Source organism: Carassius gibelio, chromosome B14, assembly GCF_023724105.1.
Source record: "Carassius gibelio isolate Cgi1373 ecotype wild population from Czech Republic chromosome B14, carGib1.2-hapl.c, whole genome shotgun sequence".
Lineage (NCBI taxonomy): Eukaryota > Metazoa > Chordata > Actinopteri > Cypriniformes > Cyprinidae > Carassius > Carassius gibelio.
In genome coordinates, this window is record NC_068409.1 from 25472876 (window position 1) to 25580904 (window position 108029).

At 36.3% G+C, this 108029-nt stretch overlaps 12 protein-coding genes and 1 long non-coding RNA gene across 23 annotated transcripts; 4 read left to right on the forward strand and 9 right to left on the reverse strand.

Annotated features, from left to right (window-relative positions):
• Nucleotides 1-8635: 8635 nt before the first annotated feature.
• Nucleotides 8636-11017, reverse strand: LOC127971562 (uncharacterized). Its single transcript, XR_008156874.1, has 2 exons — nt 9469-11017; nt 8636-9100 (listed from the first exon to the last, which is right to left on the reverse strand). It is a non-coding gene; the product is annotated as an uncharacterized LOC127971562 (long non-coding RNA).
• A 2143-nt stretch (nt 11018-13160) lies between these two features.
• On the reverse strand, nt 13161-32789 carry LOC127971561 (casein kinase I). 5 transcript variants are annotated; one of them, XM_052574650.1, is made up of 11 exons: nt 32134-32782; nt 31713-31819; nt 26738-26864; nt 26553-26651; nt 24179-24262; nt 22289-22428; nt 21709-21787; nt 21153-21227; nt 18672-18778; nt 18335-18483; nt 13161-14731 (listed from the first exon to the last, which is right to left on the reverse strand). In XM_052574650.1, exons 1-11 carry the CDS (start codon nt 32254-32256, stop codon nt 14724-14726), a joined length of 1098 nt encoding a protein of 365 aa, XP_052430610.1. In that variant the 5' UTR covers nt 32257-32782; the 3' UTR covers nt 13161-14723. The 5 variants fall into 5 exon arrangements, with proteins under 5 accessions (XP_052430610.1, XP_052430613.1, XP_052430615.1 ...); XM_052574653.1 differs by having other exon boundaries at nt 18371-18483; nt 32134-32781; XM_052574655.1 differs by lacking the exon at nt 24179-24262 and having other exon boundaries at nt 18371-18483; nt 32134-32789.
• Nucleotides 32790-34620: 1831 nt separating this feature from the next.
• Nucleotides 34621-36549, forward strand: LOC127971569 (protease inhibitor 2). Its single transcript, XM_052574664.1, has 4 exons — nt 34621-34762; nt 35584-35606; nt 36124-36227; nt 36315-36549. The coding sequence occupies exons 1-4, from the start codon at nt 34714-34716 to the stop codon at nt 36367-36369; spliced, it is 231 nt and encodes a 76-aa protein (XP_052430624.1). The 5' UTR covers nt 34621-34713; the 3' UTR covers nt 36370-36549.
• Nucleotides 36550-37136: 587 nt separating this feature from the next.
• LOC127971565 (nucleotide exchange factor SIL1) lies at nt 37137-39738 on the reverse strand. Of its 2 annotated transcripts, none has more exons than XM_052574661.1 (9): nt 39337-39738; nt 39126-39258; nt 38945-39044; nt 38763-38868; nt 38486-38674; nt 38280-38401; nt 37942-38038; nt 37682-37846; nt 37137-37568 (listed from the first exon to the last, which is right to left on the reverse strand). In XM_052574661.1, the coding sequence occupies exons 1-9, from the start codon at nt 39514-39516 to the stop codon at nt 37200-37202; spliced, it is 1461 nt and encodes a 486-aa protein (XP_052430621.1). In that variant the 5' UTR covers nt 39517-39738; the 3' UTR covers nt 37137-37199. The 2 variants fall into 2 exon arrangements, with proteins under 2 accessions (XP_052430621.1, XP_052430620.1); XM_052574660.1 differs by having other exon boundaries at nt 38945-39053; nt 39337-39737.
• Nucleotides 39739-40185: 447 nt separating this feature from the next.
• Nucleotides 40186-46208, reverse strand: LOC127971563 (protein Spindly). Its single transcript, XM_052574656.1, has 12 exons — nt 46044-46208; nt 45416-45580; nt 45148-45324; nt 44658-44852; nt 44405-44554; nt 42719-42817; nt 42353-42463; nt 42132-42272; nt 41944-42047; nt 41676-41863; nt 41009-41288; nt 40186-40548 (listed from the first exon to the last, which is right to left on the reverse strand). Exons 2-12 carry the CDS (start codon nt 45578-45580, stop codon nt 40476-40478), a joined length of 1683 nt encoding a protein of 560 aa, XP_052430616.1. The 5' UTR covers nt 46044-46208; the 3' UTR covers nt 40186-40475.
• Nucleotides 46209-49328: 3120 nt separating this feature from the next.
• On the forward strand, nt 49329-51850 carry LOC127971567 (heterogeneous nuclear ribonucleoprotein A0-like). Its single transcript, XM_052574662.1, has 2 exons — nt 49329-50449; nt 51669-51850. The coding sequence occupies exon 1, from the start codon at nt 49384-49386 to the stop codon at nt 50305-50307; it is 924 nt and encodes a 307-aa protein (XP_052430622.1). The 5' UTR covers nt 49329-49383; the 3' UTR covers nt 50308-50449; nt 51669-51850.
• A 1330-nt stretch (nt 51851-53180) lies between these two features.
• On the forward strand, nt 53181-54614 carry LOC127971568 (heterogeneous nuclear ribonucleoprotein A0). Its single transcript, XM_052574663.1, has one exon. It carries the CDS (start codon nt 53256-53258, stop codon nt 54141-54143), a length of 888 nt encoding a protein of 295 aa, XP_052430623.1. The 5' UTR covers nt 53181-53255; the 3' UTR covers nt 54144-54614.
• Nucleotides 54615-55656: 1042 nt separating this feature from the next.
• On the reverse strand, nt 55657-64003 carry LOC127971564 (glutathione reductase, mitochondrial). 2 transcript variants are annotated; one of them, XM_052574658.1, is made up of 15 exons: nt 63896-64000; nt 63752-63813; nt 63198-63351; nt 62928-62954; nt 62738-62826; nt 61244-61313; nt 59741-59888; nt 59550-59604; nt 59368-59467; nt 59194-59280; nt 58909-59076; nt 57818-57929; nt 57222-57353; nt 56404-56537; nt 55657-56278 (listed from the first exon to the last, which is right to left on the reverse strand). In XM_052574658.1, exons 1-15 carry the CDS (start codon nt 63983-63985, stop codon nt 56129-56131), a joined length of 1578 nt encoding a protein of 525 aa, XP_052430618.1. In that variant the 5' UTR covers nt 63986-64000; the 3' UTR covers nt 55657-56128. The 2 variants fall into 2 exon arrangements, with proteins under 2 accessions (XP_052430618.1, XP_052430619.1); XM_052574659.1 differs by lacking the exon at nt 63752-63813 and having other exon boundaries at nt 63896-64003.
• Nucleotides 64004-64731: 728 nt separating this feature from the next.
• On the reverse strand, nt 64732-69000 carry LOC127971692 (cytochrome b-c1 complex subunit 8). Of its 4 annotated transcripts, XM_052574891.1 has the most exons (4): nt 68878-68896; nt 65632-65766; nt 65354-65525; nt 64732-65246 (listed from the first exon to the last, which is right to left on the reverse strand). In XM_052574891.1, exons 2-4 carry the CDS (start codon nt 65683-65685, stop codon nt 65152-65154), a joined length of 321 nt encoding a protein of 106 aa, XP_052430851.1. In that variant the 5' UTR covers nt 65686-65766; nt 68878-68896; the 3' UTR covers nt 64732-65151. The 4 variants fall into 4 exon arrangements, with proteins under 4 accessions (XP_052430851.1, XP_052430852.1, XP_052430853.1 ...); XM_052574892.1 differs by lacking the exon at nt 65632-65766 and having other exon boundaries at nt 68878-69000; XM_052574893.1 differs by lacking the exon at nt 65632-65766 and having other exon boundaries at nt 68874-68941.
• LOC127971694 (mitochondrial import inner membrane translocase subunit Tim8 A) lies at nt 68949-70236 on the forward strand. The gene is made up of 2 exons (XM_052574895.1): nt 68949-69223; nt 69667-70236. Exons 1-2 carry the CDS (start codon nt 69113-69115, stop codon nt 69826-69828), a joined length of 273 nt encoding a protein of 90 aa, XP_052430855.1. The 5' UTR covers nt 68949-69112; the 3' UTR covers nt 69829-70236.
• A 253-nt stretch (nt 70237-70489) lies between these two features.
• LOC127971691 (magnesium transporter NIPA2) lies at nt 70490-74173 on the reverse strand. Its single transcript, XM_052574890.1, has 6 exons — nt 74057-74173; nt 73460-73595; nt 73252-73308; nt 72977-73067; nt 71932-72092; nt 70490-71840 (listed from the first exon to the last, which is right to left on the reverse strand). Exons 2-6 carry the CDS (start codon nt 73593-73595, stop codon nt 71185-71187), a joined length of 1101 nt encoding a protein of 366 aa, XP_052430850.1. The 5' UTR covers nt 74057-74173; the 3' UTR covers nt 70490-71184.
• Nucleotides 74174-74579: 406 nt separating this feature from the next.
• LOC127971689 (tyrosine-protein kinase BTK) lies at nt 74580-89234 on the reverse strand. Of its 2 annotated transcripts, XM_052574887.1 has the most exons (19): nt 89094-89212; nt 86489-86603; nt 85228-85386; nt 84674-84778; nt 82699-82780; nt 82386-82514; nt 78540-78604; nt 78259-78449; nt 77979-78041; nt 77808-77862; nt 77552-77634; nt 77181-77308; nt 77029-77103; nt 76626-76797; nt 76024-76240; nt 75874-75938; nt 75670-75788; nt 75431-75588; nt 74580-75302 (listed from the first exon to the last, which is right to left on the reverse strand). In XM_052574887.1, exons 3-19 carry the CDS (start codon nt 85366-85368, stop codon nt 75234-75236), a joined length of 1917 nt encoding a protein of 638 aa, XP_052430847.1. In that variant the 5' UTR covers nt 85369-85386; nt 86489-86603; nt 89094-89212; the 3' UTR covers nt 74580-75233. The 2 variants fall into 2 exon arrangements, with proteins under 2 accessions (XP_052430847.1, XP_052430848.1); XM_052574888.1 differs by lacking the exon at nt 86489-86603 and having other exon boundaries at nt 89094-89234.
• A 940-nt stretch (nt 89235-90174) lies between these two features.
• gla (galactosidase, alpha) lies at nt 90175-94508 on the reverse strand. The gene is made up of 7 exons (XM_052575308.1): nt 94267-94508; nt 93454-93628; nt 92580-92757; nt 92403-92494; nt 91337-91498; nt 91021-91218; nt 90175-90920 (listed from the first exon to the last, which is right to left on the reverse strand). The coding sequence occupies exons 1-7, from the start codon at nt 94425-94427 to the stop codon at nt 90633-90635; spliced, it is 1254 nt and encodes a 417-aa protein (XP_052431268.1). The 5' UTR covers nt 94428-94508; the 3' UTR covers nt 90175-90632.
• Between the last annotated feature and the right edge of the window lie 13521 nt (nt 94509-108029).

Consider the following 108029-nt stretch of genomic DNA (forward strand, 5'->3'; position numbering starts at 1 on the left):
AGTTCCCAGGGTCACTTTCACATGAACAGTGGGAAAAGGGAAAGAAGGGGGGTTAGGTGCTCACCAGGGACTACCCAAAGCCCAATGTCCAATCACTCATATGGGTCCACACAGCCTTGGGCCCCCTAAAAACTCACATGTGACATTTAGGGACTATAGCACAACCCCCGGTTAGGCTCTGAGGTGCTGATAGAGAGCGTTGTCATATCTGACTGGGAGTTTTTTTCCACATACACACCACTCTACATTCCATTTACTTGCGAATGCTTTAGGGGTTTGTCAGTTCCTTTTTGGGCTGTAAAGCGCTCCTGCTGGGCCTTTGGCTTGTAAAAGGGGATGTTGGTTTTAATGATGTTTAGATGTACCTGAGAAATGTTAATGATCTCATATCTCTTTGTCAAATGCAAATGTTTCCTTTTAAGCTTGTCAAATGAATATTACACATTTGTTGAAGAAAGATGTGGCTTATGAGAATGAGAAGAGAACGTTTGAAGGCATCAGGCATAAAATTGACCTAAGAAGTAACATACAAACAATGCATAAATAGGCCTTTCTATAGCTTTCTTCTTTTTGCCATAATAATTGCCACTAAATAGCTAACATCTTTTCTCAGAACTGAGTATGAGAAATCTGGCCTTAATATTCTCTCATATATTTGTTATTTTAACAGGAAAAAGCAAAACTGTGACAATAAAACTTGGTTAATTAGTTATAAATTATATTTACTAAATATGGGGGATTTATATATATATATATATATATATATATATATATATATATATATATATAAGAAAAAAAGTTTCCCTAGAAACATGGCACATCACATTTAATTTTATTAACATGTTTCAGTTTCTCCTTATTTATCTGAACAGTTATGTACATTAGGTTGTTTGTCACTTTTTATGCTGTTTGGTTAATATTTATTACATTATTTTACCCCTAAAGTGGTAAAATAGCCTTTTAATTAATAATTATGGTGGTTATGTTGTCTCCAAATTTCTTACAGGAACAGCTGCAAGTTTAACCATCTATTTTTCACATTGTAAGTTCACCGAAATCATTTCTGATCATCATAGCTTAAAAAAGGATTGTATGGTGAGATTCATAGTACAAGTGCTGAGCAGAACAAACCCCATAGCATTGCTCTAATTACACTACATCTCATTCTCAGTAAAACGCTACAAGGTGTGCGTCAACAATGCATCTTTCTGAATTACATATGTTTCTCGAAAGAATCTAAAAGTAGATAGCGGCTATTCATTTGATGTTCCATTTGAATGGATGAATGTTTGCATTTGTGGTCCATGCATAAGCCTAATCTTCAGAAGAGAGATTAGCTTCAAGAGCTAGACAGAACAGAGAGAGGTAATAGGCAGGGTGCCCTCCCTCCTCCCTCCCCTCCTTCACGTTTCCTGTCGTGATGATTTAAGGAGATGGGGAGAAATGAGAGGGAACCATAAAAGGCAATGTTTAGGCTTGCTCGCGCTCTCCATTATCAAGCCAGAGTCTGTGTCTGTGTAAACACAGCATCTGCCTCATCTGTGGAGGTGAGCGTTTTGGCACTAGTCTGGCCTGTCCCTGTAATAACTCTCTCTTTCGCTCCTTCACCGTATCTCTCTCTCTCTCTCTCTCTCTCTCTCTCTCTCTCTCTGTCCTGATCACATACACACATTTACACAGATCACATGTCATTTCCATCACCCCTATGATTCACTCTGCTCTGTTTCAGTTTTATAGCTTTTATGTATTTAGTCAGATTTTATTATCTTCTAATTATGAATAGTTCTTCCATTTTTTGAAGTTTCCATTTATTTTCCTATGCTCATTTTTATGTCAATTTATTTTTATATTCATTTCATATAAGTTATAAGATATTTGTCTTTATCTTTCTTCAGAATAAATGCCACAATATGTATAACATCTTTTCTTAGAACTTACTGTAATTTAATATTAATATTAAAATGCATTTGTTTCATGTTTAATCAGGTATATTATACACAACATTAATTTAAAATGTTGTGTATAATATACCTGATTAAACATGAAACAAATGCATTTTAATATTAATATTAAATTACAGTAATTTGGATTTAAATTAAAACCAAAGAGTAATTTTTATTTTTATAAGAATTATTTCAGTTTATACAATTATTTTAGCTTGCATTTTTATTTCATTTTAGTTTCAGTTCACATTGAGCTAACAAAAATAATGTTAAAAATGTGTACACTATTTGTAAGTGACTTTCAAACTGGAAACTTTTTATGTTTGTCTCTGGGATGTTTTTTTGTTTTATAACTATTGCAAAAACAAAACAGCTGGCGTGCTGTAAAGTGTGTAAAGCTGGTAACACTTAGGCAATCTTTAGATCAGGACTGTAGACTTCCTCCTTAATGGCCAGACTATGTGTGTGTGTATCAGTGTTTGCAGAAACTGAAGGCCATCTGGCGTGAGTGGAGGTGTGTGAGGTTCACCTCAGCATACAGCCAAACCGCCAGAACTGCCTCATACAACACAACAAGCCAATAAATCTGAGCCATTCTTTGCATGTCATGCTTGAAATAACCATTAACATATTTTGGCCGATTTTGAAAAAGTATCCTAACAAAAAAAATAGGACATAGGATAACTTTTGATTCACATATCTGGTCTATTCCCACTGTGAGACAAATTTAACTTTAAAAATTTAACCCAAGCAGGACAGAGCCTGGGAACTAGGGTTTAACCAACAGGATGTGATGTTTATTATTGGGGCTCGCTTATTAGGCAGTAGTTCAGTATGAGTTTATCCACAAGCGTAGAGCCTGGGAGCGGGATGTGTTTGTTGAGTTTTCCCTCACATGGAATACTAACTTGAGACATCCGGCTCCATAATATCTCACAGAAAGAATATTCACAGCTGTCAAACATGAGACCCAAGGCCTCGGCTACACATACCGAGGCAGATTGCCCTTGAAGTCGTGGTTGCCACTAAGTTTTCTGGCTTCTTCTACACCTTCGGTTCACATTTGCCTTTTAGGTCAGGCTCCAGCCGGCTGTGACTAGAAAAGGGAATGTATGCAGGCAGTACAGCGGAGAGCGACCCGGGGAGGGGAGGGCACACGGAGCTGTGACAAACTATCTGCTTCCACAATCACTGGCCGTAAGAGGCTGAAAGAGAGAATGTTTATCGAAAGCGCAGCTACATTTTCCATTATCCCAAAATAAAATCCCTTCAGAATTCCTTATAAGGGCTGAGGGAGATTCCAGAAGGGGGATACGAGACAACCTAAAGCTCTCAGTTGTTGGAAAAGACTCAAAAAAAAAAAAAGACTTAGGAATTTTCATGTTGTTTCTCCACTTTTCCTTCATTTTTTTGGAAGAGCCTTTCTGCTTTGTAGCTAATTTGATACACCACAAATTCAATTAAGCAGGATTTGTTGGGATTCTTAACCTCCTTATCAAAGCCGCCCGAGGCATTCTGAAACCCTATAAGGATAATTGTTGATAATGTCTTTTCGCACAAAGTCAACTGAGAAATGTGTGGAAAATCACTGATATTTGAACCTCTTGGCTGAGATATTCTTTAGCATTGTTGCACGTGATACTGGAATGGTAGAATTAGCAGTGACATTATCCTGGAATTTCTGCTCAGGAGATTCCATCTTTATCTCTCATTACAGAGTCTGCAGGGGGGGAACACAACATGGACAGTTGACACAAAATGCTTCAGGTGATAACATACTTTATTCTCTTCCATATCCTTGAGATTTATTTTATTTTTATGGATGCTCGTTTCCACTTTCTATTTCTGTGTAACAATAATAATAACCAAGGTAATTGCAACTTTTTTTTCCTCACAATGTAATTTTAAATCTTGCAGTTGCGACTTCATATTTCACAGTGTGACTTTATAATTCAAATAGTACATTTTATAGCTCGTAATTTTGACAATATCTCACAATTTGACATTAAATCTTGCAATTGTGACTAAATTTTATATCTCATAATTGTGACAATATCTCACATTTTGGACTTTATGTCTCACAGTTTGACTTTAATTTGTACATCGTATGACTGTCACAATTTGACTTGCAGTTTACTATCTCTGAATGTACATTTTATACTTCAATATTTTGCATCTCATAATTGTGACATTATCTGACATTTTTAGACCGTATCTGTCACACTTTTACTTTCTCACAGTTGTGACTTTATATCTCAAAAAGTAAATTGTATTATTTGTAATTGTGATATTATCTCAATTTGACTTGAAATCATGCACTTGTGACTGACAGTGTGATTTTATCTCAAATCTTAATCTTGTAATTGTGACAGTATCTCATATTTGTGATTTTATATTTCAACATTTGACTTTAAATCTCTCAATATCTCTACATCGTGCAGTTGTAACTATAATCTCAGAATTGTATTTTTATATCTCATACATATAACTATATCTCACAAATATATATTTTGTTACTTTATGTTTCACAGCTGTGACATTAAAGTCCACAATTAGACTTGAAATTGTAAGTGATTGTAGCTACATCTCACAGTCATGACTTCATATCTCACAATGTATTTATTTTCTTTTTTTCTTTTTCTTTTTTTTTTACTTCACCTCACAATTAACCTGTACTCTAAAATGGAAAAATTCTTCTATATAAAATACCTAAAAGGAAGACTAAGTGGAAGTTTTTCCTTTGTTGTACTCAGAAATAGGTCACCGTGCTTCATTTCAGTCTATAAACAGCAACAAAGTGGAGCCAGACGTGCTTGTCAACCGAGCCCTTGAGTGCTTCTCCAAAGGATTTTTACTGTAAACTGTGAACAGTACCTTGTGGATAAGCTGCATATCTGTCTGTTAATGTCTGCTGCCCTCATCTCTCCCCATAAACCACCGCACTGCTGGAAAAGCCATTAGAGAGCTGTGTCAGAGCGAGCGAATGATCCTGCATAATCACACCCGCTTCCTGGATGGAGAAGTGAAAACGATCCACAAAATTAGAAGGAGCGCAAAGAGTTGCCTGTCTGTGAGAATGAGCTCAGCTTTGGGTTCTGTACAGTAGCATTTTGTGGTTTCCACACACCACAGCAGCACATTCAGAGAGCTGACAGCACTGCTATGCACATGCCAGTGTGGTGTTATCACATGATTGGGAAGGGGCTCAGACTCTTTTAAACATATTTGAACCATGTCATCTCCTACTTAGAGAAGATAAAACTGGACTCTGACAGGTTTATGAATTTTTCAGACATCCTGCTTCTTGAATATGTGTCAAATCAGCCTGTTTAACCACCTCTGTTCGATTGTATAGGACGATTTTATAGGATGAGAAAGGACGTCCCCTTGAACCCGGCATGGCCCGTTCTGATTGAGACAGAGGAAGTGGTTGTGTATAAAGGGGCGTGGCCTCGCATTCTGCAGTACACTAACTCAGGGGCACTACAGCAGACGGCTGCATTGATGTTGCTTTGAACTTGAGTACAGATGTGCACTGCAGGAATAAACATCCTGTTCTGTAACCACCGATCTAGCAGAGCCACTCTGTGCCATATACCGCTGGGGGCAGGAAAGTGCTGGAAGTCAGAGCGAGTGTGCAGTTGTTTGTTTAATGAATTGGAGTCCCGCAGCTCCAAGGTTTTTCTTGGGTGACGGCCACCTTCAGAGGCAAGAGCTCATGCTAAATATCCCGCTGTCAGGCTGGCAAGCTTATTTCTGTCTGAATCACTACATAAAGGCTTTCCGTTATCCCGGGTGACATATTACAAAACATAGGATCAAGACTGGAATAGGAAGGAAAAGCTGATAGGTTTATATAGGGAGATCAGGGCATGTAGGTCAAAGCCATTTCCTGTACACCCTCAACACTTCCCCCACAAAAACATCCATCAACTTCCGTCAGTGTTTTTGTCCAGAAAGGGAGAAAATAGAAAATAAATACCATCTATCCATGTGTAATTGAATTTTCATCTTCTTCCCCTGATCTTTAGGTTTAATAGCTGCAGGTCAGACCGGCTGGCTCGTGACAAACTAACCTCTGGTTCTTTATTTGAGACTGAGTCACCTCCCATGTAATCAACAATGATCAAAGATGGTAAGATGGAAAACACAAAAGGAGTCCTGCATGATTCATTCGCCCTCCAGTCCTCAGACCCAAGGTGCAGTGCTGCATCTCTGGTCAACTGGGAGTCTGAGATGAAGCACTGTAGCTCGGGAGGAAGGGCAATACACTTTTAATTTACAAATTTGAGATTTTTATTGAATAAAATACTCACTTATAATAAGCAGTAGCCTAACCATTGTTGTTTAACATTAGCTTCATTTGGTAGACCAGGTGTTAGTATTTCTAGGATTAAATGGGCTTCTATTGTTGCCAGTCTTCTGTCAATGCAATCCATCATTTCCCCATCCCCGGGGTCCAGTTTTCCCAGGAATCCCTTGGGCAATCATAAGGGGGATTCCTGGAAATACTGTTCTTGGGGGTGGGGCTGGACAACTGAATTTATCGAATAATATTTTGGAATGTGATCACTGGTTATACTCCATTTTAACATTTAAAAAAGTGTAACATGTATTGACATATATGCCATATGTTATATTGAAGATGAAGATTGTTATATTTTAAAGATGAAGATGCTATATATTATATTTTAATTAATTTACAGATTTAAATACTTTTAAATTTATAAAGATACATGAACTGATCTTGACCTCCTTCAATGTTTTATTAAAACTAATGTTTACTCATCTGAAAGTGTTGAATTTGTTGTTTTTTTCATCAAAAAGTGTTGATACTGACTTTGTAATATATCCCTATATAAAAAACTGTTCATACTGCTTTGCAAGATATTGTAAAGCCTTTACTTACATGACATGAGAAAACAGCGCCACCTATTAGTGAAAATGTACAGAGCATCGAACACAATGTCCACAGGGGGGCGCAGTTTACATGGAAAGGCATTTCAAAGAGAAGCCGCAGCCAACACGTGGTGACTCAGATTACAGGAAATTTCCTTAAGTGTGACTGGAACTATATAAGGTTTTACAATTCAGTTATCACAGCAGTCCTACTATAAGACCATGTATGGTAAATGTGAACAAGAAAGAAAATATGAACAGGTAGCCTAATCAAAGAGATCATTCATTAAATAATGTATTTTGATATTGTTTTATAATACTGCTGTACTGTACACAGATTTGAGCGAGCGCCTGTATACAGATGCTTAGGCACCTATGTGCAGTGAGTCATTCAGGATTAAGTGGGCGGTTGATGCTCATACATTTATGTGAGATTTCTTCTACTGTTTGCCAGTGCTGCCACTGAAATGTGTGACACTGTGTGAAGGAAAAAGATCCACACATTTTGCCCTCTGACAATTATATACATTTAAATAATAGTAAACAAGAAACTGCAAAGCAATTGAAATTCAAAACTACTCTCACACTTATCATCTTACTCTTATCAAGGTCTCCTGATAGAGATCAGTGGCATAAATGTTTATATGGTTTGCTTACATGCGAGGGAAAGGCACGAGGATCTGTGCTGAGTTGCACCGTGTCACGTTCAGCCCAAAAGCTGCCTGGTGGTGATTCTGATCCTCTGAATCCACATTGGCAGAGACATTGATACAAAGACAGCTGTGTGTGCTTCAGACGACAAGATGGTAAATAAGTGACAGGATAGAATAGCTTCAAGGCCGAATCAAACATTTCTGAATTTTTCTACATCTGTGTTATTTTGGGTCGCAGTACATCTGCATAAGGTAAAGCTACATAACCAGAAACAACAATAGAGGTCAAAACACTTTGCCATAACAAAACACAGGAGGCAAAATAATTTATTCATATGATTGTATTCGTATTATGTAGTGCCTTTTATGTTGTTTCTTTCTGGCACAATAAAGTGAACTTGCTGGGTATATTTGCTATTAATGTAATAATTAATACAAATACTATTATTTGGGGCAGTGCTATTTTAGCATACATAAACTTAAACTAAATTAAAATGAGATGTTACTTTGGAAACTAGCTAAAATAAAACATATATATATATATATATATATATATTCATTACACCATTCTGAAGTTTATCCTCATTTACGTTTATCTAAATTGTTAATATGTGCTAAAAAAATCTTTATGAGAAAAGGAGTAAACATATGCCTTTTTTAGTAGTTCATATATATATATATATATATATGTATATATAGGAAAAAAAACATGATGTTTTTGTAAGATCCATTGTAACATTTTTATTTCATTCATTAATTCATTTAGATGAAAAACAGTGTTAGGAATTTACTAATTATGTGTATAATTACAATACTTGTATTTTTTTATATATATGTTATTTGCAGTTTGGTTTGCAATGTGTCTATTTGCAACTGTAAAAATGCCCTGTAAACATGCTGCTCGTGTCTTTTGTTTGAGGACTGCAGTTTAGCAATAAAAGTCCGAGTCATGATTCTCTGTTCAAACATGAAAATCACAATAGGCTAGTGCACGTGTCTAAGAGCATTAGAGGAATAATAAAAATGCTGTTTTAGAAATAGTTATTGTGATCATATAGTTCAGCAAAGAGTGCAGTAACATGTTTAGACATGAGTTCGATGGAATGCCTGAATTGAATCAAACTCAAACATTTAATCAGGTTATGGAAAGATTTTGAAGGTGGAGCTTTTATACGACCCATTTTTGTATAAAATGCCCTGAAATGTGATTAAATAAAGTTGACTGTAAATGCTAGTACAAACTCTGACCTACATGTAAAACAAATCTCTCCATTCTGGCTCAGACTTGCACATAATGACGCAGAGTAAGAGATCTACAGGGTGGAAGGACTTGCATGGCTGGTAATGCTGTGGAAATGTGACGCACACAACTGATTAATCTGCTCATGGCACACCTGGCATGCCAAGGTGTGTTCTTCCTTTTCCCTCCATTTTTCTCATTCAAATGCCAACGTTTCCAAGGCCAAACGTCTTTAGCCATCTGCTTAACCAAGACCACACACTGCCATTCCATTTGGAGTGAGAAGAATTCCTGTGATTTGCCACACTGTCCGCCATGTGCTGGGTAAGACAGGAAGTATTGAGTGTGTTTCTCTGTGTGTGTTTCTAGTGACACATTACAGGGAAAATAAAAATAAAAACACTGTTAGATTATGAGGCAATTAATCAGCAAGCAAATGTACATTTTTTCAAACATTATATTATAGTTTTTTTTATATTATAAAAAAAAAATAAACTGGTCCAGTTTTCTTAGTGTTTCTTAGTGTAACTCAAAATATATATGTCTAGTTAACATTATTTTAATAAAATGTTATTTGATGGTTATCATAGTGTTCCTGCAACAGTCTTTCAGTTAGCTTTTTTTTTAACAACTCAACATTCATAGGAATGCTTATTTGCAACATTTCCAGAATGTAAAACTGTCAAATATTTTACTGTTAGCATTATGTTCCTGCAACATTGTTTCAACTTACTTTTAACTCAACAAGGAACTAGGAACTAAGAAAATAACCGTTTCCATATGTCCAAACATGTTCAGTAAGCCGTTTTTTTGTTAACATGTGAGACTTCCGGTTTGTTAGCGGCTGTAGGGAAATACCAAACACAGTAACAGTGCGGTAAACAGTAAAACTGTTTGCACTACAAACAATTATGATCATAAATGAGATAATACATTAAATAATATTGTGAGACATCATTTTGCAATGTCAAGCACCAAAACAAACTGTTTTGTAAAGATACAAATAGCTGGAAGCTAATGAAACGGACACAATAATTTACAAATGGTCTCATCCGCTCTTACGGGAAAAAACAAGGTGGATAGGTTTGAATGTTCCTCAGCATTCTTTCAAATGAATTTTCATTTTTAGGAAGCCGACCTGAAACATGCCAAAAATATTTAAAAAACATCCCAGGAAGTAAAACTTTAAAGAATTACATAATCTCTGCATTTTTTGCAACAATATACATCTTACCCACTCAAGAGACTTTTGACAACCAGTCAAATGTCGTTTGAGTGCTTTGGGAACTGTGGTGTTTTACTAGCTTCACTTATTAACCATTTTTTGCTATCTTTTTAACAACATAGTGGGCCTGATGCTAGTCACTGCAGATACTCTGGAATTTAAATCGCATGTCATTATGCAAATTACACTGATTAACCACAAGGTCATGAAAAGTGAACAAAAATTTACAAACTTGATAGTCTGGTCCATTCTTAAGGTCATTAAACAAGCCTAGGGACCATCACGGGCCTTTCGTTTTCTGTATGAGGAGTGGCTAAACCTTTAGCATGAATAATTCACACTCGCTCGTTCATTCAGCATTGTCCTCTGATGGATTCTGCTCTAGGATTAATGCAGTTGAAAGACTGTACTATCTGCGTGTTAAGTGCGCATTGCGAAACGTCAAAGCAAATGCCAGTTTAACAGGGTGTGTCGGAAATGTGTGAGACGGTGAATGACACCACATGCTGGGGGCATTTCCAGAGCACTGGGTGTGCCTGGACGTGTAAAGGTGCCTCGGTACTTTTCATTACAGTTTCATGAGAAGCACTAATTAAATATTTGAACCCCGTAATCCTTATTTCGTTATGAACATTACCATTTTGTTTGCCAAAACGGCACCTACTTACAACTTTACTTTTTGTATGAAATAACTAAATAACTGTATCGCCTAAAGTAAAAGAAAAGTATTACACTGTTTGCTTTGGTTTTTGGATTCTTTCTTTTCCCACAGCTTGAGTCTTTCCAGTAATTACCGGTACACACAGACAGTGCGCGGCAGGGGAGACCTGCAACACAATCCCCTGACTCGGATAGCTCTGTTACAACACACTGATATTATTTCACATGGGTTGGCTTTCATTTACCCCTTGTAGTAAGCATACAATTACTGAACCCAGCCCACCAGCTGACGCTGAAACAACAGGATGAAAGGTGATCTTTTGCACAGGCTGTGTGTCACAAAGGCTCATCGAAACCGATGCAGTGCCCCATTAATGCCACAAGGAGGCGCGTGTGTTTGACTATGGAGGATTCACGGGTAAGCATTATATATGCATATGTGTGTGTGTGTGTGTATATATATATATATATATATATATATATATATATATATATATATATATATATATATATATAAAACTATCTATCTATCTATCTATCCCCGGAGCTGTCGCAGTTGGGTGTATGAGCCATAGTATAAATATATGGATGGTGTGAGAATATTAAAAGCTTTGCATTATTGTGCCCCTCATTAAAATATGCGACTTATACATAAAAGTTTCTTGCCATGTCAACGAAAATCCAGAATAAACTAAAATGGATCTTGTATTGATTCAATGTGTCATTCTCGGTAGCTAAAAAGCAGGAGTGTTTATTCTTAGGGTGTGCTCTCTCACTGATGTGCAGATGCCCTACCGGAGGCGTGTGTCGTACTGTATATGGATTGGCCACTCCCAGTTCATCCAGTAGCTCAGAGAGATTAATCTGCTGTTTGGATGAGATTACCCTAAATCTGATGTACATTCACCTCATGACACACGGACATTTTCAATCCTCAGACATCACAGGGTTTTTTTCTTCCTCCAAAGATTTTATCCCAAAAAGCATGAATGAGGTGGAATGAATGTAGCAACTTTGTTGTCACCCTGAGGTTAAATAAAGAATATAAATTATTTGCTTTACAAGCACAGAATTCATGAGAGGCAAATCAAAAATGGTTAATAATGAACATACTTAATCATTTGTGATAACGAAAAGGGCATATTCTGGGCCAAATTACATCATAGTGACATTTTTCGGCCACGATGCACTGGGAAACTGTCATCAGAAAACCTTTTGTAGCATTTTTCACATGAAAAGAAAAAAAGGAATGAAGTTAAATAATAATGCAATAAATATGTTTAAAGTCAATAATCATTGTCCTAATAGAAGCTAAATGAATAGACATAAAAGTAAAATAAATAAATAAATAAACCTTTGATAACCTTCAAGGCACATCATTTGTCCCTCCCTACATGTTTAGTTAATTATTTTTAAATTATATTGTTTCCTTAAGTAAATTCAACCCCTAAAAAAAAAAAGGTAATATTTTTAAACATGGATTTCATGATGCCTTCAGAGAGATAGAGGAACTGAGGTAAATTAGTGTAGCATGGATTACATTACACAGCTACAGAAGTACAGCGTGCGGTCATGTGACGCCTGACTCAACTCCATAAAGGGAAGAGAGGCCTTCAGTGGGCAAGAAGTCATTCATACTTTATGAATGAAGGCAGTCTTTAAATAAAACACCAAAGGCTATACAAAGACTGTGTTTAAAAAGAGTATTTGTAGAATACAAACTCGTACATTATCATATTAGGCAGTTCTATGTAAGTTTTGGGTTTAAACCACACATACTGACGCTTTTTGTTGGAAAGGGTTTGTTCTACGAGCCTTTCTATTCACTCCCCCAACAGGCAGCAGCTGTTTTGTCCATGTGTTGATCTGAACCCCACTCCCTTCCCCCCCACCCCACCCCTTCTTTCATTTCCTTGAAGTGTCCCATTTAAGTCTTTAGACCGATCCACCGCACATTTTAAACCACTTTGTCATTTCCTTAATTTAATAACAGGCAAGTTGTGACTATGCTTTGATTTTGAAACACCTACAGATGACTCGGTAACAAGTCTGACAAAGCTGCTGCCCTAAAATAACATAGGATTTATTAAACTATATAGTTAGTAACACAAATGCATTAATGATCCAATTTCCACACCTGCCATTTGAAGCAATTTTAATATTTACAGATATAAATCCTGGAATTTTGAAACCCCACGAGCACACAGAACTACCCACCACCCCCAAAAGAACTACTTTTCTGGATTACAGCAATGTCTTGAGATCATTTCCATAAAGATGTCCCTTTAAACACTTGAGACAGTCATTCAAAGCTTTACATTTTTTTTTTCGAGAACCAAGCATTTGCCTTCTCATTTTTAAAGCATTTCATTTTAATTTTCAGTTTCAAAAACAAAATAAGTTTGACACCTGGTTGTGTGGTACTTCAACAGTAAATGTGCAGACTGGAGACAGATACCTGAACAAATGAGGGGGGGGGGGGAGGTCTCAGTAATCGGAGTTTGTGCATTCTCGTAAAATTACGTGAGACTGGGACAGCATTTCTGAGAAGTCATTTTAATTTATTCTGACATGCTAAAAGGGAATAAATTACACTTTTATAGAATGTCCAGCTGTAAAGTACTTATAGCTGGTTCTGAGGGACAATTTGGAGGCAAGGAAAACAACAAAAAGGAAAAGAAAGCCAGGTTACTGGTGTGCATTTGTCATGGCTAAAGGCTGTGGAAAACAAAAAAAAAAAAATCTAATTGCTCTTGCCTCACAAGACCCAAAACTATATAGAAAAGAAACCTTCCAACCATGTTTCTTTGCAATAAAAAAAGAAAAGGAAATGAGCAAAAGACCGCTACCAAATAGCAGCGAAAAACTGTTGCAGAGAGAAAGTCCCAGAGATATTTTACAAGAGGATCTGCTTCACCACAGGAAGAAGCAACAAAAAACCCTTTCCCCAAAATGATCGATTCAATACAGGGAAAGACAACTCTATAAAACTGAAAAAGTATATATATATTTTTTTCGGATTAAAAAAAAAAAAAAAAGATATATGCATATAAAAAATGGTAATGGGAAGGGTGGAGTGAGCACATTTTTCTCTCAAAAACAGAACATTGAGCCTATCATAGCAATTAATCGCACGAATTGTTACGTTCTCAATCAACATGAACATTTTCCAGAGAAAAAACCCAGATCATATGCATACAATTTTCATCTAAGCATTTAACATACAGGTTTAGTTCAGAGTGATGCCTAATTTGTAATGAATATGCTTCTGTGGAGTTTATTCTTTTATTTTTTTAGACTTCAGAATATCAAGTACAATATAGTTAATGCAGCGTTCTATAGAGAAACCTAGTAGTCACTAGAATGTTTTTTTTTTTTTTTTTTTTTTTTTTTAATCTTCACATCAGAAGCTCTCTAGCACATCAGCAGGCAGAATCATAATTACCTTTTTAGAAAATAAAAACAAATCCCAATGTTTGCCTTTAATTATTTGGATACATTTAAAAAAAAAAAAAAAAAATTGAATCTCAGATGTTTCAATTTGCTCGTGTAAAGGAAGAAAAAATATTGAAGGATGAAAGTGTGTCTCAGATGTCTCCATTCTGACAAGAGTGTCTGGGTTCGTGCCACGCTTGGTGACGAGAGGACGATGAGAAGGGAAAGAGGGGCCAAAACTGCTCTGATGGGCAACCAAGAATTCAGGAAGGACCCCAAACAGCTTTCCTGAAGGAGAAAACTCGGGAAAATATTGGCATGTGCACAATTATATCCCCATTTTCTACAGTTTGCAGTTTCATAGGAGGAGGGGCAAAAAGTCTTAAGGGACAGGACAATAGAAAAGGCTACAGCTTCCAACTCCAAACCAAGCCTGCTCTCTGTGTGGATATAGTATATACATACCAATATATAGATTTATGCAGAGCATCTTATCTATATATACCGATTACATATATAGTATATGGAACAAAAGTTCTTTAACAGGAAAAAGGTTGCCCACAGTGCCTGGCAGGTTCTGGTGAATTTGATCCTAGATGCCGGGGTGTGATTGGAAGGCAAATCCTGCTACGACCACTCTGCTCTGCTTCATTACATTGTCTTAATGCTTAGAAACCTGCAAGACAGGGAGACAGATAGATAGAGAGGAGAGGGTTAAGAGTTGGTGGCACAGATCTGAACGGGGTTGAGCAACTGTAATCAAAGCGGCCAACCCAGTCCAAGCATTATTCAGTCCTGGAAGAGAGAAAGTGCAAAGTCATCAGCCCCTCTCTGCAGTAAAGTCGAGACTTGCTGCAGAGAATCTCAGAAAAACATTCATGGCATCAAACTCACGGGGGGATAAACTCTTTCACACAACAATCCAAGCTAAGTGTTTACCCCCGAGTAAAGTCTGAGCGGCTGCATAAGTGCTGAAGGGGTGCTTCTTTAACCATGACTGATACAGGTTACTCCTACACTTCTATAACCGACTGACACTTTAAACCAACTCAGCTGCTGCATGATCACAGTTAAATAAAACCAGCTCAGAGTGAAGCAGCTGTCCCTTCAAGAATCCTTCATGTCAAGAACTAAATGAGGGGCATGACTTTATTCACTAAAACACATACTAGATGATGCTACCAACCTTAAAATCAGCACAATTACCATCTAAAAGGTACCGGTTAAAGGGATAGTCCACCAAAAAAAGTTCAATTCATGCACTTCAAAACCTCTGTGACTTACTCTGAAGAATATTGGAAACACTGGAAGCCAGTTGAATTTCAATAAAATGGACCAAAAACTAAAAAATTGTGTGCGTTTATTTGTATATATTTTTAGAATATAAATAAAAAAAAAGTGCTGGGTGGACAGATATTTTCAGAAATATATCAGTGTTCCACAGAAGAAAGTCACACAGCTAAGTAAATGACAATTTTAATTTCAAGGTGAACTATCCTTTTAAGATAATGTGAATTAAACTGACAAACGAGACGGGTACAGATTTGATCTGAAAATGTAATTGCTAACCTTGCAAGGAGCTTCAAGTCATGTACAATCACAATCCTGAACATTAAAAAAAAAAAAAAAAAAAAAAAAAAAACACTGACAGACCTGTGACGCATTTTGAAATGTTTCCAGTGCAGCACTCTCAGCTGTGGTCTGCTTCTAAAAATCAATGTGCTTTTGCCTCAGGCAAACAGTGCACAATGATCAAACTGTATAATATGGACAGGGAATACAATCTAAAGAGTTGTTTTAAGACTGCAGTTTCAAAATTAATCTTTTAAAAAAAATTATAAATTGATATTACTTGGAAAACATAATATTTACTAGTTTCCTCATAAAAATCCTATTCAGGCTTTTAGAAGCTACAGAAAGAGATGTGCTTTGAAATGCAAGATTCCAAAGCAGAGTTGCTGCCCATTCATGCTTGTGTCATTTAGAAGTAATCCACAATGGACAGATGATTCAAACCAGTTGCCAAGTAACCTGATTGTTAGGTTCAAGCTGCTACTACTTGCAGAGTACAGTTACATTTAGCTACTGCAGCCTTGACATTTCTATAGACACTAATGGAACATTTGAGGAGTGAAAAAAGACGAGGGGAAGGGAAGAAAATTAAATGCTTGACAAGTCTCCATTTATTGAGCGTGAGGAAGTATGCTGACGCAGCACTCTCTGGACAAATCTCACAATAATACAGTAGCACAAGCTCCAGGCCTTCATTGTTGCAGAACTAACAAAGTTACGCCGGTAACCAAGAAACCAACAATCCCCTGCAAATAAAGTTCTTTCAAGCTCAAACACTACTGAGCGTCACCACTTAAATTCTTGGCTGCAGCAATTCAGCCAAAAAGGAATCTTAAAGGGACAGTAATCTCAAGCCGGTCTCAGTTTCTCAAGCCTGTAAGAAGCATAAATCTTTTGACGGATGGAATTATCGCAATCCAAATGTGACAATTATATTTCTAAGCAAGGTACATGGTGATCAAACTAAAACAGCATGAACAAAGGATCAGGCCAATACCACCTCATCAGCAAATGCTATTCTTAGCCCTGCCACTTTTAACAGCAGTTGTTCTCTGCCTTAATTCAGGATGTACCTTCAGTGTAAAACAGTCTTCCTGCTTTTCAGCCAGCATTTATCAACAAAGAACATGACTTGTACCATGGGATTGAGAAAAAAACTACTCTAAAAGCCATGTATAACGTCATAGAGGAAATAGATCACAAAGCTTAGCTGAAAAAAAAAAAAAAAAACTGCCTGCGTGTGTTGACAGCAAAGTTATTATATTAAACCTCCAAGTCCTGTGGCCATTTCTGCCTACAGATAAAAATAAAAAAATCCATTCATTTCGTAATATAGATCACGGACCCTCAAATCTAGACCTCGAGATCCACTTTCCTGCAGAGTTTAGCACTAACCCTGATCAAACACACCTGAGCATGCCAACTAATGCCAATCAATGTATTTGGGATGTTAGAAAAATCACAGGCAGGTGACTTGATCAGGGTTGGAGCTGAACTCTACTTCGCATTAGATATTTTGAGGAACCCTGATATAGATAATTAAAGAATGATACGTATCTAAGTATCAGAACTGCCAGAAATGTCTACTCTATTCTGGAATATATTCCAATATACACAACCTACAAACAGGGCTATTTTATAAATCCTGTAGGGATAAAGTAGTTTAATCAGACTGCAGATGTGACATTTAGGACTATTAAGCACTAAAGGTTACTCCTAGGTAGAATGATATTGATCTTTAAAACCAGAGATGTATAGCATTAATAGTCAAACACACAAACTGAATACTTGTTTAGTCCAGGGAACTAAAGGACAGAGCAGTGGAAGAGTGACAGCAGCCTTTCCACTTAACTGTGCTCTTGCAAGTGTCAAGCCTACTCTGCATTAGATGCACAACAGATTTAGACCACATTAAAGCCTACACCACCTGACAAAGGCTACTTATCACTAATGTAGAGCCAAACAGACTCTATATGCTCATTAACATCCCTTTTAAAATCACCAACAGGAAATATAATATGATGGGATGAAAAATAAAAGCGCTCCAAGTCCAACTCCAAATCCATATACCTAGAATGGGCTACGCCTTTAGCTGGAAAGCAGATCCACAACTAGAAATCACAAAAAAAATATCACTGTTGAGTCATCACATGAACATAGAACAACATCACATGTCCCTCAACACCAAACATATAGAAAAGTACAGTAAGAGTCAATTAAGAAATGTGTAAATGACATGATCTTGGTTAGTTTGTGGTTAGAAATCACTTCCACGAATCAATGTTTGTACTGAAGAGACCAATATAATCAAGACTAACAAGTGTTAGATCCAGGAACAATGATTGGGAGATATGTGTCAAATAGAGCATCCCATTTAGAAAGGGGTTAATTTGAGGGATGTTATCTGACATTCACAGAAAAGATTATGAAGCCAACCCTTCGTCCCAGAGAAGAATGTACATTTTTTGGTACAAAGTTAGTAGTCAAATTTCCCAAGGACGTATTTGCTTTTGAAAGACATACCAATTGAATTATTTATTTATTTATTTATTTGGAGTGGGGTGCATCCTTGAACTAACACCGTTTCTTTGCATTTCATGAATCTTTTGGGGTGCAAATGATCCAAATCCACTTTTGTTTTTACAAATGTGAACAATTGGTGTCTCTGTTTTGCGCTGAAAACGTCGCTTGGCTGTTTGCTACTAACCTTTCATGTTACTCTTGGGTTTGTCAGTTTGCTTGCCTGTGGGGGTTTGTGCCGGTTGCCCCTGTCCCCCTGAGGAGGCTGCTTGCTGTGCTGCTTTCTGCTTCAGCATGGTCCAGTCAAATGTGTAGTCATACTGGTGGTTCAGAGTCCTGGAAGCGATCAAGCGAGAGTGAGTATACCCATAACAACCAAATTAATTTACAAGTAAAGAAATAATCAAGGAGTCCACAACTGGAAAGACTTTCTACTTGAAAATATGACCTCAGTTGTGACTAGGGAGTGTCTCTGTTCTGGGCCAAAAAGGAGTGTTGAGGCAATGCAATAAATTGTCAGGCACCTGAAAAGAATGCGGAAAAGCTGACGCAGGTACATGTAGTCAGGTGCCTCTTCAAACCGCAACCCACGACAGTAGTTCAGGTACATGGCAAACTCTGCTGGGAACCCCTGGAGAAAGAGTCAAATACATATTATGAAAGAAAACTACTAAGCTCTATAAATGTCATGTCAACCTGACCGGCCATTTCTGAAAAGGCTGCTATAATGCGTTTTCACTTTTTCAACTTAAGTAATGTTGCTGTTTGAGCATAAAAAAAAAAGATCTGCAAAGTTACAAAGCTCAAAGTCCAAATCAAAAGGAGATATTTTATTTAACAGAAATCACTTTACAAAAACTACAACGAAGGACTCGTTTGGACTACAACAGATTTTCTGGGATTTGTGATATCACAAAGATCGACGAATGGGACGAGACCTGGTTGAGCTGCAAGCACGGTCAAACTGATTTTATTTTGAGGCAATATTTACACTGAAGCTTGCAGCAGGAAGCTTTGGTAAGAGGCAGGACATTTCCCGACCAGGTGCTGAGTGCTGTCAATCACAACACACACTAGCCCAGCTAACCAATCACAGCACATCTCGTATTCCAGAAGGCGGGTCTTTATTTGATACAGGGACTATTTTAGCAATTCATGCCAGACTGGGGAGAGAAGTGTTGTAATGTAAAATGTGAAAAATAATGTGTTTTTCGAACAACCTGCCTGTTCTATTACACCCCCAAAACAAAATCACGACTTTGTAAGAGAGCATAAGAGGACCCCTTTAAAAGGAAATTAACAAAAAGAAAAAACAATCTTTCTATTATAATGAATAACCAGCACTACTAGCAGGAAGCTAGTAAGGAAGTCTGTCTGAAATTACAGTCAAGTAGGCTAGAACAGAAAAGCATGGAGTTTCTTATAAGCTACTGGATGTTTGTACATAATTTGCTGACAAACGACATTTAAGCATTTATATTCTTAATAAGCACACACACATACACACAAAAGCTATGTAAAAATGGTCAAGCATCATATTTAAAGATGCACCGATTGACCGGCCAGGGACCAGAATTAGCCAGTTTTCCACATGACTGGGCTGAACCGGTGAGTCCAGTGGGAAAGTCAGTCTTCCTATTCCGAGTCTGTTTTGACGTCACACTTACTGCGACTGATAATGTATTTGTCATGTCAGATGAGTCTCACACAGCCTAAGCGAGTGTGTGAGAGACTTCAAAAATCAAAACAAATGAGCGAAACAACACACAGATGCATACTGCGATAGTAAAAAAAAAAAAAAAAAAGAGGAAATAATATGATTTAGGTACGCAACATTACACTACCAAAAGGTTTCAACACGACTGCAGTGTGTCGTTAATTAATAGCCTTACATTTTAGACACAATGTTGACTGTTTATGCTGAATTTCGCTGATGAAAATAGTTCCAATCAAAGCTACAGCAGAACTGTTTTGTGACTGAGCAAAGCGGTTTCTCGTTACTGAAGAAATCCATGTTTAGCAAATTGAGTTAAGTCAATGTTTCAGTAACCCACTCATAAAGACAGTAGTCACTTGCCTCGTTTCCGAATCAGTCATTTGAATGAATTTGTTGAATAAAGGACTAAATGACTCATTCAAACAGTCATTTGCCACCACCTACTGGTTTGGTTTCATTTAAACCAGTCATTAAAATTTTTTAAAATATTTACATCTAATAAAAATATTTATTCATTCGAAATTTTTCAGTGTAAATGCCTTTATGGCACCTTAGCTTCACCAAACAGTCTGTGTAAATACATCTAATGTCACTTCACTGCAGCGTCTGTGTTTCCTGCAGTGGAGAGATGGAGTTTCATGATACTGATTTGATTTGAAAAGGTAGCAGCTCTATAGTTTATTATTTTAACTGAATTAACTGAAACAAAATGTAAGAATTTGATGTGAAAGATGACATTTAATAATGTCAGTGGGGGAAAAATAAGTTACAATACAAAACAGTGGAAAGTGACGTGTTACAGCAAATCCTTTTCAGTTAATTGTTATTTCTACCGCTTTTCTAGTCACAGAGTCCTTTATTCTTATTTTTTTTTCAGAGTTTCAGAGAACATCTGTAACTTTGTCCAGATTGGGGGAACTGTAATGTTGAATTATATATATAATATATATATATACATACATATATACATATATATATAGCAATAACGTATACGTTTGTTTTGTATGTTACCGTTTTTAGGAAAAAAATTGGAATCGGCAAAAGTCTGTATTAGCAGGTCACACTTAAAAAAAAATACATTTGAATCGGTGCATCTCTAGTCATATTGATATCCAGTGTCTATTTTAGCAGTATTGAACGTTCAGGACATGACAATTATAATGGAAGCCGAGAATTGTAGCATCACAACCTTTAAACTGAGCAGAGGTTTTGTGGCATGTATGCGCATACAATGTACGAGTGCAGACTTTTGAAGAGCCTTACTGGGAGGATGTACAAATTCACATACCTTACACAAGACCTCGACAGGAGTCGACATCTTTTTCTCACTAATCTTCTCATACTTCTGTTTCTTTGTGGCAGCCTGTGGGCAAAAATGGAAATGTTGCACACTATGATCTGGTACTGGCTGTCCATCAGTGTGCAATCCCACAGTGCTGGAGGCCATAAATAACCCAGCTGAAAGAAGATTTACAGCACTTTTTTAGGCACCACCTGTTGGCCTGTTCCATACTGCCTAGCAATTTTACGTTTATTCTTTTTTGGTTCTTCCCTCCACAGTAATAAATATTGAGCAGTATTGAGCTTTAATTACATAACAGCAAATGTACATACTAAATATAACCTGCATGCAAGATGAAACTATAATATATATATATATATGTGTGTGTGTGTGTGTGTGTGTGTGTGTGTATGTATGTATGTATGTATGTATGAATGTATATATCACTTATAAACTATAAATCAGTGTCTTAGAAACAAGTACATTCAACAAACCTGTCTCAGGCATTAAAATCTAAAATCCAGCTTTATAAATAAACTCCTGCATTATCTGTACTTCCTACCTTTAGTCCCTGCCATGGCAGGCTGGTTCTGTTGAAGTACATCAGCACGTATCCTAGTGACTCCATGTCATCTCGACGACTGTTAAGATGAAATAAGATTAAAAATCAAGAAAGGCTTTTTAACAAGTTTGAGGGCAGATCTATAAGAAAATAATCTAAAATGCAAAAGTAGCACGTAGAACATGAGCTGATGTGATTGTGTAAACCATCCACAATTAACTTGCTGACCACCAACATGCCAATCCACAGGTAAAGGGCAAGATAGCAGAGTCCAATCACTTAAGATTACAAAATGTCACGATGATACATTTGTTATGCTACTTGCCATTATAAAAGATTTCAACAAGCTAAGGGCTTAGTACGGTTTAAGAAATTAATTTTGTAAGTATACATTAAATAAATTGACAATGGTATTTCTTAAATTCCCATTTCCAATAAATGTTTTTCCTTTGTACTATTTCAAAATAGCTTATTTTAAACCATTATAAATACTATTATTAGAATAATTTGACTAAAATTTGTAACCAACTTCAGCACAATGAGCAAAAATTTTATAAATATTCTGTGCCGGAGTGCTCACCTCTGCTCGATGCCCAAGTGTGCGTTGATGCTGGCATAGCGAGCTGTGCCTGTAAGATTTTTGTCTTCTCTGTACGGTATGTGCTGTCGTGTCCTGTTGTCTCGATATTTCTTGGCCAGACCAAAGTCGATGAGGAACAACTATACAAATAAATTGAAAAAGAGAAGCACAAACAGACATTTCATTTTTAGAACTGACTTTAAACAAGAACACACTTGAGTTCAAATACATTTTCCATTTTCTTCGAACTTCCTCCTGTGAGCTCTCTGACCTATTACCTGGACCTCAGAACAAAAACAATACATCAGCGGCTGTAATCAATGAAGCAATGGGGTCAGAGTCTACAACGCAAATGAAGCCTACTGGGAAAGGAAATACACCCTTTATCCAAGCAGAGATGTTGGAGTCAGCTCTAAGAGCCTGTCATTGACTGAAATATTCTCATTAGTGGAAAGCCACTCAGATCCTGTCCCCCACACACACACACACACACACACACACACACAGGCCAACCCAGCGAGAGTGCCTCAACCAACTGCTTATTCACTAAGGCAGCAGCCATATTGTAACATATCCACTCAGCCGTGCCTCTGTTTGCTTGGCTCAACCAGGGATTTGAAACGTATTTCCTCTTGTCAAGACAATTAGTTACACCAACCATGCAATTCCACTTAGACCATTCTATTAAAAAGGTCAAGTCAGGAGAAAAGAGCTACAACCAAAGCTTACTAGAAATGCATTTAAATAATTATGATTTACCTTGTTCAACTTGAAAAAGTGTAAAAAAAAAAAAAAAAAACACCTGGAAAACAACACACTGAGGCAAAGATGCCTCAAAGAGCACCTCCCAGGAATGGAAAACCGTTTAGACTTAAAAGTATCAAGAAAACACAATCTTTAACGATAAAGAAAAAGCATTAAGTAAAAAGTGTTTTTCTGGCCAAACTGATTTAAACATTTTCAAATTATGTAAGAGCCATTCTCCTCTGAAATAGCTGGAGGTGCAAGTACTTGGCCATCACTGTAAAAACCCACGCAAACATTTAATATTTTGCCATTTTAACTTCCTGACAGTGCTCTGAAGATGACTACAATAGCGGAGATGCCAACAATCTTTGACTCCAGGAGCGGAGTACCAAATGTTATATCTAATTGTATTTCGCTAAACTTAACATTGAAATAAAGATGAGCACATCTCAAGACAAGAACATGCAAAAAATTTTGAAGGCCAGTGTTCAAGAGGTCAACCCTGTTAATACCAGGCCATGGTTTTCACGTGGCTTGTGCAATTGGTTGCAGGCTAGCAACATTCTGACAGCATGTTCCAAGAAAACAAGCTTCAGTACCATGAAGTGCTGCTGATAAACTGAAAGATCAATTCTGCAACAAGAACAAGCACCCAATGCAGTTTAACTTGGCCAATCAAATTATTCCATCAGAAAGTACTTGATCACAAATAACAGTAGAGCACTGGGCTTTGTCTATCTGTAACAACTCCTAAATAGAAAACAGTTCATTCTCTTACACTAAATATGGCAATTCTAGCTACAAAAAAAAAGCAAAAAAATAAATAAATAAAAAAGACGAGAAAATCATGTTATGAAAGAATAATTTTAGTATTGACTAGGACTGAAAACAATGAGCTACTTCGTCCCGAAGTATCAAGTTCTTCACCCGCCTGTACAGAGATCCCTTCAATCTGGATTAGGAGTTAAATCTCTAGTTATGTTTAGCATGTGTGTCTGGTTTAATGCCAACAAATATTAATGGTAACTGTTGAAAATCAAAATTAAATGGGAAAGAGAACCCCAAAAGGCAAATAATAATAATAAAATAAAACAAATAAAAATAATTTGGGGCGATTATTAGGTGGTGGTTGTGGTTTCAGACCTGGTTTAATCCTGAGAAAGATGGATCTTGAGAAGAACTAACAGCCAAGCTTCTTTTCCTCTTCCCCACTGGAGATTCTAAACACTGAACAGACAATAGAGGGTGCAGTGCATCAAAAGTATTGCTGACAACCGCACACGGCCAGCGCAGACAGGCAACACCAAGGCTCAGAAAAAGAACGCAAGGAAGAGCAGAGGGAGGGGAAGAGAAAGCCTACGGCAATCCTTCATCCACTAGCAAGCGTCCTAGCTCAAACTCAGAGGAGGCTCTGCTAACGGCAGACGTCTTCCCATAAGCCCAGGCTCAGATACTAGCCGATAGTTGTTTTTTCAGACTACATAATGCAGGGCACGTTTGCCTCATCAGTTCTCGAGCCATAGAGGCAAACTGTACATGGCACCTCTGGCCGCCCAACCCAGTGATCTTTATCTCATCTATACCAATTGTTCCCAAGCCTGATTCTCTTTTTTGACTTTGCCAAGGCTTTATCCATAAACATTCCTTTAACATTATTTAACAATAGCTGTGCCATATGGTATTTAGCAGTTAAGTCCACCACAGCACAAAGTGAACGAGACAAATGGCACAACTAGGGTTAAGAAGGGCAAACTTTAAAGGCCATTCCCTATAATGGGCACCCGTTTTAAAATTAAGCATGAGAAGCTTTGAGAAATGCAACGAACCAAAACTCAGCCCCACCCCTTTAAAAGTCCTGTGATTGATTAATACTGCATTTCATATTTGACAGATTATTCGACCACCTACAGTAAGGAAGAGGCTAGAATACTTTGGCGTGTGGAAGGCCAAATCAGGTAGGGATGAAGTTCTGAAGAACAAAACATCAAAAAAAGCATGCAGTTTAAGATGTGCAAGACTTAACCTGCATGTTATTGCAAAAACAGTTTTAGTTTAGTTACAAAAGACAAGATGGGATAGCTTCGGTGGAAGTGACATTGGAGATTTCAATACAGCAGCCCAGGGAAAAGCAACAAAACAAGCCATTAGTTAACAATGGTGCGGAGCAGAGTACTGTTATTCGCAATGTGACACGAGAGTGGGGGACTGTGTGAGGAGAATATGTCAGGCTTAAAGTACGCTGCAAAATTTTGTTCTTTTAAATTAAGGAATTTTTGGACCTCATCTTTCTAAGTTATTCTAGGAAAATATCATTGCATGAAGCATTAGCAATTACCTCTCAAACAATTCCATTTTTAGACTTACTCTCGTGTGGAACTGATGTCACTTGTTGGCCTGCACCATTCTGGGTCAAGATATCCACATGCTTTACTCTTTCACCAAGTTAAGATAGTTAATCTTGAAAAAGGTTTTAACAGGGGCTGGATCAAGAGTGGTAATGATTGTATGAGAGATGTAAGCAGAGAGCAGTGAATAATGCAAAAGAACAGGCCTTTTGATTCCTCACCAAAAGAGAATGCGTTTGCGAAGCAATAGCTAAATCAGATTTTCCCATCAGCTGAGTTTACTGCACTTTCTTAACTACGTTTCTTTTCCAGGGTGGATGTCGACAGCTACACATCCAAAGCAGAGCGTGTGCATCCAGAATTTTTTTGAAAAAGGTGACAATTCCATGTGTATGTATCAAAATAAAAGCTTGAGGCTGGCATTCACACAGACACACAATGGTAAACATTTATTCCAGACAGCACTGCCAAAAATGGTAATACAGGCTTCACTGAAGTACTACAAAGTACCAGAATTTGTAGTGGAAACTGATCTGAACTGTTAGACGACCATCAGAGCTTGTACTTGTAAGTCACTGTATTATTTTGCACATGATGCTTTAACTTTGCCAAATGTTGCCTGTCTGCAAAGGCTCAAAATTAAGAGTTATCCGAAACGAAATACAAATCAGGCAACTTCTGTACATTTGAATAGAGAAATAAAACTGTGCAAAGCACTTCGAAGGCTCTTTGTCGAAAGGGAGAGAAAAAAATAAAATAAATAAATAAAAAAAACAACCACAAGTCACATATCATGCACAAGTTCCATTTGAGGAGTGAAAGACATACAATCCATGTCCACAGATGTCCACAGCCCAACCGTGAGGTGTTGTCAAACCACTGCCAAGTTAAGCTGTAAACATTGTGTCTAAGGACTCAATGCAGTTTTAATTATCTGCTCCTATGATTTCCCACCAAATCATCTTTGTCAAACCCAGCCATCCCAAATCAGCAGAGCAACATCAAACGTAACTATATAACAGGCTCTCAAGCCAGTGTTCGTCCATGTGAATCTCGGTGTAACAAGAAACCTTAGTGATCTGCTTAGTGATCAATTTTATTCAGTCAATCCTCCATGTCACTTTAAAATCTTGACTGTCTCTCACATAAATAAAGAAATAGTAGGAGTTTACCTTATTACAGTGACGGCCAATACCCATTAAAAAGTTGTCTGGCTTGATATCTCTGTGGATGAAATTTTTTGTGTGCACATACTCGATTCTGCTGATCATCTGTGGAAGCAAAAGAACCAGGTTAAGACAGTGCCACAGGACCATCATATTTTTGCTATAAAAAGCCTGAATTAACCATTGATTACCTGGTCTGCAAGCATTAGGACAGTTTTCATTGTGAATCTGCGGGAACAGAAGTTAAAGAGATCCTCCAGACTTGGCCCCAGCAGGTCCATCACTAGAACATTATAGTCCTTTTCTTGGCCATACCACCTGAAAAACAGCATCACGATTCATGAACACCAACATATGACAACTCAAAACTGCCTGACAATTATTAGAAAAGCAAGAGAACGATGAAAGCTGTGCTTCCCTCAAAAAGAAAAGATACTTTAAATCGATTAATTGATAAATGACACTTTGCTCCGGTTTACAAGATGAGGTTTTTCCACAAACAAATTAGTTAAAACATTAAAATTTAGCATAACTAAGTTATATTGAGCCATTAAAGCATGAATCTTATCAGTTAAGGAAGTGCTGGAGTTACAAGGCACACCCTGCTGGCAATGGCATCCAATATATCCAGCTTAGTGACATGACTGCGTTTAGAGTCAGCAGTAACAACTATATAGTCTGTGTCAGATTAGACTTTAACCATTCACTTTAGACACATTCTTCCAGAGTGGTTAACCCCCTTAAGGACCCCCAAAAAAGTAGAGTTTAGAGTATGCTTATGGCATGTACAAAATCAACTAAGGGGCTCTAACAAATACTGCAACTTAGACAACCAGAACTCCGATACACAACTTAGCAGGTTGAGGTTCAGAAGAGTTGCACATTTAGTGAACACATTGCTAGAGCAGTCTCCAAGCAACCATCATGCTAGAAAGTCTCCTAAACAAAGAGGTATTGTGGAGACACAAGGTGCAGCAGCAGTCTAGTGTTCATTCAGTCATGTGTGCCAGCAAACCAACATCTACCATTTCACAATGACAATAGAAAATGTACTTTGAGCCACAAACTGGCTCTTTATCCTTGTGATGGTTATATTGCAGAAGCAATCACATCCATTCAAAAAGCTGATATAAAAAGGGAAACTTTTTGGGATATTTAGTTTTAGGCCTTTTCATGTAAGTTCACAGGTGTGCAAGTCTTAACAACTAGGGGTGTGCAATATATATATATATAGTCTGCAATATCAATTTGTTTTAATGACATGCGATTTGCCACTAGTATTATGCAAAAACCTACATCTATGAGTGCGCATTTAAAGAGCATTCTTTACAAGTCAACAAAGTGAATTTAGAATGATCACAAAATTCAAAATACTGGACAGAAAATGTATACATTTATATAATTTCATATAGTTAATTTCACACAGAGTGCCGGTTTTCTTCAAAAATTACCGTGATTACAAATGTAATATTGATTTTTATTTTCAACAGTTCAAGTAGTTAATTAAGAGACTTACGTTTTAGACACCATATTGCCTGGTTTTGCTCTATTTCGACTACTACAATAATTCCAAACACTGCCTCAATTCTATTTTGCCTCTCTGAGCAACATGATGGGTGTTTCGTTCCTGAATTAATCACCGTTTAAATTATTTGGTTCAATAACAATATTTAACATTTTATGATTAATATATCAAAACATTATTCATGCATTTGTATTTGCAGGTTAAGTGTACATGTTCTCTACTAAACAGTATACATCTAAGTGCCACTTCAGATGCAACTTATGTTTCCTCTGCATTGCAAAGATGAATTTTATTGATCGTGATTTCATTTTCTTTCTAATGTAAATATACAGGCCTAACATGAACCTGTTTTACAAGCATACTCAAATTCACAATGCTTACAGAAATTCATATCAACAGCAATCTCTTGCTTACGGAAACTACGGCCTCTCTGTGGGACACCCATTTCCTCTTTTCAAAGCAAAACTAAGGGGAACGCTGAACAAAACAGTGTAGTTTGCCTGAACATGTTAACTTTACTAAACTGACTTGTATTTAAATCACAGAGGTGTCAGTGTAAAAGTATACATATTTTTATATAACGTGAGTAGACAATATACGGTGATTGAGCTTACATAAAAGACTTTGAAGAGCACACAAAGCTCTTTTCTTAGATTAGCAAAGGCAGTGAGTGGTTTTAAGGAGTGTGGGGGAGGGAGAGCTTGTATGGCAGGTTTTCCCAGCTCTAGTAACCAGCAACTGAAACCCGTACTTTTACACATCCTTTCCACTGGAAACTTCAATTCATTCAATAAAAACAAGTTTAAGCCAAAGTGGCTCACAATTATGAGAAATTCACAGTTTTTTTAAAACAAAGAAAGGTAGTTAAGTAGGTAGTCATTCAAAAACGTTTTTCTGCATTCAATCCAGTCATTGTGTAGAACGTGAAGTACACTTAGCTTAAAAGCAGTAGGAGTTAAACTAGAAAGGAGTTTAATTTGATATACTTTTAATTTAAACTAAACGTTGAATCTGGTCTGGTCCTTAAAGTGTTTGGTAAAACCATACATCCATGACAGGAGTTACCTATCTCTCAAGGCCGACGAGGGGCTAGTTTGTTTGGTGTGTTTCATTCGTCGGTGGCACGAGTGAAAGCTCTGATTGGATGTTCAAGTCATAGCCCAAAAATTAAAGAAAAAGTGATTATTGTTGATTTACAGATGCATAAACAGTATTAAGCGATTTAGAAAAAGTAGGTGTGAACTTGAATTAGCTACACATCAGAAATCACTGATCCCAGATCAGGCATTAATGAACACTGTTACTCACAGTTTGTGGCAGTGCTGTCGAATACATATCATAAAAGTCTGTTTGTAACGCCTGTGCTGACATTGCGACTGAATTATATGTAAATATTTGGGCGGGCAAAGCAGAAAAAGGGGAGGTAACATTTCTCCTTATAACGTCACAAGGAGGAGATTCAAGAGCCTGGTTGAGCTTCCATTTTCTCAAAGGCAAAAAAGATAGCAAAATCTCAATTTACACGGATTAAAATTTCTAGAAACTTGGGGACCATATACAGGCTAGGGGAACTCATATTAATGTTAAAAAAAACCTCAGAAGGTGAAAATTTTATGCCATGGGACCTTTAAAATTATCCAAGTTACCAACATTACTGATTTACAATGGTAAGCAAGCACTGCTTTGAATTATGTTCCATGAATGTGCGTTTATCTTGTGTATGTTTTTGGTTTCTAATTTTGAATTATGAATGCAGTGTGTTTGAGCGCAGCTTTGTGGTTTGACGATAGACGGCAACACTGTCAGCTTTCGTTGCCACTAGTTCTTTGAAGTCGGCTTGGTGTGTCCCAGCCTTAAACTGCACAGGGTTAATTAACAAGCTACGGTCTAAGAGTTCAGATTTATAATCAGCCAAGCTGCTGTCAGCATGAGATGCAATAGAAATCGACACCCTAATAAAACCTTCTAAAAGCTGGATTAGTTTACTAAATGATACATTACAACCTACGATAAAATGAGCAAATAATGAGAAATAAAAATCATGGCTGAAGAAGCATTTATTGCTACTTTAGGTGGTCAGATTTACCACTGAAATAGTGCAAAATTCCAGTCATTTCAACTGAAATACAAGCAATCTGGAATCTCACGCAAGGACATAACATTTCTCTATGCAGGTTGGACACAAGTTGGTTAATGTGACTCATTATTGCAAAATAAATGTTAATATAAATATTAATAGAAAACTTCATTTTCACTTAAAAAATGGTATTAAAGATCACTATCTGCTGTCTGTAATATGTAGTACATTGATTTGAACATCAATTCTTTTTTTAAATAAACCAATCCGCTACCTCTTACCAATTTGAAATCTGCATTAAAGTTCATTTTTAATATATAGTCACCACTGTATTACATGTATATACAGCCAAGAGTGGAGGTTCATAATATGAATAATAAAAAATAAAAAAAATCTGAAAGCAGATAAAGACTTATCTATCACATCTTCAAGTTAATTAAACTTAAACATATTTGAAATATTACTTATATTTTTTTATTTAACAACTTCTATGTATATAGCATGTAAAAGTCTTGGGTTGCAACCTTCTAACATCAAACTACCTACCATGTAACTTTTAGATAAAATGGTTTACACTCGAAGTCATACACCACCCCAGGTAAATAAATATCCCAGGATAATGGTCAAAATTGGCACATACTGCACAACATCAATAACTTTTTTTAAAGAAACTACGAGGAAGTAGCAAATACAAATTCTACACTAATTTAACAAATACTTTATCCAGTAGACAACTTCTGCAATCAGACTGTAAAACGTATGACGTTACATATAATTCAATGATAACATCCAAATCAAAAAACATACGTGAAAAACTCTCCCTTTTCCGTGTGAAACCAAAACAGCGACTACGTTTTATTTAAATGTGCATATAGAATCAGTTATTGAAGCTTCCTTGTCAATTGTTAGCTCTTGTACACAATTACAGATTATATTATAGAACAAACGACTCTTTAAAGATGTTTTGACACGAATAGCAGCGCTCGCATTGCTCAGTCACCTTGAGAAGAGAGCAGCAGTATCACCAGGCCCTCAAACTTGTTTTCCCTCATCCGCCATTTTCTGATCGAGAGGGAGGACATGTTGAACAAACACAACAAAAGAGCAGCGGCCATTTCCCACTCGCTCCTTACTCATTACTCAGCAACGCACAAACACACACTTCGTGATCAAACCCGATTCATCACAGCACCTTATACTAGATCACAGAGAACACGGAACGTGATTAAAGACATTTAAAAACGCTGTTCATTCACGCGACTCATAGAAACGCTAACGAACTGGCTAACTGTTAGTTAGCCGGTCGACTCTTATCATAGGTGTAAAATCATATAACGTTATATTTATTAGATCATCCCATTCTCATACAGGTATATAATAAATTGATGATCTATTAAGAGAAGTATCGTGCGTAGGTGGCGTGTACTTTGTACTCGACCCGTTGCTTTCGATCTCACGCTAATCTATAATCCAGCTCAAACTAGTCCAGCTAACGTTAACGCATCACCATCTACATCAAAATCCATTATAATTTTCCGTTTAATAATCAGACATCTGTACTCACCTGATGTGTGGGATTCCGACTCCTCCCTGGAGAATTTTGTACAACTTGCTTTCATACAGAAGTTGAGGGTGTCTGGCTTTCTGCGATTCCAATTTCACAGCTACCTCCTGAAAATATTCAAAATTAAGATTATTGTTTAATTTATCTGATTAATATTTGAGAGTATACCATCCTTTATTCTTTGGGGGAATCATTCATTTCTATTCAAATCTGCATTAACATTGTTGACTGATCTCCCCAAAATTGTAACACTCAAGTCAACCAAATATTACAATATGCCAAACTTTCAAAGCTAATGTTACATGAACTAACGTTTATTTTTCGATGACCAAACGAATTGTATCCTTGTCATCAGATTGACCCCTCAAACGTTTTAGCCAAGTCATTCAGTACATTAATTAAACATCAATTTCATCTTTACCTCTCCATTTGTGATGTTGATTGCCAAATAAATGTCACCAAAGGATCCAGATCCGATTTTCCGAACAAGCTTGTATTTCCCACCGACTATGAACTCGGCTTTAGAGCCACTGCTGCTGGCCATGTCCTAAAATCCGAGAAGTACTCTGAAACTGTGTGAACGGGTGAGGTTTTCAGGCTGCTCTCTCTCTTCTTCAGTCCAGTAGAAACAATGCTAGCTAGCCTAAAAGCGGTTCTTCCTCACTAGCTGTGTCCTGAACAACTCACAACGACGAAATTGAGATAATAACAGACATTGGTTTCAAGAGAAGATTAGTTGTCTCTACATTTAAGTAAAAAAAAAAAACAAGACTACTTCCCCTGAGGCTTTTTTCCTCTTGAGCAATTCCCAGATTAGCTGACTAGCAGCTTAGCCTGAAAGGACACTGAGGAGTCGGTGTCCTCGACGCTCTCTTCAAAACACCTCGCTTTGAGGGGCGACTTTTCTTCTTAAATACGGGCTTTCCAGTTTATTCGAACGTACATCAAGTGAACCGACGTTTTAACGTTGAAAGAATTGTGTGAGTCGCTGCTTTCTTTTCAAAGCGCAACCCACTCACTTCGCCATCTTGTCCGTCTCCAGATGAACAGATTCTGCTGATCTGAAGAGAGGAGCGAGACCTCGCTAAAGCGCGCCGCCGCGGGCAGGGGAGGGGTTCGCGCGTGACGTCAGCGGGGCTGCGGGAACGCGCAAGGGAATTTGTGGATCTTGTGAAGTCAGTGCCCTACTTATGTTCTTTAAAATTAAGGTTATACATTTATAATCAAGGAATATAACACCGAAATGATAAAACATTTGGTCTGCATACCATAATATTAATACTCGACTGAAATGTCAAGGTCTTACATTTCTGTCATCATATCAGAGCAATTTGTGGGATATTTCCTCACAGGATTTATTTTATATGCATATCTCTGTCACTATATAAATAGTTTTTAATAGCACAGATTTAATATGTTCAATATTTACACGTCTCGCGCATAGACGGTATAAAAACAGGTCTCGCGATGACAGTGCACGGTCACGCGCGTCGATGACCTGCGCTTAATGGTTCACTGATGCCACCTAGTGAGATCCTGCGACTAACAAGGTATAGCATAAATCATCAGTAAAGTGTGCTCACACTCATGATTTTTCAACCATATGTGACTGTCTTTCTTCCAGAACACAAAACAAGATTTTAAGACAGAATGACATTCTCGGTCAGCATTCGCTTTCTTGTATGAAACAAAAGATTTCATTAAAACAATAATGTTTAATCAGAATGGTCTTCAAAGAGAAGGCAATCATAAAGGTTTGCGACAACATAATGGTGAGTAAATTATTTTAAATGAAATATCTCTTTAAAGGATTCTCTCAAGTTATTCCCTCTTAATTATAGTTTTAGTTCTGTTTGACTACTCATCAAACCGTTGAATTATTATCTGATCTCTTGATGGAATGTTCATGACAGGATGGACAACATAAGATTTACTCATCATAACCCACTATAAAAACAACATTCAGAAGACAAAAGCATCCCAAACTGATAGGAGGCCATCAACCAAATAAAGCAATTAGTTATGACTGTATATGTGAAGCCAGTAAAAACAGTAGTATTGCAAAATATATATATATATATATATATATATATATATATATATATATATATATATATATATATATATATATATATATGATTTTTAGCACTTACTGCAGTCTTCAGTCACGTTATTCTTCAGAAATCATTCTTAGTTGGCCTGCAAGAAACATTTCTTCTTATTATCAATGTTGAGTTGTGATGCTCAATATTTTATTCTAATATTTTTAAGATGATTTGATGAATGTAAGTTATTAATGAAAAAAAGCATTTTATATACATTTAGCATTTACTACACATATATTATAAATGTCTCGTTGCTGAATAAAATAATGATTTTTTACCACAACTCACTACAAAAACCAGATTAAGAAAAACAAAAGCATCCCAAACTGATAGGTGGCCATCTGGAAAATCAAGCAAATGAGCAATTACTGCATATGTGAAGACCATGGAGATTTTGAAATTGAGGCATTTACTGACCGTGAAACAATTACAGGTAACGAGCCATCATTTTCAGCAACAAGCATTTTGTGATTTCATGAAGTTAGTCATGTTTGTAAAAAGAGTCTATTATTTAGACCCGATTATCTAGCTTTGATCCTATCATGGACAAGGGGGACTTTATGCTTCAAAGCACGGCTTTCTGTTGCTATTTCTATTTATTAAAAAGTCAGGATAAATAGTAAGAAGCAGAAGCAGTTTCTTTAGGATGCACTTGGTTGACGAAGATTTCTCTTATCTAGAAACCACAAACAAATGACCTCAGTCCCAAATGCCCTTAGTCATTGTTTGTGGACCATTGCATGAATGTCACCCGTCAGGTTCTTTCTGCGTAGGCAGGAACAATGAGAGGGAGGGAGGAGTGTTGGTAATGTAAAAAGCTATATAACTACAGAGCCCTGGATACAAAGATACAGCTGCCGAATTTCCCACTGTCAACTCACACGACAACCGTGACCATGAAGTTTGCTATCCTGGTCTGCGTTTCTGTTCTCTTTTACCTCTCTGGTAAGTATCAAAATTGACATTTATAAATACAATCAAGTGTGAATATCGTCTGCTAAATGATTAAATTTAAATGTAATATTGTTTAATAATTATTAATTAAATCCAAATCCAGATTTATACTTACTCAGGCTAATGCTATTGTTTAACATACATCATGTGACACTGATGTGTCATAATAAGTGTCATGTTTAAGATACACAATGTTTCTTTCACATATGGATGGTGACATCGTTTGCTCACAAGATGAAACATTTGTTCTTTAGACCCATTATTCATGGACCCAGACAGACCCACTCTGTGATATTTTGGAATGGGTCCATGTTGTAGAGATCCATGATAGCTGACACGACACTGATGAGGACTGGGATACTGCTTAGTGGGCCAGACTTTTTGCTGTTTTAAAAAAAATGAGAAAATATGGACAGAAACAGGGCAGAATCTCAAGGTTGTATTGTTGACATAGGGTTAGATATCCTTTATCCAGCCTGATTCTCTGATCACAGCCTTCTGAAGTATTGAAGGAAAATATATCCCTTTAATCTATGCAAATACGCTCAAGAACATTAAAGTCAAGGGCATTCATTGTGTTTGAAGTTACAAAGATCATAACAAAAGGGAGAAAGAAAGAAAAAGACGAGCACAAATACGTACAATAGTTAAATGTACAATAGGTTAAATAGAAAGTACAAAACTTGCTTAGCCACTTTTTTTTTTTTTTTTTTTCTCCGAAGTCTTGTCTGGAATTTCAACAGGGAAAAACTAGTGCATTTCCTGGTTTATATCTCATAATAATATACAATTTTTAAATATTATTTCCACAGTGGCAGAAGCACAACAGAGCGAGGTAAGTTAAAGTAAAACCAGTCATTTTAAAGTTACCAGATGTTGCATTAACTATATCAGATTTTTATGTTTTATGCTCAGCAAGTTTGCATTTATTTGAACAAAAATACACTAGAAAGAGTAAAATTGCCATACTCCAGTATTTAGTGTTACACGTTCCTTCAGAAATAATTCTTATTTGGTGTTTAAGAAACATTTATTATTTTTTTTATGTTAAAAATGTTTTTTTTTTTTTTTTTTTTGTGGAAAACTGTCGCACTGTTTTCAGGATTATTTGATGATTAGAATTTTTTAGCATTTTTTTTTTTATATAAATATTTTGTAACATTATACATGTTTTTTACTGTCACTTTTGATCAATTTAATGTGTCCTTGCTTGAAATGATTAATGTCTTTAAAAATTAAATGTACTGACCCCAAACTTTTGAACATTTGTAGAGTATAATCAAATAAAATGGAGGTAAAGTGTCATGATATTTGGTTTTATTTTGGGAATCTTTCTGAAATCTTCATAATAGGGCAACAATGTTCCTGATTTTGGATGTACTCGTGAGTATGTTCCAGTGTGTGGAGATGATGGAGTCACATACTCCAATGAGTGCATGCTACACTGGGAGAACAAGTACGTGAGCAATATGTGAAAATGTACATGAATGTACAGCAATTCAATCAGTATTTGTACATCTTCTAACCTGTCTTCTCTATTTAGGCAGCATAACAAGAACATCAACCTAAAGCACACAGGAGTGTGTGAGACCTCCTAAACTCACAGCTGTTAGATCTATGGCATCCAAAATGGCTTTCCATTTAGATACTAGAGCAACTACCAGTGATTTTCTGTCTTATGTTAATCAGTATCATATAATGATGTATGCTATTGGAACTTTTTCAGACATTGCTTTGTCAACATGTAATTTCATGCAATAAAACAATTAAGCATTTAAGAGCTCTATCTTATTAATAAATAAGAACTCAAAAAACTAAAATACTTAAACTAAAAAATTTAATATATGGATGAATACGATTAGTTTTTGTTTCAATCATTCAAAAAAAAATATATATATACACACCAGCTTCAACATATATTTTCTATGATATAAATGTTTTTTTTTTCTGAATTGCATTTTATTTATACATTTTTTGAAGGCCATAAAGTAAAAAGTAAAAACATATCGAGGGTGATACAACTGTCCTTATATTATAATCATCTGATTATAATTATAATGTTAAAAAGAAGGAAAAAGTGAAAAAAAAAAGTCTTCTTTTAGTACAAATATGTTTAGAAGTTGTCCTTTTTTGTTGGTGAACACATTTTAAATGATCATTAATTATCATTTGCTCATCTAATTATGTGAAAAATAAAAAAAATAAAAATAAACTAGCGCTACAGCTGTAAAATTCTGATTTTAAGTTTTTTGATTTGTTATTAAAATTATATTTCATCTATAGGGGCTTCTTTCAATTGTTAAATAGCATGGTGAAGAAACTAATTTGTATTCCATTGTCTTAATGGAGCAACCAGACAAATCCATCATTTACAACTCAAATATTTTATTAGTTCACAGTGTTCCAAGAAAGCAGTAGCAGTACCAATTTATACCTGTTGCATTTTAACAACCACAGTGTCCACAAGTGCCAGGATATCCGCAAAATAACCGTCCTGCTCTCCTACATCCTGCTCTGTGAGCACCAGTTCTTGGTACTGTTTTTGTAGTTCACTAAGGGAGGCTGTCAATGCGGGATTCTGTTTATATTGAGTCTGACATTGAGCCATCATGGCAAGCAGAGTGCGCAGAGCCTTCTCTCTGCAGTCATGCTCAGGTGACACTAAAAGCTCAGGCACAAGGCTGCACCACCCCTGCTCCACCAACACGGGCAGGAGGGAGACTTCAGCATACTGTCGCAAACGTTCCTGATGAGACGAATCTGGTATAAGGTCCATTCCCACCTGTGACATCAACTCCTTCAACACAGAGTACAACTTGTATTATTATTATTATTATTATTATTATTATTAGTTCTGCTGTTCTGGATGGTAGTGTATCAATGTTTAACCTTATAAACAAATATATTAACCTTCTCAGTGATCATATCATAGAGAACCGTGATGATTCTCACACGCAGAGGTTCTGTCCCTGATGTTTGAAACAATTCGCTAAGCACCTGCACACCACCAAGTTTCAAAAAGTGACTTTGTGCAAATGGGAAGTGACGCAGGAGTGATGCCACAGCAAATAACACCTGTGTTAAATCAGAATGTCAACAGTTAATAGTAATAATAACTATTGACTACCCATATTAACAGCATAATGCCCATGGTTTCTGGTTGGTCATACCTTTTTCTTTACTGTTATTGGTTTCTGAGTGGCAAGCAATGTCAACAATTTCTGTAAAGCACCGCCTTCTATTGCCTCAACTTGCACTGATGGATTACTAGAAAAATGTAGATGACAATGGATTGCGTGCATCAATGTAAATGTGCATTTAGGTTTCACAAAATGTACAGAATCAGCTTGACCAAATTAGAAATTTGCATGGTGAAATCCCTCCTGACTGCATGGATTTCTAATGAAATCACTGGATTTTGGCCCACAAAGCTGAACTTATCAGTAAACATGACCACCCTTTAAATAATTTGTAAGCAGCAGTTTTGATGGAGAGAAATGCCACTTACCTTGAAACAGCAGATCCAAGCACAAACGCAGCACTTTCTTGGAGACGGATGTCTGTACTGTTTAAAACATTTATAACCAGTTGCATACCTCCCACGGACACCAAATTCTGGGCATTATCTACCTATAAAAGGGATTCAGTAACTTTGAGAAACAGTGAACTGTATTTCAAAGACACTTTGTCTTAGAAACATAACTGAGGGTTCACCTGGTGCACAAGGTACTCCAAGTCAAGAAGTGCCCTGATTTTTTCCTCAGTTGTGCTGTTGGTATTATTAAATTGATTTAAAAGCCTCCTCATAACTTGAACATCTGTTTCCACAAGCATGTCGAGTTCCTCCATGTCTTTTTTCAGCTCTTCGATGGGGCGAAATTGAGCCTTCACTGCATTCTCATCCTATAATCAAACAACTTGATTAAAAAAAAAAAAAAAAAAACTCAAATAACAAAGCCAAATGGCTAGTGCTAAACTGAAATGAACATACTTGTTTTGAGTCCACAGGATCATCCATTCCTTCTTTAAACTTTTTCAAAGCCTCTTTCAACTCTTCAGATGTGAATGATGGGCTGTGAATGTTCATCATCCCTTGCCTGCTCCAGTGATGCATAATAAGCTATGTGATACACATGTTTATTTTAGATTGCAACATTCTTCTAATCGCTATACCTATTTCCATCTCTCCAGTATTTGAGACCTTCTTCCTCTCCCATCTTGACCTCTCTTTGGCCCGTCTGAAGATTCAATCTGACATGAGAGCCTGCTGGAACTGCAAGACCTACATTTAAATACAGACAAATAAGTAACGTAATTGATCTGTTCACAACAGTCAGCATGGGAATAAACACACCTGGTTTGAGAGTTTGCCACTTGTCTGTAGGTCTGAACACCTCTAAATCTTCAGAATCCTCATCCTCTAATAGTGTCTCTTCACCCTTGTTATGATCATCAGAGCCTTCTTTGATGGACAGGGCTGATGTTGACTTGAGTAGCCAAGAATTATAATGTTATTAAAGTGTTGCAATAAAAGAAAAACTAAGATGTGCAACAACAGATCTCACCTTCTTGTGGGCACATACGAGATGAACACTGACAAGCCAGAGGGCGACTGACAATCCAAGTTTCCACTTATTTTGCATTATACGTCTGGTTATCAATATCTTGTACGAAACAAAAAGAAAATCGAAATCTACGCGCAGATAAATTATGAACAATAATCTGATAAACAAATCACACGTCATCTATGCACAGGAGACCACCTGAAAGTAAAATCCATTCGAAATGTTTGGCGATGCAAGGTTACTAAATTAACTCAGTCCAGATTTGCCCGTTCTACGGATAAAATATCAAAATATGTTTTGTTTAAGCACGTTGATATACCGGGTTCAACGTCAGCACCATCCAGAAATAAACAAGCAGAAACCACGTGCATTTCTGCAGTCCATCCTGACGGAATACGTGAACCAATCAGACAACTGCAAGTGTGTATTTTTCGGAAAACGTCATTCATTCTGGTCGCGATGATTGGCTAAAGGAAGATGCACCTTTTCATGACGCAATACAAGGCAAGTTCAACCGATCGCTTTTTATTATCATTAAACAGAAAATGTAACTTATTTTTTTATATTACGTCTTTAAAATAGGACAAGGCTATAAAATGTAATGTTAACTTCCTGTTAATTACGCAAATATGGACCCCCCCATCAGCAATAAGGCTATAGTAATAACTAATGGTTATATAAAGGTACCATTTGCACAAATACTGCTGAAGCAGAATTTATAAACTGTACTCAGTATACAACACAATAGCTTATACACTGCATGTTTGTAAACGGTTATAAAACAAAAAAATATATATATAAAATAGGCACACAAGTTGAAAAAAAAATTAATCAATTAATTAGGCTGGATTAGTTCAGTTTTTTATTTTTTATTAAATAGTTCAAATAGTGAACTATATTACAAAGTATTAATACAAGTATAAAAGTATTTTTTTCTTAAAAGCATGTGCATATACAGGACAAGCCACAAAATAATGTTGTAAATTATACACTTGTAAAATACATACACAATATCTTTTTTTTTTTTAAACTTTCATTTTACATTAGCCAAACTATTGTTGAGCACACTCGTTTGCCATAGTTTTTTCTGAGCTAACGTGAGTGGGCTGTTGGTACTTTCTCCTCTTCTTTTCAGTTCTCTAGTTCTCCTCCGTTTCACTGCTTTGATGAGTTTGATCCTCATTCTTGCTATTGGAGTCACTTACAGCAGACCTACAGGCAAATCATTCAGTTTGTGGTGGTTCAAAATACAGACCTTAAGTGCTAAAATGTAAATGTCATAAAACCGCATCAAGTTAATTGCAACTACCATTACTGCTACTGCCACAGGAGTGTTTTGTTAAAAGTTCAACTTTTAATTATTGCAAATTACTGTGCAAAATGTTAACAACTATGTATTTAAATTTCTAATATTAGGCTACATTTCACAATGTTTTAACAGTCCTTTAACAGTTCATCTTCGCATAGTGTAGTCATTAAACCAAGATCAAATGAGCTTAAATGTCAAAATAAGTTCCTTCGAGCTACAGGGTTCCTGAGAGGTAGAGCGGGAAGTGACGGTCGAGGAGTGAGTGTTCTCATAAAACCCAGGAAGAGGAAGATGACAAAGACTGTAAAGTTGACACAGCGCAGGAGAAAAGAGAGTGGTTGGCATGCAGAGGTTGGCACTGACCTGGGTGCATCAGGAATGCAGACTGGGGGATCGTCGCAGATTCGAACAGACTTGCTTTCACGGGGGTTGGGTTCTGTAGGTTGTGCGGACTGCAACGGGATCACAACCGGCTTCTCAACGGGATGATTGAGGGTTTCTTCCTCTGTATTTTCACTGGAGCCTTTGCTTGGCTCAGTATCCATGGTTGTAGTTTCCTCTTTGCTAGATGCTGACTTCTCCTCTGGAACAGGTACAGGAAACTTCTCCCGTCGGCGTTTCTGTACTTGTGCTTTGTTCACTTCTGAATACATAATGGTACATTTATTACCAGCATATAATTGCAGCACAAAGATGAATTATTACAGCAGTTAACCAATAGAGTGCAAAAGTACCCACCCACTTTTCCGTGGCCTTTTCCTATACTTTTTTAGGAAAGTCTTCATGAAAGAGTTCATGAACCTAACCAACCAGCTAACCATACCAGCCTGTTTCACAGTGCCTTGAGGAAATGGATGCTAAAGAGTGCTTTTTTTAATTCACTTGGCATGATTCTAAATTGGTGCAGTTCTTTGCACAATTTGTCACTCTTGAGAAAACGAAAGTAATTCTTACTTACAGAAACTGACTGTTGCACTCTAAACTGACTTATGCACAAAACTAAGGTTCAGAGATGAAGAAAAAAAATTACCATTAGGTGTATATTTCATCTTTAGTTCTTCAAGTTTGACTTGGAGCCTCATATTGTCACTGTGTCTTTGTTTTAGTGCTTGCTCTGTGCCATAGAGTTTCCTCTCCAACTCCAGCACTCTCTGACTTTCAGAGAGAGCCTTCATTCTTGCCATGGACAACTCGTCCTTCAGTTTCTCTGCATCCTTCCTATACACATACATATCATATGCTTTGAAAGAGTCTGAGGTAACACCACCAGTACAAATAATTAATGAGAGATCACTTACTTCGAATTTGAAAGTTGCATTTTTAATAGGTCTGTGTAATAAGTCTCATCCACAAGTTCGCCCTCTTTAGAGGGGGCAGGTGGATGCTGGTCTTTTACAGTCATCTGTTGGTGACAGAGTTAATAATTTTAGTTTCTCAAACTGTAATATTTGTACTTTTTATGTTGAATGTAATATGCAAAGCTCACCTTTTCTTTCTCCAGTTCTCTTACTTTCATCATCAGGCTTTCTATCTCATTGTTCTTTTCAGATAACATGAATTGCAATCTTTCAAGCTGTGCTGGGTCGGCCCTGTTGCCCTGGAGCTGCATAAGGGTGGCTATCTGCATCTAAAACAACAGACAAAAGGAAAGATAAAAAATAAAACCTAAACTAAAACACAAAACATTTCTCATAAAATATTATTTACCTTCATGCGGTGCATATGTTGCTTGGTAAGAGCATGCTGCTTTTGTAGAGACTCGTGCTGTCGTTTCATGCTGTTCAGCTGCCGCTCCATCTCTGCTCTCTTGTCCTCTAACTGTGCAATTCCAAATATTTTGTGTTATGGCACAAAGGAATTTAAGTATAACCCCTTGCAACATTTAATAATAACTATTTCTATATTAATCGTTTACAGCAATTTTACTATGTATTTTTTAACCAAAAAAAAGGGGTATTGCATAGGTATTATAAAATGTTTTTCAGATGCTTTCAAAATTAAGCTAGAGTTATGATGAAATCTCTTAGCAGACATAAATATCTTTAGTAGAAGAAGCAATGCATAATTATGTACCTCAGAAAACAAGGAATTGCCTTTGCTGTTTGGATCTTGTGCCTGCTGCAACACCTGTTCCAGCTGGATTTGAAGGTCTTGGTTGGCTTCACGAGCTTTCTACATAAAAAAGAACAAATAATGTAATTTTATTTATTTTTTTTAAATCTTGTAAAAAAAAAATAATAATAGATCTTTCACTTGATTATGTTTTACACTGAATCAGCAAAAGAAAAAGTGCATCAGAATTCTGTGTTTTTACAACTTTCTATTTATCAAACAACCCCCCCCCCCCCCCAAAAAAAAAAATCAAGCAGCACGACTGCCACCAACACCAAAAGAATATTTCATCAGCACTAAATTAACATATAAAATTGATTCCTGAAGCATCATGTGACACACTAATGACTGTAATAATGGCTGCTGAAATCCACAGCTTTGCCATCACAGGAATAAACTACATTTTGAAATATATTAAAATTCAACAAAAGTTATCTTAAAGGGGTCATATGATGTGATTTCAAGTTTTCCTAACTCTTTGGAGTGTTACATGGTGCATAAAGAAGATTTGTAAAGTTGCAAAGACTAAAGTCTAAAATCCAAAGAGAACAGAAGATTTGCATTACACAACCCAAATTTTCACACAAAGAAAGGAGTAACTTTTATTCTCGTTGTTACAGCCGGCGCCATGTTGTGGAGGACACGCTGTGTTTCACTGGCCTTCTAAAAGAGGACACAATAGAACTAGAAACACTAAAAATCAATGGTTAAATTGTATTAACAACACTGTTCCAGAACAGTTCAACCCAAATATTCAGATGTGTGGTGTGCATTTTATGGAGGGTGAAGACTGTTTCCTGAACCAGTAGCCTACAGTGCCTCTGTGCCACAAAAGTTGTTTCTATAAAGTGAGGCAGTTCCAACTTTGCAAGGACAGTCTGCCACTTCTGACTCACAGCCTTTAAGTAATGTTAGGTTTTTTATATTTATTTGCCACTGATGATTCAAATGTGAGTTTTGAGCAGTACAGAGTTCCAGTTCACCAAATCAAACTGAATCGTTTGAAATGGTTTGCGTCTCCAGTATGCACTAATCCACAAATAACTTCAGTTATTCGGTTTATAAACGTGCCTGACACTGCCTCTGATGCAAAAAATGAACTAATCTTGAGTCATTCAGTTACTCTCAACAGTACATTGACTGAACTGCTAAAGAGAACTGATGATGGGATGTGCACGAGCAGAGCAGCTGGATTGAGTCTTGTCCTGTTGGGAGATGGCATGACAGTTTGTTAAGAGGCGCAACATTTCCATCACACGCTTGAGGCATTTGGCCAATCTCAATGCACGGATAGCTGGCCAATCAAAGCTCACCTTTTTAGAACGATGAGCTTTGTCCAAATCAACGCGTTTCAGAAAGGCGGGGCATAGAGGAGAAACAATAATGTACTATATATGGAAAATGTGTTTTTAGAATCTTAAACTTCATAAACACATTGCATTACACCAAATACACAAAATAATGTGCTTTTTAGCAACATCATATGACCCCTTTAAATTGTAATATTTCAATTACTGTATTTTATCAAATAAACGCAGCCTTGGTGAGCCACAAGAGACTTCTATTAAAATATCTTACCGACATAATTTTGAAAGGTAGTGTTAATACATGTTGTTGTTTTTTCTAAAATGTTTACTATAAACATGCCTCCAATGCATTGTAGCAGGACACTGCCTCTTTCTCTCTCTCTTCCTTCTCTTCTGTGAGTCTCTCTAGTTGTCTTTGGAGGGTGGTGTTGGCCAAAAGTAATTGCTCTTCTTTGTATCTTGCCTCCTGAAGCTCCTGCTCCAAAGTCTCCTGCAAGACAAGGTCACACTTCAGCACCAAGTGCACACTGACATTTGTAATTTCTATGAAACCATGTTCTTCAATTAAAAATAAAGATGGTGAAGTACTTTACCATTGCTGATTCCATATTCATATTCTGCATTTGCAGCTCAAGGATCTCTGAGGACATTGTTTCATGTGCACGTTCTGTAAGGACACGAAGTTCTTCGGTTTTGCCGTTTAGGGCTTCAGACTGCTGGTCCAACTTGTGTCTCATCTGCTTCCCAGCAAGTTGAGCCTCCTCTAAATCGGTCTTAATTTTTTCCAACTACAAAGAAAGATATGAGATTTTTTTTTCAGGACAATAAGTTACACAATTAGTAAGTTTTTGAAATTATGCTTTTTTTTGCTACTACTTATTTAAAATGGTTTTCAGATTTCCTGCCCACTCATACCTTTATCAAATTATCAGAAATAATTTTAACACAAAAAAAGTTACATACTTGAATTTAATTGGATTAAAACATTGAAGATAAATGAATCCAATGGCAACTTCTGGTTCATATACAGAGAACAAAATAAAACATACTACTTTTGAAGATGAAAACAGCAAATATACTGACCTTATTTTTTAAATCACTGAGCTCAAGTGCATGGTTCCTCTCCAGCAGAGTTTTTTGCTGCTCGATTTGATGTTTCTGCTGGGTTTTGACAAGATCAAATTCTGATCGCAGACTCTCCAGCATCCGGGCCTTTAACTCAGTTTCCCTTTGCAACGAGTATTTCTCTTGTTCCAGGGCCTGCAATTAGAGAACATTTAAGGACTTGTTAACGGATAAACAGTACTGTCAATTGTCATACTGTGGCGATAAAATGCTGGGTCAGTAGTACCTCAATGACATTGGACATCTCAATTCGTTGTTCCTCCAATTTGTTGTGCAGATCCATTTTGTCATCCAAGAGTTGAAGTCCATACTGCCCAGCCCTCTGAAGAGCCTCTTCTCCTTCCTGGACCTTCCGCCGCAACACTTTAATCTCATCCTCTAGATCTGACATCTAAAAATCAGAGAATATGTGATAATCTACCTGTGTAGAGGAATCTGTACTCTTTTTGTCTCTCTCCTGAGATATATAAATATATATATATATATATATATATATGTGTGTGTGTGTGTGTGTCTTTAAAATGTTTGCCCCAGTACGTTACAGCCCATTCACTTTCATTGCATCTTTCTCCAAATAGTAACAGTGATTCTCTTATTTTCATTTAAGAAAGAATGTCAAATAGGTCAGGAACAGCATGAGGATGAGTAAATGATAACATGATCTGATGTTTTTATCACTATAGCGTTAAACACATTAGTTTGTTACAAAGTGCTAACTGCAAACTTCGATCAAAAACATCGCTTGTCACTAGTAATAAGAACGTTTTTATAATGTCACATTTAATTCACAGCTACACAACAAAATACATATCTAAAAGTGTTTTCCTTTAGGTTTAAAATTTGGCGATACCAACCTTATACTGAAGAATGAAAAGCCCTAACCGCTTTCTAGCTCGAGATGTTTGTTTCAATTCAAACGGCTAGTTTGAATTCTGCAGCAGTCGTCAAACACGTATCGCGAGAAAACACGAGATGTACTATCCTTTACAAAACACCCCAATAGCGCCCTCTAGTCTCTCCAATCTCACCCAGTGGTCATACTTGTTATTTAAATAACTAATTTAGATCAGAGGTGGGCAAACATTTTTCTACATTAATATATATATATATATATATATATATATATATATATATATATATATATATATATATATATATATATATATATATATATATATATATATATATACTCACCCAGTGGTCATACTTGTTATTAAAATAACTAATTTAGATCAGAGGTGGGCAAACATTTTTCTACATTTTCTATATATATATCAGTTAAGTTTCTCTATTTTTGGCCCACTCTTGTAATATGGCATGTAAACCATTCTATAAAATGTCAGTAAAATACATTTAGTCTAAATTAAATTATAAGCAACAAAAGTCTATAAGCAGCAAGTGTTGTCTTGAAAATGTAACTGCAAAAGCTGCCCTTGTTGCAACTGAACATCTAACATTTAACTGAGAATGATTTATTTAAACAAGAACATAGTATACAAAAAAATATATTTTTCAATAATGACTGGCTGGGATACAACAAATACAATACCATTCAAAAGCAAGATTATTTTATGTTTTCATAAGAAGTCTCAGTCTCAGCAGTGCTGTTTAATATTTTTTAAGGAAACCCTAACATTCTTTTTTTCAGGATTATTTGATTAATTCGAAAGGACAGTATTTATTAGTTTTTTGTAGCATTATAAATGTTTTACTGTTACTGAGTAATAGTACTGTTACTGATCAATTTAATGTGTCCTTCCTGGCTGAATAAAAGTATTGTAAAATAAAAGAAACTTGTTAAAAGTTTCATTCATAATATTTTAGTGCAAAATTGCATTTCATTATTTGTGTGGGTCTATTTAAAGTCCTGCCCTTGGTATAAATGAGATTGTAATAACCAAGAAACAAATATATGAAGTATTTTGAATGACATTAGTTTTATTTTTATTTTTTCCTTCAGGAAGTGTGAGGGTGGAGGGGGTTACACATCACTTAACATATGGTTCCTGGGGAGGTTGTCAACGGGTCCAAATTCCTTGCTTTTAGTTTCTAAATACACTCAGTCTGCAAACAACATGGCACTATTTAAACCAGGTATTAACATCTTTCTTGGGTGACCTGATCACAAGAACTGATCAGATTTGTAAATGTTAAATACCAGGTGTAGAACCCATGAATCACATTCTCATACTTATTGTCTCATTTGGATAAGGCCAAAAGTAATGCATTTCTACCTTATGTAACACAGTTAGTCATATTGCATATCTAAATTCTTTAGGTCAATTCAAAATAAGCAGCTATAACAGCTTGAGACCTCATCTCACACTTAGATGGTGGATGTGTTTTGCATATTAAAAGGTGAGATATTCTCATACAAAGACACAATCTCCGCCCATCAACAGTAAGTGTCACCAAATTTCTGTAAAGTGCTGGCTCCAGACATTTCATCTGTTATGCAGATCTCGCCTATCAGTTCCTATTGCTCATGCTGAGTGGAAAAGTCATGTATCTGCCCTCTCAATGAAACTCAAATAAAACGGAACAGCTTTATAAAGTTATAAAGTTCATTATAAAATTCAGCTTTAGTTACATTTACATTTATTCATTTAGCAGACGCTTTTATCCAAAGCAACTTACAGATGAAGACAGTGGAAGTAATCAAAAACAACAACAAAAAAGCAATGATATATAAGTGCTATAACAAGTCTTAACACAGTACACGTAGCATGGGATTTTAAGTAATATAATAAATAAAAAGAAAACAGATAGAATAAAAAATAAAAATAAAAAAAAGAATAGAGCAAGCTAGAGGTCTTTGCACACACACACACACACACACACACACACACACATATACAATTGCATAATAAATGAAAAGAAAATAGAATACAAAAAGATTAGAAAGGTAGTAAGATTTTTTAAAGAATAGAAATAGAATAGTGAGTGTTAAAGTTAGATGGTCAAATAAAGATGGAAGACATGTGTTTTAAGCCGATTCTTGAAGATGGCTAAGGACTGAGCTACTCGGATTGAGTTGGGAAGTTCATTCCACCAGAAGGGAAAATTTAACTTAAAAGTCCGTAAAAGTGACTTTGTGCTTTTTTTGGGATGGCACAATCAAGCGACGTTCACTTGCAGAACGCAAGTTTCTAGAGGGCACATAAGTCTGAAGTAACAAATTTAGGTAAATGGGTGCAGAGCCAGTGGTAGTTTTGTAGGCAAACATCAATGCCTTGAATTTTATGCAAGCAGCTATTGAAAGCCAGTGCAAATTGATAAACAGAGGTGTGACGTGTATTCTTTTTGGCTCATTAAAAATGTATCTTGCTGCCGCGTTCTGAATTAATTGTAAAGGTTTAATTAATAGGTTTGCTTTAGTTAGCAAGCAAATTTGTCTGTGATGTCTGACTTTTCCACCGGCCACACATTAGAAAATAATATTTGTGTGTGTGTGTGTGTGCACATAGGCCGATAGCCAACATGAATTATTATAAATAATCTAAATAAATACATTAAAATAGGATTTGTTTAACTATTTCATGTTACCACTAATCAAAATCCATAGGCCTATATATTTTTTAGACAATTAAGCTGCCACCATCATGTAGATTCAACTTTTTAGGTTGAAGTTGTTAAACCCTACAGAGAATTAACATTTTCTAGATGGGTTCCTTCAAAAAAATGCATTGCCTCTATGTTTTTTTAAAACGTAAATTTTAGACCTATGAATACAAAAAGTTAGCATTTGAAGTGACTTTCACATTTTATGCTACCACATAAATTACAAGTGATTAAACTAACTTTACATACCACGTTGTAGAAAATAAGATCCATATTTGAGAATTCGTTTTAAAATTAGGTTTATTTAGAAATTTTATTTTAATTTGACATTCACAATTATAATTTTTTTTATTTTTTATTTCACATTTTATACGTTATAAACTGTGGTTTTTCAAAATGCTATGTAAAATGCAGTGATATATGTGATTTTTATTTTGTTTGTTTTGTTGCATAGACTATAAAATAGTCTTTTTTTTTCAGTTTTTTTTTTTACACAATTCCACAAAGCCCGCCTTTTCCAGCGAATGGGGTGGAGTTTACTGCAGGAGAGGACACTGCGTCATGACGACAGTCGTTTAAAAAAAAGGCCCTTTCTTTAACAGTAGAGTCGTTACGGCGGTTGAGTGGAACGATATGTCAGCAATGGAGCAGCTTTGCAAACTTTTCGTTGGTGGCCTGAACGTCCAAACAACCAACGATGGGCTCCGCGCTCATTTTGAACAGTACGGGACACTAACGGACTGCGTGGTGGTCCAAAACGATCAACTGCAGCGGTCTCGTTGTTTCGGCTTCGTAACATACTCCACCGCTGAGGAGGCTGATGCAGCAATGGCCGCCAGGCCACATGTAGTAGACGGTAAAACCGTGGAGCTGAAGAGAGCCGTGGCTCGCGAGGACGCCGGGAAACCCGAAGCACTCGCCAAAGTCAAAAAGATATTCGTCGGAGGCTTAAAAGAAGACATCGAGGAGAACACCCTCACCGATTATTTCTCGCAGTTCGGCATGATCGAGAAATCCGAGGTCATCACTGACAAAGACACCGGCAAGAAGCGTGGATTCGGCTTTGTCCACTTCGAAGATAACGACTCGGCCGACAAAGCCGTCGTGCTCAAGTTCCACATGATCAACGGACACAAAGTGGAGGTCAAGAAAGCGCTCACGAAACAAGAGATCCAGGCAGCCGGCGGAGCTCGAGGCGGCAGGGGGAGAGGAGGAGGAAGAGGTATGGGGCGGAATCAAAATGGCTTCGGCGGCGGGAGAGGAGGCTACGGCGGCTACGGGGGTGGCTATGGCGGAGGCTACGGCGGCAGTGATGGCGGCTACGGCGGCGGCTATGCAAGCGGAGGCTACGGGGGTGGATACGGAGGAGGCTACGGCGAACAGATGGGAGGCTATGGTGGTGGTAACGGTTACAGTGACTTTGGCAGCGGATACGGCCAGCAGTCCTCCGGCTACGGGCCCATGAAGAGTGGAAACACGTACGCCGGCAGAGGCGGAGCCCCCTACTCCCGTGGCGGTGGGTCTGGATACGGCAGGGGTGGCTACGGGGGCTACTAAAGCGCGTTGGGAGAAGACTCAGAAAGCTGCCTCCCCCCCTCCCCCAGGCTCTCTCGGTTTCCACATTGGGCTCATTCACCCGGCCATGCAAGAGATGGCGGACACTGTGAACGCGTACCTTAAAGACCTCAATTCTTCACAGGTAGGAAGAAGATCTCTTCCCAGAAACCTGACTTGCTCGACCAGCTTTAGTTTTAGGACACGTTCTATTATATATCATTTATTTTTCACGTTTTAGGGTATGCAGCAAAGTTGGCCCTGGCTGTTTTCTTTTCTTTTTTAAGATGCGATTTGTTCGTAACCCATTCGTTTTAAAAATCAGTTTTGTTAAACACTGGCGATTTGTTGTCAAAATGCATTCTCAGTAACTTAGACCTGTTTTCTATATAAACTGTTGCCTATTGTCATGGGGGGGTAAACGCATGCAGTTTTGAGTTTTTGTTCGTCTGTATAAAACCCACCACGAGTTTTTCCAAACTAGTTTATCATGATGGGATAGATTAGGCTTCCTTATGTCTTTTTATTTTGTAAACCAGCGCGGAAACCCACTCATGTTCAGTTCAACGCTGTATGAGCATCATTTACTTCCAACATTCTCTTGTGTATTGTATATTATGTCTTCAGATCAATCCAGTATTGTTAAACATTGATATGCAATTGTATGTTACTTTTAAATAAAAGTTTCACAGCTTAATTATCCTTTCAGACGGCGTTTTGGCTGATAAGACTTTAAAGGTTTTCCTCCACACCTGAGATAGTCATTTAAGCATATATATATATATATATATATATATATATATATATATATATATATATATATATATATATATATATATATATATTATATGTAGTTATATTACTACTTGACATCAACCTAACACTGCCCCACATTCAGTGCTATATAAGTATATATTTATATAGTGTTTATGGTTTATATTTACTTTTGATTCCCAAATATAGGTGTTCTTTCAGTTATTCCAGTACTTCAAAATAGCTGTAGCAGTTTGTTTGTACAGGGAACCTGTTCAGTACCTGGGTGCGATTGTGATAGGACTGAAATATCTCATTAGGATATCACCCTGCGATCTAGGTATGTAATCAACCTGTCTTCACTACGTGTTGGTCAAGTATTGCAATTTTTTATATAAATGGTTTATATTTATTCCTTAAGTTGTTTTGAATTAGTCTCCATAAGTCAAGTGGACTTTACATGACCTGGTGCGATGGAATTTGGGTTTGTAACACCGCTGCTTATTAGGGCCTTTACTTGCTCTGCTATTTTAAGGATTTTTTTTTTCTCTTGAGCAACTTTTTTTTTGAATGACTAATGTGTTCCCCTTTCTTCCTGTCTTCCTACTTAGGAAACCTTGGATTCCGGACTCTGCCCACATCAACTGTGGCCATGGAGTTTGGTTATCTACACAATCCACAGAGTAGTTATGATTTTAATAATGGACTGGTGAAATGATGACATGGAATTTTATTTTTTCAATTTAAATCATTTTATAAAGGTTTACATTTTAATAAAAAACATTAAAAACCATTTTTTTGTGTGTTTTTTTTAGTGTCTTTTTATAAATATTTGTATACATTTTTAATAAAGTTTTTTGAAATTATTCTTGTGTGTTTGAGAGATTATTTTGAGATGGATTTGTGTGCATGTGCCCACGCGGGTGGTCAAATAGATTAGGCAGGGGGATTTAAAGTATCACTTTTAAATTTGACTTGCATAACATGCAAACAGCTCTTTCTATAGCAGCTACACAGTACTGAGTATTTATGCATTGTGATATTGATGCAGGCGCTCTGATTTTGGTATGCATTTAAATTATACTTGTGCGCACTTTTTTGTTATGTATTTGCATTATTAAAAAATAGCTGCAACCTGTTTCTTGCATTGGTAATGAAGCAGTAAGTCAGGTACTTTACTAATTTTTACTGAAATTTTCTGGGTGTCTAACATTTATGAAAGTAATCTAAAAGCAATAGCTGTGCTAATCTTTTGTGTAAAATTGTATGTAATCTTATGTCTGATCTCTTCACTTTATACGTATGCTTAAGATTGAATAGTAGTTTGGATTAATTATATACTTCTGTTAATGTTTTAACATTTAACAAGAATGTTTTCCTTTTTTTGTGCAAAAATCACTTGAAGATACATAAAGCAGACCACATTGGTGACCGCAACAAAGCCAAACATCTGATCTCACTTAAAACTTAATCTAAGTAAAGTTACCTTGGGGTTGTTCATAGTGCTTCCAGGCTATTCTGCAAAATATAATATTTTTCTAATAAAAATATACTTTTTTAGAATAACAAACTCATTTGTGTAGAGTAGTTTTGCTCACCATGAACCGCTATAGTAATATGGTAAACTGGCCATAAAATTGTAAAAAGTGTTTTAAAATAGGATTTAACTTTGTAATGGGGTTTAAATGTGCATAGTTATAGTGTGTGTGATTTCTTCGCTTTTAGAAATTTACTACTAGACCGTACAGAGATTTAAAATATATTTTATATAAATTGCACTCAAATATTATTTGCAGCAAAATAAATACTACAATACTGGGTATAACAAAGGTTTTTTTTTTATATACAATAGAAATGTAAAAAAAATTATCGCACTTTTTCAATTCCCTTATATTTCCTGTATTCAATGAAGAATTGCATTTGCTACATGAATGTACAAGGTCACATATAACACATTTAATAATGTGCTTACTACAAAAATAAATTTTTAAATCCAAATCGAATGGATGCACAAATTAGCTTTGATTCTAGTTCCAGTCTACAATGCGTCTTGCTAATTAAGGATGGGTTTGATTTAAGTGCTTTGCTTTGTATCCAATCAGAGTCCACTACGTATGTGTTGACGCGCAGAAAAGGAAACGCATTGACTTCTTTCTTCCGCTCCGCGTGTTCTCAGCCAGTACGTCCATTGTAAGAAAATGACTAACCAGCTCTGTAAACTGTTTGTTGGCGGCCTGAACGTCCAAACAACCGACGAAGGCTTGCGGGCACATTTTGAACAGTATGGACAGCTGACCGACTGCGTAGTGGTGATGAACCAGCAGCTGCAGCGTTCCCGGTGCTTCGGCTTTGTAACGTACTCGAGCGTCGAGGAAGCGGACGCCGCCATGGCAGCTAGGCCTCATGTCGTTGACGGCAACAACGTGGATCTGAAGCGAGCGGTGGCCCGGGAAGACGCCGGTAGACCGGAGGCACTAGCCAAGGTCAAGAAAATATTTGTCGGGGGACTGAAAGACGACATCGAGGACGAACACCTCCAAGAGTATTTCTCCCAGTTCGGTGCCATCGAGAAGGCTCAGGTCATCACCGACAAAGACACCGGGAAAAAGCGAGGTTTCGGTTTTGTTTACTTTGAAGATAACGACTCAGCCGATAAAGCCGTCGTAATGAAGTTCCACGTGATCAGCGGACATAAGGTGGAGGTGAAGAAGGCTCTCACCAAACAGGAGATGCAAGGTGCCGGAGGACGCGGCGGCAGGGGAGGCCGAGGAATGGGCCGGGGAAGCGGCTACGGCGGCGGAAGAGGCGGTTACTATAGCGACTACAGCTATCAGAACGGCGGCTACGGTAACGATGGCAACTACGAAAGCCAAAGTAGCTACGGAGGAGGCTATAGCGACCAGATGGGCAGCGGATACGGCACCGGGAATGGCTACAGTGACTTCGGCGAGGGTTATGGACAGCAACCTTCAGGTTACGGCGCTGTGAAAACCGGCTACTATGCCGGCAGGAGCAGTGCGCCCTACCCACGCGGAGGCGGCGGCGGTGGTGGTGGATATGGAAGAGGCGGCTATGGTGGATATTAGAAGCACAGATGTGACTCTTTAAGCTGTACTTCTATTTGAATTTTTTTTTTCTTTTTTTACGCAAACTACTTGGACTCTGGACTTTTAAAACTAATTGTTTGGTATTGGGTATAAATGAGAAATGTTCTGTGCCATTACCAGTACCAGCAGACACGCATTGCGTTTTCTTTGTTTAGGTTGAAGTGGTCATGTTTAACGCAAGTCAAGCCTGGTTAAAAACCCTGTAGGCTTCTGTATGATCTGTTTTCGGTTTATTGCCTGTCCATCGTTTGAGATGAAACTCAGGGGTAATGAAATTTAAGCAGCTCATTGTTTCACTTCATGGCTGCCTTTTTTGTTTTAAAATGCAACTTAATTTGTTTTAATGGTACTACACCGTTCCTATTATAAAACTATTTTAAGTAATATTTAATTTGATCCAACAGTGGCCATTGAGAGCATTTTAACCATTAAACAACCTCTTTTCATAAACCTTGTCTGTATGGTCCATTTCTTCAATTGTCTTTTGATCTTTTCATAATGCTTTCACGTTTTGTCTTTTTAAGATCTTGGGCAAATATAACTTTTTTTTGGGTTCTATATACTGAGGAATATGCAATGTGTAGGCATAAGTGTACTATGATTTGCGCAATTTATTTTGTAAACCCTTATTCTGAAGTCACCAGATCGGTGTAATCGTAACAGTGGTTTTCAGATTTTGTATGTATTCTTTTATATGACGCACTCCACTGAGTTCATGGAGCACTTATGAGTTGATCTCTGGCATGTCTATTAAGGGAGCCATACAAAATGTGCAGAGTGGTGAGTCCCCAGGACTAGGGTTGAAAACCACTGTATTGGGATTTCTGCAGGATTATGTGACTGAAAACTGGAGTAATGGATGCTGGTGTTGCATCCAAGCTTTGAATAAAACCTATTAAAATCTGTATTAGTTATTTTAAGATGAATTTTGTTATGGTTTAATTTACAAGCATGTTGAGTAGAACACCTCATTCAAAAACATTGTCTCCCTAATTCCATATTAAATTCACTAATTCATAATTTTCCATATTAAAATATTTTTTTTGTTGGTAGTGTAGAGGTAAATTTGTAAAAGTTTCATAAGCCCACAACCAGTTAGGTTAATATATGAGCTTTTAATTGTGTTATATGTTGGCTGTGAATGAGAACTTTAATGCCAGTGAAATGTACTCCAAATGGACATCATCCGCTAATGCAGAACTCATAATACAGCCTTTGGATCACCACATCTCATAAAAAGTTGGTGTTTAGAGACCAAACTTAGCCAACAGCCATATTCATATACAACCTCAGTCTGTTTTTATTACGAATGTCATTCTGAACAGTTGCTTTATGAGTTCACTAGCCTTCAATGCCTCTTATAAATGCAACACTTTAACCTTTCGGAAAATTGATGTAAGATTTTATGAAAAGTGACAGGTTTATTAAAAGTATATTGACAAAATCGATACAAATTTTAAGAAAAGATCAGTTAACCACACAAAGACACCAATTTGTTTTGTAAATGTATTTATGGGTGTATGCCCAAGTGCTGAACTGTGCATATCCACAATTTTATTTTACATATATTAAGTAAGCCCTACCTACTACCCTCTACAACTGAAATCAACTCTCTGAATCCAAGCAACCTTTAAAAATGTAAAGGTTAAGCGACAGTGTTTGACTATAAACAGATTTAATTTCACTTTTAGCTTCAAGTCTTCATCTGACCCTGTTCCAATCAAACAATAATACCGGGGTGATGGGGTACAACAATGTAATGTACAAGAGACACAGCCTGATGAACGGTAGTATTGTGTCTTTCTTAATCACTGGTGATAATACATGACCCCAGAGATAAAACAAACCAAATATATGCTTCTTGTCATTACAAAATACTAATGTTGGGAGAATAGTCAAAGAAATAGATTTTTTTTTATTGTTTAGATTGGAACAAAGCTTCATCTTGAAATACGAACACTCGATTAGCGCAGAGTTACTAGCTCCTCTGAGGACGTTGGGTGGATGGCAATGGTTCTGTCAAAGTCTTCTTTAGTAGCTCCCATGTTAACGGCCACAGCAAAACCCTGAAGCATCTCATCACAGCCAAAACCCTGCATGTGGAGACCAACCACCTAAAAAGAAAAATGACTTATGACTTAATGTAATGCCTAAATCTTCAAATAAAATGATATATTATTCAAGAACCTTCTTGATATTTTCTACCTATTTATGATCAATGGACTGATTATGACCTCACCTTCTCATTTTTGCCAGCACACACCAACTTCATGATGCACTGACTCTTTCGAGTGGTGATGGCATAATACATGGGGGTGAAAGAAGTGGTATAAACCTTCACATTGTCCTTTCCCCAGGTCTTGATTGCTTCATCTGCAAAACATGATATTTTTTAAATATTTTTTGTGTGGGCAGTTTGTTAATATGTCAGTCAGTATATTGAACACACATTAGGACATTCTAAATGAAGACTTAGGACTGGACCAGGCAGAGATAGATAGATAGATAGATAGATAGATAGATAGATAGATAGATAGATAGATAGATAGATATATAGATAGATAGATAGATAGATAGATAGATAGATAGATAGATAATATTAGGAGAGGGACAGACAGCAGCACTGGCTCCAAGATACGTGTGGATGTGCCAAAGCCTGAGAGACTGCTGGTGAATGTATGTGTGTGTGTGTGCGTGTGTGTGTGTGTGTGTGAGAGAGAGAGAGAGAGAGAGAGAGAGAGAGAGAGCAGGTGAATGTGTGTGTTGTGTCTGACCCCAGTGTGTTACCCTACTGTCCACCACAGTGATCCTTAGTATGTTTGTATGTTTCAAGTTAAAGACTGTGGTATCAAATGTTCACACACCGTAATTTGTTATAGTTTAATATTTCTAAGATGTTCTAATATTCCATTCTATTACTGTGATTTTCATTTAATTACTGTTAATACATTATACTTTTGTACATGTATACTAAGCAGACAGACAGACAGACAGAAAGATAGATAGAGGCTGATCATCAAGATACTGTAAGGAAGCATTATGTGCACATAAGCTCACCTTCAGTTAGTCCCACTGTGCCAATAGGTGGGTGGCTGAACACAACAGTAGGGATATTATCATAACTGATTTTGGAGTCTGCTTTGCCCTCAAACAGCCGGTGAGCAAGCTTTCTGCCAGCAGCAATAGCAACTGTCCATAAAAACAAGAACAGGAACCAACAACAGCTTATCAGAAAACAAAACTGGATATGCATTCCCCTTTAAACATATGATTTTTATATTTAAGTTTGATGTATGGTAAGCATGTCCAATCTACTCTGACCAGTTGATGTCGCTAGAGTAAAAAAGAAATTCACAAAATCTACTTCCTCATGAATGGAGGAGCTGTCATTTTAAACACAATGTGAAAGGTAATTTTACATAAACCAACTTAACTGCACAATGAGCATTATGATCTTTAAAGCTTAATGAATTGTTTTAAGACTTTAAATCTCTTACGTAATTGGTTTCTTAATATGCTTAATGAATACCATGCCGAAAAAGAGTACAGTGTATAAAAATGAGCTATTTTATGTTTAAAAAAAAAAAAAAACACCCAGAATTGAATGCATGTAGGAATAAATTCTACATAAGGATATGATCCTGGAATCATACCAGGTGTAAGAAGAGCTCTCCCACAAACATCCCCAACTGCATAGACACCTGCACGAGTGGTGTTCTGGAACTCATCCACCACGATTTGTTCCCTTTCATCAAGCTTCACACCCTGAATAACAATACATTCAACTGTTAGCCTTTATCACCAAGTGATACAGTGCAAAGATAAAGCTTACAATACTATCTTGTGTAGCTCCTGCGGTTTAAAATAATGTACTGTGTTCAGCTTAACTTTATCAACAGCATCTGTGGAATGTTTCACTGACGCCTCATTTTGTAAAAAGCAAAAGTGGTGTTTACAATATGTGACAAAGCATTCCAGAAAGCTTACAAGCAGAAATGTACAGCTTGTATTTTTGTCAAAGCCTTATTCAGTTTTTAAAGTTGTAGAGTGTACGTCTCTATCGTACTAGCTACATGAACGTAATAGCTACTAGTAAAGCATTAGCAAAATAATTCTTGTCCGCAGAAATTTGCACAGGCAAGACTGAGATTTAATCACACTAGTCTTATTATAACACATATCATAACTGAAGTTGCAAATTAATAGAACTAGCAACAGATCTATTCTTCTATATTGTAACGTACATCTGAGTAAAACTGATTATTGATCAAATAAAAAACAATTGTAGGACTTGGATCTATCAGTCTGTCATTGATTGGATTAAAGAAGAACTGAATGAGAGCTTGAGGCTGATTTCAAGAAGGGACGGAGTTTAAACTAAGTTACTGGAGAAGTTCAGCATATATCACCACAAGACTGACCCTTCACTGGAAGATATATTTTAGGACATTTTGATAAAACATTGTGAGGTCCAAAATTATGTTTATATGTATATATAAAATTATATATGTTTTACATGTAATATATGCAGTTCCACCCCCCATAAGATTAAATTCTATGTGCACTACTGTAAAAAATAAAAAAAAGTGAGGAATTTGAATTATTTGGAAATTAACATCATGCCACAGATGTTATCAACAGTTTAATTTATAATCCTGTAACAAACCTTTAAGCTTATTATTATTATTACTAATAATATTATAATAAAAATATTAAGATTAATCAAAGTGAAATTCAGGTTTACTATTGATCTGAGATTGAGGCCAGCGGTGTTGGGTTCCCTGCCAATAGCCCAGAGCAGACAGTCCACCTCATGGATGGTATCATACTTCTCCTGTGCATCTTTGTCGTCAGGATCTTTTGTCACCAGCGTAACAGAAAGGCCTTGGTCAGTTTTCTTCACTGACCTCACCTGTGAACAATATCAAAATACTTAGATATATTTTGCGGGGACCGCTACTGAAACATCACACTGGAAAGATAGACCAGCTACATAATACCTTTCTGAATAATACTCACTACTAGTTACCTGAGAATTTTTCCGTAAATCAATACCATGATTTTGCAATTCTTTTGTGCAATTTGAGCTTATCAAGGCATCGAAGTTCCTCAGTACCTTGAAAAGAAAGAACACCGTCATTGCTTACTCTGGGATATGCATGACAGTAGCATTTAACCAGATGACATCCAGCGCGGCTCTTACCCCTCCTTGCCGTATGATGATGGATGTTTTAGACCCCAGAGTGGAAAGGATACCAGCCATCTCCACAGCAATATATCCTGCCCCAACTATCACACTACGTCTAGATGGATACAGTAATCAGTTATTTTAGGATCACGAGAAAATACAATAATATAAGTAGAAATCAGCAATCAATCACTTACTTAGGGCAAGACTCAAGTTCAAAGAATCCATCACTGGTAATGCCTAAACTGGCTCCTGCAATAACATTGAAATTAACAAAATGCTGTCAAAAAAGTGATGAAAATAAGTACAAAAATCACACTAATGGCAAGTGTACATAACAAGGATGCACTGATAAGTAAAGCAGAATAAGGGACAAACATAAGATCACCTGGAACATCATTCTCACTGACAGTGGACGGGTGGCCACCAGTGGCGATTAAGATATGAGGAGCCGTGTATTTTTTTCCATTGACTTCAACAGTAGGTTCAGGATCATCTGTGAACCTTGCATAGCCATGAATGGACTCAATTTTGGCCTGTGTACAACCACAAACAACTTCTTAACCTGCACATCAATATCAATTCTAAAGGTTTAAAGAGGTCATATCATGCATTTTCATTATGCTGCTTAAAGGGATAGTTGACCCAAAAATGAAAATTCTGTCATTAATTGCTCACCCTCATGTCGTTCCAAACCCTTAAGACCTTAGTTCATCTTTGGAACACAAATTATGATATTTTTGTTGAAATCCGAGAGGTTTTTACCCCTATATAGACAACAATGCAACTTAAAGTGATACTCCACCCTAAAATGAAAATGTTGACATTAATCAATTACCCCCATGTCGTTCAAAACCCGTAAAAGCTCTGTTCATCTTTGGAACACAATTTAAGATATTTTGGATGAAAACCTGGAGGCTTGAGACTGTCCCATAGACTGCCAAATAAATAACAGTGTCAAGGTTCATAAAAGGTAAGAAAAGTCATTTGGCAGAATAATCATCGGAGACCCTTTTTGTAAGCAAAGAAAACAAAAATAACGATTTTATTTAATAAACCCTTTGTCAAAGGGGCTCCTCTGTGTCACTCCATATCACCGTGCTGCACATGCTCTTCTGTGTCCTCCGCACCACAAGGATGCACGGTTTTATTTAAAATCAAAGTTAAATACACATAGAAACAGCGCATCCTTGTGGTGTGGATGACACAGAAGAGCCCTTTGACAAAGGATTTATTAAATAAAATCGTTATTTTTGTTTTGAAAAGTAGTAAGTTATGATAGTCCATGTGACATCAGTGGTTCAACCAAAAGCTACAAGAATATTTTTTGTGGTCAAAGAAAACAAAAATAATGACTTTATCCAGCGATTTCCTCTCTTCCAGGTCAGTCAGTCTCTGCCTCTATTCAGGAGAATACCACAACGTTATTGTTTATTGAGGTCCCATGGACTATTTTTACAATTTCCTTACTACCTTTTTGGGTCATAAAACATTTCAGTTGCATTGCTGTCTATGAAGGGTCAGAAAGCTCTCGGATTTCATAAAATATATATTTTAGTTTGAAGGTCTTGCGGGTTTGGAATGACATGAGGGTGAGGAATTAATGACAAAATTTTCATTTTTGGGTAAACTATCCCTTTAATTTCTCCCTCGAGAACCACAGTCAGTTAGGAATATGCTTCAGGGGCTAGATAGTCCACCCTGTCTCTGACGATTAAATTTGCTTTTAGTATTTCTATGTAAAACTTTCATAGTATAATGTAGTACTAGTACTGTACTTCCTCATGATATGACCACTTAAAACCATGCTCCATCCAAATCAAAGATTTTTTTTATTTACTACAAATTCACATTTAATTTGCTGATTTAAATGTAGCTTATTGCAGCCTACCTTGTCAAGGTTGTTCCGGTAAATCTGATTTAGGCGACTAACGTAAGCATCCCTTTTGCGTTTAATGAGCCTGAAAATACACATACCCAAAGAGTGACCTTTATTCTATTAATTTAGCTTTGTCATATCACAGAAATCCTGATAGCTGAACTCTCTACAGCATAACTCACCTACTACCACAACAAACTACTCCACCTCATGCCTTTGTGTCTGACAGAAACATCTACTTAAAGCTTTACTGATATTATATACCACAAAAGGGAAGCAAAACAAACACTGAAAGCTTTAATGAATCAGAGCGTGCGGGAACTTGACTATCCTTAACTGTCACAAGAGTAAAAAAAAGCCTTTTTTGTGAAATTAATTACAACATCTTGCAGAAACAATATCCTCTATGGCAAACTGTCATTACATGTTTCCCTTAAAACTTATTATCTTTACTGATGTTGCTATAGTACTTATTTTTAAATACTATTAACTAATTACAAGTAAAAACAGAATAGGTACTTCCTTTTTAATTACTATTAACTAATTACTAGTAGAATAGGTACTTGAAATAAGTAACATAGAAAATGCATTTGAAATGTATACTAGTTAGAAGTGAATGGTTGATGTTAACTGCAAATAAATAATGTTCTAGTAATAACAGAGTGTTTACTGGTATGTTATAAACATAATTGGAAATTAAAACCAGCTAACTCACCAAATGTGGGTGAAAACCCACTGTGACATGTAGCATATATACTTTCTATAGCCAATGTGGCCGGTTGTGATTCATAATAATGAGCCTCCAAAAATAGAAAAACAAAGAATTTGTTTTTGTGCTTGAATAGAGTCATATATATATATCCTAGACTGTAAGGTGGGTGTGAATTGAGTCTTGGGAACAGCTCATTACTTCATGAATTGGTAGCCAGCCCAGTAATCTTCAATGTGTTAATCAATAAACTATTACGATTTTGACGTGAGCTACATTTAGAAAAAAAAAAAAGCTATTTTAAGAGAATTGGGGAGAATTTGCTTTTTAATATATATTAAATTTTTATGTAGATAATAAACAGTGTGTGATTGTAGTAAAATTGAAAACCTGTTAATGATTTAGAATCAGATTTAATAATAAATGTAAATCTAAGCAGTGGTTTATTACTGACATTTACTGATATTTTTGGTTTGACTAATAATTCTGAATGAACTTTTTTAGCAGCCAAACTGACTGGTGAGTGATAAAGTAAATTTCAAACCTTGGTTATTTATAAGTATTAGTTACTGTCCGAATCAATACTATTATCTAATGAACCAACCCCAGCAATAGCAGAGAAGTAAATATACTAGTTATTAAAAAAAACAGACACTAGTAAAACAAAACTACATTTTATCAATGCATTTCTGTTCTCCAATTTTAGAATATTTAATGTTGCCTAGGCTTGAAATAACCCTATACACTCAACATATACACAAAAATAAAACCAAACAAGCCAGAAGAATCTTACTTACTGCCAGTTGAAATGTGCTTTTGCCCCCTCAAACCCATAGTCTTCATGATCATGGAGATACTCTGCATGGGTGGATGTGTTCCACATTACCTGGAAGCATGCAGAAAGGACACAACTTTATGAGCGTTTTTATTGGACAGCACTACTCACATTGTGCACCTAATCAATTTAGTGTAATGGGGGAAAAATACCTTTTTTGGAACACAACCAACATTCACCTGTACAAGAAAGATACGTTTTTTTAATGAACCAAGTCAATAATATCACAAGACAAACACGCATAGGTGCTGGTGCAAACCATTACACACAAAACCCCCCACAAAAAGCGCTGGATCTGGAGGTTTCCCAAAGCACCTCTGTTCATGAAGCCACCAGTTACTGTAAATAACTCGTCTAAAGAATACATCTCCGTGACTCTAAGGGAAATGTGGTGTTGCAGAAGCAGGACGGTATTTACTCACGCAGGTACCTCCGAGTTTGTGACTTTCGATGACGGCAGCAGTGGCACCGAGTTCAGCCGCCCGGCGCGCACCGGCCAGCCCTCCGGATCCTCCGCCAATCACCAGAAAATCAAAGCGCGTAACGGATTCAGAGGCCATGCTGCGACCGAAGAGTCTAAAGAGAAGATGACAGCGAACTTCCAAGAGTAACAAAAGACGCTCGCAGTCGAGCCAGAGGGCTTAATATCTCCATAAGCAGGAAGTCAACACCCTGGCAAACGCAGTGGTTGGACTAATGGGAGGGACGTGAAAGCCTGTGCTTAGTCATTGTGAATTGACACAATAGTGTGTAAATCCCAGAAGCAAATTTGGACAATAGTCATTAGTTAAACATGCTTATTAAAGTCCTTCACTGTCAATCCCATCCCCAATATCCAGGGAGCTGAAGTTACTTTGAACTCACTCTTTGAACTCGCCATTGAGACAGATTGCTTTATTTGATAATGGGTAATATTTCGTATAAAAATAAAATTAAATTCAAATAAATAAAAAAAATTCACTGAACACAAGCTCACCGATTAAATGCAGTCGTTAGGCCTACATATACCTGTAGCGAAAATCCTTTTGCAGTAGGGTACTTTGTAAACATGTAAAAAATGACGTGTGGTTAATAAGAGGTGCTGAGTTTCAAACTCGTTAGGTGTATAGATGCTGCCCACCTTCGTATCCACTCGGTAGTGTTTATAACGGAATGAGTCGTTGTAAACTGAAGTCGGTATGAAAGCTGTACACTTAGCTAGACTGAGCATGCGCGTTCCAGCTTGCTGCGCCACTGAACACAAACACATGACAGAGCAGGCGTTATATTAATACACTGGAAGGAATGGAAAGTTCAGAATTTTGGGGGTCAGTAAGATTATTTCTAAATAAAAAACTTTTCATACTAATGCAATGACGCATTAAATGGATCAAATATGACAGTAAGGATATTTGAAATGTTAAAAACGTTATTCTTTTGAACTTTATATTAATCAAAGAACCCTGAAAACTGATTTCAACATTGATTATAATAATAATAAAGTTTAATGAGCAGCAAATCAGCATATTACAATGATTTCTGACGAATCATGTGACTTAAGACTGGAGTAATGGCTGCTGAAAATCAACATTGCTATTGAAGAAATAAATTACGTTGCTAAATATAATCAAATAAAAAAAAAGTTATTTTAAATGACAATATTACTATTGTTAATTTTTGAAGGAGAGAAAAAAAAAGTAGCATTAGCGAAACATAAAATCTTTCCGCCCTCAAACATTTTAACAATCGTGGCATTGTTGTGTGTCCTGTCGGGCATATCCAAAAATAATAAATACATTACCATACATTTGAATGTATTCATTTTCAGTGTGTAGTTCAGTGTGCCAATGACAAAATTTTGGCTTTTGTAAAAACCTCTACCAAGTAATTAAGATGTCCATGAATAGTAGTGGGAGGGAAAATGGGTACATTTGTCAGCTTTCTGTACTGACACTGATCACTCTCATTGAAAACATGACCACTACAAATATTTTATTGAAATTCGTTAAATGTGAGAAATCTTTACATGTTAGACAGCAGACTTGCTCATAGTAGTGTTCATCTAACTTTCATGATCACATATAAAACCTCAACAGTTCTCCAAAATAAAAATAAATCTCTATAAAAAACAATAAATCTTCCCTTCACATGGTATACAGTAGCAGGAGCAAAACAAACACTTGCCAGAAGACACCTGTATTTCAAATACTTATTATGAACACAATAAATGAGAGGATAAATCTGAGTGATGCATCATATTAAGGTACTTTATTAAACAGCTAAACTGAATCAAAGTGATTAATTGGCAACAAGTCCGAAATCCATTTTTCACATAAATATTTTCTCTATTGAACAGAAACAAGAAGTTACACATGGACATATCCTAGGCGAGCGATTTCACTTGTCATCCTCATAGTCTGCAGGGTTCTTTCTTTTGGTCTGTTCATGAACACGATTGCCCCATGTGTAGGTCAGGTACATCAGAACCATGGCTGTAAACAGAAATACAGGTGTATAGAGGCATTTAACCACACAATGTTCACTTCAGTTTATAGCTGGAATACAATAGATTATATATTTTAATAATTTTTGGACTCACGTGGTGCAACCTTGAATACAGAAGTTTTGAATCGTCTCCAAACATTTGGGATTCCTTTAGAAAAGTAGTTTGGGAAAGCCCTCTGCTCAAAGGGGGAGATAGTGTAGGTGATCACATGCCTTATCTTTGCCAAATCTCCGAAGTGACGACCCATTGCGCCAAAAAAGCTGATCTAAGAGAAATTAAATTCAAGGTTCACATTAGTAATGTTTACAATTAAATAAGCATACACTTCCTAGACAGGAGTAATATTTAAATAAGTAACAATTAGCTGAAACCGGCTGAAGCCACAGCCAATGGAGAAAGTCTTGCGAAAGGAGACTCCGCCCCATTTTGGAAGTTCTGCCCAATTTTGGAGATCTCCGGTCTGCAGTTATACCATACCCAATCGGAACTCGGTGACCTAACAAAAACTGTGACCAGGGGTCGCTGTTCAGCAGATGTTCACGCGGGAGCGCGCACACATTATCGGACACTGATACAGAAATTAATTAAACAATAATGCTGCAGCTGTCTGCTAATATTTTGGCCTACTACGAATTTTCTTTATGAGATGTTTAGCACTTATTAAGCTATAACATATTCTGATTATCTGATAAATGTAGGTCTTTATTACTGTTTACTGTATTTACCCAATAATGTTGGAGATCCCACAGTCTGCCATGGTCACTGCAATCTGAAAAGTTAAAATAGCATAGCTAGAAATGTGGCCACTCTTAATTTAATAATAACTGTCTATAAATATTTAAGAACATGGGTCATGTGATGTGTGAGCTCCTATTCTTTCTATTTTATAAAGCATATTTATCAGATATAGTATGGTATGATAGGTCAAAAGTATAACAAACCAAAATGTTACCCATCTTTAAGTCTATGTTCTTTAAAATCATTTTAGCGATGTAAAGATTTCTCCTTTTTCCTAGAAGTTTATTCTTGTTGTCTTTTGAGTAGCAGTCACCATTACATTACAGAAAAAACCTCACTTATCCAATTTCTGTTTTGTGTCTTTGTAGGTTATCATTCGTTTCTTGTGGCACCTCTAACCCTGCTGATTACAATTATCCACTGTAAAAAACTTAAGTAAATAAATTGCTTTTAAGTTTTAAGTAGCCTACAATCAACTTAACTGTATAAGTAATTTCAACTTTAATTACAATAAACTGACATAAAAAAAAGAGTGTTGTAATGTTTCTTAACACACCTCTGTTTAGATGAGACAAGGCATTTATTATTCCTCCTGGTCGTAACAGTTGGTTGAAATTCTTTACACACTAATGTGTTACAGTTACACAATTTGTGTCAAGTATGTTTTATTTTTGATCACACATTGTATGCAATTAAAAACACCATAAGCTCACATGATTACTGAAGTGTGGAAACTTGCTCTTGAGCAGAGTTATGGCTCATGAAGTGATGCAAGAAGCAATGTGATTGGCTAATAAATAACACGTGTTGGATGCACTGCGTTGTATTTTTTTCTTCTTTTTACACATTTAACACAAAACAATACATTGAACACAAAATGGACATCCTTTTTTAAGAGCACATGACTTATTGATATAACCATTTTTATTGTACATTTATGTTTGCATATTAATAAAAATATGTAATAAAAATTATTTTGTACTTACTGAGATTCTCTCATTAGGTTTTACTTTCTTCTATGAGTATTTCTAGAAAAGTTAGGTAGTTGAAAAGTAAGAGAGGAGTTATTATTGAGGTAGGGTTCAAATTCTATATAATCTGAAAAAAAGGATAAAAATGTGTATGAATAAATAACATAAGTCTTACGTAACTGTAAATACCTTATAGTGCATCATATCTGCTCACAGATCAACATTTAACAAAACAAATAAAGCAATATGGCTGCTTTCAGCTAAAACTGTACACGGTCAATATTCACTGTCCCTTAAACAGGTCTAATTATTATTATTATTACTTTTACAACAAGTTTATAACACTATTTTACAATCAAATGCTAATGAAATCATGATAAACTACATTCACTTTGAAAGATCTTAGTTTTTCAGCATTACTGCATCTAAAAAAACAGAGGAGGAGAGGGTGAACATTAACAGAATACATTCATGTTCGGCCAAGGAATTCCTTCCTTCTCAATCTGCACAAGAATATCAGGATAAAAAACCTGTAAGCTTCAAAACAGGCATATAAATGTAATTTAATTCTGCTTTCTCCTGATGACACTGAATTCCTTTACCTATTAACATATTTTGATAAGTGCAGATTCTGATATCAATAACAAAAAGCTTATAGTAAAACAAGTTTACTGTATAGCTCTTATTCATTTTTGGAAATGACTAAGCCAATTAATGGGAGGTACATGTCAAAACAACACTTGTGTAAAAGAAAAAAATAGAAAAGGAGCTGAAACATCAAGTTACTTTATTAAGCATTAGTCACCTGCATGAAATAAAGAGTGGTAACATTTCAATAGCTAAAACCTGTCAGACCCAATCTATAAATATCAATATCTGATCTTTATTTATATAAAACAGAAAGAAGAGATCATCACACTTTATTAAACATTGATAGTCAGTTATTATGAAATAAATTGTGTTAACATTTGTAAACTGTAGGATATCCAACATTACTGGGTAATTAAAGTAAACAGTGATAAGAATAAATACCTAAATGTATCAGATAATCAGAATGTTATGTCTTAACTTACATAATAAATGCTAAACATCTCATTAGCAAACCATTCTTTGTAGTAGGCACTCGTAGTAGGCCAGCATTTTAGCTGACAGCAGCATTAATATTTAATTACTTTTCTATATAAGCATGTATAGCATGTAGCTCGTGTCGTGACAATATCTAGTTTGTCCAATGGAGGTCTTCTCTAGTATTAAGACAGAAAACTTATTTTACAGCACCGCTCAGCTCCTCTGACGCTGATCATTCCGGTTCAGCCTCTGATAATGTGCGCGCTCCCGCGTGAACATCTGTTGAACATCGACTCCTGGTCACAACACCGGTTGCATAAACTGTTTCGATTTTAGACTGTTAGTCTTAAAACGTTAGTCATCTATTTTTTTTTTTCCTCAGGTCTGTTCATAACTTTTTATAATACAGTTATGAATAGGCAGATTGCATTGGAAATGTAAGACTGATTACGCATTGGCAACAGCTAGTTGGTCAAACTAACGTCACGGTCTTAACATGGTGGCTAAGTTTATGCAACGGACTCCTGTAACTTTACATGACCTAGCAAAGATGAAAGATAAGAATTAATAGGATTACTTATACATCAATAAGATATCTACCATTTCTCAGCATAAAGAAACAGAGTGCAGAGAAAACTCAGTGGTACATTGATAAGTAGGTTTACGTGGCTAGGCTAGCAGCTTTCTGAAAGACCAATCTATCGCACTGTCTCCGTTTACTATATACATACACTTCTACTTCACAGACATGTAATTGCTAAATTAAGATAATGTCGCAATTTTTACCTCACCAAAATAAAAATACAAGACAAGGAAAGGAAAGACTTTCTTCTCACCAACCTCTCTGCTCTTTGACTCCCTTGTCGTGCTGTGGATTCTACAACTTCCGGCTGCAACTTCAAGTCACATCCGTTTCCTCTTGATTTCTCGCTTTCTCAATTCTCATTGGCGCTCCGTTTGACTGTTTCCTGGCTATAGAGACACGTGAAGGTCAGCATAGCGCTCGAACAGTGTACACAGTGGTCAAATATCATCATTTAGCGATTATTTATAGCATTTGCCATTGTTTTCCCCAATGGATAACCAAGGAGTCACGGCAGACCCTCAGCTGCAGCAGTTTATCGAGATCGAGTCTCAGAAGCAGAGGTTTCAGCAGCTGGTTCATCAGATGACAGAAGTGTGCTGGGTGAGTGTGTGTAGGTTTATGTATCCTGGTGGCAACTTAAACCTGTATACACAGACTAATGTGAGGTCCCCATGGGTACAAAGGCTAATAAACATATAGCATTAGGTTTTTTTTTTTTGGAAAGTAAAAATGCAGAAAGTTTCCTGTGATGGGTAGATGTTGGTGTAGGACGATATAAAATACTGTTTGTACATTATAAATAACATTACGCCTATGGACTATAGTCACTACAAGGATATCTAACCAGTCTTTCTCTCTCTCTCTCTGTGTGTGTGTGGGGGGGGGGGTCATAAGAAAAGCATTTATTTGAAATGGAGTAACATAAGTCTTTACCGCCTTGCAGAATAAAAGTATTTTGATATCATGAGATGCATCAAGGTCATCAGTTATTGGTTTCTTTGGAGCTCATCGTGTGTTTTTTTTTTTTTTTTTTTTTTTTGCAGGAGAAGTGTATGGATAAGCCTGGCCCGAAGCTCGACTCCAGGACAGAGGTGTGCTTCGTAAACTGTGTGGAACGATTTATAGATACAAGTCAGTTCATTCTCAACAGACTAGAACAAACTCAGAGGAGTAGAGGAACCTTTTCTGACACAATGACAGACTAGTAGAACCACAGCCGATGACAAGACCGCATCATTTTAGCCACTTCTTGAGTAACGTGACAACTGTGAGGCAACAGCTATCAACAGGATTCAATTTATTTCTCAAAGACAAAGTGCCTCATTTTGCTCTTTTTATTAATGTAAAGGCCATATATTCAAACTCAGATGGATGCATGTCCCAGTCCCATTGCCTGTTTAAGACTTTGGTATGAAATCAAGGAAACATCATGGAACATCATCTGACAGGTCGGTTTTACGGATCTGATCTGGAATTTAGGAGGAAGCTGTTTTCGCTTTTTCTTCAACTTCCATACCAAGTCTGCACTCCACTGTCTTGCTGGGAATGCTTCAAGATCTGTGGCTTATTCAGTGTGTTTTGAAATGTGGACGTGAAATAAAAAGATAAAATACCTCCTGCAGTTATTCATATGATGTATAAAAATTTGAAAGCCGAGGTCAAGTTGAATACTATTAGACATTTCAGAGGTTTCAGAGTCCTATTTATAAAAACAGATTACTGGGCAGTGGGAACTTCATAATATGTTATAATAAAATCAATGCACCACCTGAGAAATGTAGAAGTTGATAAAAAAAGAAAAGTTGTCTTAATATGAAGATGTGTGTTCCCTAACACTAGTACAGGACATTTACACCAGTCGAAACGTCTGGGGTATGCATTTAATTGATCAAAAGTGACAAAAGATTTAGGTTTCAAATAAATGCTGTTCCTTTGAACTTTAATTTATTAAAGAATCCTGAAAAATATAACACTGTTTGCACAAAAGTATCAGCATATTAAAATTATTAACACTGGAAACTGGAGAAATGGCTGTTGTAAATCATCTCTGCCATCACAGGAATAAATTGCATTTAAAATATATTAAAATAAAATACAGTTCTTCTAATTTGTAATAATATTTCACAATATTACAAGTTTGACATTATTTTTCAGATTATTCAGATATAAAGACAGATTTGGACAGTATAAAATAATTTAAAAAAGGATGAGGCATTAAAAAGTTGCTTGATATGAATATAATTCTATTTATATCCTAAACAAGGCTGGTTTGACCATAGAATAAATAATGTAACATTTAATAAGTTGTTGTACAGCAGATTTTTTAACACTTGCTACTTCAGGATTTTTCTATTTAAAACTAATGACTAGGCACACCATCTTGCACAAATTGCAAGATGGAAACAGAAATATTATAGAAAATATATAAGACAAGTACCTAAAGAAAAGAAAAGCAAATGAAAGTACTCTCACAGTATTGATGGTTTGCAATGCATGCCTGTAGAGTAGCGTACATCTGTGTTTTAGTAGTCACTCACATAAGCATTTTTGCTGATATTATGCTAAGTAATAAATGTACCATTGCTCTGTTTGTCTGAACTCTCAGGAAAAAAGCTCTTTGCATTTCTTTTCTTAGTCAGCTTGCTTTCATCGATCAAAGTAGTTCTCTCATCGTTTGGCAAAGCAATGTATGGTTGGTTCCACGTTCTGTTTTGAGAGCCAAGGTGCAGAAATAAAGGTAGAGAGTCCATCTTAAAGTTTATGTCCTTGAACGCATGGAGAAGAAAAATGCCAATGATGATGGTTAGAAAGCCGCTAACAGTCCCAGCAGCCCCGTCGGCAGACATCTGAAGCCACTCTTTAAACAAGATGGCTGAACAAGCCATGACGGATGTGGTGAAGAATACATAATAAATAGGTGTAACTATAGAAGTGTTGAAGATGTCAAGGGCTTTATTAAGGTAGCTTATCTGGATACTGATGCAGATCACAAGGCATATGAGAAGGGCCCAGAACAGCGGCTCTTTCAGAACGGCCTTTCCAGCGAACAGCTCTTTGATCCCAATGCCAAGGCCTTTCACACAGGACACAGACAACGAACCAATCACAGAGCAGATGAGGATGTATACCAGCACATTTTTCTGACCATAGCGTGGTGCGACAAAGAAGATAAGGGCCAGGCTGCTGACGACAATGCAGACGGCAAAAGCAATGAATCCTGTGATACATGCAAGAGAGACGACTATAAAGAAAAGCAGCCCAGAGATCACAGTATGTCTAGTGTGTATATACATTAGGTAGAAGAATACCTGGGTCTTTGAGTTTCTCTGCCATTGCAGTCAAAGAGGCAACTTCTTCCTCTTTCGGAGCATGGAGCACCATAACAGTGGAACCGAAGATGCACAGCAAACAGCCAACTTTGCCGTGGATATTCAGCCGCTCACTCAGGAAGTATGATGAAAGCACAGCACTAATGACAAAGAATTTATTTATTTGATCAAAAGTGCAAGTAAAGACATTTATAACATAAGATTACAAAATATTGCTGTTTCTCATAAATCCTGTCATTTTTAACTTTATTTAAATCCTGAATATGACATTTTCCACAAAAATACTGCACTTCAACAATGATAATAAGACATATTTCTTGAGAACCAAATCATTGTATTTGAATGATTCTAAAGGATCATGCAACATTGATACTGGAGTAATGGCTGTAGAATATTTAGCTTTACATCAAAGGAATAAATTATATTAAAAAAAGAAAAAAAAAGAAAACATTATTCATTTTGAATTGTTATAATATTTGTGACCCTTGTCGACAAAACCAGTCATAAGTGGCACAAGTATAATTGTAACAATAGCCAACAATACACTGTATAGGTCAAAATTAAAGATTTTTCTTTTATGCCAAAAATCATTAGGATATTAAGTAAGGATCATGTTCCATGAAGACATTTTGTACATTTCCTACCATAAAAAGTACATCAAAACTTATTTTTAAGTAATATGCATTGCTAAAAAATTTATTTGGACAACATTAAAGGCAGTTCTCTCTCTCTCTCTCTCTCTCTCTCTCTCTCTCTCTCTCTCTCTCTCTCTCTCTCTCTATATATATATATATATATATATATATATATACTTTTTTTTTGTGCCCTCAGATTGCAGAATTTCAAATAGTTGTAAATCGGCCAAGTTTTTTTCTATCCTAACAAACCATACATCATTATAAATCTCAGTTTAAAAAAAAACTGGCCCTGATTTTTTGATTCATGGTCACATTTAAAAATTTTACTGTATTTTTGTTCAAATAGGAAACACCAAACATTTAAGTGTTGTTGTGAGTAAATTTACCTGACCAAAACGCTCAATGCTCCCAGGGGTGTTACTAATGTGGCAGGAGCAAATGCATAAGCTGCAAAATTTGCTGCTTCACCTATTCCCACTAAAAATAAAACACATGACAAGACAAAAGATTGTGATGAGTGTCCATACTTACATTTGTACGTGTGAATGGCAAAAACGTACTCATGTAAACATGCACATTAAATTAACGTTGATATTCTGCTTATGCCTTGTAATTCAGCCCTGCTGATGACAAATAAATTAATAAAATGATAATGTCATACTTAATATAAGTCCAGACCACCACAACCATTCTTTCAGGTATGCATATCCACCTTGACCTGAATAACGAAGTGAACAGACCTCATTAGACAGCACAAGAAAAATCCAGTGGGAATGTCAAAGGCATAAAAAGGAAAACAATGCAATTCAAATAATGCCTAATAATATATTGTGCAATGATAGGTTACTCTGCAAATTTTATTGACCCACCTGCTCTAGTAGAGCCCTTTTTGGCCAGTCGTAGGAGGCCTTTCTTTTTCAATATAAAGCTGCCACCGATGAAGATAGTCGAGCTGACAGCAAGTGCCAAACCAATGTAGAAGTCAGAGCGGTTTGCAGCATCCATCTGAACACAGAAGTTCATCAGACATTAAAGTTACAGAAGTGGTTATGTCTAAGAACCTAGTAAGTTATCTACATAGACAGCATTTTGGAGCATTGTAAGCACAGCGGAGTAAGCTTACAGTTCCCCAACATAATGTCTATGTAGGCAGCACAATGAATTACAGCCACAGACTAGAAAAGGAAGCAAGTCAGATCATGTGATTCACGCCTGCTTTTCACATCGCCAGTTCATCAAAACAATAAAACATTATATTTTACTGTATACTGTTTGTCTATCTGCCCTATGCATTTATGACTACAGGAAATGGACAATCACAGCATTTCCAAACAAGGAAAACTACTTTTATAAGTATTTTGTGCTAGCAGGCAGTGAAGTTTCATGTTTCGGCAGTTATTTATATGAACATTTAAGAATACACTTGAAACACTGTAGAAATACGAATAAGTGTTAAACTGACTAACCTCGCATGCGAATCGTCCATCGGTGGCGTTCTAGTCTCGTGCGAATAAACTTCCTGTTGAAGTGACTGGAACGCGGGTTGCCAGATACTCTTGATTAACTTCACAAATAGTTGAACATTTTGTGGGTATTTATCTGAACAGAATTTGGCGAGATGTATACACCGTGACATTTTTGTCAGATGTCTTCTTTCGAATCCCCCGATTAATATGTGTTTCATCAATTGTTCCACTGTCATAAATCTGCAGTTGGTATTTTGATGATAAAATATAAATAAATGTATTTGTGAAACATGGAAATATGTCAAGGTTAGTTTAGACCAGGACAGGAGACCATTTTAGACTTTTTTTTTTTTTCTTTTTTTTTAACTATTAATCCAAATTATGTTTTTTTTTAAAGCATAACCAGCACTTAAAAGAACTGTCACTGTTCATTAAACAAGTGTTTATTGACATTAATGGTGACAAATGCATGTCATTTCAAACAGCATTAAAAGAGTGTTACAAAAATCAGTGGAGGCAGAGGAATGTTGGAAACTGTTCTCATTTTATTCAATAAACAGCCAGATGATAAAGACAAAGTGTAGTCTTTAATTAAATAGCCATCAGATTTCAACCACAGAAGAGAATGTGAAAAAAAAGTATTTACACATCAAGACTGGAAAATATATTCTAGATCGTACTTTCTTTTACTAAAGTTTACTTATTTATATACATTTTTTTTGTATACAAATACACAGCCAAATCAATAAAAAAATCAATACACACTCATTATTCATATGTACTTATACATTACAGTCATGAATTTTTATTTGTACTGTTGTTGCTGCTGGTTATTATATATATATATATATATATATATATATATATATATATATATATATATATATATATATATATATATTAAAGAGTAGCTTTTGATTTAGATATGAAACTTCATAACGTGCCAAAGCTTTGAGGACAATGCAAGGAAAGACCGTTACATGAGAAATCATATTCCAGTCTACTTTTTAGAAGTGTCTAACTCTGAATTCACATTATTGGGTTCCTTAGATTAAAGAAATTATGGAGGTTATTCAAGACTGACAAAAATAATGATTCTTGATATTCCATAGACAAGATTGCATATGAGGGACTGTATCCTTAACGTCCAAGGGTGCTCATAGTTACGTGTATTTTATTACATATTGAAAAGCAAATCCTTAATGATCGTGACAAGATCGCTGAATGTGGGCCGCTCATCTGGTCTCTACAAAAAAAGAGAGAGAGAGAGAGAGAGAGATTTACTTGAATTACTTGACTTTTGTCATGTTTAAATTGCATGATCTGTAAACTGTTTTGATTCACAAAATGTTTTCACTTAGTATAAACGTGTACCTCATGCCAACAAATGTTCATAATGGAATAAACTTTGTCATTGGCCAACTGTGGGCGATAAAGCCGATGACCTGCTGTAATTTTCTCGACTATCTCTGTGTTGTTCCACCGATCGTATGGCATTCTCCCCAAAGTGTACACCTCCCACATTAAAACACCTGTCAGAAAATTAATACAAGAGAAAATTAAACCATGATTTTTTTAACCATTATTCTGCTGGAAATGCAGTGGTTTCGCACCAAATGCCCAGATATCTGACTTGCTGCTGAACTTGCAGTAAAGGAGGACTTCAGGAGGCGACCAGCGCACTGGAAACTTTGAACCTGCTGAGCTGGTGTATTCATCATCCAGAACATATCTGTAAAAAAAGCAGTAATTTTTATATAGAAAGTCAGTATGGAGAATTTCACTAAAATTGTGTCCTGTTCCATGCATAAAATTACCTGGACAATCCAAAATCAGTCACTTTAATGGTTCCATTTGAGTCTACTAAACAGTTCCTGGCAGCCTATGAGAAGAAAAAATCATTTTAGACATTTTAATGGTAAAATGGGTCATCCAGGTGAAAAGGAACATTATTGTGTCACACAAACCAGGTCTCTGTGGATGTACTGATTGTTCTCTAAGTAGGACATGCCCTCGCTGACATCTTTACACATCTCAAGGAGCAAAATACTTGAGGGGTGCTGCAGAACATCCTGTAAGTAATTCAGCAGACATCCATTGGCAAGATATTCTGTGACTATGTAGATGGGTCGCTGTTTTGTGCAGACGCCATAGAGCTGGACCAGGTTTTCGTGACACAGTTTCCTAGAGTTATACAGCACAAAATGATAAGATTATATACATAAACATGGTTAAAACAGATAAAAAATACTGTAAAACAGACTAGTATTATGAAATATCACTACAATTTCACTTTTTATTGTTTTAATGTCATTTAAAATAAAATGAATTCCTGTGGTGTCAAGGCATTACTACAGTCTTCAGTGTCACACGATCCTGCAGAAGTCTTTCTAATATGAATCATTGTAATAATGTAGAGCCCAAGAAACATTTCTTCACATTATCAGTCTTGAAAACAATTGTGCCACTCAATTTTGTGGAAACCATTTTTATCAGGATATTTTGGTGAATATAAAGTTGAAAAAGATCAGCATAACATTTTTGTTGTTTAACAACAGTGTAAACTTACATCATGACCTTGGCTTCCTCAATGAAGTCATCCTCTGACATTGAGCCCTCTTTGACCATTTTGATGGCCACGTCATGACGGCCTTGCCATTTTCCATACTTTACCACTCCAAATTGACCGTTGCCAAGTTCTCTGATAAATGTAAGCTGACGGGGATCAATCTCCCAACCTCCTGATGATGAAAAGTAGGAGAAGAGGGCAATTTTACCACACAGTTTTAATCAAACCCATAGTGAGAACCGTCAGAACCATACAGCCAAGAATTTACATGTTTACAATTATGCATTTGGCAGATGTGTTTATCACAAAACAACTTACATTGCATTCAAGCTATGTATTTTATCAGTTAATGCATTCCCAAGGAATCAATCCCAGTGCAATGCTCTAACAAATATTAACTTACCATAACCCAGACCAGCAGTGCAGGGAGCACTCTGAGCTCGATTTGACACAATGTATTTTAGTCTGCTTACCAGACCTGAAACAGACATATTTGCATTGATTAAATACTTTTACATCGATCATTTGTCATTGTGTAGTTAAAGTTAGATTTACCTGCTGCATTATGCTGGTGGTAATTAACAAGTTCTGGGATAGTGCTGAAGTTGTGCTTCTCTGCTAAATAGAACTGGCCTTCTGCGGTGACGCATATATTGTAGTGTCTGCAGCTGCCAACATTCTCTCTGGAGAGAAACAAGAAATACAGTTCTCACAGTTACTTGGGAATCAAGTCAAATCCTTAATTTGTTTTACAGAAAATCTTGAGAGATGAACCGCACAGTCCCGTGACAATTTACACAGTGGGAAACCTGACCTATGATAGGAGTTTTGCATTGAGATTTACATCTCTCTTTCATAGGGGCAGTTTTCCACTTTCATTTTGATAAGTTAACTGTGAAACAAATGTGCAGCTTAATCGAACTTACCCGCCAGCCTTGGTGAATACAGAGACAGTGTATTTTCCAGTAAATTTGCCAGAGTCTCTCACCAAAAAACCACCATCTTTATTCTGTTTTTTTTTTAAAGACAACATTTCATAATATAAATTAAACAAATACGTAGAGTGAATTCAGCTCAGTAGTGCCACCTTATAGAGTTTAATTACAGATTTGTTGTTTCTGAGAATAATAAATCAACCCATTTTTTATTTATTTATTTTTTTGCCACCACAGCTCTACTTACTTCTGTTTTGAGCAAATTCTCTGCTTGGCTACGGTTGATGTTCTTGCAGTACCAACTAGGAGACAGAAAATCTGTTCAAATGTGGCTGGACCGAGTCATAAGGTTTAAAATCACCTTTTCAAACTAGCATTGATGGACAGAAATTGTCTATGTTCTTGAATGTTTACTTACTCATATTTCTCCAATCCATTTAAGGCCTGGGCGATGTAGTTACTTGGGATGTATCCTTCATTTCTGTAAACAGTGGAGAAGATCAGTAAAGTTTTTCATATCTGAAAAAACACAGCCCTGATTGCACAGCTAGTTCCACCTGACTACCACAGCCTGTAAAAAATTTCCCAGATATGTAAATAATTTTTTATCAAATTCATTCTCCACTAGCAGATTCATACTATATATCTGTTCTTTTGATCAATTATTACTAGTCATAAACTTAATCATTGTCTCTTACCCATATGTATCTCTAGCTTTAAACCAATTGGGATCATTGATTTCTAGGAGTGTGTACTCCTCATCCTTTCTCAGCTCTAAGTCCTGGGGAGTCATAGGTAAATATTCATATTCAGCTACAACAGTCATGCCCACACTGAAGCCTGGGGTGGACACGGGGGGCTGGGGGGGCAGAGGCCTGGGCGGCTTTTCCTAAGGAAGTAGCATAGATCAGCTCTCAAGTGTAAATCTGAAGATATGTGATGAATACATTGTCAGTGACTGGATAAATGGGTAACAGACCTCCTCTGGTGTTGGTGGGAGAGGCTTCCTGGAATCACGATTCTTCGAACCCCTTTTGAGAAACCCTTTGAAGAAGTGTAAAAGATATATTGACATGCATTGAAGAAATACAGATGATTAATATTGCACCATACTTAAAAGGAATGTTCACCCAAAAATAAAAATTATGTCATCATTTACTCACCCTCATTGAAGACTGCTGGTAATCAAACAGTAGGTGGTTGTCATTTGATTTTCCACAGTATTATTATATATATTTTTTCCCCATAGTATTTTGATTACCAGTAATTTACAAAATATCTTCTGTTATGTTCAACATAAGAAAGCAACTCATACAGGTTTGGAACGACATAAAGGTGAGTAAATGAAGAATTTTCATTTCTGGGCGAACTATCCCTTTACATGAAATGATGAAGCAACGGTGAATTGTTGAATATGGATGGAAATCATAAAGAATCATTAATGCTGTCCCATTAATGATTCTTTCAGCATGTTTAGAAAATAAATAAATGGAAGAAAGACAATTCCATTGCAAATTTATGATAATACATTTTAGACAATTTAAAAAGTGCATTTACACAGACTTTCTTAAAGGGGTCATGAACTGCGGTCATAAAAACTGTTTTTTTTTTATTTAGTTTTTTTACTGTTCTCTGAGGTCCACTTGTTATGTCATGAATATTTTTGCATTAAAAAACATAAACCTTTTTGTAACCCCCCTCATCAAAAATCTGTTTGAATCGTGGCAGATTGTAGACTTAGAAGTATATGGCCACTGCTATGATTGGCTATGATTCCATTCATAGAAGGAAGCTGCAGAAAATTTAGGTTTAAAATGCATAAATACCACTGATCTATATTATAGATCAGTGATGAATACTCATATTTAATTATCTACTTAGCAGACAGAGCAGTAGTGACCTTGTAATAAAAACTATATATGCGACATTATCCAATATACTCGTCTTTTAATTTCAGTCTTTCTGAAAATCCTGCAACCAATTGTGCATTACAAATAAAGTTTATCCACTCTTTCCTAATAATGGCATCAGAAGGAAGGCAATGCAATTTTCCACAATTTGGCACTGCAGAGCATCTTGTTGTCTTCGGAGCGTCTTTATCATTTGGTTTCTGTGTAGATCTGCATTCGCTTCAGCGATGTAGAAGCGTGAGTTGATCTTCTTTTGTGGAGGCAGTGTTAATCCACACTATTCTATCGTATAGTGGTACATTCCACAAGCTGCTGTTTTTTGCAGACCGGCTTCAATATAAGCCGTTTTTACACTCACAAGTTTTGAGTTCTGAAACTTACTGGGTGTTTTTATAGCACAATGACCTCTTTCGTGTCCAAATGTTTCTAAGTTCATGACACATTTAAAAGGCATAAATGCAGCCCAATAACTGGCCTTAAAAGGATATTTCATCCAAAAATAAGAAATCTGTCATACTCATTCAAAACCTCTATGACCTTATTTCTTCAGAAGAGCACACACAGACACACACACACATTTGTTTCTGTGAATTATGGGGACTTTCCATAGACTTCTATTACTTTTATACTGGCCAAATGATATTTTCTATAACCCAACCCTAAACCTACCCCTTACAGAAAACCTGTTTGAATTGTTACACTTTCAGATAAGCATCATTTTACACACACATACACAAGAAAGAAAGAAAAACAAAAACACAACACAAAGCCCAAGTCATACAGCTTTGTAATGACATGAGGGTGAGTAAATCAAGTTTTTTTTTTTTTTTTTTTTGAAAAGACACTTTAAGTACATATTAAACAACAACAGGCCTACTAAACAAGCAAAAACGTGGTAACATACTTTTTACATATACCTAAACACATACAGTGCATCTTTAGCTGCATTTTACATATCGGTGTAGTCATAACTTACTGTAATATGAGGTGCATCTTTAAGAATTTATGCAGCTGAAAATAATAAATTACAGTAAATTACTCTATGTACCCATTACAGGTACCAACTGTAACATTAATCAGTAAATTACTGTCCTCCGACACTGCTCGAGTGCATTACGCCACATTATATTGTGAAGTGTACACATATTCAGGCAGAAACCAAGGATTTATGCAATATGCATTAACACACACATACACACGCGCTGACTGCCTTATCCTAAAAGTGAAGGTGTTGCCTCTTTAAGGCAGCCTGGTTGTCAAGTAATTTGTTTACTTTTTAGCGTGCATCGTTAGTCAACCAGTTTTGACGTTTTCACGTTTTAAGCCTTAAAATGGAACCTTACACAAGGAGTAAGTAAACTGTACAAATATAAGTGTGGTTTCTAGAATACTTTATGTGAAGTTAAATCATTATTATTTGTTCTTGGAGTTCCTTTGTTTCCAGAATGCTATATGGTTAGCTGAGATTTGAGCCTCTCCTCAAAACACATTGCATTGAAGAGAAGCTGGATTTTGCTGCAGCACTCTCTCCGCTTTTTGGTTGCTTTTATTTTTTTTTTAATATTGAGTACCAGGAGTCAGCCAGTGTCACACTTGAGCTTATTCAAAGGTAAGTGTTAAAAATCATTATGTCCAATCATGGTTTTATTTAAGGAATATCTCTTTTGCCAATATGTATTTGTTGTTGTACTTGGTTCTCATAATACAGTTTTTTTTTTTTTCAGCCGCAAAACTGGGTCTACAGTTAAAAGAAAGGTTCAAAATGGGAATCCACATGTCCATACATTTTTGGAGAGCCTTACCGAATTTGAATAGAAAACATCTAATTAAGTAAGCAAAAGCAGTATTTCTTAAGACGTTCATTATAAAGACATAAACTGGTAATTTAATTTTTGTTGAATTATTACAGGTTTGGAACAACATGTGGGTCAATGGTGACTGAGTATTATATTTTGTCACTACATATTTTGTGTGTGTGTGTAATATTGTAAAGGAAGAAAACATTATTACAATTTGGTTATAATTGTATTGTAAATATTGATTTCATTAATTTGCTTTTATTGAAAATATGCTTGATTAATTAAGTTACTAAAAAACACTAGCGTTGTTGTTTATTTTTTTCATCAGTTTTACTGATGTTGTAAGATGTTATTTAGCCAATTCTATAGATAATGTGGTTGTTTTTATGTTTTTTTTTTCATTTTAGTATATGTTCTGATTTGTTTAATTTTGTGATATATTTCATGTCATGTATTTGTTTTTCCCAAATTAATAAAATATATTGTATGAAAATGTTATATGCATTCTCTTTAAAAAAATAAAATAAAATAAAAAATATTGTCATTCTGGTGTTAAACAAATATTGTATACAGTAAATTTATATGCAGTATTATACTTAGTGGTTTCGTGTAATTACAGTAAATAACTGCCAACACTCCTGCCAGTTATTCACTGTAATTCTTTATTTACAGTATATAATCACCATAATGGTTCAGTTACAGTAAAATACTAGCAACACTGTTGCCAGTTAGTTACTGTTAAAGAGTCATTACAGCAACTTTACTGTAAAAAAACCTAGTAAGGTCTAACAGTGTATGCAAATTGTAGTGTCATTTTGTTGGAGTCGCTAAAAAGAAGCGACACATAAGTGTCATTTTGGCTCACTAGACGCATGCATTTGGAAATTAGACTGGATTGGCTGTAAGTTTTTGATTCACTAAGAATAGCCAGCTTGTAAGAGTTATTCATTTTGAATCAGAATACAGTAGTCATGCTGAGAAGTTTTGCATTGTATTGTATATTAAGTATTGCGGGAAATTATATGTTAGTACGACATTTCAGAAAAATCAAGCCATGAGAATGGAAATGAATGAAACCTAATTTAATTTCAACACTTATGTATAACTTTAACAGACCTCCATTTTTGGTGTCCAGCACCCTGCAGCCCATTGCCTGCTTCATCTCTTGCTGGCAACACTTCCATATGCCATCCTCCCAGAAGCACGGGTGATACTTCTGTGTGAGGTCCTTGTTGAATCGCACCACTTAAAGACAGGTACATTGGAAGTCATTTACATTGAATCAACACAGGGTTTTGCATAAGACTTGTTTGCTGTATTACGGGAAACACTCATACTTTTCTTCTTATCTTTTCTATGATGTAGCCCACATAAAGGTTGCTTGCTAATTTGAATAGAGTTTGTGATAATGACTTAAACACATACTGACCTTTTTTTAACTCATTTATCCAGTGCTTTCGAATTTGATCGGTCCTAGCAAATACATAAAGAGGACCTTCGTCATAGATTATCTGACGAGAGAGAGAGAGAGAGAGAGAGAGAGAGAGAGAAGAAAAAAGCATCACAATACAAAGTTATATATGACTTCGGCTGATAGATGAATCAACTGTTGCAATTTCAAAATAATCTACTATTGCCAAATGTTTCCTCTTTCTTTTGAAGTTTCATTTACTGTACAGTTTATTGAACTCAGTTTACATTTTTTAAGGTTTCCAATTATTTGTACATATAACCATCGCAAGTTATGTTTTAAAAAGATATATAAATACATATAGCTCATGATCTATGATCATGAAGAGTTAATCTCTTGAGAAACTGAAAACCACAAAATTTAGCTGTTTGACACGTTCATTTCCTGGCACCCTTTCTTTTTTACAGTTGTCTTGAGAATAGAAAATGCACTTTTTTGTGCTTAATTTGCTAAAGCTATGTACAAAGCTTGTATGCCTGAAAGTTTTACAATGTCAGCACCTGTTGAGTTTTGTTGTTCCTCTGATTTTAGACTGATTTTTAGAAGAGGAAAGGTTTCACTTCTGCTCCATTACTCTCAGCCTGTTATCATGGTTGAAAACTTGAGCTGTGTTTCTTCTTGCACTCTGTCAGCCCAATGACACATTTCTACTAGCCTGAGTGATCATGTTAGCCTATACTTTTTTTTTTTAATGACGTCGGTTTGATATCGATTCTAAAAAGCAGTGAATCTATCTTTTGAGGTAGTTACTTCTAGAAACATTTAAAAGAAGATCTGATTAATGTGAATCGTTTCATTAGTCTTCTCCACTAAATGTCACCCTCTTATTTACCTTGCGCAATGTTACAACAGAAAGCCTGTCACTCATTCAATACTACTCATGACGGAAATACTGTTGACAAGAACCAAGAACAAGCCAATATGCGTGATTTGCAATGCTCAGGTAAAATCCTTCAGTAATACTTATTATCTACGGACGCATTTGACATCATGCATAAAGGTGCCATTTTGTTTACACAAGTGCAGACCATGCTTGTGGTGTTTTCAGCCTCTGTCATCTCACTATGTTGATATGAATACATCTCCAGCTGCTCTGAGAGTCACTTCATTAGCATTTTACCATTTAATTTGACAAAACTAACGTCATATTACATACACAGCAGCTGCAAGTTATTCATGGCAACCCATCAAAATAAAAGTTTAGTTTAACATGAAGAAACTATATTATTATTTAGCAGTCTTAAGACTCAATGTAACAACAATGCTACTACTATTTCTAATAATAAATATTAATACATATTTTTATATCTAAAAATATGGATATATTTTGCAGCACTTTGTTTGCCAAAAAAAAAAAAAAAGTTTTTCATTTGAGTAGGAAAAGTTAAATTGTTTTATGCCTTCATCTGATTATCAGAAAAAAATTAAGAAGAACATTTTATATGGCCATATTATTGTTTAAAAAAGGACCCTATACAAAAAAAAGACAAAAAGAGAAAAGGTTTAAAATACAGACCTGTGGCTCTTCATTTCTTTTTATAAATTCACCATTTGTAAACTGATGTTTACTGATAATTATTTTTTTAAATATCAATAGCTTTTATATTAAAACTATATTCACTGAATGTAGTCAACATTTTTAAGAAAAATTGATAATCGAACCAAGAGTCAAATAAAAGCGAATCAAATCGGAACAGCTAATGATGGAACTTTAATTACATTAGATACAGTGACACAGACTTCACTTAAAAATCACTTCAGCTCAACTTGAAAACTAAGACATGGTGATGTAAAATATATTAATGAGGGAAGTGGAAGCAACAAGATTACTGTAAATACTGTACACAAAGAATGCATTAAATATTTGTGTTGTGTTCCCACTGAAGTTGTGACAAGTATGATTTTTAATGTATTATTCTTTGCTGAGACTCACCTGAAATGGATAGAGTCGGTCAGGAGGTGCGCTGTCTTCTGGTAAAACCACCTCCACACATTTGATCTTTTCAATGTCCACATAACCTTTCAGGCCTTTCCTCTTCTAAAGAGTCAGAAGAAGAGGATTATGTTATTTAAAAAATAACATAAAAAGCACAAAAATACTGGAACTTGTAACAGTGATTTAAAAATAATCAAGTAATGATGTAACAGAACTAGCAACAGATCTTTTCTTCATATTGTGATGTACATCTGTAAAAACGTAAGGACAGGGTTTAAGTAGATGAAATGATTACAGAAAAGAAGTCTGTCATTTTCACCAGAAGAATGAATTCTGACATTTCGATTGAAAATTAAAAGCAAAAAATAAAAAATAATAAACACATGGCAGACTAATTGTTTAGAATAAGATCAATTAGATGCATTTAGAAAACAGATGGAATATCCAATTCATGTTGACTTTAATAAATGCCTACATCCAAATCAAATCAGAATTATTTTCCAAACATATGGTTATGCTCATAAAATGAAAATTCAGAAATTCATACATACCGCTTTTTCTGCGTCATAGTCGTAGTAGGAAATCTTATCCTGAGTGAGTACAAACAGCCTTTCTTTGAAGTTTAAAGGTGAGGTCTTCTTTTTCTGCTGTGACCGTTTTATAAAAATCTCTTCAAGAATGATGTCCGGCATGTTGAGAACTGATGTGAACTTGGGGGAAAACAGACAAACTGTTATGTTTAATTTTGTTAGTTAAATTTGATTGATGGGTAACTCTATATTGATTATATTGGTAACTCTATATTGGTTATACTGGTCTTTTAAATATGGGTTTCCTATGTTTCTAAAGAATGCTGTAGGGAACTTTTAATGCTTTTATGTCCCCGGCAGTTAAACCACTCTGTATCCCAATGTTAAAATCTCATGCTACGTTCTAGTTTTCCAACGGGACTGTTCTGGTCTTATACTGAAGGTGGATCCTGGTGGCTGTGCCCAATTAGGAATGGTTTGCATGGGTCCTCCTGTCAGTGTCAATGACATCCTTTGTTGCCAATATTTCCTCCTGTAGATCATCTGTTTCCTTTGAACACTTCTTCCTGGTCTGTTCTAAGCCATAAACCCACAACCTCTCTTCTTTTTCACTGCATATCTACATCTCACCATGTATCTTCACTATCTACAAACCAAAACTGAACGTTCACATCCTTCTCCCCAAAAGGCCTGCGTATTAGTTTAATGCAACAGCAAGAGGTCCTATGAACACAATGTTTATTCAGCATTGATATTGTATGTTAAAATATATACAAAGAGTTTATTTGCAAAAACAGATAATTCAGTTTTTAACAATTAAAAAAAAAATCATGTTTTATTCTGTAAATTGTTTTTTAACCTAATATGCGGTTTGATTGAGATTAATTGAAATCCACAATAAAAAATGAAAATACATTTTTTTTTTAAATTGCGTTCTCTGTTTTTGCAAATGAACTCTTTAATACAAAACAAAACCTCACATTATTTTTGGACAAACATCTCAACATTAAACAACATCATAATGGCCTTACTGGATGAGAAAAAATGTGATGAGGAAAAAAAGCATTTGTTAATCATTTAATGAACACGTTCACAAACATTTCATTTTGCTCTACAATCTCTAAGCTAATGCAACTTCACATATTTACATGAAGCTGTAAAGATTAGCCTACTAGGCAGTCTGCTTTTATATCTTCTTAATATACAAATATGTTATATATGTCTATGTATGTCTTTTTTGTATTTTTGCATTAAGATTTACTCTAGCATTGGCTAAATTTACCTGTATCTCAGTGTCCTTTAAAACATCATCTCAGTTAGTTCTGTTCCTCATTACTTTCAGTGCCTCCGCACTAAGCTTCTCTCATGTAATCGTTAAACGCTGAGTCGTCTGTGTTCTGTGGTAGAGAAACTTAACTGCTTATTTTAAACACCATGCAAGCATTTCCTGGTTTCTTCTTCTGCCACCAACACCGCCTTTTAACACCTTCAAAAGCTTGTCACAAAAACTTTGAGGTGAAAACTGTGGCAAATATGAACATTACTGACACTTTATGTTTGAGTTGACACTCTCTATTCTTTGACTATAACCATCCAGTCCTGTATTAAATGCACATCTGGATGATATAAGTGTGATAAGTGGTAAGTGGATTTGGTGTTGGTTTGACAGTTCAGGACTGCAGCGCACATGTAAAGCTCGACAGCTTTTTCAAAGGGCAATGACTTATAAGACTTGACACAGGGAAGTTGCATCAATGTTGCTCTGTGATACAGAGGAAGGGGAAACAGTTCGTATCGGCATCAGTAAGCAGTACGAGTCAGATAATAACTGTTAAGCTTGTCTCTGTTTCACATCAGGGTTTTTTTTTTTTTTTTTCTCTCAGGCAGATGTCACACAAATGTAACCAATAATAGTTTGTTGATTTACTAAATACTGCCTTAATGAAGACCAGAACTTCCTATGTTACTAGGTGGCAGTGCAGGTGGGCCTTTATAGGCCAGATAGTAAAATGTTTTAGAAATGTTGCTTATTTGACTCTTCTGTGTTCTTTGAGAGTGATATTGAGCAACAGGAACCTTCTAGAGTGACCTGTGTCTGTAAGGTTCCTGAATGATAAGTATGTGAGTATCACTCATGTTCGGAAGGAGGGAACTGGGCAAATGATAGTCTGCCACATGAGACCACAATTTATCTACACCGCTGTGGTTCCATACCAGTGAAACGTATTTTGCTTATTCATTTGGCTAATTTAAACTCAAATGCAAAAGTGCAAATATATATTGCAGTATTACATAAGCAGCGTTATGATTGGTGTTTTCAATTGTACCCTACTGAAGAGGTTTGACAAAAGAAAATCTATAATAATAATTTAAACTTTAGCAAAAAAACAAGGACAAGGCCTACTAAATGTCACAGATGATGATGATATGACGATCTCACAGTACATGCTAATCAATGGAATTTAATTTTGCATGATATCCACCAAAATGTACTCTTTCTATTGTGTAAGGCAGAAATGCAAAGCACTTTTTGGCTGATTGTATCTTTCTTTTGCCTTACAAACGTAATGTCCACAAAGGTGTATAGGTGTATGGACATTTGTTTAAATGTTTATATGATTAAACAAACACCATAAACACTGAAGAGGACAATTCCCTAAATTATTAGAATAATTATTGATAAAAAAAACAGTTTTTAGTGTCAAGATTCCTAAACTTTCCCTCTATATCTTCTAGGCTGCTTTGCTAAAACACCGGAACACTGGCTGAAAGAATGCAGCATGTGTCTCTAAAATAAAAACAACCTTATTGTACTTTTCGTGATCATTTATTTATTCACAGTCAATTTGGATAAAAGAATCTACTACATGAAGAACTATAAATGAAAAAAAAACATGGTTTAATTAGCTGTATTGTTTAGTTATTTTTTTTTTTACCTAACCAAAATAACCCAACTGCAGGTTGATTGAGATTAATAGGAATGCACAATGAAAAAACATGACTTTTATTAAAAACGGAGTTATCTGTTTTTGCAAATGAACTCTTCATATGCAAATGACGCTCATTAATAATACTATCAACCCTACAATACTGTTTTCAAAATGCTGTGGTATTGTCTGCGGATCTGTTTTTACAAAATGCATTGACATTATTGAGTAACACAGTAAAAGTAAAGTGTGAAGTAGACTAACCAGTGGAGTAGACTATTTTCATGTGCAAATAATCTCTGTAAACTCATTTCATATTAATACATATAATCTCTTATTCTATGAGGTAAACTGTTTCCCAAGACAAGACACTTATTTCTCCCTTCTATAAGCCAGATATGTTTGCAGGATCCATCTAATTCAGTATAACTATGTTGAGTTGTATACAATGTATTAACAAGCAGATAAAGTGGAATGTCATTGTAGTAAGTCATTTTCTTATTTTAGTTATGCATTCTTATTTTTATACATATATATTTTATGTTATTATTAATATATTGTTGTGTATCCTGTGGTGTTCCTGTAAATATTACTGCAAAATATAATAAAATTGAATTGAAAATGTAGGCACGTTGATTTACTTGTATGATCATGAAGCAGCATGGCTAAACAGTAAAACTGGCCAAATAGAATTTGTACAGACTAGAGACAAGATCTTAAATGGATCAGTTAAGACATTTTAAGAGACTATCATTGGGTGTGTCTCTGTTACATTGTTAAAATCTCTATATAGCATGTTGCTATCTGTTAATTAACTGGAATTGTTTGCTTTGGCTAGTCACTTTATATCTATCAAGTAACAGCATTACTCTACGTCACAGCTAATGGCAGTTACGCAATCTTAGTGCTTGACAGAGGAACTCCAGTCTTAAGTTATTAAAGAAATCTATGAAATCTTACCTGAGCTCCGTTTTTTCCACTGTGATCTGGCACCGGGATGAAACCAGTCAGACTGAGTGCAGGCTATAAAACTGGACAGTGAATGTGATCAACAGTGGACAAGACTCCACCCAGCCACAGGACTCTTGTTACTCAGTTCCCCTTTTGCTTCCTGCTCATTTTCATACTGTCGCTCATGCAGGGCTACTGCTAATAGTTTCTTGTTAATACTCTGTTAATACTCACATACACTGCATGCAAGTGACCGGTATGCTCCTTTGATAAACTGTTTGAGAAGGCTGAATGTGGTTGATTCAAATAATTCATTCCAAAGCCTGCTTGACTCCTTTGATATGACCATTACAGATGGTTTCTCAGTTGTTATAGCACCATTTAAACCTACAAAATGATAAATAAAATGTGTATAGTTTGGATGTGATCTGTGTTGTTACCAGTAAGATCAATTAATTTACCTAGTCAAAGGGTTGATTTTTTTGAGCATTATATTCATGCTCTCACGTCAATAACTACGTTAAATATGTAAAATGATGCTGCAATTCAATCAAAATCATAAAAACCACCAGATGCTGCAATTCATACATGGTGTGGGTGACAAAAATGAACCCACTGACCCACTATGAAAACGAGTCATGTGCCTCCAAAACACATGGTGGCGCTATGACAATGTACTCACGAACTATAGCAATGACTTTTATTTGTAAAAAAATGTTACCTTTTGTATATGTCATGGGGAATTCATATTTGTTATGTTTATGACTTTGTTAAACTCTTTTTTTTAAGTCATTTTGGGCTATTTATAGAAATGTTATGATTACATGTTTTGTACTGTATGATTTTGTATGACAATTAACATGCGGTTTCCAACACAATACATAATTTATTGTAATTTGACATTTACTTGTACAAAAAAAAAATATTGTTGTTGGCCAACTTTTGGTTTAGGCCAATCTGAAAAGAGTTGTAAGAACACAAGAAAGAGACTAAAGAGATATATGAAATAAAGCTTCACCAGCATATTGATTCATATACTGAACTTAAAGTGCCCATCGCTTTATAGTAATGCAAAAAGTAACACTGAAACTTACAGAAACGCTTTTATTGAATTTAGGTATTCATTACAGAACAAGACAAATGATCTCTAAAATCCCTGAGGGTCTTTATGTATGTTAAAATAAGAAGTTAATTGGCAATGAAACCTTTAAACACACTGTAAGTCTTCACTGTGAAGTGGAACAGATTATCCATGAATATGATAAGGTTTTGTAGTACAGTACATCAGTAGAAAACTGAAAACATAGGTAAAACAGGTGTGTATAAAGGATAAACTCAACATTTCTTAGAGTTAAAGTGCTTTGAGAATGTTTTATGCACAGTAAAATGACAGATTACTACAACTGAATTTTGATTCCTTAGTGTGCACTTTTTAAATAGATTCTACAGCAATATTCAAAAGGGGGAACATCAGGAAGTTTAACTCGATTGCATTAGTGCAATAATACATTTCCCATTTCTTTGGAAAGTTTTGCTTTCCAAGTCATGTCACAGGGTGTCATGAGGATTGCTTTTGATAGGGGTGACAGTGAGAAGTGTTGTGCCTGTGGGATTGACTCGGACCATCACCTCTGAAATGAGATTCTGGACACCTATTTCCCGGTACACAGGCAGGATCTGTGTTACGTTGCACTTCGGATCACAGAGCTGCCAACTAGGCACCGTCGCTAAGGAAATGATGAATCTGCGTGGACCGCCGATCTCCTGTCTATTCATCACTGCCACGGCCAGCCTGTTGCCTGACAAGGGTCGCTCCCACACCTCAAAACTGTCACCCTGTGAACAAATGTATTCCAGCTCACTGACAGATACCATAATGAAACAAAGGATAGGTTAAGACCGTCATTTGACACTAAAGTGGGCTAAGATACTTTACTTTTAATGTAAGATGGCCCTGCTTGCCCAGAGGGTCCTGGTTGATGGCAATGATCTGTTTGTTCTGCAGAAGTTCTTTGGCTTTGGGACAAATGTTTCGCAGGTCGTTGGACATCAGAAGTGGAGCAGCCATGATAGCCCACAAGGCCATCTGAGTCTGCTGCTGATCGTGGCTCAGGCCGAAGTTCCCTATGACCAGCTTGAGACGTCATAACCACAAATAAGATATGATAATAATTTCACATTAAGCTTATTTTAAATGACCCAGTGTGAACTTGTGATTTCAGTGTAAAATAATCAGATGAGATGTTTCATACCATATCAGGGTCATTCCATCCACCTGGTCCTGCCACAGGGACCAAGATCTTCTGCTTATCAACTGTCCAGTCCAGGATGCTCTTCACACTGGTCCACTGGTCATATACATCTCCATAGTTACGCCAGTGGTTACAGGTCTTGCGAATTGCATCATAGTCAGGCTGGAATATAAGATACACAGAACAATTTCACGTGGCCTAATGGTTAGAGAGTTGGACTCGCAATCGAAGGGTTGAAAGTTCGAGTCTCGGGCCGGCAGGAATTGTGGGTGGTGGGAGTGCATGTACAGTTCTCTCTCCATCTTCAATACCACGACTTAGGTGCCCTTGAGCAAGGCATCGAACCCCCAACTGCTCCCCGGGTGCCGCAGCATAAATGGCTGCCCACTGCTCCGGGTGTGTGTTCACAGTGTGTGTGTGTGTTCACTGCTCTGTGTGTGTGCACTTCGGATGGGTTAAATGCAGAGCACGAATTCTGAGTATGGGTCACCATACTTGGCTGAATGTCACGCCACTTTCACTTCACTTTTTTCACTTTTTAAGAAGATCTGATAAAGAATTCGATTTCAAAGTATAGTACACCCAACATGAATATTCTGTCATTATTTACTCACCCTCATGTCATTTCAAAACCGTATGACTTTCTGTCTTCTACTGAACACCAAAAAAGATATTTCAAAGAATGTTGGTAACTAAACAACAGCAGTTCCCAATGACTTCCATTGTATTGACCAAACTACAATGCAGGTCATTGTCAGGTTACAAACATTCTTCAAAATATATTTGTTGTCTTTAAGTGTCAATGTTTTGATGCAGAGTATTATTAACAGAAATTAAAAAAAAAGGGAAATGAAAAGAAAGGAGAAGAAAAAGACAAAATCAATGACAAAATCAATGACTTTTTTCTTTTTAGCAGAAAAACGTCATACAGGTTTTGCCAAACATAAGGCTGAGTAAACAATAGTTTTTTTCATTTTTAGATGAACTATCCCTTTAAGATAGCAATGATGCAAAAGTGAAACATAACTTGATGCACCTTTAATTAAAAAATCTCTATGTGTCTCACCTGTTGGTGTTGCCACTCATATAATGGCCATTCACAGGAGTAAACAATACTTCTGCCTGTCTGGTTTAGAGCTCTCGACATGTTCATATAACCTGGGAAACATCAAAACAGTGTAAAACATTTCTTAGCAAAACTGAAATTTATCAGCATACTGCTCAGACTTGCAAATCAACCTACCTTCTCCTAGCTGATGCCAGTCAGGCATGAAGCATCCGTCGAATTTTAACAGATCCACACCCCAGTCTGCAAAGGTTTTAGCATCAATGTCATAGTAGCCCAAAGTCCCAGGGTAGCCTGCACATGTCTTTGTGCCAACATCTGCATATATCCCCAGCTTCAGACCTTTGGCATGGACCTTAGAACACAATAAAGCATTAATATTCATTGCAAATTATCTAACATGAGGTCAGAATGTCGTTTTATTGTGATATCAGTCAGACAACAGTAGGGGGCGATATATAACTGACAAAACAATTTGGAGCAGCCAAGCTATGGCAGTTTGCTAAAGGACAACAAAAGATCATTTCTCAGTATTGTTATTGCGTTAAAAGTTAAGCGTGTGGTAATTCATCTTTGAAATTACATTTATATGGACATGAAGACACTTTCGTTAATTGGATCAAATTTTGAATGTACTGTACATAATGTTTTTTTTTTTTCTCTCGGTATTGAACAAAGTGATTATATAAAATAGTACACAATGATTATGATATAAAATTACTCCTTCATAATTAATCTATTTATGTTTTTTTTTGTATATATTTATTAAATTAGTTTTGATAAAATTAAATTATTAGAATAATTAATTAGATGACCATTTAAAATATTTACCAAATAATTAGCAGAATATCCATTATAGCTTTGTGTGAGGACTACATTAAAAATATTTTATTTCCCGCTTAATATCATAAGGTGTACAACGTGAGATAAGGGCAGAATTGATTTGACAGAATTGTTTTGGAGAAGCATCCTTTCAATTCTAGGCAATGCCGCATGTGAGCCAGACGCATGTATTCTCTTCTAGCCTTTCATGAGACCAATAGATACCTACATAATCTGCTAGTTTTTTGATTCCACTGGGAAACCTCTTGGGGTCAGCCTGCAGACGCCCCTGGGCGTCCCTCTCGTGCAAGGGCCAGCAATCATCAATGCACACAAACTCATATCCAGCATCCTTCCATCCTTCTTTCACCATCACATCTGCCATCTCCATGAACAGTTCCTCTCTGCAAAAACACACAAGAGCATGAGGAACAAGGCATCATGGCCAAACATCTGCACACTGTACGGGATGGGTTCTCAGAGTTTGAAAGTGTGAAAAACAGCATCTGTTTTAAACAGTACCATATGAGACCCATAAACACCCTTGTCCTTCCCCCTTTGTGCACAGGATGAGAAGATATCTATGATGAGATCTTTCATCACATGCTGTAGCAGTCACCCATGTGACATAAGTATTCAGGTATATCATTTTCTTCTTCCTCATTCTCTTAGTCAACATGTATGCCTAATTCTATCACTGTATCCATGACAATATCAGTTTTTGTAACTATAAATTTATTTAATTTTATATATATAAACTTTTTTGAGTTTGGAGTACTACCTATTTATCTACTAATTCTGTACAAATTCTGCTCTTTTTATTAGTTTTCCATACCATGTTAGCCTAACATGAATGATACAGAGAGATTACCATATTCATATATAGATCATAAATTAGAAAAACATTCTGTCAAAAATATGGTGTTACTATGACACTTTTCGATGATAAGCATCCAAAATTGAACTTACTCCTAATATTATTTAATTTATCCATTATAATTTATTTAGTAAAACTTTGACAGTCATCAGGTCACGCTCTCACCTAATACAGTTCTGCGGATCCGCGTCACAGTCGGTGTTGCACATGAATCTCTCCCAGTGCAGCCAGCCCATGGTGGGAGTTAAAGCCAGCCCGTTATCCAGCGCCGGAGCTGGAACTAATAAAGACGCTAGCCCGATTAAAACTATATTTAAGACACTCATGTTTGTGGCGATGAATGACTGACTCTAGAGCAACAAGTTGTTTCACTTCCGTGTTCACAGCGTCAGTCAGGTGCAAACATGCACGCGCCTCGATCAGTGACGTCACACGTACGCTCCAGTCAAAACAATCATAAGCGTATGTATGATTTTGTTGGCTTTATTTCTTGGCGCTTTATCTGATGTTAACTGTGTTTTGTATGGTACATACAAGGAGAAACTTAAATGCTCAAGAGGACCAAGGAGTGTAATGCATTTAGTTTCTTTTAGTTGTCTTTAAACTGTGTAAATTAATGTCAACGTGTCCTTGTGAGTTGAATTGTAGTGACGCTAATAGAAAACATTTTGGGTATGGATTTTATTTTGGATTTTATTGTGGAAAAAACATTTATTTGTTCTAAAAATGTATTACTAACCACCTCCAAATTACTATGTGGGGCCATATGAAGTGTTACGACCACTGATCTATAATATAGAGTTATATATACTTATATTATATATATTATATATACTTATCCAGAGTGAGAAAAAGGGCTGTCAAAATCACTTTGGACCCCTCACATCCAGCACACTCCCTCTTTGAACTGTGTCCATCTGGTCGACGCTACAGAGCACTGAGCACTAGAACGACCAGACACAGGACCAGTTTCTTCTCTCAGGCAATCCATCTTATGAACAGCTGATAATAACGGCGAACACACTACACTTTATATCTATATACACATACACTTTATTTATCTAACACACATACTTAGCATACACTTAAATTTTGCACATAATTTACATGTACATACATAACTGCATTTTGTAATATACCTGCCTACAATTGTCATTTGTATATTGTCATTCACTATCTACTTATTTGTATTTTTTATTCTTTTATTATGTGTTTTATGTTCTGTCTCTGTCATTCTGTTGTACTGCGGAGCTTCTGTCACGAAAACAAATTCCTCGTATGTATAAACATACCTGGCAATAAAGCTCATTCTGATTCTGATTATGATTATATATAGATCAGTGGTTACGACCCTTCCCACCACGTTAGTTTTTATATATTTTTTTTATTTGGTTGATGCTAGTTTTGTCATTTAACATCCATGAACATGATAACAAAATTCTTAGACAGGCATGACATTGTACTTAGGGTGTAGATTAAGTATGATTTTGGCATCATTCCTGTAGTTCATTTCTAATTGGTTGAACTGGTGATGCTACAACTTACTCCTTGTCACAACACCATTTTTTTTTAGGTAGGCTACTGCATTTTATGTCAGGCATGGGTGTTAGGAAGAAATATAGATTGGAATGCTATTCATTCTCCGATTCATTAAGTCTTCTACACACTGCACTATTTCCGGCTGTCCTAGACAAAAGACTGGCATTGTGAAACAATGGTGGCAATTTCTGGGATTGTGGCTCCTAATTGGTGCTCCTATGTCGTACAGTGAGTGAGGTTCAAAGACGGCCGTTGTTATAATCTTGCAACCAAAGAGAGTCTATGATTATTTTCTGACAGTTTCAGAAATCCAGCATGATCATCACATTCTACGACCGTGTGTTTGCTTCTACGACCCACATTTACTGACAGTAAAAATGGGACATGAAATGGTGTGTTGATCAACTTAAAACTGTTTACCTCAAACTCTTTTAAGTAACTTGTGACTAGTTACTAACTAGTTGTGTCATCATTGTATAGTCTGCATACATGTTGTATCCAAGTTTATAAGATCCATGTCACACAGCAGGATTTGCAATGATCTTATAGGATTGCTTGAATAAGAAGGCTTTACACCTCCTGGTATAAATCTTGTGCTTTTGTTGAGTGCGTTGGACAGCAATAGCAGTAAGAGTGTTTGCTGAACATGCTTCATATTTGCTAATTAATTTCCCAGCTATCAATTTCCTTGAATTGATCCAATGTATCCAGATCTACTTTTTCTATCAAATAAAAATCTCTTGCAAAACGCACTTGGCAGAGCATCTGTGAACAATTTATCAAACACTCCATAATCTGGGACTACTTTGATATGTCATTCTGTATTTCTCTGCTGTCTATGCCTGAAAATTTACTGTTTTGGGGAAACAAAGTCTGACCTTTTTTCCAAATGTCAAGAGTTTGGTTAACTGTAATATCAACCTAAATGTTGTTCCAAGGAGGGCAGGCATGGTAAAAACAATTTATCACTCACAGTTTCTATCAAAGCAATGGTGTAAAGGCCTTAAAATGTCAGAGTTCAGTTTTTCTTGGGCTTCTTGATGGATGGACCAGTCACTGGGTCTGGTATCAAAACTGGTTTCAGTAGTTTGGCAGCATCCGGGTTCACAGCAGAGATAAATTCTCCAATTTTTTGATGTTTGTTTCATTGCATTGAAGGAACTGTCCAACTCAGCTGTGTTTTCAAAGGATGGATTGTAGAGGCCCACAGCCCACTCATTTTCTTCCTAGTGCACAAATGCCTATCCATCACTTTCTGTTTTGCCACAGTGCCATTTAATTGAACGGGTTGTCACCTCTGGCTTATGTATAGACAGGTTATGAAATAATGGTTAAAAATGGAATGGAGTAAGGGAGGTGTTGGTGGGAGGCTCCCAGTGCTGTTTTATTATATTTTGTAAGATCTGACTTATCAGGACCTTTTGATAAAACAGCTTGCCCTTGCTTTAGCAGATGAAATTGATTATTTATTTTATTTAAGGGTTGAAAGCACTGGAAATTCCCTAAATACCTTTTCACAGGCCTTTCCTGTTCTTTGTGAATGTGTAATATTTCACTGCCTGCTAAGCCATTAGTCTGGATGGAGCTGGTTGTACCAAACTAAAATTGGAAGATGGTTGCAACATCACCCCCCTCCTTAGTGCTCCTCTCCTTTATGAAGATGCCTGTCAAATGTGCAACTTGAGAAATTATGGTCTTAATTATAATCTTAGTGTTGGGTTGCTTTGAAAATGGTTTCCAATAATGGTTTGTTTTTTATTGCTCTCCAACATTATTAACAATGATCTCATAGCAAGTCCTTCACTGAGGAGTTACAAGGCTGAGGTGAGCGAGCTTTAGTGTATTTTGAGAAAATCAATTTTAATATTGTGATCAATACATGATCCTGCTTGCAGTCCTCCAAAGCATCATGGAGTGAGCAGAAATGACCTTCTTGTACGGCATGATTACTGCACTATAATAGTGTGGCCTTTTACAATCTACTTTTTGTAAAGACTGAATGATGTTTTGCTCTTGTGGTAATTAGATATAACTGCTTGTTACTGTGGTGTTGCAAGAGTGGTGGTTGGTTTTCTTATATTTTCTTTTAGGGTAGAGTTTTTTAAACTGCAATTAGATAAGATGCAATTAGTCTATACTAAATAACTACTAAATAATTTTTGGTCTAAATGATTATTGGTCCTTGTTCCTGGAGGCACCCTATCACTGCATATTTCCCATGTCTCCATTGTCAGACACACCCATTTCTGGGCTGCATCCGAAAACTGAAAAATGCTGCCTTCGGAGGTCGCATTCCAAGGTAGGAAGGCATCAGGCACATCCAAAATCAATGTTGAGTTAATTTCCTGTCTCCTAAGATGCCTTCATCTGGCTGGTTTTTGAAGGCAGCATAGATGTATCCTATGCTGCCTTTGATATCCCACAATCCCATGCGTTCCATTCTCTGACAGTTAAGCCAAAATATAAAGATGGCATCTGAAAGTTGCGGTCAGTGGTCAGTTTGTGTGTAAATGTATGTTTCTGAACAACGTTTTCCACTTTGTATGTAATTTCTTGCGAGAAATTAATATTGCAGTAAAGAAATATCCACTTAGTTATCACCAAAGCTCTCTATATTTTGCTGTAGATCATTAAACCATTACTCCGCCTCTGAAGCCTGTCCGAAATCCGTTTCATGTGGTGCCTTCGTGCAAAAAAGCTGCCTGCAAAGTCATTGCCTGATTAGACAGCAAGTCGCCTGACTAAGTTTTCGGATGCAGCACTGGTCTTGGAGTCGCTGCTAACGAGCTGATGACCTGTTTCAGGTGTGTTTGATTAGGAAGGCATGCAAAATGTGCAGTGTTTGGGTGCTTCCAGGAACAGGGTTGGGAACCACTGTCTCTTAGACAATAGCCAATGCAAAATTCTTGAGAAAGTTTGAATTCCTCTGGGCCCTAACATATAAAGATGCACACAGCACAGGCTCATTGGATCAAATTGCCTAATCCAGGCTTCAATATTCTGGTGTTTTTCTCCAGTGCACTCCATTGCAGATTGTCCATTACACTAAATGAAGCCAACACAATCCATTTCCTTTTTGTTACACATGAGTAGCACACCTAGCAGCATGGGATCCACTACTAAATTTGATCAAAATTAGTTTGCGTCCTTTTCAAACAAATCAGTTTAGGGAATGTGTATGAAATGGCTCCTGCAGGATTTATGTCGAAATTATTTTAAGCGCAGATTCATAAAACCTATCTGAATGACGTTACTCTGGGATCAACTTCTAATTATTGTTTTATAGGAACCGTGATAGTCATATGCCTTGTAGGTTTAGCAGAGAGCCGTAATGTGACCCTAAAGTGCTGACTGTGTGGGACAACCAAATTCTTGTTTTATGTCACTTCCGCCAATAATTATGAGCAGCAATATTGTGCAGAATCGTCAGGGGAATTGCCTACTTCTGGAAGCGAATGTCAACACAACTTTCAGCTTAAGAGATTTGGCTTCATTATGTGTTATGCCTCATACAGTTTTCCTCACCTCAGCCGTTTACTGTCAAGAGGCAGGAAACCACCTAATTAAGTTTCGCCCACTATTATGGGATTTGTTCTAGGCTGTTGTTGACCAAAACCTAGGTACACACTAGTATAGCAAGTGGAAATCTAATACTGAGAGCTGGACCAAATGCTTGACAGATAACTGCCATATTGTGTTTTTATTTATTTACATTAAAGAGCTGTGCCTGGAAAGACAAATGTGAGGCCTTTTTTTTTTGCACCAAGCAGCTTAAATAAAACATTGCAGAGAGTTGTCGGGAATGCCTGTTTGGACAGTGCACAGTTCCGTGGGCGGCAAGCAGTAAATAATGGGGTATAGGAACTCTTCCAGGTCGATTCTTCCCTCTGGAAACGGCACGTCGCTGGCCCCTGGACTGAAACGCCATCCTCCATGGGTGATGAGGCAAGCCTGAGCTGCTCTACCACAGTTGTAATAAAGAGACATGATGTGATTTTTATGATGGAGGCCCCAGCAGAGACAAATGTTGTTGATAGTGCTAATGATGGCACTGGGAGTTGAGGGTGGAGGTGGAGAAATGGTGCATGAGCTCGATTCACTCAGTTACATCTTTTTCCTCTCCTCCTTTCTGTTCCTTTCCCCTCTCTGCACCACATTCCCGCTCTCATCTATTTGCCTCCCTTTGGGTTTGGTAACACCCTCCCCCACCCCCCGCCACTCCCATAGACTTATTACTTCTCCGTCCTTGATAGGCAATGGTTACCGTGGCAACAAGGGCTGTTCCGTACCACTTGTTCCCCCATCAACATTTTTTGTTAAATAAAGTGACAAATGCAAATGTTGGTATGCTGATTGTATAATTCCTCTAAACTGACTCGAGTTTATGCAGCACATACATATGTACCATATCTTCTCCCTTCTTAGTACTAATCGTTATGTTTCAGTAATTTATGAGATGAACAGTTACATTGTATTTTTTTATCTATTTTCTTTTTATAAAATTTTTTTTAACAAATACTAGGTAAGCACAGTAAATGGCACTGTACTATATCAGTTATTGTTTCAGTACAATTTTATTGGTATGAGTCAACATTTAATTTGTTATTTTAAATGTATATTTCCCCTATTTTTACATTTAGATGAACTTTTACATCATCTGTGCTTACCTAAAGTTAATCTTCATTAAAAACATTATTAATTAATATCCTTAATTTACATCCTATAACTTAACCCTGTTAAATCTGTCATGCACATTATAATGATTTAATGTTTAAATTCATTATAGCATGTTAAAACAATTGACTTGTAGTTTTATTTTTTATTATAAAACATAATTTCAAATTATAATCAGAAAAAGCTATTCCATTTCATCAGGGACAGACAGTGCATGCATAATAAATCCATATTTAGAGAGAGAATTCAGCGTTTTCTTTAAACATTCAGGTATAAATAATATATAATATGCATTTACATGAAATGTTAGGCTGTTGTCATAAATTCAATTCAATTCAAGTTTATTTGTATAGCGCTTTTTACAATATTTAGTAGTGGCAGAAATTTTCAGAAAAATTAATAAAAGACATAGTTAAACAGACAATGAACACTATTAACAGCAATTATTGTATGATGCAGTCACACTTGTAGCAATATTTGTTAGTTCTGTATGTTGTTTCAGAGTAAGCATCATCTGGGGTCCTCTGAGGGGTTGGCATCATCTCTTTTCGGGTGTTCTGGATCCAGACTGAAGCTTGTGTAAATCCTAGTTTCGTGGCAAAACTTAGAAACAAATAGAGACATAATTAGCGTAGCTGATGTTCCAACCAAGTAAAATTAATAAATTTAACCCAAGCTAAAGAATAATAGTGCGCAAATAATGCGCATTTGATCAGATATAACTGCAGTCCAAAAGAGATGCGTTTTTAATCTAGATTTAAACAGAGAGAGAGAGTGTGTCTGAAACCCAAACATTATCCGAAAGGCTATTCCGGAGTAAATTACCCCTTACTGCACGGATTTGCACAGTATTTCAATAGGAAAGTAGACAAATAATATTCCACAATCACTGTAATGTGACCTGGTATTTTCATTATGTGTCTGAGATGCTTTATTGAATGGATAAAGTAAATTACTTTAAAACCCATGTAAAGCTTTCTATAAATGATTCAGTCTGGTCTTGTTTTGTTTTTATTGTACAAATAATATATTTATATTTCGAGGCTACTTAAGACATTTTATGTGGCTTCTAGAACATTTTTAAGCATCATATTTCAACATTTATCTACCTGCAACCAAAATGCGATGTTGTGAAATGTAGCGAAAGCATTTTATGATTGTCGGGCACTTCCAGTCACAATAGGATTCTGAAATGCATTTCTGTTGAGGTGATAAAAACAGTATATCACAAACCGTGGTTTAAATCTCTGAACTGTCTCTTGTTGTTGGTTTTTTGCTTATTACCTAGAGCTTGAGTATTGATTATGTGTTGAAAAGCGAGGAAAGTGTTCTGTAAGATTCCCTCAACAATCTGAGTAAACAAGTGTCTGTCTGTTACTGGAGCAGCAAGCAAAGATCATGTAACAAACAACCCTAATCTTAAGAAACATCACAAGTGGTCATTAATATGCTGCAGGTGACATTCTGAGATATCCAGTGTGTTATTTAGCAGAAGGACTTACCCCGTTTTAATTTTTATGGACACTATGTCGAAAAAACCATTTTCTTTTTAACAGTGTATGTCCTTTTTAATATTCAAATAATGTTTTCTTGACCTATCTTTAAAAACAGATTTTACCTTGTTATTTCAGTGAAAATGGTCTGAGATGCTGACTTCATAAAACAACAAAATAAAAAATGTACTTTGAAAGTTTTATAGAGCTACAAGGTCAGTCTGTGACATTTTCGCTCTACAAATCTGTGGGTCACCAGACATCTTTGATTCATAGCATGTGCGTGAATTCATATGCAGTGTGTGTGTGCATGCCTGTTGTCATGGTGACAGACGGCTAGTGATGTCGGCTTTCAGTGTGTGTTAGAGGGAGGTCCCGGCTTCACTTCACCAATGGTAAGAACTGTAAAGCTATTGCACTTTAACCTGTCTGCCTTTGAATCAGGAACATCCACCTCCTTCTCTCCACAGAAAGTCATTATTTCTCATCTCACACTGCTGACCTGTGGCACTGATTCAACACGGCATAGGACTAGCACACAGGTTGTCCTTTTCCAGCTGTCTCCAAGGTGTTAAAGTGTGAAGGACGGGTGGGGAGAAAGAGGAATGAGGAGAAATCCTCTGTTTACCCTGAATGCATAAGAAGAGAGGTTTTCTAATGAAGAGTGGAGGAAAGTGACAAATTAAAGGAATTTTTCACCTCAATATAAAACTTGTTCCAAAAAACAGCAGTTCATATTGACTAAAACCTGTAAATATCCTAAAAAGGACAAAAACTAAAGCACAATAAAAGTAGTCCATATGATACATTTTCTGAAGCTTTGGGATAGGTTTGTGTTAGAAACACCATGTGGTTTAAATGATTATTCACTGATAATATTCCAGCTTTTGAATCAAGTATGACATAATGGTGCAAGTTGAACGTTGGTCTCTTATGCCTTTTTTGGAGATTGACAGCCTGTGGTAACATTGAATTGTTTCGCTCTTCTTTAAAAAAAAATGTGAGGATTCTGTAAAACCTTTTTTTGTTTATGTTCTGTGGAAATTACATGACAGTGAGTAAATAATAGATTTTTTTGGGGGTTTGGCAGAATATTTTGCCTCTTCTCTTTACTCTTTTTGAGAAGAGATTTGCCTTTTTTGCTTGTTCCTCCAGCTGAATCAACCACACAGATAAAGAAAAAAGGGGTTTGCAAAAGGATCAATGGCCAGAGACATTACTTGCAGATGTTGTTAGCTAACGCAAACCTGTAGTGGTGTAAAACACCTGATTGGCAGAAGATAAATGCTTTCTTACTGGATATAGAAAAGAGTCGATGCACAAGGTGAAGCAATTATAGAAATTGCTGCACTTACCGGTATATGATTTCCTATCAATTTCTGAGTTAGCTCACCTCAGGCAGCCCCACTTAAAACCATTAACACAGGCGGAGAGAAAAGTTAGAGAGAAAAATGGGATTAAGAAGTGGTAGACATGGTGAACAGGAGGACAAAAGCAGTTGTTCACTTTTTTCTGACTATTTCTGGCAGGATCCATTGGTGAGCAAGCCATGTAATGGCTCTCTTCTGATGAAGAACTTTGGTGGCCTGAGGGTAAGTTTTTAGCCAAATGAAATTTTGGGGTGAACTATTCTTTTAATTCCATGTTTGTCTCGCTCATGATTGAGCTGTTTTTATGAATATCATCACCACTTGCTGTGTGATTGTATATTTGTGAAAAACAGCACTTGTGTGATATTGCTTAATCATAGCTGTTTTGGCTAGTTTTCTGGATGGGCAACACTCTTTTTCCAATTCTTGTCTTATCTGCTGTCCTCTAATTCTGACTGAGCCTGAATGAGACTCAGTGAAAGTAATGTAAAGCACAACCTCAATCATGTGAGTAATTCTAGCTGAATGATTGAAAAGAGCTTGGAAGGTGGTGAGATTGCGTAAGGCTGTCTTTCCTCCCATCCCTTCTCTTCTTCATCCTTCTCCTTTCATTTTTAACAGGGCCTAGTGTCTTAAAAAAAAAAAAATCTATATTCTATATCAAATATTGTCTCAACGTGACCTCTGGGCCCTTCAATTATAGGGCTTTTAAGGCACCCACCCTGGGGTTGGGTCTGACAGATGTGCGGCTGGGCAGGAGAAAAATACTTTCCTCTTTCCTCTCGGAGAACACCTGAAGCATACCTAGCTAGCCTCCAAAATTAGTTTTCATCTCCGTAATGGGTACGTCTCTTTCCCCTGCAGACATGACTTGGCTCAAATAGTAAATGTGAGAGGAGGAAAGAAACAGGAGACATAAATCAACCCACTAAAACTCCTAATTTACAGAATATACGTACTATGATTGATTTTATGTGTTTGTTTAATATAGGTGATAATATGCACGTTTAAACTTTGTGTATGTTGTAAAGCCTGCTGCTTTAATGTAGATGTGGCATTTACTGAGAAACGAACCTTGACAGGAGCCTTTATAAGGCTGTCAGGGGACATCTTAAGAAATAGGATCACTCCACATTACACAAAAAGGCAAAGAAAGCCAGTGACATGACCACATATGAAAGGTACAATTCAATCCATTTTGACAAGCCCACGGACATAGAACAATTCACTTCTTACACGTGCAAAACATATTCGTACAGTGCCTTGGAAAACAAATCTTTACAAATAATACACTTTATTTTTAATGCAAATGTTACATTGTTTTATATTTTGACAAATGTGTTGTTAATGCAGTTTGAATAATTGTAACAATTTTTACTGTTAGAATTAGTATCTAAGTGTGCTATAGCTTGACAGACTGCTTTGTTCAAGGTGTTTAAGGTTTGAATGATTCTTGTGTACAACACAAATTTCAAATAGTGCCATAGTTTCTTACTTGCAGTGGTGAATGTTTATACTCAGTCATTATATTGATCTGCTACTCAAGTATTTATGCTGAATGTGTTTGAGGTCATTGTTCATTGTCTCAGTATATTTATACATATTTTTCAAACTGCAGCATTTCTACTTGCGGTATTTCTCTGTTTCTGAAGGCCTATTGTTCCTTTTTAAAACTTTTCTGATACTTAACTCTGTAGCGCTTTCAAAGCAACTGCTAGTCTGGCATCTCTCTAAAGATTTTGGTTTAAAAACGCTTTTTAAAAGTGGTTTGATATAGTCTAGTCTTCAATTGCTGATAATTGGACAGAGACTGGGACATCTCAACGCTTGAATGTTCTTTTGTACCCTTTTTCCTAATCTGTGAAATTAATTGCATTGTATCTGTACGTTTCAAAGTAGTCTATCACATTCGGTAATAGGTGTTTTGTTATTCTTATAATATCAAACATCTAATTCTTATATTGACCTCAGAAAGCCTTTGTATTTGGTTTGTGGAAAACCTGATGATCGTGCTATCCAGCTGATTTGAGAAAGATCCAAATCTTGTGCTTCAACGAAAGCAAGAACATCTGACCATCTGTTTAAAGTTTCACAAGCTCAGTGCTCACATTTGCTTCTTTGATTAGTGGCTGTTTAAATTCAATAACTTCTTGAACAAACAGACAGTTGAACCCCCACCCCCCACCCACCCAATATCCGATCTTGCTGAAAATGTGAATGAGAGTGTGCTTCCAACAATATTACTTTCCCTAAGGCTCTATTAACATTCTACTCAGATAATTCCCTTGGGTTGGTGCAAGGACAGACCCAGGATAAGATCTGGACCTCTAATTCATCACACCAACAACCCTGCCTGCTTCCCATGTTATTGACTGCTTACATGAAGATGAACAATAAATGCAAAGACCCCAGTTGCTCTCCTGAGAATATGACTAATGTGTTTGGCTTGTGCTTTGTGGCGATTTGAACCGAATTCTTCCGGGAGAGAGAGAGATAAACTGAATATCAAAACATTCATTTGTGGCTACACTTCATCCACAACAGCATATTTTGAATCAATATATGTAGAGCAATATTGTTTCATTGATTTCTCTCAGGGATGTCCTTGAATGCATGTCTCTCTGTTTTCCTGTCTCTCTTCTCTTTTATTTATCTCTCATTTCCTCTCTTGCAAACACATATTCCGAGGTCTCATTATCCGAAGTCTCAGGACATCTGCACAGATCAGATATGCACATTTGTAGAAGTAAATGTTGTGGGGATGTATAGCGTAATGATGTCAGCTTATGAATCCTTGGCGCTTATTGAGGGGAAGAGCCACAGAACAATCTCACAGGAGGCGTCTTTGTGATTTCTTCTGTGATTGAAATCCATTAGAGTTTCTGTATCTGTGATACAGGCAGCACTGTGGGGAGATACACTAATCGAGTGGAGGGCAGAAGGAGTGTCGTTGTATGCTATAGATCACAGTCCTATTTTGTGTTTGTCAGTCAAGGGCTGCAGATTTAGAAAATCTTCTTAAATCCTACAAAGGCACAGTTTGGCCCCTAAATGCCACACCAAAGAACTCTGTGTAACAAAAGGGTTATGACTGGAGGAAATGAAGAAAACCAAAGGGTTGCTATATGGAAAAATATCCTTGCACTTTCATATTCTTTCTTTCTTTCTTTCTTTCTTTCTTTCTTTCTTTCTTTCTTTCTTTCGTTCTTTCTCAGTCGTTCTATCCTTCATGGTCTGCGTGGACCTTCTCAGAGGCAGTAAATGCAGTATCCCACTGTGTTAACTCAAAAAGCCTCTCATGGAAAATGCACATCGTGAGACACAATAGCCAATCTTTCTGACATTTGCCAATTGCCCCCAGATTTCCTCTTGGAAAAAAATCTACTTAAACTGTCAGCATGTGTGCAGGGCTTAAGCGAATATGTCAAGCCACCACATTCGCTCAAATTGAGAAACCTTGAACTATCCAAGGCTAGCTGCCATATGAGTGGGGTTTTAGTTTGTATTTGAATAAAAAAAAAAAAAAAAACCTTCTCATCATGAAGCTCGCTTATTTGAAATGAGCCGAGGCTGAAATCTTGACAGCAGTGCATTATAGTTTGATAGGACTCCTACATCTTTGCAGTTAGTGCTGGATGGACTTGTTAGGAGGATTGAATTTCTGCACATTTTTAAACGAAAGTCAAATAGAATTGCACAATATACATGATCTCAGTGGTTATGTTTACAACATCCGTTCATACAACATTTATCCATAAAATCTGGAAACAGTTCCAAAAATTTAAATTATAATTTTGTCATTGTTAATGCTAGATAATCTAACATTTGAGAAAAGTTTTTGTGTTGCATTTTATTATGGCACATTTCAGTTCTTCTAATTGACTAAACCAAACTATATATATATTTAATTATTATTTTTAAATGTATTTATTCATTGATTTTACCCTTATTTGGATTGGACAGATAAAGGGATTGGAAAGGACCATGAGCCAGGATTAGGTTGTATTTTGCTGCTATCTGAATAACCTTTAAGTTGCTATTCACTTTTCTCCAGTATTGTGATTTACAGATTGAACGAAAGTGAGAGTGAATGAAAGAGAAAACTTTGTAGGATGAGAACTTTGTTCTGGTTGTTGATTGGATGGAGGCAGATCTGATTGTAAAGGTTTAAGTAGACAAAGTGACTAGAGAATTCCAACATTCATCACCAAAGAGAAGTCTGTCATTCAAACAGAAAATCAAGTTTTGTCATTTTGTTTAAAATTAGCAAAAAAAAAAAAAAAAAAAAAAAAAAACATATATATATATATATATATATATATATATATATATATATATATATATATATATATATATATATATTGTATTATTATTATTATTAAATTAAATGTACATGGATGAACCATTCATAATAAGTCCAATAAGGTGCATTTAAAAAAAAAATTGGATGAATGAAATAGGATTGAATTTCTATTTCATGTTGACTTTAACAAGAATATTAATTGTAATTCTGTTGGTTAGGTGTTAGAAACCAAGGTAATGTTTCTACAAATGGGGTGGCATTAATCAGCATTTATCATTTCCTGCACAAAGCATTTTGTTTCCTTTTCCACTTGCTCGTCTGTACATACACTCACTCACCCATGGGACACTAGCATACAGAAGTCTAGATTAGTTACTCCTCAGACAAAGGGCTGTGCACCGAGGTTGATGACCTTAATTCGTTGTCATTAGCAAAGAACGCAGAGTCCTTTTCAAACTCATTAGCTGATAAAAAACACCTTGTGATTCCCATTAAAATCCTCATCCATCCTTCTTCAGCACGAAGGCTTTTCTCCTTCACCCTGCATCT

Bases quoted from the DNA above. Each gene is read 5' to 3' on its own strand.
- LOC127971561 (XM_052574650.1), bottom strand. From the start codon at position 32,256: ATGGCCAGCAGCAGTGGCTCTAAAGCCGAGTTCATAGTCGGTGGGAAA. The intron at 22,429-24,178 runs GTCTGAAACCAC...TTATTTGTATAG, and splicing joins CTTTCTCAGGATTAAACCAG to TTGTTCCTCATCGACTTTGG. The intron at 18,779-21,152 runs GTATGTGAATTT...CTCTTTCTCCAG, and splicing joins CTGTCGAGGTCTTGTGTAAG to GGGTTCCCAGCAGAGTTTGC.
- LOC127971569 (XM_052574664.1), top strand. From the start codon at position 34,714: ATGAAGTTTGCTATCCTGGTCTGCGTTTCTGTTCTCTTTTACCTCTCT. The intron at 35,607-36,123 runs GTAAGTTAAAGT...TCTTCATAATAG, and splicing joins CAGAAGCACAACAGAGCGAG to GGCAACAATGTTCCTGATTT. The intron at 36,228-36,314 runs GTACGTGAGCAA...TTCTCTATTTAG, and splicing joins ATGCTACACTGGGAGAACAA to GCAGCATAACAAGAACATCA.
- LOC127971565 (XM_052574660.1), bottom strand. From the start codon at position 39,516: ATGACGTGTGATTTGTTTATCAGATTATTGTTCATAATTTATCTGCGC. The intron at 38,869-38,944 runs GTATAGCGATTA...TCACTGGAGCAG, and splicing joins TACTGGAGAGATGGAAATAG to GCAAGGGATGATGAACATTC. The intron at 38,039-38,279 runs GTAAGTGGCATT...ACATTTTTCTAG, and splicing joins CTTGGATCTGCTGTTTCAAG to TAATCCATCAGTGCAAGTTG.
- LOC127971563 (XM_052574656.1), bottom strand. From the start codon at position 45,580: ATGTCAGATCTAGAGGATGAGATTAAAGTGTTGCGGCGGAAGGTCCAG. The intron at 45,325-45,415 runs GTACTACTGACC...CTCTAATTGCAG, and splicing joins AGATGTCCAATGTCATTGAG to GCCCTGGAACAAGAGAAATA. The intron at 44,555-44,657 runs GTAAAGTACTTC...CTTGTCTTGCAG, and splicing joins TGAATATGGAATCAGCAATG to GAGACTTTGGAGCAGGAGCT.
- LOC127971567 (XM_052574662.1), top strand. From the start codon at position 49,384: ATGTCAGCAATGGAGCAGCTTTGCAAACTTTTCGTTGGTGGCCTGAAC.
- LOC127971568 (XM_052574663.1), top strand. From the start codon at position 53,256: ATGACTAACCAGCTCTGTAAACTGTTTGTTGGCGGCCTGAACGTCCAA.
- LOC127971564 (XM_052574658.1), bottom strand. From the start codon at position 63,985: ATGCTCAGTCTAGCTAAGTGTACAGCTTTCATACCGACTTCAGTTTAC. The intron at 63,352-63,751 runs GTGAGCTTGTGT...TCTTCTCTTTAG, and splicing joins CTAACGACTGCATTTAATCG to ACTCTTCGGTCGCAGCATGG. The intron at 59,468-59,549 runs GTAAGTGATTGA...GTATCCATCTAG, and splicing joins GAACTTGAGTCTTGCCCTAA to ACGTAGTGTGATAGTTGGGG.
- LOC127971692 (XM_052574891.1), bottom strand. From the start codon at position 65,685: ATGGGGCGGAGTCTCCTTTCGCAAGACTTTCTCCATTGGCTGTGGCTT. The intron at 65,526-65,631 runs GTTTCAGCTAAT...AATTTCTCTTAG, and splicing joins ATTGGCTGTGGCTTCAGCCG to ATCAGCTTTTTTGGCGCAAT. The intron at 65,247-65,353 runs GTGAGTCCAAAA...TTCTGTTTACAG, and splicing joins TGTATTCAAGGTTGCACCAC to CCATGGTTCTGATGTACCTG.
- LOC127971694 (XM_052574895.1), top strand. From the start codon at position 69,113: ATGGATAACCAAGGAGTCACGGCAGACCCTCAGCTGCAGCAGTTTATC. The intron at 69,224-69,666 runs GTGAGTGTGTGT...TTTTTTTTGCAG, and splicing joins AGATGACAGAAGTGTGCTGG to GAGAAGTGTATGGATAAGCC.
- LOC127971691 (XM_052574890.1), bottom strand. From the start codon at position 73,595: ATGGATGCTGCAAACCGCTCTGACTTCTACATTGGTTTGGCACTTGCT. The intron at 73,309-73,459 runs GTGGGTCAATAA...TTCGTTATTCAG, and splicing joins AAAGGGCTCTACTAGAGCAG to GTCAAGGTGGATATGCATAC. The intron at 73,068-73,251 runs GTATGACATTAT...TTTTATTTTTAG, and splicing joins GTGGTCTGGACTTATATTAA to TGGGAATAGGTGAAGCAGCA.
- LOC127971689 (XM_052574888.1), bottom strand. From the start codon at position 85,368: ATGCCGGACATCATTCTTGAAGAGATTTTTATAAAACGGTCACAGCAG. The intron at 82,515-82,698 runs GTCAGTATGTGT...CCTGTCTTTAAG, and splicing joins GATAAATGAGTTAAAAAAAG to TGGTGCGATTCAACAAGGAC. The intron at 77,104-77,180 runs GTAAATCTAACT...TGTCTGTTTCAG, and splicing joins CCACCAGCATAATGCAGCAG to GTCTGGTAAGCAGACTAAAA.
- gla (XM_052575308.1), bottom strand. From the start codon at position 94,427: ATGAGTGTCTTAAATATAGTTTTAATCGGGCTAGCGTCTTTATTAGTT. The intron at 93,629-94,266 runs GTGAGAGCGTGA...GTGTTTTTGCAG, and splicing joins GATCCGCAGAACTGTATTAG to AGAGGAACTGTTCATGGAGA. The intron at 91,219-91,336 runs GTATGAAACATC...TGACGTCTCAAG, and splicing joins GATGGAATGACCCTGATATG to CTGGTCATAGGGAACTTCGG.